The 142457-nt window shown below is 35.3% G+C and overlaps 3 protein-coding genes across 3 annotated transcripts; 2 read left to right on the top strand and 1 right to left on the bottom strand.

Annotated features, from left to right (window-relative positions):
* Positions 1–22340: 22340 nt before the first annotated feature.
* Positions 22341–102419, top strand: LOC106059782 (receptor-type tyrosine-protein phosphatase T-like). The gene is made up of 30 exons (XM_056029044.1): positions 22341–22529; positions 30994–31125; positions 33342–33503; positions 37814–38002; positions 44137–44334; positions 46672–46896; positions 58418–58552; positions 61500–61637; positions 63674–63805; positions 67670–67804; positions 68600–68731; positions 71542–71640; positions 73598–73712; positions 78465–78583; positions 80193–80356; positions 80531–80618; positions 82164–82240; positions 83734–83770; positions 83939–84036; positions 84160–84279; positions 84698–84843; positions 88174–88309; positions 89338–89484; positions 91434–91560; positions 94805–94878; positions 95710–95847; positions 97641–97799; positions 98705–98835; positions 99372–99507; positions 99831–102419. Exons 1-30 carry the CDS (start codon positions 22451–22453, stop codon positions 99975–99977), a joined length of 3915 nt encoding a protein of 1304 aa, XP_055885019.1. The 5' UTR covers positions 22341–22450; the 3' UTR covers positions 99978–102419.
* Positions 102420–107074: 4655 nt separating this feature from the next.
* LOC106065897 (antistasin-like) lies at positions 107075–109542 on the top strand. The gene is made up of 2 exons (XM_013224815.2): positions 107075–107220; positions 108595–109542. The coding sequence occupies exons 1-2, from the start codon at positions 107160–107162 to the stop codon at positions 109461–109463; spliced, it is 930 nt and encodes a 309-aa protein (XP_013080269.2). The 5' UTR covers positions 107075–107159; the 3' UTR covers positions 109464–109542.
* Positions 109543–115796: 6254 nt separating this feature from the next.
* Positions 115797–140518, bottom strand: LOC106072358 (chitinase-3-like protein 1). Its single transcript, XM_056031071.1, has 11 exons — positions 140360–140518; positions 137929–138121; positions 134367–134619; positions 131468–131592; positions 130273–130390; positions 125654–125839; positions 123715–123831; positions 121491–121639; positions 119243–119313; positions 118008–118052; positions 115797–116036 (listed from the first exon to the last, which is right to left on the bottom strand). The coding sequence occupies exons 1-11, from the start codon at positions 140412–140414 to the stop codon at positions 115861–115863; spliced, it is 1488 nt and encodes a 495-aa protein (XP_055887046.1). The 5' UTR covers positions 140415–140518; the 3' UTR covers positions 115797–115860.
* Positions 140519–142457: the final 1939 nt, after the last annotated feature.

The following is a 142457-nucleotide window of genomic DNA, read 5'->3' as shown; positions in this document are numbered from 1 at the left end:
CAGTGAGTGAGGGTTATTTTGTGTTTATATTATAGATTGAGTGTGTGTGTTTGTGTATTCGTGTGTGTGAAAATATCCAAATAAAAATGTATTATATCCTTCAATTCGTCCAAAACAAAACAACAACTGTTTAACACATTGCCTTTTTTTTGTTTAGTTTAATCAGGTCAAAGTCTGAAAACTTAGCAAGGAAGCTACAACCACTTATTCTTTGATAAATTAACTGATATCCAATGACTAAAACTGTCTGTGTACTATCCATAAATAGTAAAGGATGGACATTATAGATCTACATTTCGGTAAAATAAAAATATAGTTAAGTAAGCCAGGAAATAAAAATAAAATAAATAAATAAATAACTTTGCGCCACACCTTCATGGAGGACCTCAGAACAGTAAACAGCTTTCTTAACCACTTAATCTCCAACCTTAGGTTCCCATATTTTCTTTGAATTTCCATTTCAGTTTAACTTATATTATGGGATAGTGGCACGGCAGTGTCAATGATGGTGGCGCTTATTTTCTTCCTTTTTGTGTGTTATAAACAGTAGATCAGGGCGTATAAAATATACCACTTTGTCAGTCAAAATAGGCCTGTCCCAGTACATTAAGTGATCAGTAGGCTCGAGACATACTTTAGTGGCATTTTCGTAATAAGGAGGAGTATCTTTCTTGATTAAATTACGTGTGAAAGCCAGCTATCGGTGTATCAATATTTTGCATAATAATTATCATTATTATATTATTATTGTTAAAATGTGGACATTTATTTGTCGCTCTATCAAACGAATAAACGGCTGTAGGACGCAGTATTAATTAGTTAATGTAGATCGGACTTAAGATTGGACTAAACTTCTTCTTGAACAAAAAGGAATATAACTTTATATCTAGTTCTTAGCTCCCCTGGAAGTAAATGTCGAAACACGATTAAAATTGTAATTAAATGACGGTTACGGTTGTGGAAAGTTGTCGGACTGCCAACAACTTCGGATTAACTAATCTTATCTGTACTTGAAAGAATATAAATGTACATGTCAAGAAAATCCTACTTAAGATAAAGCCTAGAAATTATTCGCTTTCATGGGAGAATAAATACAATTGATCTACAAGCTACTAAACCAATGATTTCAGCTATTACACGTTGTACTAAATTACAGTTAAAGCCTACCTACAATCTGAATAGATTCGTACTTCTAATCTGTTATGTGACTTTTTTTAGAGTGTCTTTGAACATTAAAAGTGTTACACTTTTTTTTTTAAATCAACTTTACACTCTTTGTACCAGCCAGTTAAAGTGTTTTCAATAGTTATAGTTTTTATTGCTACTGTTTGTATTAGGACTCCGCGGCCTCATCAGCTGGATCAATGAATACGTAGAGCTATACAGTTTTGGACCTTCAAGAGTTTACTTGAAAAATTGAAACAAAATAAACTCATGTCTAAAATTGCACGTTTATTTATTCCCCTTTTCTAACTTATCTCCCATTACCTCAACTTTAACTTCAAGATCCCAACTGCGATGAAGGCTATTGTATAAGTATATTCAACCATACACTCTCAAACATATGTAAACCTTTCATTTTTTCTTTATGTATTAGAAGGAAAGCTTGTCTCCTGAACAAATGGAGGACTTCAATACAAGATAATGTTAAATCTTTAGTATCACTGTTAAAGTCATAAAGCAATCAATGTCAAGGACTACACCGAGTACTCAAGTGATCATAACCTCTCTAGACAAACCCACACTTGATCCATGACTTTATGATCTAAAGCAGCGGTTCTCAACCTTTTAAGCTCGGCGACCCCCTTTTTACGATATCCCACTCTGCCGCGACCCCCCCCCCCCCACATACACACACAGACAGCAATAGAACAATAGACAATAACAATCCTTATTTTTGATGGTCTAAGGCGACCCCTGTCAAATCGTCAATCGACCCCCAAGGGGGTCGCGATCCACAGGTTGAGAACCCCTGATCTAAAGCAAACCAATCCTAAACGGCTCTGATGTGGCAGTATCAAAGTTTTTTTTTAAAAAAAAGGTCTAATACAGCAGCGGTTTCCAAAATTTTAAATCAGTAACCCATTTTTCTATTCCCTACTATGCCACTAGCTCCAACCGTAAAATTATTTATTATTAGTCAAAGTAGTTGTGCTATTGATATTGTTATATAATACAAATCTTAATAAACATATCTGATATATATTGATAAAATGTTATGTTGAATCAGGAAAGATTTTGTAACTACAATGTATATTTTATCTAATTTAAATTTCTAACTAGCCGTATATGGCCCTCGGGCCTTGCATTAGGTATTGCTGAGCTAGAGCGTTTGTTTTGTATGTCAAACATGGCGAGTGTTCCATTGAATTATTTTAAATATTGCCTCGAAAAGAGTGTCAACATGAGTTTTCTCATTTAGCCGCCATAATCATACCAAGAAAAATGCTAGCGATTGGTTCTGAATGATGCAAGATAGGTGGAATTGTCGTCAGCGGTCTAAGTAAGGACAGACAACTCCAGAACGTGAGACAGAAAAGAAGTGTTTTGGTATTAAGTTGTATTGTATTTGTTTTAAAACAGTGCATATTATACATAAAACACTGAACCATAATCTTCAAATACAAAAACAAAATTTAATAAAATACTCTGAAAGACACAAAGATAAGGGTACTTTCGACATCATATATGCTAGGATACTCCTTCTTCCCTAGTGCTATTAGAGCATGGAATGGGTTGCCTGAGCTAGCCAGAAAAACCAGTGACTTAGCAGAATGTAAGTCATTGGCTAATATGCTTGACTAAATGCATGACGCGTAGGACGTAATCATCTTCTTTTTTGATGTATTATATTAGATAAGATAAGATATTGTTACTACAGTCTTAAATATTTCTTGCACCTCATCACAAAATGATTTTTTCTATATGATTTTTGTTACATTTAAATTTTATATAAAAAAAAAGAAGTTACTAAAGTTATTTTAAGTTTTACAAGTTAAATTATAATACGCCTACAGCGGTTTAGTTATTTACAATCAGGCCACTGTAACAAGCCAACGACCGTTAACAACAGTGGTGCAGTCGTGTCAAGATCATCACGAAGGCCATCCTCTGCATCTAGTTTACTTCTGTATTTACATTACACAACTAACAGGAAGGAAAAGCATGCTTAGCAAAAATAGTTTTTTGGAAATAGAAATAGGCGCGACACAATGTCAGACACAACGAGATATGACTGCAAAAACTTTATCCAGATTTGTGTAACTGACATTGAAGAGAAATAATTTTTTTTTCGCTGCATCGCTAGGATCACCTACTCGCATGTCTCCGGAACACCTTAATCATGTACTTACGCTTTGCATACGGTATTTTAGGTTGGTTTCAAAATTATGATTAAAAAGTCGTCCGCTTGCATGAGTAAATGTTTTTATAAAGAAATGATCTTTGTGTCCGTCTGTTGGGTTCCAAGCTATTTTCCTGATTTAGAATAGACAAAGTTGGCTTAATGTAAATACAGATTATGTCCATTTTTGTTTAGCCAAAGCTAAAGGCAGGGCCGGCCTTAGGACACTGCAACCTATGCGGCCGCAGTGGGCTCCTCACTTTCTTAGGCCCCGCGCCAATTCTAGGTGTAAATTATAAAATTAAACCATTTTAAATTATTATTACAGAGTTTCTGCGGCCTTTGATTTTGCAGGAGCTCCTGGAAATCTGAAATTGCAAAATATTCCAAAAGTCATGAAAATCTCCTGAAATTATTAAAATCTCTTGAAAACTAGACAAATTTGTCATTAGGGGGCGTCATTGAAAATGGATTACGCCAATTCTACTTGCGATTAAAAAAAAATACATTGTCAGCTTTCTTAATAAAAATAATAGGGCGAAATTTAACCAGAACAGGAAGTTCCAGCACTTTGTTTACTTCAATAGTCACTGGCATATAAATATAGATCTAATTCTATGTCGAAAATGATCAAAACCGATTTTTACTAGTCGATAGTAAATCTAAAAGGCAGATTTGAATGTTTATCGGCTTTTTTTTTTTGGAAAAATACTGTCTACTGTAGATGGCTCGTATTTCGAAAAGTTTATGAGACCGTGATTTTGTACTTAGTAAAGTCTGAAAAAATAAAAATACGAATTTCTTTTCTAACTTAAAAACGTAATTTTCACTTATTATCCTTATCCCTAACCAGATTGGGCCCCGCGCAATCCGTTTCGCATAAGTCCCGTCAATCTGTAGGACCGGCCCTGGCTAAAGGTTCAATGGAAGGGTGTTTTTTTTTTTTTTTTTTTTTTTTTTAGAAAAGTCGATGCTTCTTGTATTTTATCGCTTTTTATAAGTTTATGTAGTTTTTGTAGCAGTGACTTTGTTATAAATATTCGTCGGTGTGAGTTTGGAAAAACGTTTTGATGACTCAGTATGTGCCAAACAAAATCCAGACCAATGTACTATCCGCGCAGCATCACTTAACTTTTTTTCAAGAAACTTTATACTTATGCGAATATGAGCCAACTTTCTCATGAATATAATTCGCTATGTTAGACATTTCCAAGGAATTGTAAAAAAAAACAAGAACTCGTCACTAAGATCTTATATATATCTAGTTGCTGTCAAATTGACAATACAGTTATTATGGTAAAGGCATAGACATTATATTAACTTTTCTTAAAATTGTCTTAAAATTCTTAGATCCATTTCCATAATGAAAACAATAGCTTCAATTATTAGGACTATTAAAGGATATTGTAGCATTAATTATAAGCGCAAGTTGTTGTTTTTTTTATTTTTTTCACGAAGTCTTACCATAGAAAAATACATTTGATTACGCAATGGTGTAAAGCTGCGTTAAGTCCTAATTTACATTAATTTAAACTGTTAAAAATACGCATTTTGTAAAAAATGAAAGTTTTTATATTTTTTCTGATTTCGTTTTCTTCAACATCAATCATTGGAAATGTCTAGTACAATGTGAAGTTTTAAAAATCAGTCGACCCTTAGCAAATCGTCATTCGATCCCCCAGACGTCGTGACTAACTTTAGAGCTTTGAACGGTTTGACTGTTGTTGCTGTTGGTCATTGGATTGTAGTACCAGATTGCTAGTACAACTAAACTGAAGTCGGCATAATATATTTTTTAATATACAACTTGAAATAACTTCTTTAAAAAAACCTACATATAATGTTTATTAACAGTATAGAAACATTCAGCTTGAGATGAGATGTAGAGTAACACCTTTAGTAAAATCACTAAATTTAGAAAGCATACAAGAGAGAAGACTTAAAAGTAAAGTAGCATTTATACATAAAACACAATAATATTTAATTGCAAAAACAACTCAGAAAAAACACAAATATAAAGGACAAATTTGTACAAATACTCCTTCTTCCCCAGTGCTATTAGAGCATGGAATGGGTTGCCTGAGCCAGCCAGGAAAACCAGTGACTTGGCAGAATTTAGGTTACTGTTTAACATGCATGAGTAGATGCATGACGCGTAGGACGTAATTATCTTCTTGTTTGAAGTAACGTCTGTATTTTAGAAGATAAGATTATGCTATAAAATAAACTGAAATTCGTTCAAAATCTAACTCACATAAAAATACGTCTTTATCTGTCGTGTCTCCAAATTGTCTCACGTTCTTAACATATCTCATGACAGAACAGTTTATATTTCATCATTCTACCCTGCATAGTCTCCCAATCGCTTAAGCTCTCCTTTGCACAATGCCAATACTTCCTAATACACATGTAATGTTGTTGAACTGATGTGTCGTGTTTGCTAAGAAAATAGGTTGGATCTATTGATATTTAAAGAACAGACCTACATCCTGTATGTGACTGACGTCTTTATTCATTTCACTGATTGTTTAGATCGAAGTATTTTAACTATCATGCAGTGACTTTTTGTTCAATGTTTCAAAAAACTATCGACATGCACTAATTATTTCCGAACGAAAACATATTTGTGTTAGCATGAATAGATAGAAAAATAGTCTAATCACAATGCTTTTATAAATGGGTCTCAATACATATGTTAAACAAGCAAAATACAAAAAAAATTACAATAAAGCTTATATTAAGTGTAGTACCATCATTGAGTTTTGAATCAGTCATGTGACTAAAGGTGTAATAAATCTATACTAACGATGATAAATCTGTGCGATTGGAAATATTTTTACCAATTGTTTTTGTTTCGCGCGATGTTATGTTTTAGCGTTCTCAATACGCTATGATCCTATCACTTATCTGGAACTGTTGGAAATGGGTAGGGGGGGTATGGAGAAGGCAGCGGGGTGGATGGGGGGTCATCGGGTACATGGCTTTTTAAATGTAGTTATTTAAAAAAAGTAAGCGACCTGAATTCAAAGTCGAGGGCTAAGGCCTTCTCCGCTTCCTCGAGCCAGTATGGTAACCACTGCGCAAGGGATCGTATAATGAAAATAAGAGTTATTTATAGTCATTTACATTATTTCAAACAATAAAAGGGAACTAATTCAACTTATACTACTTTATCAGTCAAGGAAAATGTCTTTCCATTGTTCGAGATACAAATCAAAATAATGAATTACCAATAGCTAATTAAGTAATTGGTTTTCTTTGAATTCATTCTTTTGTAGTAAAAGAAATAATTGTACGAGATTTCAGCTTGATCCAAGATGGGTGTGGGAGGAAATAACATGGTCAAACTTTTTACCAGACAAACAGAGTGAGTTGACAAAAGCAAATAGGTTAAGATGAATATATTCAATTATACCATACCATTACATATGGATAAAACGCAGGGACTATATGGACCAAAGGGAGAGAATAGAAATTGTATATATATATATATATATATATATATATATGGCTCCTTTTGTCTCGAAAGGCAATGGATGCGCTTAAATGAGTCTCCCGTGTTGTTTTAGCCGCTTTGCAGCAGCACCAGAGTTTCCTCTCCGGGGCGCATTCCTGGGCCTTGGATAAAGGGGTCATGGGTGGCCCATGCGTCATGATCCCTCTCTCGGCCTTGCTGATGTGATCCAAAGGAACGCATTGTGTTACATTTGGCACCAACTCAGTTGCAGAAGCTGCCGGAGGTAATTTCATAGCTGATACTCCCAACGCCTAAGGGGCTTCACTCCTGATTTCTCCTCGAGGTTGTCTCCTGAAGCCTCAGTACCGCAAGGCAGCGGGGGTTTGAAGTCAGAGTACCCCTTTCCTAGATGAACTGCCTTACTAGGCTGACGAGCTCCATCTGCCCGAAGCTCCCGGTTTTGTGGCGCCAGGTATCCGCCTTCACCCCTTCACCTGTTAGTAAGAGCAGTTTCGCCGGGCTTAATATCTTAAGCCACACGAGCAGGCCAGGTGCTGGACTTAGTTGTCAGAGGCTATTTGAGACGCATGCCATTAGGAGTATTTTAAAAACAATGGGAGCTTAACCCCATTGACACCCCTAGCCATGACAACCTTTGAAACCGAATAAAAATTAAATAAATAATAATATCATAAGGAAGTTGGTGAGAGCATTTACAATAAGGAACTAATTGGCTATTTACAACAAGGAACTAATTGGACATTTACAAGAAGGAACTAATTGACCATTTACATCACGGAACTATCTGGCTATTTACAGCATTGAACTAACTGACAATTACTATAAGGAACTAACTGGCTATTTACATCAAGGAACTAATTGACTATTTACAACAAGGAACTATTTGGTTAGTACAACAAGGAACTAACTGGCTATTTACAACAAGGACCTAACTGGCTATTTACAACAACGGTATAGCTTTATTAGCTTCAGAGAGTATGCCAATTGGGTTTCAAGTAAAATAAATATCAATCCCAGTAGGATTCTGTTCCAGAAGGCTTCAGAAGATTCAAACAATATTATATAAATATGTTATCAAATGGAAGTTATTTAAGTTTTTCAAGTTTATTAGTTAAGATATGCTACGCCTACGACGGTTTAGTTGTCTACCAGCAGTTTGGTGCTAAGTCAACGACTGGTATTAACATTAGTATTAAAAGACATATTTTGTTTATATTGTACATAAGCGTTGCAGTCTAAGCAAAATTACTTTTATAACCTCCAGCTTATGTAGGCGAATATCATTTTCACACTAAACCGTCTACAAGCAGACCTTCAGACCTTATGGTGTATAAACCAGAAGATGTAAAGGTCACCTGTTTCTCTAACTTACGTTTAACGAGGGTGTCATGTGGCCAGTACAAAGACCAACGGCCTTAACATTTCACCAACTAATTTCAGGTACCCATTAGAGCTGGTGACACCCAAAGTATCCTGAAATTAAAAATTCCAGTATTCTCCAGGATTTGGACCTGGGATCCCCGGTTCAAAAGCCAAGCGCTTTACCAGTCAGCCTCAGCGTCTTCACCTAGATGTGTCAAAATATGCAGATCACAATGAACAACGACATGATCTACTGCACTATAACTTAACCCGTTTGGACACGAAGACAAGTCTTATTATATAATAATAATAATCTTTATTATCCATAAGGAAATGTGTCTTACAATTTGTGCATTTACACCAAACAAAACAGTATAGCTATAGAAAACCAAAATATACATTTACACTTGACTCACTCATAATTTACATGCGATAAGTTTATATCAGTTTCTATTTCATGATTTGATTGCCAAGGGGAACAAAAGAGTGTTTGTGTCTGTTTGTCTTTGCTATCGGTGTCTTGTATCTTTTTTGTGATGGTAAAATCACAAAATCCTGACACAAAGGGGGATTCTTTATTTCGAGGATCTTGTTAGCTTTTTTATAGATGTTTGTCTCAAACAACTGCCCAAATGTTGTTTTTTTTTGCCAATGATTTTATCAGCAGCATTTAGGATTCTATACAGTTTATTTTTATTTTTAATGCTCAGATTGCCATACCAGGTAGTGATATTGAAACTTAAAATATTGCAGATGTGAGCGTGATAAAACATAGCCAAGTCCTTTTCGCTAACATTAAACGAGGACAGTTTTCTAAGTAATCGTAATCTTTGCTGCCCTTTTTGGCTGATATAATCAGTATTTGCAGTAAAAATTAATGTATTGTCTAAGACAATACCAAGGTATTTAAAGGTTTGCACAATTTCAATAGTCTCTCCAGCTACAGAAACAATATCATTTTCCTTCTTGTCCCTACGAAAATCGATTATCATTTCTTTGTTTTTTTTTTACATTTAATAATAAAAAAATATCTTTACAGTATTTTTCAATGTGTTCTATTTCTTTGAAATACTCATTTACGTCTGAGCTCTCTGAGAGCAGGGCAAGAAGAGCCGCATCATCAGCGAATTTTGTGAAGGAGCAAAAAGGACTATCGGATTGAAAATCATTGGTGTACAAAATGAACCACAATGAGCGATATATAAGAGTTTGTGTTAGAAAATAAGTTTGTCTTTGCATTTTATTCATTCTTTACTACGTACCGAATTACTTTACGAGCCTTGCGTGTAGCGAAGTCATACAGTATATCATAAAAATTATATTTCCTACATAGATCACGCTTAATAGCAAGAATTACCAAATGTTTTAATCTATCTACGAGAATTGTTGAACTAAAGTAATTCTTCTTTAGTTTGAGGCGCGAGAAGATTCTTTCACCAGATTCCATAATTACGGGATAATGCCGCTTTTTTATCGCGCGTAGGATTGGCATTTTACATATTGAATGACACCCCAAAATGAAAATTTTTGTTTATAAATTTCAGGAGATTTGTATGAGTTTTCTAAAGTTTTTAATAATTTCCTGATATTTCCAGGACTTTTCCCTATATTTTGCAATTTCGGGAGCTCCTGGTAAATCGACAGGAGGCCGCGGGAAATCTGTTTTAAGTTAACCAATAGTTTAATTTAATAAATTATACACTTAAAATTAGCGCAGGTCCTATGAAAGTGCTGGGCCCACTGCGGTTGCATACGTGTGGAGCCCACTGCGGTCACGTAAGGCCGGCCCTGCAAAATAGCGGCGTGTGCTACGCCGCCGGTCGACTAGTTTATTAAAAGTGAAATCTAGTTTGGAATCAATAGTACACATTGAATAAATACTTTGTCACTAAGGTCATCTTGACATAAAAGAAGCCCAGGCCACTCTTGAACAATTCTGCAGACAGGGCCGGATTTAATTTTATGGAGGCATCTACATTTTTTCGTAAGATTTTGTAAAGATCAACTTATGAGTGAAAATACTTATAATCCTAATGCACGCTATATTTAAAAAAAAAGAAATAGAGTTCATGATAATGCAATCTCTCTTCCCTTTAAAAAAATATTTAATATGCATATTTTAGTTATAAAAAATGTATATTTTTGAGTTTGTGGAGGTTAAGGTCTATGGTAGACGCACTGTCGTAAATCCTGAGCTGTATCTACGCATTTCGAGTATGCCACAAGCGTTCACTTCATAATCACTTTTTTTTTTTCAGCAGTAAAAAAATAGTTATAAAAAGAAAAAAAAGTTAAAAGTTTTGACCTGATAAAATTCGGATTTACAGCTTTATTTTGTAGATGACCTTTTTTTTGTGGAGTCTCCTGGGCTATAGCCGGCCCTGGTTGCAGGTCATTGTGACTTTTAAACATCACCTAACATGTCTTCTAACCAACAGTTAATAAATAAATTAAATAATACTATTTATAGATGAGTTGAAATGACAGCATTCTCCCGGTCAGTAAGTTTAAAAAAAAAAACAACCTTAAGTGGTTTTTCAAATGTCGGGGTAGCATTGGCAACTGAATCATCAGCATTTGACCCTAGCTTGGTGTGGCTAAGTGTGGCTAAGTGACAAAGTATATTGGTTGCAGAAAATAAACAATTATAAATAAATAATTACTATGAAATAATTATTATAATAGCTTTTATGTAGCGCTACTTTCATGCGTATAGCATGCTCAGAGTGCAATCTTTGGACCAGTGGTGTAGGTGGGGGGTAGGGCGTTCAGTAAACACAACTCTGCTCGAGTCGGGTGTCGAGCCTCGAGCCCCCTCCAAAGGAAACCCAGACAAGCCAAGTTCAAGCGTACTTAGCCTCTCGACCACGCTTCTTTGTTACAGGCATCCATTACTGTTGTCATATTGTCACTGTAGTATATATATATATATATTATTTTTTGTTTCTTAAAGTTTTAGATGTTCCTTCAGAAATTTAGATAATTGAGCCATAAGTCCTTCATGGCGACAAGGGGCGGCGAACTGGGGGTTTAAACCAAGAGCCAGACGTGGCGTCAGTCCGGGCGCAAACCAAAAATTATAGCGTTTTTTTAATAAAGTAAAAGAAAACAAAAGTTATCAAAATCTAAAAATTCCATTTTATAAAACAAAATCTAAGACGAAAAATTCCGCATTTACAAGTATCTCGAAGTAATACAGAGTTACTTTCCCTTATAACAAACAAAATAAGTAATTTACCGATAATTAATTGCCTAATTTTTTTTTTAATTGATTCATGTGTTATGTACAATACATAATTGTTGAAAGTTTTAACTTGATTCGAAATTAGAAGATGGGAGAAATAACGTGTAAAATTAATTAATGGGACAAAACCCGACATATTTAGTCCTATTTTTGAATACTGAAGGATTAACTTGCCTTGTTGGTATCAAACGAAATAATTAATAACCAGTAATTAAGAGACAAATTGGTAATATTTTTTGTTATTGATTCATGTATTTTCTATGCTAAGTTTCAAATGACCAGGGGAAACGGTCGTTGAGAAATAACGTGTACAAACTTTTACCAGAAGACAGACCTACAGTGAGTTGATATAGGCTTTGTAAAAAAGGAATGAGTCATTAGTTCAAACTCCCAGTTATCTAATTAGATGACACTAAGAGAACCGGACATACACATGGATTAATTTCCTTATTGCTCTCTTCAATTCAATTTTAAGAGCTGGACTGTACTGTTACATTTATAAACTACCGTTTCTCACTGGCTATTTGTTACCATACTACATAATATTTATGTTGGCTTAAACCTCCCATTCTTTTTAGCATTTCTAATTAAACGTTAAACATTGCAACGCTCCCTTAAAATAGTTTTAGCCAGTGAATTTTAGTATCTATAAAGTTAAATTTGAAAGGTCCCTTCCTCTCTCTCTCTCTCTTTCTCTCTCTATCTCTCTCTTTCTCTCTCTCTCTCTCTCTCTCTCTCTTTGTGTACTTACAATAAAACAATAAAATAATAAACATATTAACGCTTCCTTCAAATATTTTTTACTCACTGAATTTTAGTATCTGTTATGTTAAATTTGAAAGGTCTCTCTCTCTCTCTCTCTCTCTCTCTCTTTCTTCATTCTTCTTTTTCTATTCTCCTTCTCAATCTTTCTCTCAGGACTCTTCCCCCTTTTTTTTGCCCTTTTTTTGGCCTCCACAAACTAATACACTTACCACTGTGCCAGCAAAGTGCTTACTAAAATAATAGATGTCATAGCTATCTAGTGTTAGTTTCAAATTTTGTTAGCAAAAGTACACAAAGAATGAAGGGGACTTATTCAACTTATATTACACATATGCCTAGTTCAATTTCTTTCCCTTGTTTGATATTTACAAATATGATTAATTACCAATAGTTAATGAACTAATTTGTAAATTATTATTTGTGTACAATTTCAACTAGATTCGAGATTGGGTGTGGGAGAAATAAGTTTAAAAAAAACAACAACAGTGTACCACGCTGACAGACAGTCAGATAGAACGAGTGAGTTGATATAAACTTTGTAATAAAAATATAAATACAAATACGAATGTGCTTATTCATTTTTTGTGTTGTCTATTTCAAATCCTTGAAGAAAAATTCTTTGAGAATTTTAACATTTCTGCTTCTGAAAATATACGGGATTCCCCCTTTTAAAAATAGATACAGAGAAATGTGTAAAATGTAAAGAAAAGGAACCAGATTTAAATCTAGACCTGTCCCACTCCAGTGATCTCTCTGAACAAACTAGCAATCTTCCGGCTTGACTTTATTAGAAGTAAAGATCCGATCGCTATAACAGGTAGACATTGAGTCTCATTGACAAAGACACTTTCGTACTTATTCATAGACACACACGCACACAGATAACACGAGGACTAACGATACCCACACTCAAAGGCATTCGCACACACTTAGATCTGTAGGCTTTAAAATACTTAGAGACATGCACACACACACACACACACCATACACGTTCACACACATACACAAACAATCGCCAACCTAAACAGAATTGATCATAGACATGGATAGTGTGTGTGTCCCTAGCCAAGTGGGTTTTCATCGCAAGCGTTCTAGAATATCTAGAAGTTCGCATATCTCTTTATTTCTGACCAAGCTCGGTCTATCTATCTATCGATCGATCTATCTATTGATCGATCTATCGATCTAAACGTGAACCTTCAGCTCCTTTTAAAAAGCTTTTATCAACTCTGTCTATATATCTGGTAAAAAGATTGTACACTTTATCCGACACCCCATCTCGGATCATGCTGAAGTTTTGGCAAAATTATTTCATTTACCTGACAACACAAAAATCAATTTTTAAGAAGTTGGCTAAAGTGAAGGTATAAGCTGAATAAGCTGAAAAAAGTCTTTATAGGTCACCGCTTTAAAGTAAGTTTGAAAGAAACAATACATAACTATTCAATCTTCTATAGTCATAAGCACGTAACTAGCAGAGTGGTTAGTGTATTGGCTTGAGGAGGTAGAGGAGCCTTGATCCCACGAGTTCGAATCCAGGTTGTTCACTTATATATATATATATATATATATATATATATATATATATATATATATATATATATATATATATATATATATATATATATATATATATATATATATGCAATTTAAAAGCGAACACCAGTATATGCCTTTTTATATCCCCCCCCCGCCCAAACCCAGCTGGAGGAGATGTGAGATCGAATTCATGTCGTACCATTTTTTTTTAAGCTCTTAAAAACTGATTACCCAGATGTTCATTACTTTCTTCACCCCTCCTATTTACCAACTGTTTCAGATAAGTGATAGGATCATAATGTAGCGATTGTAGAGGTCACCAGAAGCATGACATAGCGTTAAAAAAAAATTATTTGGTAAAAATATTTCTAATGACAGATATAATTGTTGTTGGTCTAGATCTATTTTATGACTGATTCAAAGTATAAGATACAATAACACTTTGTATAAGCTTTGTATTTTTATTTTAAAGTATTTTTAATGTTTTCCTCTTACACATTAAGTGTGTAATTAAGGAAGGTGTTTTAACCATGTGACCCTGGGTAAATTTCCGACAGTGAAATAAAGTGTAGAATAATCTCAAACATCTCTTTCTGTTTTACTAAAAGTTGGGGTTAGTTAAGCGAGATCCTGACAGGCATCCAGGGCATTGGTCTCTTATGTTTGAATAGTTTTTAAAGTATTTGCTTTGCAGCTACCCGGAAATAAGCCTGGGGATTTTTAGCGGCCTTCGTAAGGGGAAAAGCCGTTATTAGATTTATGTGGAATGTCTGTCTAGTGTGTTATCTGGTACAATACCTTTTAATTTGTATCACAATAGTTTGTAAAGTCTAAGTATGCACATACCGGGAACATCTTTGTTAAATCGACATTTATATACCGTGGTTTGCGCAAAATGGCGCACAGTCCATGTATATTTAGGATTCTATTAGAAGTCTAATCTCTCTCTTTTTTTAGCGGCGCACGTAAAGAGTAAAGCCTCTTGGAGATCTGTATGTTTTGTCTGTCGGTCTGTCACGTTTAGATTTCAAATAAAAGAGAAGCTTCTGAAAAAAATAAAATATCGCCGAATATTAGAAAAGCATGTAATAGTTTTGTGTGGTTTGTCTGTTTAGTATGTCTGTCATGTTAATATTTGAAAAAAAAAATAGAAAAGCTTTTAAAAAGCTGATTTGACTTTATTTTGTGGAGAGGAAAGTTTAGGTACAACAGTTTCTTTTGATCTCGCTCTTCTTTTTTAAATTACATTTTATTTATTTTTGCCAAAATGCCCAGAACTACCTTTAGCTATAAATACCTTGATCATGGGTCGGTTTAAACCAATTGTTTGCGAAGTAAGAGATTATTCTTTTCAGGAGATTCTATTGGAAACATTGGCTCAAGCACTTTTAGAAATAGACGCAAATATTTGTAGACCTAATGATTCATTAGAAGCCTACCTTAAGTTATTGCATTCTTTTTCTCCAGTTGGCTGATGTCTGGATCCACCTCAAACCTCAAGTATGTTGCCGGATCCTCCCCTTCATCAGCCAGAGCTTGCCCAAGACATGCTCAAAGCATGTCTTCGTTCTTTTCAAAGCGTTTCAGACGCCGCCATTTGAGCTCTTCTTTCAGTTCCTTCAATTCCAGCTCGTCTAGCCGTTTCATTGATGTAATTTTATATTAGATTCTACCTAACGCTTCCGTTGTGTCGCCCAATATCCCACTTCTGGCACCAATGTAATAACTTAATGGTGGCAACAAATACATAAAACAACATCTGCCTTGAGCACGGCCTCTTCATACCTGCTTGGTCGGAACTTGTTCTTCTCCTTCTAATGTGAACATCCTTTTTTGTCTAGTCTCTAGCAATGAGCACCTTCTGCACTAGCTTGGATGGCGGTGTGCATGGCAGGGTTATAATGTTATATTTTATTTAATTTTTCAGCCATAAAGTGCAGACAACTAGTTATCTTTTTTACTTTTTTAAATCAAAGCAAATTAAAACAAAATAACTTCTTGAGGGAACTCTTTTTACAAAGCTTATATAAACTCAATCCGTCTGTCTGTTTGGTACATGCTATTTCTCACACAATCTCGGATCAAGAGGAAATTGTGCACAATTATTTTACTTACTGTACACACAAATCAATTTTTAAAAAATGCAATTAGATACTTGGTAATTAATTTGTTTGTGATATATTGAAAAAAAAATGCTCTTGACTGGTATAAGCTGAATTATTCCCCTTGATAGGTCGTCATCTGAGTTTTAGTAAACATGAACATGAAATAAGGAGACTATAGAAACTATTGACTATACAAACATAACCTCTTCACTAGCAGAGTGGTTAACGTGTTGGCTTAAGAAGGCTAAGAAAGATTTAGCACACGAGTTTGAATTTAAAACGTTCTTCTTTTATTTTATTTTTATAAGTTCTTTTTACATTGTTAGTGTAGATCTATTATAAATTTAATTACATTACTGGTCCAAATAATTGATACAACTATGCTAAATATAAACTTTGTTTTTTATTAATTTTTTTATTTTTATTTTCTTGTTACTTATATTACAAAAAGTGTCCTTGCCAGAAGGTTAAGGAATTAATTTATTTTTGCTACTACTTAAAGGTTGTTCGGCTCTTGTTCAAATGTAAAACTATCAAACTTCAAATTATTTTTTGAACTCGCTTTTATACTTTAACTATATTTGATGTATTTTACCTCGAAGGTCGAGAACTCTCCCTTTTTGCAGTAGGTTGTTTATTTATTTTGAAGTGAATAAAAACTTTCACATTTACGTGTCCCTTACTCTGTTGGACCGTTGGGGCACCACGCAAGATCTTTCGACCGTCTTTCTCCATTCCTTACTGTCTTTTGCCTTTGATATAACCTCTTCTAATGGCAGGCACGTCCATTCTTTTATGCTGTCTTCACATCGATTTATTTGTTTGCCTCTTCTTCTATTTCTTGATACTGTTCACTAAAAGAAGGTCTTTGCGAATCGCGATAACCTTGTAATATGGTTATAGCGTTTAAATTAGGCGTTTTTTTCCAAGTTAGGGCTTGGGGTCCAATCTCTTTTGAACCCTGTCTCTAGTGTCTTCATTTGTGATATCTTTGCATGTGGCATCTATGATCATTTAGTAGCATCTCAATTCCATTGCTAGGATACTCTTCTCTTGCTCAGCAGTCAGCGTCGAAGACTCGCAAGCATATAAGAATGTGGCCATGACCAGGGAGTGAATAAAAACTTAAAGCCAATTATTATTGAAATTGTTCTTCTGAATTCATTATCGATTTTTATTTATAAAGGCTTAAAATGCAAATTGTGTGTACATCTCACTTACTTTTTATAGTAAATGTGGTTAATTTTATTAAAGATCTACAGACATATAGGCTGTTTGCTTGATGCATTAATACTTTTTTTTAAAATGTAAACCACAACTTGGTATGAATAACTATTATCAATGGGCAATGTCGCTCGAGACCTTCTCTGAGTTTACTTGATAACAAACACTCTTTTATATTCTTGTTTTAATACATGCGGTCTATAGCACAGATGATGTTGATAATGATGTTTAAAGGTCATCCGTTTCTTAGACCAACGGTTAACGAGCAGTCAGTCATGTGACAATCACAACGACCAACAGGTACCCTACAAAATTAGATGGACTCAGGGGCGACTAAAAATCCCCAAGTTCAAAATCCCAGTATTCACCGAGATTCAAACCAAGGACCCTAGGTTCGGAAGCCAACCGCTTAACCACTCAGCCACCGTGCCCCTTTTTTAAAAATACAAGTGTTTTTTTTTTTCAATAGTAGAAATAGCATTAACATATTGCTGCAACTCCAGTGGCGGACTGACAAGGTTAATGTGTGTGATGAGAAACGTGACTCACACATCACAAAGGTCAACAGCTGCCAATGGACAAGGGACAGTCCTGCTAGACCACGCAACATGTACAAGTATTGTAAAGCTTTCGAATCTTGTCTTGATCTTAAAAACTTTTTAAACATCAAAGATGGTCCACTTGAATTAAAAAAGAAACACCACTTGATAGAAGGATATTCTTTATTATTATCAGGATGTTAAAATCTGATACACTTGCTTGACTAGTTCAGACATCAGCAGGCCGCACTTAAAGAGCCACTGATTTCATATTTCCTTACAAATGTGAAGGCGACCAGGCGTCATGTTGCAAACTTTTAAGTACTGAGAACTGAAATACGAGAAGGGCGCAATGATTACACCTTCAAGTTTTTGAATCTTGACATTAGAGATAGATGATAGAAGTACAGAAAATGTGATTGAGTTGGTTCAAATTTTTACTTAGCATTTATCTGTTTTCAATGAAAGAAATATATAAAATTATCAACATACATTTATGGTCAACTTTAGTCCATGTATAAATAAACCAATTTAATTTTAATACAACTGCAATAATATTGAGAACAGCTATATAATCTCTACAATCTACATCTTTACTTCTTGCTCGAACTATGCAACCTATTTTTAACATGTATAGAATTTGAAAAATTCTTCATTAAAACTTAGTTTTAAACTAACTTCTAAACAATTTTCAACTACGGCCTTGCTATGAAATTTCTCTGTTCTCAAATACACGACCAGTCACAACTAAATAAGTTTGTTTTTTTCAAACTACGATCTTAACACTTTCTCTCCGTAATTATTTACCACATTCTGGTGGAATCAACGCTGGTATCGTCAGTTAGGAGAGAAAGAGTTAAAGCGCTTATGTTACGTGATAAAGGGTATGGCTGCAAGCCAGCAGAATTTAAAACTCGGGTTCAACTCTGAATTAAATACATAGCACCATTAAATGTACATAAAGAGAGGAGCTGTCACAGTCTTCAATGCTAAATAAAAATCGCTTCTTTAAAACGACGCATACGGTTTACCGGTGTCATCTTATCTTATGATATACAACATAAAATTCTTGAAAAAAAAAGATACTGACACTCTAAGCGAATTCATATGTTAATCTAGACATGCATGTGACATCAGTGACTTACAATCTGCCTAATTGTTGGCTTTCTTGGTTGATTCAGGCGACCCATAACAAGCCATAATAGCAAAATGAAAGAAGCAGCACTTGTAAAAATATGTCTTAACATATGGAATAAGAAATATGCCTTTATCCTTCTGTCTTTCTAAGAATTTTACTAGGTTTATATTAGTAAATATTGGTACCTTTGAGTCTTCTGACTGAATGATATTTTAATTAAGGGATTTCGCTAAAGGATTTACTCTAATCAAATTTTAATATACGTTTGTTATAAATCTAGATAAAAATATAAATGTTTGATTATTATAAATTTAGCGGCTCTATTTTGTGTATCTCTAGTTTCTATAAGTTTTCAGAGTATGCTTATATAAAAATTAAATGGCATTATGCACACTTAAAGTTAACAAAATCTATTTTTATTTAGAATTTGTTTATTGTATATAACAAACCATTTCACGTAAACACTTAATGCGTTATTATACTATAATTGGTGTTAATTACCATTAGTCATAACTAAAAAAGATGTGGGGTTTTTTTTAACAGACATGAATAATGCAATATAATTCGTCTTAAAAAAGTGAGTAAAAATTAAAAATAAACAAATGATGTCATAAAGTAACTTAACATCCAGGATGTGCTTTTCATCAGCTGTTGTACAAACACTCAAATGAAAAGGAAAGAAGGAAGTCAGATTACGATAAACGAATCAAACACTTCTCTCATTTTTTACATTTTTTAATTAGCAAACACAAAAAGTGATCTCTAAGAACCTAGAAATGTTTCATATAGTAGCTAGTGAAACAAACTTTTCTTCTCTTGATCGTAACGTAATATTGTAAATCATAGCATTTAATATCTGCTTACTATCTATACTATAAAGTATAAAGTAAGGCTTATGTATGTATGTGAAATCAAAACCGCTTGACCAAGTTGGTTTTTGGGCTACAATACATCCACTATGGTCTAAGTTAGTACCCAAGGAACATTTCTGCCAAGTAATTTTATTAAATAATGAAATCAATAGACTATATATTTTTTTTATTTTTATGTGTCAAAGTGAAAAACTATCTTCGCAAAGTGTACTTCTTAAAATTGGATCCAGATCTAAATCCTTTCGATCTTTTTCTCATGTCAACATTGTAAACATGGCCTAGATTCATAAAATACTCTAGCTTTAATAGAGTTGGTCAACTTTTTTTTTTGAGGGTCTTAAGTTTGTTTTAGGGTTACAATACATACACTACGGTCTAAGTTAGTACCCAAAGAACAATTCTGCCAAGTTTTATCAAGATTGGTCAAGCGGTTTTGATTTCTATTCGTAACATACATACATACATACATACATACATACATACATACATACGTCTTACTTTCTACTTTATAGTATATATATATATATATATATATATATATATATATATATATAATATATGTCTTTTCCTTGCAAATGCACTCAGATTATAGAAAACAAAACTTAATTTCATAATTTGTTCAAAATTTAAAATGTTTGATGCTAATAAAAATAATATATTCATATATATTCTTCTAGACAACACAATATTATTTGTATTTAATTAATTTATAGAAATAAATATTAAGATCCCTTTAATACGACAAGCGGTTAATCAAATCCCTTTTTTCGCATAAAATGCTTATGTTTATTTTAATACAATATTTAGTTGTTTTTTTTTTTTACGAAGTTTGACCACAATCGAACCAAATAAGATGAGAGAAAATTGGCAAAGGAATTCACAAGTCATCCAGTTAGAATCTAGCAACTTGTAAATGGATTCATCTGCCATTGTGTTTTCTGTGCGAAATTTCAACGAAACGTATGCAAGCCTTTCTGCCAACACATGCTATAAATGTTCTTTTTGCTTAGCGCTTTTAAAAATGTACAAGATTTTAACTGATCATTACATCATTCATTTTTATAAGGTAGGAAAATATTTAAAGGAAGTCAGCGTTGATCTATTAGTATGCTTACATTGTACTTTTTAAAAATGTTATTTAGAAATATTTTTTTTTATTTTTTTTGTTAGAAATAAAGTTTGTAAGCAAGAATTACTTTTAATTGTAAGTTAGCGTTGCAAAAATGTTATACATTAAATGTCGTAACCTATTAGATACAATAATGTTATGTGTAACTTCTTGTATATGGTAACACAGGACCTCTTAATAATTTGATACGCCTTCCGATATGTTCAATCAACTGGGGCTATCAGTAACAGAATCAATTATGGTATCAAATGTTGTCATAGCCAGGGGATATCATTAAAAAAGGGAAAGCTACGTCGTCTATAAAATACGCCTAACAGATAAGTCTTGCAAATATCTCGTACATATAGCGAACTAGCGGGGCTTTAAGTCAGTTAAAATTACTTCTGCTGCAAGGGTGAACGCGACTATCTTCCCTTATAGCAACATAGGATTCGTGTAAGCGTATCAGTTAAGAAAAGTAATTCATTCTTGAGAAAGGTAATCTTATTTAAAAAGTTCAACTATGTTGACTGCTAAATCTTTCGGGTTAAATCTTGTGGATTAATCAAAACTGGAGTCTCCTCGGCGTTTTGGACTAACTGCTCTTGCACTTGAGCTGGTAAAAGAAATGTTATTGAAGATTAATTCCGTTAGAATATTGATTGATTCTATATGAAAACTACAAATGTCAATTGTAAGATAAATATGCACACAAAGAATACTTTAAATATAACAATGAAAGTAAATATATATCCTGATTTAACTGTAAGTTTTATACATACAAGGATGATATAATCTTTTTGATGCCACAACGTGCCAACAGACTGAGGGATTTGTGAAGGTGAAGTTAAATGTGAGCCTGGTTTACTGATGCTATTGAATGATTATCTAATTGATATGTAAAATATTTTAACTAAAGAGCCAATCTCTCATTCAAAGGCTCAATAAATATAAATTTTCAGTTAAGAAAAAAAATTCCCTTAGTTAAGTGCTACGACCTCTGATTGTCAAGGCACAGTTCACGTGGACAATATGAAACACTACTTATTAATTGTTATTTAATTGTTATTTTAATTTCTCTTTAAAAACAAAAATTTTTTTGTAAATGTAATAGTTAGTATGACAGAAATTACCTACCTAACTGTGGTTTTGAAAAAAAAAATACAAAAAAATGTAAAACCATTTGCATAAATGTTAAAAATATCTCCCTTACAAAATAGGTACCATGTTATTTTTTTTCTACTACAAATAGTGATAAGCTGTAAAAATGGTATAATTTTATTGAAACACTGCTTGATTAGCTGATGTTAAAAATTTTATTTTTCGCCTTCAGAAAAAAAAAGTAGCATTTGCTCCAGAAATTTTAAATATATAAACTATCATGATGTCGGATTTTCAATCTATTTTCTAGTTTACGAGATCTTAACGGGACGAACGGACAGACAGACCGCATACAAAAATCGCGGCTATTCCCCTTTCGGTGGGCCGCTAAGAAAATTAAAATTCGTACTAAATACACGTGTCATTTTTTTTTTAACTCATAAAAATAAAAATAAAAGTTTAGACGATAAGGATTTATATGTAGTGTTCAGTATTGAAATACATTCTACTTCCTGGTTTTCAATAGTTTGGTGAAGCTGTTCGACAGGTTCGACTCAAAATGTAGGGCCATAGTTCTTAGAAACATCTGTGTGTATGGACTGGGAGATATACCGATTTCTCTCTACTGTGACATGTTTTGGAATTTATTTCAACCACGTACAATGTTCTTATGGATACTTGTTACGTGTTTAGTCGGAGTGTATTGTCAAGGTAAATATCTTGATAGTTTATCTCTCTTCGCATCTACAAATCTCGTACTGTTAGCCGAAACAGCTTGTTATGTGCACCTTGATTACTATTAGAGATAAAATATGAACCGAACAGGCCAGATTTTTTAAACTTGGGAGATTTCATAAAAGTGGTGTATTTTCTCTTTTATCCATTCTTAACGTCATTTGATAAAATTACAGTTAGAAATAAATGATAGCAACAAGGCCTATAAAGACATACATTAGAGAGACTAGAAACAGGATTAATACAAAAATGGGACCCCATAATACCTACTAACCACCTGTCAAAAAAGAAAACTCAAACTCAATGGCCACATCACAAGGTCCTCAGGGCTCGTAAACACCTTCCTTCATGGAACAGTACCAGGAAGAAGATGAAGAGGATGACATAGCGATGGGAAGATAACCTCAAAAACAGACGGACTATATTTTTATAGCACAGATGCAGGGGGGGGAGCTGAATACTCGTGTGTTTGGTAAAACCTAGGTGAGCACGAAATGTTTGGCTCTACAAAAGACATATTATTCTAGTTATAGCGTATGTCAGTTTCCTTGTTTTGTTTGTTTTTAGCTTGCGATTTTATCCTGCCAGCGCTATATTTTTTTTTGTTCTCCGCAAAATTTTGTGCTAGTTCGACAGCGAGGCATCATGATGCATTATCATGTCCTTCCGTCTTCCAAGTGGCAGGTTCGATAATCGAGGTTTTCAGAATCGCTTTTAGGTGTCATGAAACTTTTTTTTTTGTCCTTCTTGTGCTTGCATTCCTTTCCTTAGCTGACCATAAAAAAAGTCAAATAGGGATTTGCGAGTCTTCCATTTGTCAGACGTGCTCTGCCCTTCGCAATTAAGACGTAATCAGAAATGTCTGCATGCTTTGTAGGCTCGCTCTTTCAATGACTTTTTCTCTTGCCATCTAGGTAACTAGCAATATTTTTCTGAGGCAGATTACAAGGAAGTTGTTCAGTTTTGTTTATGTCTTTTGTATACTGTTCTTAATTCTGAAGCATAGGATGGGAGCAGGCAGGGTTTCAACCGGGGACCAATGATAATCCGAACGACAATCCAGCGCGCAAACCTCAAAACCAGGCAGCCATCCAGATGCACTGGCCTTGACGATTCGCAAGTCCTTTTCATTATCCATGTTTCCGTTTCGGGAGAGTGTTTTGCCAAGTTATGTAAACCTGTATACTACATTTATTTCCTGTCTATTTCAATGCTTGTTTCCACAAGAAGGGAAATAGCAGCACTTGTACTTCTCTGGTCTGTTTATTCGTTCGTCCATCCCATTTAGGTCGCTAAAACTAAAAATATTGAAAATTTGATATCATGGATGATTTTATAAATTGCAAAGTTCTGATGTAACATCTATTTTTTGTTAGTATAAATTAAATGTTTATTTTTTAGATTAAATATAAAAGCGGGTTTATGATAAAAATACACACTTTTTTAAACATTTCATTATTGATAGTCAAAAAAACAGGGGATACTTTATTAACAGTGAAAGATGCATTCTGTATAGTGTATTCTATTAGGACAATTAAGAAAACTTTAATAATCTCATAAACCAAGAAAAATATAATAATACCTGAAAAAACAAAAAAACAAAGACTAAGACTGCTTTATGGATTCTTATGGCAATTTGTTATGATTACAACGACTCAGTGATTACAACCACTGAGCCCACAAAGTGCTTATAAAAATAGAAGGTTTCATAGCTATATATTGTTAGTTACAATTTTTAACTCTTTCTCTCCGTAATTATTTACCACATTCTGATGGAATCAACGTTTGTATCGTCGGTTAGGGGAGAAAGAGTTAAGTGACTACCAAATGCTCTACACAAAGTATTAAGGGGACTGATTCAACCTTTACCGCTAAATCTGTCTAGTTTAATTAATTCCCATTATTCGATACCAAACAAAATACATTATTACCAATAGCTAATTAACTGGCTAGTTAATTTTTATTAATTTCTTATTCTGCCGGTTACAAAAAACAAGTGCGCAAAATTTCAACTTGATACGTGATTGGGTGTGGAAGAAATAACTTGTACAGGGGGTATACCAGACAGACAGAGGGAGTTGATATAAGCTTTGTCAAAATATTTTTAATACGAAAATTAAGTGTTTCTGTTACACAAATAACCAACATTATAAAGGAAAAGATCACTTTTGTTTTAAAAAATGCAATGGTAATGTTCTTAATTATGACTTTACACGGTTTCGCTATAGTATTGTAATAACTTAAGGGAGGCAACTCAACGAGACAACTATGTTTATTTACATGACATCAAAGGTACATAAAACAACATCTATCTTTAGCACAGTCTCTTCATATTGGCTCTAGACTTGGGCGGAACCTGTTCTTCTACCTAAGGTTGACATGATATTGACATCCTTCTAAGTCTAGTCTATAACAGTGCGCACCTTCTGCACTAAGTTAGATGGCGGTGCGCATGGCAGGGTTATCTTATCTTATATGATGCAGACGTTACTTCAAAAAAAAAAGAAGATGATTACTTCCTACGCGTCATGCATCTAGTCATGCATATTAACCAATGACTTAAATTTTGCCAAGTCACTGGTTTTCCTGGCTAGCTCAGGCAACCCATTCCATGCACTAATAGCGCTAGGGAAGAACGAGTTTTGTACAAATTTGTCCTAGCATGTGGAACGAGGAATGTATCTCTATCTTTGTGTCTTTCTGAGTGTTTTATTACACTTTGTTTTTGTATTTGAAGATAATGGTTCAGTGTTTTATGTATAATTGTTACTTTACTTTTGAGTCTTTTTTTTCTCGTTGCCATTTTATCTAACTTTGTTGGAAGAATAAATCTTTTTTAGTTTCTCTTTACTACATTGTAACATGTTATTAATTTTGAATGTATGGATAAGGTTAATATTTATTATTTAAAAAAAATATAAGTGTACGCTAAATGAATATATGGAGAATAATGGAGATGCTGTGTCCCCTGAAATTAAATGTATTGTTCTCAGTGTCATGTTTATAAGCCACAATAAGTCTAGATCTATATCTAAAATAAACATTTAAAACAAGTGAAACAAATAAAAAACAAGACTGAACAACAAGCAACATATTATATTGACACCAATTCAGAATTAAAAAGAAAATAGCATTGCTTTGAAAACACTGGAGTTATGTTAATTATTGCTATTTTTTAAAACGCTAACTTTATTTTTCTTTGAAACATAAACAATAACAAAATAGTAACAAAGTTGGCTGACCCTTTCAATTGATTCCGAATTACCCCTATTTAATTAAGTATTAAATCCACAGGTTCTACCAAAATAGTTTCAGAACAATTTTATTTCATTTTTGAAATTTTTCGGTCATGTTGCCGGCGAGACGAGTGTCGGAAAATAAAACTGCCAGCGGGTCGAATTAGGTTGGGCATCACTGGTCTAGATATGAATCCAATGCTTACTTCACTCTTTCTCAGACTAGGACTAGATGTAAATCTAGATATAGATCTAAATTGGCATGATCAGTGTCTATCTATTTCATCTTCATTATCAGCTGTATTTAGTGTATTATTTGGGATATGGGGAAAATGGCCTGCACAGCTAAGAAAAAGAAAAACAACACCGATCTTTGAAGGCCCATTGAAATAGAAGCTCTACTTTAAAAAAAAAGTTAAAAAAAAAAACAGCCAGCTCTAAATAATATCACGCGTCGCGCAGGAAAACGAGAGCTAAGCAAATTACGCTGTGTGTGCTGTGGCGGGTACATTTGGCCGCATTAGATTAGTATCTATTGGGTTAAACAACTAGTTGATGACCTCTGGAATTTTCTTTATTTTCCTATAAAATACATACGCTACACTGTAATTAATTATGTGTATATTTACATTTCATAACCGTAAACCTTGTATTACCATGAGGAGGTAGAGGCAGTTTACCGTCATCAAATCTATAATTATTGATTTTATGTATGCAGAGAGGAAGAAATGTTTATTTTTTGTTAATATTGTACGCCTATTATATATATATTTTTTTTAAGATATAAAAAAAATTATACTTTACTAGTCGACAGGCGGCGTAGCATACGCCGTTATTTTGCAGGGCCGGCCTTAGGCCACTGCAACCTTTATATGAGAAAAGAGTCCTTGTAGTCACAACAAATTTCCGTAAGGATCAATAAATCAGTCTTAGTCTTAGTCTAAGTGACCGCATTATAATATATATATTATTTCGAAAACGGCTCTAACGATTTTCTTTAAAATCAAGGTATGTGCATGTTAGAGAGAAAAAAATTCTCAACTCATTGGCCACATCGGGAAAACTCGAGGTCGACCGTTATATCGGTTTGAAAATGGCTAATTATCGAAAAATTAATTTTGGCTAGAATTTTTTATGAATGAAATTTTCTATATGACGTCAATGGAAAAAAAAACACCTCTTACGTCACTAGGCTCACAGCAGTACACTAAGACATTTCTTCGCAAACAAGAAAAAGTTTTCATGATTCAATTGGCGTAATTAAACATTTACGCACCATCTTATTGTACATTGATCCGTTATGAAACTATGGAAGAAAAATAATGAAATTAAATATCTATATGTATTTGTGTAGGCTTTATAAATTGTTTACACTTTAATTGAGTACACCCGTAGGTAGCTTTTACTTTGTTATTTAGCTGGTGAATTATTGCAATGTGTTTAAGCTTCGAAGTCTACTCTCCCATACCAAAACATAAGAAATGGTACTAACACAGCTTATCTATGCCTTACTTGCACAATCAGGGCCGGCCCTAACATTTGCGGGGCCCTATGTGAAAAAAAATGAGGATTGCGCGCGGACCAGTAAGGGTAGGGATAAGGATAATAAGTGAAAATAAAGATTTTGTATTAGAAAATAAATTCGTACTTGCATTACATTTTTATTAACTGAAAGCTGACGATGCCTTTTTTTATATCAGGCGTAGGATTGGCGTTTACCTTATTGATTGACACCCCAAAGAGACAATTTTGTCTTTTAAAGGACATTTTTTATGAGTTTCAAGAGATTTCCAGGAGCTCTATGAAAACAAGGAGACCACGGGAACCCTATTATAAATTATTATGGTTTAATTTAATAATTTACACCTAGAATTAGCGCCAGGCTTTTGAACCTTCGAGGTCCACTGTGGCAGCATAGGCCTAGGACTGGCCCTGATGATATCCAGCTCGCGGTCAACGAATTTTCATCACGCTTCTGCCTTTTTTTGTTAACCTATAAACCTGGGTAAAATAGAAGTCATGTTCCAAAAGTCACCCAATAAAACCTACTCAGCCTAAAGATCACCGCGCATAGACATCCTTTAAAGTGGTAGATTATTTCACATTATCTGGGAAGCATAGAATCAAATGACGCATTGCTTTAAAGAGAGGTTGATATGTGATCAGGGATAGTCGTGCTTTTGGACGCCTCCAAACGAGAGTGTGGCGAAATAAATCGCTCCGCCTGTCTACAAAAATCAGTGTCAACCAGTGATGCTCTCAACCCCTCTATGTGGATCTGAGACATGAGTACTTTATAGAAAGCAACTAAGACTTCTTGAACGACTTCACCAAAGGCCGCAATACAAACAACGATATTCTTGCAAAATGGTAAGAACTTCGAGTCCGAAGATTAGTGAGAAATGCAGTATTCCCCGTGGCTGCGCAGCCCCAGCTGTGACCTACATAGTTTGCCACATCCAGGGCAAGCATAACAATTGGACGCAGGTGGTCGATTTAGATTTTCTTTTCGCCGTCTGCGTTTGTTCTCGGCAGCAGATTTTCATTTGGTCTCAAATGTGTATCCCGCGGCTTCGTGAGTGACCTCCAGCTGTCTCGTTCGGAGGCCGCATACAACTAGGTGCTCTCTTCTATGTCAGTCAAGAAAGTTGACGCCTAAGCTGGTCTTTCAAGCGTTTCCATGGGGCGCTCTTTTACTTCGACCACCTTTCAGCTCACAAAAAAAAGCCTGCCTTTAGCATACGTTCGTTTCCCATACGGGATACGTGCCCTACCCAGTGCAACTGTCGGACCATAAGAAGTCCCTCTATACTGTCCATACCGGCGTTGGCAAGGACATCGCTGTTTGTAATGCGGTCCTGCCACCGTATGTCCATGATGGAGCGCAAGCATCTTTGGTGAAAGCACTCAAGAAGTCTTAGTTGTTTTCTGTAAAGTGTCCATGTCTCAGAGCCATAATCAATATATTAATTGCAATATTAAATGTCAGAAAGTAACCATTTTAGAAGTTATACTGCAAAGACTTTCTTCCAAGCCTATAATAGCCCAAAAGTTTTACGCAAAAGAAGCAATGTAAAACGTTAAGACTTGAGCTGTGGTTTTCTATAGGCCTACTGTTGGGGGGACTTTCTATTCTAATCGCCATGTACACTTACAATGAGAACTGTCAGAACGAAAAAGCAACTCTTCGGATTGATAGTCTTTACCCGATCGTTCATTTTCGTAATTACAACAATATTCCCAAAATGACTTCGGGCATATATCCTTCCTTATAGATTATTCATACGAGCGAGGCTCGGTCACCTGATATTAACTTAAAAAAGATTTCCCGCGCCCTCCTGTCGATTTACCAGGAGTTCCTGGAAATCTCCCGAAATTACAAAATATACGAAAAAATCCTTAAAATATACGGAAATATATAGACAAAAATTGTCATTTTGGGGTGTCATTCAATATGGAAAACGCCCATCCTAAGCGCTGTAATTGTGTAATCTGGTGAAAGAAGTTTCTCGCGCCTTAAACTAATGAAGAATTACTTGAGGTCAACAATTCTCAAAGATAGTTTGAAACATTTGATAATTCTTGCTATTGAGCGTGATCTATGTTTGAAATAGAATTATCATGATATACTGTATGACTTTTATACACGCAAAGCTCGTAAATTAATTCTGTACGTAGTAAAGAATGAATAAAATGCATAGACGAATTTACTTTATAATACAAACTCTTAAATTTCACTTATATTCCCTACCCAAACTTGGCCCCGCGAAATCCATGTCGCATAGGGCCCCACAATGCTTAAGTCCGGCCCTGCTATTTAGTGACGGGTGAATATACATAGTAGATTACTTCTTCTCTTTCCATGACTTCTTGGTCACAATGGTTAAGGCCGGCGCTGCTATTTAGTGTTTGTAAAATGTTTCTTTGTAAAATGTTTTACAAGTTTCGGATGTTCCTTCAGAGTTGAAGATAGTTTACTTCTTAGTCCAAACCTCCCGAAGGACGAAGGGGGATGGCAGCGGATAGGGTTTGACAGTCCAGCGCGCAGCCTTCCGTAGCGACGTGTGAATGCCCACTTGTTCTCCCCCCCCCCTCTTGTTTTTTTCGTGGGATTACTATCCGCAGAAATAATAGAGTCATCTTTCCTTTACTTCTTGCTCATCCAAACTCTTGAGCGAAGAACAGAATTATACATATAGATCTATATTGTTTCGCTGTCGAAAAAGAAAAGTACTAATAATAATTTAGTTTATAGAGAGCTGTTAACAAACAAAATGTAGGCTCAATTCGCTATTATAACATTACTTACATTACACACATAAACACGAAAGTATAAGTGACAAACTTAGCTAAAGATGTTTTAAACAGATAGATCTTAATGTTCTTCTTGAATGTAGTGTAGCATGTTGTCTGTGAAATCTTTTGGGAGTGAGTTCCAAACCTTTGGTTCGTGTACTAAGAAACGTGATGCTGTTCTGGGTTGTAATCTTAATTATTTCTGTCTTGTCTTCGTTCATCTTGAGTTTATTCTCAACCATCCAATCGCTCACCCTTGTAACGGTACCACTGATTTTCTGTGCCACATGCGACACCTCGTATAACTGTGAGTCATCGGCAAAAAAGTGGTATAAGATGCCGGTCGGCCGTATGACACCGCTGTGTGGGAATGCATACATCATGAACAATACTGGGTCTAGAACTGACCCTTGGGGTACTCCGTACTTCAAGAGTAAGCTTGTTAATTCTGTCCCGTTAACAACGACACTTTGGGTGCGTTCAGTCAGGTAGGATCCAAGACATTTTAGTACGATTCCTGCTAAACCAAAAGTGGTAGAGAATCTGGCCACCATAATTTCATAGTCTAGCGTATCAAAGGTTGCGGACAAGTCCAGCATTTAAAGAATTGATATGTGGCCTTTGTCGGAATTGTGAAGTAAGTAGTTTAGTACTCTGACCACTGCTGTCTCTGTGCTACGGCACTTCCTATATGCAGATTTAAATTATTCCAAGAGACGGTAACGGCTTGACTCTCTACTACTGGTCTCTAAAATGCCGACTGATCTTTTCGGATTACTCCGATGCTAAACTTACTCAGAAGGGTTGAGTGATACTGTCACTCTTTTGTTTGTATAATATAATTATAAATATTTAAAAAAAAAAAATTTAAACAAGTTTTAAATAAATTCTTAATTTTTTTTTCACAGAATTTTGTAATGTTGAACAGTATGCCAATACTTGTCAATATGCTTGTCGTTGTAGTGGTACATGTCAAGCAGATGGAAATTGTAATGGAGCCGCTTGTAAAGAAGGATGGTTTGGTCTAGCTTGTCAGTACAGTAAGTTTTTTTTTTTTTTCAGTTTTTAATTTTTGTTTGTTTCAAGCTTTAAGTAAAGAACCATATAACATATATACCAATAATTTGTTAAGAAAAAATATTTACAAAGGTAATTTCGGAAAGACCAATGACAAAGGATAATAAGCGATGGAGTAAAGACTATGAAGACAATATGAAGAGTTGCTTTTATGTTTTGTTAGTTCTAAATATCACTGTACTGGACGATTAGAAGAAAAAACTATGTAATTGTAAAAAAAAGTCTTTACAGTGTAACTTCTAAAATCATTAGGTTTAAGCATTTAATATTGCACTAAGTACATTCATTGTGGCTTTAATACTAAACACCAAGTGATACACAATGTCTAGATTATAATGTAAAACATTGACTACGTAACAATAGCGCGCTTTACTTTATTAGAATTAAAAACATTGTCTTAGTATTCTAGAGAGGGTTTCATTAACTCCATATTTCGACAAAAAAGTCAGAGCAGTAAGGTCTAAATTTAAATTAAGATATATATATATTTTGTAATAATAAAACTAAATATTACACTGCATAATAGGACAATGTTAATTATTCCAAGCTTATATAGTTACGTTTTTTTAAAATATTACCCACTTGAAAAAAATTTAACTTTTATGTAGCATTGATTGTATTATACTTACAATAAGATATTCTTTGTGTAACGTGTACCTGAGTGAGAATCGCTTGGCTACTTATACAGTGGGCTCCAGTTAAAATAGTGACTTGTTAGTCATTTGCTTTGAAAAGAATACTTGAAAGATTAACGGAAACGTCAATATGCACATTTTAAAACCATAAAGCATACCCTTAATATAATATTACATAAAAAAAAAACTAAACTCAATAAGCGACTTGAAAATTAGACATTGAATACATCAGACTCTTAATAGCACATTCTCAGACAGATTTCAAACTATAATACAATGAGAACTCTCTTGGCAAGGGGAAAATTCTACATCCAAATATCAAAACATACACATAATCACAATGTTAACACAGAAAGCCATCAGTTAGAATTCCTCTAGAACAGTGTTTTCCAAACTTGTGACCTATGTATAACCCCTTAAACATTTTTGTAATGCTGAGTATCCCTCACCCCCCCCCCACTTCTCTATGTACTTGCATTTATGTGCTGAGATGACAGAGCTTATACTTTAGTTCTCTGGTTTTTAATTTAAAGCTGAGATGCATTTCCACGTCCTATAGTCCGTTCCTTTTTTTTTTTTTACAATTACAAATGCTGAAAAAGCAACTTAACATGAAGTTTGAGAAGACAAGATGTATTTCACTACTTATTTCTGTTAAAACTGGATACACATGTCGCAGATACAAGAGAGTTAAAAGGCATGGCGATCCTAACCTTTTTTAGACCACAAAAAATGAAACGTTAATTTTGAGGCATAGAGAACTAATTATCTTATACAATTTGTATTTGTACTTTGAAAACTGAAAATCTTTTACAATTAATTGCTCAATTGGTGGAATTTAATTGTTTGTGAAACAAAATGAAATCTTTTTTTTCTAACCTCGAAAAACATACCTACTTATTACCCGATCTATGTAATATTTATTTTCTAGATGTATATTAACTCCGATTATTGGTTAGTTTGTACAAATATAAAATCAAATAATATTGAAAAATTGAAATAAAACTTACTACTAATTTAATTTAATTTAATAACAGGATATAATATATTAACATAGCTAATTAGGTACAAAACGTACCCCATTCAAAGTCTTCCAGTAACCCTTTTTGGGAAACACTACTCTAGAAGCTATTTATTTTTTGTTTTTACTGCCATTAAACTAATGTTTTATGAATCACAGAGCCTAAAAACAGTCTTTAAATATGTACATTATAATAATAAAATAATGTAAAATATTTAAAATTAAAAAACAAGAAAAAAAAAAGAAAAAAATGTAATATTGAATAATATAATTAAATAAAAAATATGGCACATAACACGGTCGCTTAGATAATCATAAGGAAATAAGATGAATTTGCTATGAGATGCCCAACCTGTGACCACAGCTTTGTATCAAGGATTGGTCTCTTTAGTAACACAAGAATTAACAAAAGAAGTCACAAAGCAATTGATATATTTCCAGAAACGTAAAATATAATAAAATATTTATATATATATATATATATATATATATATATATATATATATATATATAATTATTTCAGAGGATATTGGAATCGATGGATTTATAACATCAAGTGCCGCTTTTTTACTATCTAATTCAAGAAATAAATATTGCCGGAGCTCTAATGGTCTAAATTATGTGGCATTGACATGGAGAGAAGATATTGCTTTTACCTGGTTAAGAATCAAAACATTTAATAGAGGTAAGTGAGGATACTGCATTAGCTTTAATGTTTTTATTTTGTCAAGATTATGTTCAAAGTAAAGTCTTTATATATTTTTTTATTAAACCCATTTTCTCTCTCTCTTTTTTTCGCTCTCTTTCTCTCAACTTAATGGTGTATGTATGCATAGGTGCCCGCACGGGGTTGCCTATGTGACTTTTATTATGATATGAAACTAATTACGCTGAAGGATCATTTGAGATAATGCCGCCCTGATAAAAAGATACAAGTTTGAAAAACTTTCAAACTCTCAAAGATAAAGTTCAGAATAGACCTAAAAAATCTCTCTTCAACATCATTTTGAGACGATGATGGTTTGTGAGCGTCTTACAATATCTCTTCACTTATAGCCAAATATGGAAAACACTAAAGACAGGCCATGCACTTGCACCCCCCTGGATTCGGAGCAGCCAAAATCTAGCCATATTTCGCACCATCAGATCAATTAAAATCTAATTAGCAACTGTACAAGTAAAGCTACCACTGGTGGCTATAGTAAAGTTGTAGTAGACTAGTAGACTGAGCTTATCAGGAATTGATAGCTGACCCCTCTGAAATTTGAGTAACCAAATTTTAGCTATTTTTTTACACCTTCAAATCAATTAACTTCTGCTAGAAAGCAACTTTCCATGTAGTGCGTCCATTTAAATAAAGTAAATAAAAATAAGCTATAATTGTAATAAACTAGAATAGGCTTATCAGTAGTATTGTCAGACCACGAGCGCTTTATTATTTTAAAGCCTCCATGCACTAAGGCTCCGTACTGGATTAATCCCTTACAGCACGATTCAGGTATCTGGCAGTGTTCAGTAGGGTCTGTCTCCGTACAAGACAATCACATGCAGATGCACCAGTTCTATGTTTCAATTCTAGTCGTATCTTCGATTGTGTTTCTGAGCACCCTTCATTCGTAGAAGATATATTCTACTGTCTCATCTTCTGCGTGGCAGTGTTGACATCTGGGATAGGGGTTCTCTCGGATCCTAGCAAAGTAGGCTCCTATCGGACAGTGTCCAGCGCGGAATCGTGCCAAGATTGCTTGATCCTTTCTGTCTAGCTGCCACCATTCATCTTTTCTGTTTGGGTGTTTGAGAACTTTCCAGACTTCCCGTCCCGTGCTACAATGGTCCCAACAGTTGTACCATTTAGATCAGTGGTTCAAACCTCTGCTGCCTGGCAGCTATACCCAAACATGGAGACCCTTAGATGGTTTAAAGCACGCAGCTCTACACTCTGAGAGAATTTGTGACTCCGGTGATCCCAAACTGTAAATGTCGTTTGCAAAAAATTACATAAGCGTAAGAAGCTTTTAATGTTAAAACTCCTACCACTGATGCGCTCCTGAACTGGCATTGCTGCTTTTATAAACTCGTTTAATAATATCAGATGTAGGTTTATGTAAATTAATTTGCTTTTAAAACTACTTCAAAGACTGGTAAAATCAATGTTTTATCTATAGTGCTTTCTGTAGTGTTTTCCATATTTGGATATAAGTAAAGAGATATTGTAAGACGCTCACAAACTAGAGCTTGCAGGCAGGAAAGTGAGTCTGTAAAGAGGATTACATTGGCTGATGCACTGAATAGATGTGTTTAAGCGTCTGATTTGTTAATGGCGATTGTATTCGAGAAGAATTCATTGGATTTGTCCTTGTTGTAAAGAGAAACTCAGTGCCTTTGTCTAACGTCATTGTCAGTGAATACATTAAGTACAGTCTAGAAATGAACAAACTACTTAGCCAAGGTATCGATGGCTGTCCCGTGATGGGTAACGTTCAGAACTGTTGTAAGACAAGTATTCGTGAAAACTTTCCAAAAGCAGACCTTGTCCGTTACGCGTCCCACAGACTTAAATTGTTGTCAATTATTCATCCGTTCTTGAATCAGTTTCCGTGATGTTGCAGTATGTCCAACTAAGCATAATTTGTCGCTCAACCGCATAAAAGCAGTCACATTAATGACATAATCAAAAACCAACTTGACCACGCAGAGGAACACTTTATAAAGATGCAGTAGGCAGGAAAATATGCCAAACAGAGTAGGTTTAAGCACATTTCCCTGCTTGATAATTTTACAGACCTCAAAAGGGGCTGATTAGGCTCCATCGAATGTAACTGTACATTTTTTTTAAAAGCACTTAATAAATTTAAGTAGTTTATGGGGACATCCTTTTTTAATTAGATGTTTGAAAATGCCTTTTCTACTGACCATGTCAGTTAGATCAACTAAAAACGATATAAAGTTTTTTTTTCTCTCTCACTCGGAATCTTTTTTTCAGTAACTGTAGAGAGGATATCATTTCTATGGTGGATCTACCACTTCTAAATCCACATTGAGACTCTGGGTAGACTCTAGAAGCTATCTTTTTTCTGCCTGGATAGTGCCGAAGATTACTCCGATTTCCTTTGTTCCTATATATTGTGACAATATTAGCGCTACACGTGTCCTGTGGGACATGATTAGCTTCCCAGCAAGTCATGAAATGATAATAGAGTTTAGGGAGAAGGAGTGTTTAGTTCACCTTAACTACTTTCGTTGGAATTCCATCACTCCTTGTATTTTCTCTATTTTTCATGCAATCTATAACTTTTTTTTTTAGATCACCAGGATTCGGTAGCTCTGGTAGACATTCCAATACTGAGAGATCTGGTAGAGAATCCAAGGCAGCATCGTCTTCCGTATTGTTTCTGTATTATGTCGCATAAACATCGAGGTAGTGTTGTGTCCAATCGTTCTAGCCGCTTGGTTTGATCCGTAATGTTTTTTCCGGATTTTGATAGAGGAGGGGGGAGGGGCTGCCTTAGACACTGTTGCACCTAGGGCCACTTTTTTGCAATCAAACAGAGCTTTACTAGTTCCCAAGCAAAGACTTTCTTGACTTCTGTTGCAGGTATCCCTCCAAAAGTTGTTAGCACACTGTTTCGCCATTTGTTTTGCCTCTTTATTAGCAGTTTTCAACATTCTAAATATTTTGCGCTAGAGTTTGCCATGTGAGTGAGGTTAGCAGATCCCTTTTTTTCGATGCAAGGCTTCATGTGTCTTAGATTCGCCTCAAATTAGTCGAAATTTTTGTCCTTTTGAGGACCAAAGGCGATAAGTGATGAGCTGTAGATTTCATCTCTTAATTTCTCCCATCTGATAGAGATGCTTTCTTCGTCACTTATCTAAAAATTGAACTGTTCAAGAGCTCTTCCAGTGGTATCATATTGTCACCACATCCTCAAATAGTTTTAGTCTGCTATCTTAAGAGATTTTTCAGGGTTTGGCTCTCGGAAAGAGAGATTTAGGGGTTTGAAAAGGACCAATAAGGTTGACTACCAAATGTTTTAAATCATTCCAGTGCCCCCAATGCTGATGTTCTTTCACAACAGTCAGTACATTTAAATTCGTAAAATGCAACAATTTACTATATCAAGCCAACTGATTGGCAAATAGAAGTTAGTTAAGACTATTTAGGATGCATCAGATATTGACAAAAAAAATATTAATTTATCATGGTATCTTATCATTAGATTTCTTGTTGAGTGTGAGAAGATCTACGAGAAATGACAATTCACACCCCTCAGACTAGTTTATATATCGCTATTTGAATTTTCAGTTTCAAATAAATCCGTATGTTTTTCTTATTGTCCTCGTAGAAAAATGACAGAAAATTGCATATTCTCAATGTCGACATCTTACAAATTCTATGACCTTGAACAAATAAACATGGCGTTATGAAAATTATTTAAAGTATCGGTTTTCGTTCTAAGGTTTACATGTGCTTGTAACTCGTCCGGGAGAAACTGTTAGAGATGTATGTTGTGTAGTATTTAGTGTATTGAAGTCATTCAATATGGATATGGTTTTCGACTCTATAATGTTGTTATGTTTATATGGTAATCGTATGCATGCGATCCTAAGAAACAGAAACATTTTCATTTAAGTCTCTTATGCACTTGTGCAGTATAATTCCTATTTGAACTTTGGTGAATATAACTGTTTTGGATTTAAAAGTGTAATGGTTACCTCCTTTTATTTCATTAGTCTCATTTTTCTGTTTATATGCAACTGCTTGTTTTTTCATTAAAATACACACTTTTTTGACTAGCTAAAGCTAAAGAAGAAAAGTAATATAGAACATTCACGTGAATACTTATATTTTCGATATTATAGTTTAAAGATATTGTTTGATAATGCCATGCATTTTCTATATTCGTACATATTTATCATTCTTAAGATTTTTTTAATGCACTATTTTATTCTTTGATTTTATTATTCACCGAATCTAATGTAATATTCATTTTTCAGTTACTTTTACAAATGTCAGCCTCAGTTTTGCTTACGATACAGACATATATTCGCTATGTAAGAATACTACAGTATTTATTCTTGATGAAACCACCTTAGACATTAAATGTGAGGTTCAGAATCCTATAAGAGCATTAAAGCTAGAAGGTGACATTGTTGACAAAATGTGCTCTATTTATATCAGTGGAGGTAGGTATAAAAAAAATTCTGACTTTTACTTTTCTCGTTTACATTTGATTTCATAAAGTAAGCCTAAAATATTAATTATTTATAAATCATTTTCCTCTATATTGTTTATAAAAATATACTTATGTGATGTAGTCTAACATTTTTTTACGGGCACCTTTTCTACGCTTCATTTCCTGCATGACGTATGTCAAACTAGAAAATGTGCTAATTAAGAAATTGCGATAAAATTACACTAACCCGTTTGAGTTAGACGAGATATTACCATAAACAAAAAGCTAAGATCTATCGAGCTGTCGTCCTCCCCACATTGCTCTATACCCAAGAAACGTGGACAATATATAAAAGACATGCAAAAAAAAAAAAAAAAAAAAGAACCACTTCCACATGATCTGTCTCAGAAAATACTTAATGTTGTTAGGTGTTTTCCACGCTGTGTAATGCAGATAAGTCAAAAGGAGGTAACACTCAGATAACGAAACCCAATAATGTCGAAAGGCCAACAGTAGAAGTTTGTCGACGCTGATGGCGAATGTCGATTAAGTTTAATAATAAAAAAGGGAACCGTCGATTGTCGTCTAGGTAAATCTCTACGTTTAATCACTAAATCCGCCAAAAGTAGTTTGTTTAAAAAGGTTTCCATTTCACTATTCTTTCTCAAAACCTATTCTAGTTTTTCCTAGTCGCTTCATTGTAGCTAAGTACACTATATACAAAGTTTATAATAAATCTTTAATATTGCCTCAGCAACCCACTAAAGAAAAAATAAAGTCAATTTTTTACATATCGTGTAAGTGAAAGGCCAAACTATATGGGGAAACATAAATAGACAAAACAACTTTAGTCTTTAGGCTTCAACTTCTCCTCCCGATCTTTATTGTGTGTCCAAAGTCAAATTCGTCCAAGCACACTCATCATTTAAGTTTCTTAGCTCAAGTTTCATCGGACTGTAATGTTCAATGTAATGTCCCAAAGGTGACCATAGACATAGTATTTTAGAGTCCACACATTGTTTGTGTCTAATTATACCTTGTCTATTTCTGTCCCAGTGGTTACACCGTTTTTCCATCACTTGTCAGAACAAACATCTGGCCAAGCACAACAAATTAACATTTATTACTACTCTTTCTCCCACTATCACCTAACATTTTTCGGGCATCAATATGTGTATTGCATTTACTCTCTCCACATACTTGTTCCTAAGTGACTTAACTCTTTTCTGATGTATGATCATAAACACATAAAAGTATGCGAAATTATATTACTTACTCGAAATATCTTTCCTTGGTTCAAATACACTAAGACAACGTTACGCATTATTCATACCCTATCTAGTCGAACAAGAATCTCAACAACCTGAGCCAAAACAACTATAGCCTCAAACAACAAAATTACAAAATTAACTGTATTCGCAAAGTTATTTGTAATGTACTTTACACCATATTCCCTGTCTAGATATGATAGTAGACGAAACTAATGATAACGAATAAAATAATTGAAACAGCATCTATTTACAATGTACATATTTATGTACATTCTACAGTCGTATAGCGTTATTTCATACTGGCTATCTGCACGACCCATGCATCTGCTCTCTCCAACTAGAGTTTACAATTACATCTCTTCTTACTCGACCATCTTCCCCTGTATGATTTGTGGCTATCATTCCTAACGAATATTGGCTAGCGCCTTCTATCAGAAATAGCAATCCTCTGTTCAAACCATTCTGCCCTACTCCAACACTCTCTAGCGATATGCATATGTTTATTGCAGTTAAAATAAATTATGTCTTTAATAGGTTCGTTTCGCCTCTTGTTGTTAAACCTCATTTGCCAACTTTTCACCTGTTTGTCAGTAGGGGTTCTGACGCCTACTTCATTCACTAGTAGAATATAACCTCGGCATGGCTTCACCCTCACATTACCCCGTATACAAAGGTGATCTAATAAATGCTTTGCAACCCTGAAATCGCATCACTCTGCCGTCTGCAAATCTAAATATTTTTAAAAAGCAATTATAATCTCTAGCTGTAACTAACCATCGTCTAACCATGAGAGTACTGCTAGCTGTGACACGAATCACATTCACTTGTCTATTATTTACTATTCCTGGATAAAGTTGTGCGCGAAATTAATTTCTTCTTCTGGTTTACTTTCATCGCTAGTGCGTTCCCTGATATAAAGGCTATTTGCAAAATTCATCCTCTCTGGACTGTTCACCCTCTCTTGTCTACGATTTCTTTGGTAGTTTCCCCTGTCACAATTGAAATTATTATCCTGTGTGTCCCTATTCTCTGTTCTTTTGCCTTTAGATCCCCTACACCGATTAGCAAAAGGTCCCGTTTTCCAGACAATACAACAGGTTAATTCGCTAGAGTTTTTATTCCCCGCTTTAGTTCTATCATTTCTCCTAACAGAGCTTTCTCTACCATTGTTTTCGTTTTCCCAAGATTATCCTTTTTTCTATCATCACTTTCCCTATCCCTAACGTTATTTCCTTTAACATAACCTACCAGATCAATGATTTTCTCCTGGTCTTTATCCGAAAGTGGATTATTCGGATGGGCGTTTCTGAAATTCTACAGTCTCTTTGGTTACCTTAGGGTTTCTATCCTTTATAAAGGAATGTAGATGAGGGTTGCATTTATTGATGTTATATATTAGGATAACTTTTTTTTAGAGTTTCATAAATGTTCTCTACGTTCTCGAACCATCAACCATTTACAGAATAAGTCATTTTCTAGATTGATGGTCGATAGCGGATCTACCTGGCGTATTTTTTAAATATTTCTTACGAAATGTTGAAGTGTTGTGTCCGTAGGCATTTAACAGTTCTTTCTTTAGTATTTGATAGCTAGTCTGCATGGAGTGGTCGTGGTTTTAGCAGATCGTAACAGCTTGTCCATGCACGAAATCCAACAAGATTTCGGACCACTTATTTTCTCGGACGTTAAACTTTGCCACAGCTTAAACTCGAGCCGTTTAAGCTCGTACATTTTTTTTCATAGTTATAATGTTTTCTTTGGTGTAATGCACAAATTGTAAGACAAATTTCCTCACGGACAATAAAGATTCTACTTCGGTTTTTCGTGTTGGCGCAATTGTTGCAGTAACCTTCAGTGGACACACTTGCACCAGCCTCTGTCATCATCTGCTCTATTTGTATTTTTACTTTCCTCTCATTCTCTCTGACCTTTTCCCTCTCTAAACAGTCTGCCTCTTCTTTAGGCTTTCTCTAAATATTCTCCCGTTCTAGACGCTCTGCCTCTTTTCTTTCCTTTTCTTTGGCTCTTTCCACTTCTCTAACTTTCTCTCTCTCTCTCTCCAGGCACTCTGCTTCTCTAATTTGCTCTTTCTCTAAGCGTCCTGCTTCTTCTTTGATCCTTCCTTGTTCCATAGTCATCATCTGCTGAACATAAGCGGTCATTTCCTAGCCACGTAATTCTAGTTCGTCTTGGCCTCTATTATTATCTTTTTCCTACACTTTTATAGGTAGTGACCTGAAGCAGTTGACATATTGGTTTACTTTTATGCTAAGTTGTCCTTACTGTTGACTAAATTATGGTACCTCTTGTATCAACATATAAAATAACTTCTTAAATATTTTCCATAACTAGAAGCATTTTTAAGCTCAACCCTGCTCTACAACTTCCAATTATTTCTACATCAATATTTATTCTATTATTTATTGTCGATCTGCACCTAGATCTATGTCATTGGCGTCTAGATCAACGGCCTATCTCTTAATAAATCTAGAATAGTTTTGAAAATAAACACAATATTATTGGTACAAACATGTACCATCTGACATGACTGAATTACGCTGTGCGACACACGCACACTTGATTGACCAAGTGTTGCTCAATATAGATCAACGTGTCTATTTACAACCCTAACCCAAACTACTAAACGTAAACTCAATCTTTATGGCCACATGACAAGGTTCTCTAGGCTCGCAAGGACATTTTTTCAGGGAACAGTAACAGGAAAGGAGAAAGACGGTTGACAGATCTTGTGTTGTGCTTTACCAATGTGGTCAACGTTCTTTTTCAGAAAATGCTTCTTGTATTGCATTTTTTGTTATTCTTGAAAGAATGTTTTCTTTCTTTGCCGCTTCTCCTCATCGATGTGATATTTTAGTTAAACATACCGGAATGTCATTAAAAAGGCTATCAACAACTCGCTAAAGCGCTCATCATGCTGCTGTTAGAGCCGTGAAAGAAAGATTTGATGAATGTATTACAGCTATTGAAGCTCCTTGCCCTCGTTCTGGAAATATAAACACCCGAGGCGCAGGTCAAGGACTATTGCCAGCAGTCTGTGATTTGACATTTCTTTGTTTCCTTTTCTTTTGGGCTGATGTACTAGAAGAGGTCAATGATACACAAGAGTACCTTCAAACTAAAGGATTAACTATTGATAAGGTAGTGGCCAAGCTACAGGCGCTTACACTTTTTTTTCTATGAAAAGCGTGGCACGTTAGCTCAAAATGCGATTGAGATGGCTCTTCTTAAATCAAATCAGCATGATATTTTAATAGTAAGACAAATTAGAAATTTAAACAAATGCCAGGAGAGCAAGTGCAAGATGTCGGACTCACTATACAGGAAGAAAACTAGAGATCATTGCTTGAGTGCATTGATCTTATTTATGCTGAGCTTCAACTCAGACTGGAAGCGATCAATGAGATAACACATATATTTGAAACTATTTAGCCGAAATGTCTAATTTCAGCAAATGACAAAGAGTTGTTGAAGTCCGTTTCAAATTGGTAGCAACATTTGATAATTTATCACAAGACGATATTTTAACAGAAATACCAAGACTGAGAAGACATTTATAGGCAAAAAGTAAATGTTGAAGAAGCTAAAAACTGGGCAGTTCTTGATTTTTTTAAATTTTATATACTTTGGGAGTTCAAAGAATCTCTTCCAACCCTTGTACATAGCCTTCAACTGTTTCTTACCATATGCATGTCAGTGGCTTCACGTGAAAGAAGCTTTTTAAAACTGAATTTGATTAAAAACTATTTAAGATCGAAAATCGGGCAGACACGAATCGAAAGGAAAGAGACAAATGGAGGAACTGAAGTCTGTTATGTGCGTAAAGAGTTTGTTCCTAACATTCCTGCAACGAGTACCTCAATGAGTCGGGCAGACCCAGACAACGTTGGGTCTGCGTCTAAGCCTGTTGTTGTGGACATTCAAGACCTATCTGCCGGTGCTCACGAGAGAAATTCGAAGCTTGACAACTTCATCCAGATGTTTACTTACGGCAATTCAAACAGAGAATGTAGATGCCAAGAAAACCACCACAAGGACATGTGTATTTCTGCCATCGTCATCGATATTGGCATAGACGGAATGTTTATTCAGGCAAATCTGAGCTGACAAGAGGAAGACCTCTGCAACTCGAACTTGAAAAGGTCTATCGCCTGGACGTAAGACTGTTAGATGATGGACTTTGTTTGCAACGTGGCTTCATGTGGACCAGCAGCTCCCTTGAGAGGCGTCTGTTGGGAAGGTCTTTCAAAACAGCGTGTCCGATCAACGGCTATGTTGACGAAATTAGTGCTCTACTCACTCTTTCTTTGTGTCAAACGATCACGTCATCGTCTCAAGAACAGACTGCAGAGAACAGTGCAGATGACTTCGTGTGAAACACGCTCCCTGCCACCTGTGGTTCCCACCGATCGACCTTCACCTAAACTGTCGAACCTCCACCGCAATGTTTCTTTTCGGGACGAAAAGCGCTAAGAAGTGGGCAATAGTATAACTCCGCCATGCGCACCGTCATTCAAGATAGTGCAGAAGGCGCGCAATGCCAGAAACTAGACAGAAAAAAGATGTTGACATTAGAAGAGAACGATTTCCGCCCAAATCTAGAGCCGAGATGAAGATGCTGTGCTCAAGGCAGATGTCCTATGTTTTTGTCATGTGTCAGTGTAAATAAACATTTATATCTCGTTGAATTGCCTCCTATAAGTTATTACACTATATATTATCATTGTAAGGTTGAATGCGGATCATGTTTACATTACAAAGTATGTTATTATTTATTTATTATTCCGTTTACCAAAATAATTTATTATTACATTTTTCTGCATTCAAAATGTTTTATTTTGTGTTTTACTCTTAGGCAGGAACATTGCTCTTTATGGAAATACTATGGAATCTTCCAGCTTAGGTCCCTATAAAGCATATTTTGCTGTTGATGGTCTAGTAATGAATAGTTGTTTATATGGTGGTTGTAGTCATACAAATGATGACAAGCCCTTTTGGTCTGTCCAATTTGATCAAGATTATAACATTAATAAATTTGTTATATATAACAGAAGTAAGTCAATATTTTTTTTATGTTATATGACTAAATAATAGTCCTTACCAATAGAAATTAAAAAAAATGTAATTGAAAATTGTTTATTTATAATTAACTTAGTTGTCTTGTTTACGTTTGATAAACTTTTGAGGCCACTCATGTCTAAAACTGAAAGTTATTTTTATGACTATAAGAGTGTTAGCCTCTAATCAAAAGAAATAGTTTACTATATGTAGATCTAGATCTGTCAATGAAATAAAAGTAAGTTATAGATCTAGATCTATTTTTAAAATAAGTATTCTTATTTAATAGTAAAGTCAAAACTATTAGAGAGTGAAATATGAATCCTTGAACTCTCAGTGATTTTAACATAACGTTAAATAGAGTTTATTTAATTAATACTATTAGTCAAATTCGACGTTTATTTTTATCTAGCGCTACAAGTTCATGACCTCATGACGCGTTGCCTTGCTAAATATCGTAGGTGACAACAACTAGATAAAAATAACATTTCAATTTTCTCTAATTTTCAATATAGAATATACAATTCAATAACTAAATTGGATTTCTTATTGACCTACATAGAACACACAAAGAAGTGATTTTTTTTCTCTGATGTTACGATTTTCTAACACTATACTTCTTATTTCACGAACAGTGCCCCACCAAAATCAAAAAGACCTTACTACTTAAGATTACGCCGGGTTGATTAGAAAAAGTAATGAAGTAGCGAAAATTGTAAACTTTTACAAAAATTGTGCCGAATAATTTAGAAAGAAAAGCGGCTTAATTAACAGTGGATTCCAAATGGATTGCTTTGCATTGAAAGATGTTCCATCCTGGAAACAAAAGCCTGCAGTTTTTTTGGCTAATACTTCTTTCTTTGATAATCAACGATAAAGAGATACTTGATGAAATTAATTAGGCCCTTTAGGTCAAAAGTGTCTTCTTCAGAAAATATTGGAATTAAAAAAATAATTATTGATCTTAAATGGGTTAAATTTTGCCTTTCTATCCAACTAATTCTACCAAAAACAAAACAAAAAATGCTTGGTTTTTTAAGACTATTCATTCCAGCGAACTCCAATTGGACCTGTAAAAAAATAGTATAAAGATGGAAACACTAATAGAACATTTAATCGTGAAGTATGATTTGAAATCGAAAAATTCTAGAGAACTGAAGATAAATATATGACACCATCTTGCAAAACAACTAAACCTTACAAATAATTGGTGCGTTATTGAGGAAAAGGATGTAATAAGAAGATTGGAGGAATACTATTCTGAGTTGTACAACGTGATATCTCAGAAGACACGATGTCCTGCTTACTATTTTAAATAAAAGCAAACTAAAACTCTATGGCCGTATTACAAGGTCTGCGGGAATTGCAAAATACATTCCTTCGGTGAACAGTACTAACTCACAAACAAACTCTGCACGCTATCCAGAAGAAATGAAGAAATAAATTGTAAATAAAATAAATGAGAAATGGACGAGCTCCCATCCAAATCACAAGAAAGATGACGCTTACTATAAGCTATCCCGACAAGACCAACGTCTAATATTTCGACTTAGGACCGGACACAACAGAATGCGACAACACATTTACCGAAAGCTCAAAATTGGAACCAATGAAATCTGCCCATGTGGAGTATCACCAGAAAATGCGAACAAGTCCTCCAAAACTGACCAAGAGGCCCGTATAAAACATTGGCCCCAAAACACCCGAATAGAAAGAAAACTATATGGAGAGCTCCCTGATTTGGAAACCACTGCGCAGTTCATCTCATGTATTGGTCTAGTCATATGAACACTCCAACATAACAATGAGAACGAAGAAAAAGAAGAAAGAAGAAGTGAAAAGTACCATGAACAAGAAAAACTAAGCGATGGGAAGACTACATAATAAATGAATGGGCCAGTCATAAAAAAGTGGTTCTATCTAACTCAAAAGACACAAAGAAATGGAGAAACACGGTTGACAAATCCTGTGTATGCCCCAGCGGTCCAAAAGGCCAAGGAATAAGTGAAGATGAAGGTGATTGTAACATAAAATGTTTAGAAAGCAATCATTGCTTTATGATTTATGTTCAAGTCCCATGTGTCCCTCTTTCACTCCTTAAATATAAGTTACCTAGCCTTACAAATAAATTTAGCCTTTGCTATAGATAGATGTTCTGCTTAGTGCATGCGTGACACATGTAAACATTTCTTTCCACCTAGATCCACGAATTTCTATTTATTTCATAGAGTTGTGCAATTTCTTTCTACGGTGTTCGTTGTAACGCTTTATTCGAGCATAGTTCAGAGATACATACATACCTGTGCCTTACTTTGTGCTTTTTTGTTTTCAGAGGATGGCGTGCAAAATCGGCTAAAAGGTTTCAATCTGTCTGTACATATAAACAACACCTTTGTACACTACTACACAGAGAAGTCAGGAACAGCCTTTAAATATGTCTACTCTGTATTGTATGTAATAAAGAATTATATTTCTGGAGCAAAAATTACGCAGACAAATATATATAACAGTGAAACAATACCATATGTATCGTTAAATGAGTTTGAAGCATATGGAGGTAATTATTATTAGTTTGGTATTGGACATTGAATTACTTAATTAATAAAACGCTAATTTTCTTATGCTACTAGACAGACATTACCGCTTGCCCACGGGTCTTAACTTGTGTATTGCTGATGTAGTCAATGATTTAGTGCATTAGAAACAATTAAAGAAAATAATAATGTTATAAGTAAAGAGAATGCATAAATTCATGAATAAAAAAATATTATGAATGGAGCTAAAAATAGCTAATTGACCTGAGTACACTGGATATTAAGAATAGAGTTGCACTCAAATGCTTTAGAAAAACAAATTTGAATGTTAATTTGATTAAAATATGAAATGAATTGACTATAATTAGTTTGTTCATGTGTTAAAATATTAAACTATCTTTGCGAAGAAAAGTTCTATCATCTAAGAGTTGAATTAAAGTTTTAGACCTAGAAATAGAGAGATGTTTAACCTATTGTGTACTGCCTAATAAAAGAATGTACTTGAGGAATTCTAAATTCGTAGATATACTGAACGAATTTATGTAAAAATGCCTTTAAAACACAAATTTAAAGGTTAATTTCATTAAATAGCAGAAGAAATTACCTTACCTAACTCAAAAAATATAGAATCAACATTTTGTAAAATTAATACCACCTCAACATCCCTAATAATAGGCAGCATTTACAGACCACCAAATTCTAGTTTAGAATACATGCAGGAACTATGTAATCAGATTACTACACTTAAAGAGACAAATAAAAATGCAGTTTTTTGGATTATGGGTGATTTCAACCTACCTGATATAAATTGGAAAACACTAACCATAGATAAACACCAAAACCTTAAGGACATAAATGAGCTATTCATAGAAACTTTACACAACCTAAGTTTAGATCAAATCATTAAAAAGCCAACTAGATTAAACAACACATTAGATCTCTTCTTAACCAACAGACCTGGATTAGTAGTTGATTATGATATTATCCCTGGTCTATCAGACCATGAGATCATAAAAATACACAGTCAGATAAAAGCAGTAGCCAATACAAAACCCAAAAGAAAAATCTTACTCTGGAATAAATGTAACCTAACACAACTACACCAAGCTGCATTAAACTTTCAACAAACATTCTTATTAGAAAAAGACATTAACCAACCAGTCGATGACCTCTGGAATTTTATTAAAAACCATCTTAAAAGCAATATAGAAAATCATATACCAACTAAATACACATCAAACAAAATAAATAAATGCTGGTTTAATAATAAACTAAAGAAGCTTTGTAAACAGAAGGAAAACCTATATAGAAAATTTAAAGAAACTAATGCAGAAAGAGTTTACAAAAAGTATATAAAAATTAAACACTTAACCCAAAAAGTAAGCAGACAGCTGCAGAGTGAATACATAAACAATGTAACATCTAAAGATAACAACAAAAACCTATGGTCATACATTAAGTCTAAGAAAATGGAAACAACAGACGTAGTGCCATTAAAAGATGAACATAACATAATACATAATGATAATGAAACTAAAGCAAACATCCTAAACAAATACTTTGCATCAGCATTCTCAGCCCCAGGAGACAAAGACATATTACTGAATTTGAACCAAGTAGACAACATAGAAGATATAGTAGTACAAGAAAATGGAATTCAAAAACTATTAGCCAACACCAAACCAAATAAAGCTTCTGGACCTGATGGTATTCCAGCTAGAGTACTCAAAGAACTAAGTAATGAGCTAGCCCCAATGTTCAAAATACTCTTTCAGGCTTCACTTAACCAGGGCAGAGTACCAAAGGACTGGAAAGAAGCTAATGTCATCCCCCTATTTAAAAAAGGAGAAAAATCTGACACAGGAAACTACAGACCAGTATCACTTACCAGCATCACATGTAAAATCCTAGAACACATAATATGTAGCAACATCATAAACCACTTAGACAAACATAATGTCCTCACACCATACCAACATGGCTTTAGGAAATATAGATCATGTGAAACACAACTAATAGGACTAATTGATGATTTTTCAAAAGGTTTAGATAATAGTGAACAAATAGATGCTATCTTACTAGATTTTTCTAAGGCTTTTGACAAAGTTCACCACCATAGTTTGCTTAAAAAATTAAAATATTTCGGCATTAATGGTCCACTGAATCAGTGGATTAAGGACTTTCTGATAGGAAGAGAACAAACTGTAATAATAAATGGCTCTAAATCAACACCGATAACAGTAAACTCAGGTGTACCTCAAGGAACAGTCTTGGGTCCACTACTATTTTTAATATACATAAATGATTTACCAAATTGCATTACTTCAGGAACAAAAGTCAGATTATTTGCAGACGATTGCATAATATATAGAACAATAAAAACAACACAAGACACAGAAATTTTACAAAGAGAATTAGATGAATTACAGAAATGGGAATCAAATTGGAGCATGTCTTTCCACCCTGAAAAATGTCAGTTGTTAAGAGTAACAAAAAAAACTAAAACAAATTAATTCCACTTATCTTATTCATGGCAAACCAGTAACACAAACTAAAAACGCAAAATACCTAGGTGTTATAATAAATGAAAAACTGTCATGGAATCCACATATTGATGAAACTACAAAAAAATCAAACAAAGCATTATGATTTATTAAAAGAAATTTCTATAAATCAAATAAGAACATAAAACTAAAATGTTATTTAACCTTGGTTAGGCCAATAATAGAATATGCATCCTCTGTTTGGGACCCCTCAACTCAAGAAAACATTAAGAAACTAGAACAGACACAAAATAGAGCAGTGCGATTCATAACAAACGAATATTCACATTTGACTAGAGTAACACCTTTAGTAAAATCACTAAATTTAGAAAGCCTTTAGGACAGAAGGCTCAAAAGTAAAGTAGCAATCATTCATAAAACACTGAATCTTCAAATACAAAAACAAAATTTAATAAAATACTCTGAAAGACACAAAGATAAAGGCACATTCCTCTTCCCATATGCTAGGACAAATTTGTACAAATACTCCTTCTTCCCTAGTGCTATTAGAGCATGGATTGGGTTGCCTGAACTAGCCAGGAAAACCAGTGACTTGGCAGAATTTAAGTCATTGGTTAATATGCATGACTAAATGCATGACGCGTAGGACGTAATCATCTTCTTTTTTGAAGTAACGTCTGTATTATATAAGAAGAAGAAGATAAATAATGAAATCAATAGACTATATTTTGTATTGTCATGTGTCAAAGTAAAAACTATCTGCGCAAAGTGTACTTCTTCAAATTAGATCTAGGTCTAAATCATTTCGATCTTTTCTCATGTGAACATTGTAATCAAAGCCTAGATCTATAAAATACTATAGCTTGAATAGAGTTGGTCAACTTTTTTGCTTTTGAGGGTCTTAATTTTGTTTTAGGGTTACAATACATACACTACGGTCTAAGTTAGTACCCAAATGAACATTTCTGCCAAAAATGAAATCATGCATTTGCTTTACTTATAACATTATTATTTTCTTGAATAGTTTCATATGCACTATATCAGTGACCACATCAGCAATACGCACGTTAAGACCCGCGGGCAGCGGGTAATATCTGTCTCGTATATATATATATATATATATATATATATATATATATATATATATATATATATATACATGGGCGTAGCCAGGGAGGGGTTCTTGGGGTTCAAACCCCCCCGAAATGAAATCCCCCCCCCTTGGGGGGGGGGGAGTCGGAATTTATTGACTGATTTTTTGCTTTGATTTTGTTTATTTTAGGTGTGATTTTAATACTAAACCATCACTTGCCCTGGCACAACCAAAGGGGTTTTGAGTTTAAAACCCCCTACCAGGGGGGTTCGAGTTTAAAAACCCCTACCAGGGGTTTTGAGTTTTAAACCCCCTACCTGGGGTTTTTGCAGTTAACTCCCCCTCTTCTATAAAACAAAAAAAAAAAAATGCAAACGAAAATCCCCTAATTCCAAGAGCACAGTTAAGGAAGATTTTGATTTTAAAACCCCGTCTAAAATTTACGATAAACCCCCTCTTTAATATAAAAAAAAGCTAATTACGCACTCAAAATGTTATGAGCTTAGCTAAATGGGTTTTGACTCAGTTTTAAGTTTAAACCCCACTTCAGTGGGGTTTGAAGATAAAAAATACCTCTGTTTTTAATAATAAAAAAAAGCAAATTATACACTAAAAATGTTATGAGTGTAGTCTTTGGGGTTTTGAGTTTAAACTCCCCTCAAGTGGAGTTTGAAGCTAATAAGTACCTCTTCAATATAAATAAAAGAAAATTGCTCACTCTAAAATCTATGAGCGTAGTCAAAGGGGTTTTGAGTTTAAACCCCCCGCCATCTTCAGTGTAAAAAAAAAAAGCAAATTACGCACTCAAAATGCTATGAGCGTTGCCGAAAGGGGTTTTGAGTTTAAACCCCCATTCAGAGGGGTTTGGTGCTAAAAATACATCTTCAATATAAAAAAAAGCAAATTACAGACTAAAATTATTTGAGCGTAGCCAAGCCAATCGGGGGTTTTGAGTTTCTTCTTTTTTTTAAAGTTTAAAACCCCTCCAGATGGTTTTGAGTCTAAGATCCCCCTACAGAGCATTTTGAGGTGAAAAACCCCCAACAGAAGATTTTGACGATAAAACTTCTCTTTTCGATATAAAATCTAAAGCAAACTACAGTCACTTAATTCCAAGAGCGTATTCAAGAGAGGTTACACATTTTTACCAGTGGCAGGGCTCCATTAATAAACTGCAGTGAATAGTCATCTACCGAAATCGAAAAACACTAAATATAGCTCAACAAAGATGGCTAAGACAGATTTCAGGAGTCAGTTATAGAGATCGGATCTAAATTAAGGAAATTCTATGCCGAAAGGGAGTCGACCCCTTAGTAAGATTGTGAAAGAACGACGCATGAGGTTTGCGGGACATGTTCTCCAACAAAATGAATTACGCATAAGAAGAGTTGCAATGATATCCTAGTACAACTTGACGCCACTCATTCATGGAGGTCCTCATGGTAGGTGGGAAGAGGCTTCAGACATTACCAGTGACAGATTTTTATGGAAACTGCTTGACGTCAAATGCTCCGAACGGCGTGGGAGGGTCTAAGTCAGTAAGAATAGCACATTAGGTTTTTGAAATAAAACTTTTTAATAGCATTAAAATGGACGGTAGATACCTCAGAATATGCATTTTGTTGGCTTTCAATACCAGAAATAGTGCTTGGCGGCGGGGCTTCGCCCCGCGCTGGGGAGCTACTGGCGCTCCCCCAGAACCCCTTGCTAGTAATGGCGGGGAGTCCACAATTTTATGGAAACAGCTTGACTTCAAATGCGCCGAACGACGAGGGAGGGTCTAAGTCAGTAAGAATAGCACATTAGGTTTTTTAAATAGAACTTTTTAATAGCAGGAAAATGCACTGTAGATACCTCAGAATATGCATTTTGTTGGTTTTCAATATAAGAAATAGTGCTTGGCGGCGGGGCTTCATAGCGCTCCCCCAGACCCCTTTGCTAGTAACGTCGGGAAATCTACAATTTTTTCACTAACTCATGGAAGAACCTACTCTAGGGCACAATAAACGTCGGGGGGGGGGGGGGAGTCGGGGGGGGGGAGAAAAAAATTCACCCCCCCCTGAAAAAAAATCCTGGCTACGCCCATGTATATATATATATATATATATATATTGTTGTAACCCTGCCTTGTACCAGTGCTTGAGAGGCGCACTAGCGCACTGTTGAAAGTAAACAGGAAGACACTAGAAGAGAACAGTACATCAGGGATTGTGAAGAGTCTGAATGTTTGGGAAACTAAGAAGCCAGCTTTTGGTGCTGCCTGAAGGTTCTAGAAGGGACCTGGAGCCAGACGGGGAAGGCTGTCGTTGGTCCACATTCGGGTTGCTGTGTAAAGGACTGGTAAATTAGTAGCAAGACTCTGAAGAAGCTGGAGGATGTTATGTGTTTGTCCTAGTGAATAAACACAACTATTTATTTCCTGTTCAACTGTGTTGAGTTGTGTGCCTTTACGTTGAGTGCCTACCCAAGAGTTGCAACAATATATATATGTTGTGACACCGTTGCTGTGTGTGGTCAACCGTGACACACGGTCAAATGTTGAGTATTGGAGAGTTAGGGGACTTGCGGGAAGTGACGAGTGTGTAAACAAGAAGAGAGGAAGTCAGCTAGTGGAGTTGGTTATTTGTAGATAATGTTAGCCTTGTAATTATGATATGTTTGAATGCTGCACAATAGAAGGCAGTTTATACTTAAAAGGACTTGTTTCTTCACATATCTATCTATCTATCTATCTATCTATCTATCTATATATATATATATATATAGGCCTATATATATATATATATATATATATATATATATATATATATATTATCTATCTATCTACTTTCTATCTATCTATCTATCTATCTATCTATCTATCTATCTATCTATCTATCTATCTATCTATCCATTTATCTGTCCATCTATCTATCTATCTATCTATCTATCTATCTATCTATCTATCTATCTATCTATCCATTTATCTATCCATCTATCTATCTATCTATCTATCTATCTATCTATCTATCTATCTATCTATCTATCTATCCATTTATCTATCCATCTATCTATCTATCTATCTATCTATCTATCTATCTATCTATCTATCTATCTATCTATCTATCTATCTATCTATCTATCTATCTATCTATCCATTTATCTATCCATCTATCTATCTATCTATCTATCTATCTATCTATCTATCTATCTATCTATCTATGTCTATCTATCTATCTATCTATCCATTTATCTATCCATCTATCTATCTATCTATTTCTCTCTCTCTGAAGTGTGCAATACTGAGATCCTTGCGCGAAAAGGTATTCCCAGCATATTTACAGCCTCAAACAACGCCGCTTGCGCTGGCTTGGATATATTCGCCGGATGGAAGATAATCGCATCCCGAAAGTCATCCTCTATGGACAACTCGCGTTTGGCTCAAGAAAAACTGGTCGCCCCCACCTCCGTTACATAGATAAAAAAACGGGACCTCAAATCAGTGAACATCAATACTGATCATTTGGAAGACATAACTCTAGACCTCACCAGATGGAGTGAGACAGTGACCAAGAAAGCTATGGTCAGTGAAAGTACTTAGCTCAGTAAGAAAAACGTACAATACGAAAAATGGCCCGCTCCTCTACCCTAACAAAAGCCACCTTAACCTGCGCTATTTGGGAGTGTCTCTCGAAAATAGAGCTCCACAGCCACATGAGGAAGTGTGCGAGATAAACCATAGTCGTTCTACGACTGAATGAGGCCAACATATATATCTCTTTATCTCTCTCTAAATATATATATATATATATATATATATATATATATTATAAAATAGAATGTGAGGTGTATGTATGTATGTATGTATGTATGTGACTTAAAGACATCAAAAACCGCTTGACCAATCTTTATAAAACTAGGCAGAAATGTTCCTTGGGTACTAACTTAAACCGTAGTGTATGTATTGTAGCCCTAAATCAAACTTAAGACCCTAAAAAAAAAATAAAGTTGTCCGACTCTATTACAGCTATAGTATTTTATGGATCTAGGCCATGTCTACAATGTTGACATAAAAAAAGATCGAGAGAATTTAGACCTAAATCTAATTTTAAGAAATACACTTTGCGCAGATAATTTTTTACTTTGACACATGACAATACAAAATAAGCTCCATTGATTTCATTATATAACAAGGTTACAAAAGACAGTTTGTGTAGAAACACAAACTCAAAATCGGCCCACGAAGAGGTCCACCCAGGCAGGCTTCAATATTTTCAAAAGAACATCCAAATAAAATGAGAGATAAGAATGGAGAAAGAAGGTTAACAGATCTTGTGTAGTGCCCCAACGGTCCCGCAGATCAAAGCATAGGTGTAAGTCAGAGGTGGGCAACCTTTTTCTACCGAGGGCCGCATTAAAAAAACGTGGGGACTGGCGGGCCGCATACATTTTTTTACTCCCAATTGAGGAATTATAACAACAGTTAGCAATTTCTTAAACTAATTTTACGATTAACTTTTTAAATTTTGTTATTGTCTTTTTACATCACAACATTTCACCACAAATGTACAATTGTACTTAATGTGAAGCATTTAACTGTTTACATCCGTGCATAATGTTCTGTAACTGTAGAACTAGCTTACTAGTTGTTTTGTTCTCGCGACTGCTGTCAAATTACAGTCAATGAGCATTGACCTGTTCTAACACTTCATAATTTTCAAACAAACGAAATGAAGCGTGTTCACAGATGAATTAGGTTCCGAATACTGTGAAAGCTTCGCAGCAAAGCTTTCTTAAATATGGGAAACTTCTGTGGAAGAACTCACTGGAATTTCTCTTTAAGGTCATATTTTGCTTGGAGGTATGTCATCTGGAGCTAAATAATTAAATGGTGAGCTAATGGTATTAAATACTAGCTCCAAGTTCTTGACGTCTCAAAATTTGCTTTCAAATTCCACAATCCACAAGGAATCCAAATTGGTCTTCTAATTTCATCCATTTCACTAGAAATAGTTTCACCTTTCAGCTAAGGAAAATGATAAGACCTGATTTCACTCGCTGGCTCGAGAAGTAGAATAACTTTGTTTGAAAAGATTTAAGATGCACATTTGGAAACAAAACATTGCAATGTCTCCAATGATAAACATGAAGTCTGTCTTCAACTCTTCGTTAGAAATATTAGTAACAAGGTCACAATCAATGTCCTTCAATGAACCTAACTATTTCGTCCTTGAGATTCCATATTCTTCTAGGCCAGTGGATTCTACTGTGTAACCGAACATCGGAATGTTTTGTTCCAAATCTCCAAGTACTTCTCGGAAGTGCCAGCCATGGCCGGCAGATAATTGGAGGTCCTTGGCAAAGTGAATTTGGTGGCCTCAAAAAAAAAAAAAAAAGCGACAACAGTAAAACTATTCAATTTATTAAAAACCTATTGTACTTCAACAATAACATTGAGGACAAGTTTCGATATTTCTTCTCTAAAATAATACAACATGAGTTAGTGCAAGGCCCTCACCAATTGGGTACCCTAAGCAGTTTGTCTATGCCTAAGGCTGGCCCTGTGCCAATAATAAGATCATTGAGAAATCAATTCCAACTATATATTTGATATTCAATGCTTTATTTTGTTAAAAGCCTGTTTTTCTTAGTCAAAGCACGAGCTCCATTAGTTGTTACATTTTGTTTTCTTGTAGAAGCTGACCCAACACTTTCAACACAGTTTTTGATAGAATTGAATAAAGACTGGCTTGTGTTTGTCTTTGACTGAATGTTTCGAAATATTGCCATTTTAAATAATCTTCGTTTACTTTTAAACTTTTTAGAATGACGTTTAAAGACAATGTTTATTTAGCTTTTTCATGATAAGTGATAAGAATCAAAAGTTTCAATAATTTCTAGATCTATAGATATTTACAATTATTTATTTAAATATATTTGCATTTTTATATGTGTTATGTGTGGGAACACCTGATTTCTTTAGGCGTCGGCGGGCCGCATAAAACACTTCAGCGGGCCGCATTTGGCCCGCGTGCCGTAATTAGCCCACCCCTGGTGTAAGTGAATGTAAAATTAGATGTGAACCTGGCCTAACTAGTTCCCCTTTAAGGCCTTGTGGCCTATAGGGCAGATGATGTAAAGTTCATCTGTTTTTGTGGCCTACGGTTAGCGAGGGTGTCATGTAGCCAGCACAACGACCAACCGCCTATACTTTTCCCCAACTAATGTCAGGTACCCATTAGAGCTAAGTGGACTCAGAGGCGCCCAAAGATTTCAAAGTTGAAAATCCCAGTCTTCACCAGGACTCGAAACCGGGACCCCCGATTTGGAAGCCAAGCGCTTAACCGCTCAGCCACCGCGCCTTCCCTGGCCTAACTGATGTCTTATAATTGATCTAATTGTTGAAAAGGCTCAATCTCTTTTACGAATCCTCAAAAAAAAAATATTAAAAAAAGATGTCCGCAATAATAAAAATGTTCAGAAAAATGGAGTTTATAAGATTGCTATTCAACTTAAATTGGGTCCAACTTATAATGCATACTAATTAGCTTTTTCTCTTTAAAAAACAGCTTGCATAACTGATTTTAAAAATTAGATTTTTCGCTATAAGAAAAAAAAAGTAGCCGTTGCATCAGAACTTTGAATGGTCTAAAATATTGTGATGTCGGATTTTCAATATCTTTTCTAGTTTACGAGATCTAAACGGGACAGACGGACAGACGGACAGACATTTCACACAAAAATAATAGCGTCTTTTCCCCTTTCGGAGGTCAGCTAATAAAATTAAACTTTTAATTTTGTGTTTCAAAAGCAATTTTTACATAAATAACTTCCTGATATCTGTGACTACAGATTTCCTGGCGAACATTCTTTCATTAGACATTACCAATTGGTTACACATTAACACATCTCTCTACTGAGTCTATTCCTAGGTCTAGGTCTAAAACTCTTATTGATCTCTAAGATGATAAAACTTCTTTTCGCAAAGATAGTTTTGTGCTTTAACACATAAACATACTAATTATTGTCCATTCATTTGATATTTTAATCAATTTAACATTCAAATTTGTTTTTCTTAAGCATTTAAATACATTCGTTCGCTGTTCGCTAAAGTTGCGTAGTCGTGTTGAGATAGGCCTATATTCATTCATGAAAAAAGGTCACGCATGCGCAACACAGAATGAACTCTATAAAAGCCAATTTTTAACTCAAGATTAGTGTTGATTTAGATCTATGTCTACCTCAAGATCTACTTTATACTGTAACACACGAACATACAAAATGAAGACTATTCATCTCAAATTTTAATCAAATATATGTAGGCCTACAAGCAAATGTTTTAATTTGAACAAATGGATTTAAGCCTATTAGCTATTTTGATTTGATAGCTTCATTCACCCTATTTTTATATTGACACATTCGCTTTACTTATTACATTATTATTTCGTTTAATTGTTTACAAAACATTCTCAGCGACTATATCGACAGTAATGCGCAAATAAAGACCCGCGGGTCGCGGATAACATATGTCTAGTATATATATATATTACTTTACTTATTACATTATTATTTCGTTTAATTGTTTACAAAACATTCTCAGCGACTATATCGACAGTAATGCTCAAATAAAGACCCGCGGGTCGCGGATAACATATGTCTAGTATATATATATACTAAACGACAAATACAGTGGTCCCCAAGGAGTTCAAGCCACTCTGCCGCCAAATGCTGAAAAATTTATAGTTACGCCCTTGACTTTTTCTACTACTTTTTTTTTGTTTTATTTATCAATAATTAGTTATTAAAAGTAAAAAAGAAAACAAAATCGTTCTCGCAAAATGTTATCAGTAATATCAGCTTTATACAAGAAGTACTCTCATTAAAAAATATGTTACTAGATTTAAATATAAATAGTGAACACACTATTTTAGATATTATGTAATTATATTTAAAAAATGTGTTTTATAGAGTGCATTCCAGGGTCCTGGGGATTAGCCTGTAAAAATGCTTGCCCATCGCCTTGCAGTACATCTTGTCATGTTGATAATGGAAACTGTAGTACTATGTGTATAGGTTACAAGAATCCTCCTTTGTGCTCTGTCGGTAAGTCAAATGTGTATTTATGGTAAAGTAAATATGCATTAAATTTATATTTAACTAAGTAGTACCAAGGTGCCCAACCCTCACTCGTTTTATTATTATGTATTTAGTGCTCGCTAGAATGTGATAGTAATTAACCCAATTAAATGCATTTTATTTATTTATTTTTTTTCTAATTATTACTGTTTTGTAAAATGTATTATTAAGTGCGTTATGAAGAAACATCTTCAAGTTCTTCTTAAAAACATTTAATTAATAAACATAAATAACATAAATCAATGTCTCCCAAACTGTGTTCTGCGGAACTCTAGTGTTCCGTGCGGCTTGAATAGGTTTAACCATCAACATTGGGAAGACTGTCAAAACTTGAAGCTTCATTGACGTGATATAAGACCATCATCCTAAAGTGATATAGTTCTTAATGAGCAGCAAAATTAACGCTGTCCAATAACATTGATTTTGCAGAAGCCTGTCAACCCATTCACTGTTCCGATCCATTTAAAATGCTAAGACATTAGACAGTAAATGTGATCCATAATTTATTCATCCTTTACCAAAAGACGTTTATCTTCATTTTGCTTTTGTTGCATGCGTGGAGATTATAATCATGAAAAAGGATTAATAAGAGAGTTAAATCATCATCTGACTGTTAGATACATTTGTACGAGTGCCGTAGATTAACAGAGGTATTTTGAAGAACTAATTACAGGAAAACTTCAACTTCGCTGCTGTGGGCACTAAATATGGACTATCTTGAGCTTGCTACTGAATAACACACTTTTTCATCGATTACAATACGAACAGTTTATTTGACGTTAAGCCTATCTGGATTGCATTTCATTGTTATAAAGCAGCGTCAAATTAAAGCCATCGCACCTTCGAACAGTTCAGTGTAGTATCTACTTAAGCCTGGATAAACTAACAAAAATGATTTCGTGAAAAATAGTGTTGTGTACAACGCTTGCATAGAGAGCACTCTTCTTTATGATAGTGAGAGCTAGTCAATAAACAAGAGCATAGATTAATTGTTTTACTTGAGCTACCTGACACGCAAATGTTCTTCTCCTAGAGGGATCTTTTCGTTAATCAGGAAGTTTTGAAATTGGCCAATACACACAGTATATATCATTCGACGCTGTTTTTTTTTAATTTAAATTCAATCATATAGGATCCTCAATTAGTTATGGTATTATTAGATCTTTTGGGATCAACGCAACCAAAGATCTAAGCTTGGAAATATATATAATTAAATTTACAATTATTACACGAAAAATTACTTTAGTTCAAAATATGGAGACATTTAATGAACCAAATGAAAATCAAGTAAGGGACAACAATGGTGAAGGAGATACAATCTATCTAAATCAGTTATCTAAATATTGATTAATGAGAGAGTTAAATCATCATCTGACTGTTAGATACATTTGTAAGAGTGCCGTAGACTATCAGAGGTATTTAACGTCCAAAGCAACAGGCTTGAACACAGACCAAACGTTGTCTGCCTGGCTGATTGGGGTAATCACATCAAGCTTCGGTCTCTTGTTATTTTATCTGTCTCTTTCTGTTTCTTAAGTCTGTACTCATTGTTGAGAAGGTCACTCTTACTGCTTAATGACAGATTTGCAAGCGGTACCATCTTCACTGGAATCGCCTTTGTAACTGCCTGTTTTGTCACAGCTTTGAAAAAATAGTTGTACAATATTCAACAATCGTTCAGCTCCTACACCTTTCGGCTCCCTTTGGTGGCACAACGTATCTACCTTCTTGTCCACACCTCTCAGCACGGACCTCGTCACATCCTTTATTGAGATTTACATTTGTTCAAACCTGGTACAGGTTTGCGCGTTGTACTTGTTCAATTCACAAATCTCGTCCGCAAGGCACTCTTCTTTTCTCACTTGCTCATTGTGATCGCTTCTCGCACATCTCCAATATGTTCTTGAATTCTGTTCTGGTCTGTTCTCGTTGTGATTACAGTGCGTTTAAGGCTTTTCCATATCTGGTTTGAGTTTACACAGATAGCTTACGTGTACGGATTTTCCTTTTTCTCACTTTGGTCGCATAACGTATCTACCATCTTGTCCACGGAGTCGTAGTTCAAAACTTCATATTTTTAGACATGAGATCTAATTGAAAAATGCTTTTTTACGCAGAAAAATGCAAATTATTAAGAGTAAGAAAAATACTTAAAAAAACAAAAATAAATATTGCTTATTTGTTTTACGGTAATACGATCGGTACTTTACAAAAAGAAGTTCACTTTTATAGTTAATGAAAGATTATCATGGAACCCCTACATTGATGAGATAAATAAAAATTAACAAAGCATAATGGTTTATTAAAAGACATTTTTAGAAATCAAACAAAAAAAAATCAAAATAAAATGCTACATGAGTAAGGTCAATATTAAAACTTGCGTCCTCTGTTTGGGACTTCTCAACTCAAGAAAACATGAAGCAATTACAACAGACGCAAAAACAAAAGCGTGCTGAGAATAGTAACACACTATTACTCTCATGATTTTCCTACATCTGCCTGAAAAACCAAGGACGTAGTTATCTTTTCTTTGAAGGAACACTGTAATTTACAAGATAAGAAGATAGGAAAATATGATAAAAACAGTTCTTAGATCTAGAAGCATACATATTTGTTGAATGATGAAAATTTTTACTAAATAAGTAAAAAATAGTATAATATTACTTACTTATTATTTCTTTTTTGATAAATAGTCATATATTTTAGTTTGAGAAAATCAGTCGTGTGGAATTTAAAAGCTTAATTACAAATGAAGTGTGAATAGTTTATCACATCTTATATTTAGCTTATAGTTTATGAAGCTAGCTTTACCATTTAATACTATGAAACGTATTTTAATTGTCCAAAAATATAGAAAACTGTTGTTTTTCCTTTTTTTAAACGAAGATTAAATTTTTTAATTTTTTTTTTTCAGAATGTGCCTCTAAGACTTGGGGTGTAAACTGTTTAAATAACTGCAACGAGTCTTGTCTGAACTCAGTTTGTGATAAAATAAATGGATTATGTCTTGATGGATGTTTGGGATATCAAGACTTTCCGTATTGCACTGAAAGTAAGAAATATGCATTTAGTAAATAATGTAATTAGATTAATTTATTTTTTGACGATGCTACTTTGTAAACGATTAGTCCGACGTCCATTTAGACTTGCGCTGAAATTAGGATTTTTAATTGAAGAGGAAGAGCACGATGCGCCCATTTTACTCCTTCGCCCTATAGCGCATCGTTTACGGAAACAAGATCGGGGGATCGGAATTTAGTGACTAATTTTTTGCTTTGATTTTGGTTAGGAGAGATATTAATACTAAACCATCACTTCCCCCAGCGCAGTAAAAGGGGTTTTGAGCTTAAAAACCCCTACCGAGGGGTTTTGCAGTTATATCCCCCTCTTCTATAAAACAAAACAAACACGAAATAATGTAAACGACTATTCCCAAATTTTAAGACCATAGCTGAAAAGAGGGGGGGGGGTATTTTCAAACCCCATCCGAAATTTACGATAAAACGATAAAATCTCAATATAAGACTATCCATACATCAGTCACCAGATTTTTTTAGCGTCGCCAAGAGGAATTTTGTGTTTCAAACCCCCCTCAAGCGGGGTTTGCAGCTATAAAACACCTATTCAATACAAAAAAAGCAAATTACACACTCAAAATTCTATGAGCGTAGCCAAAAGGGTTTTGAGTTTAAACCTCCTTTCAGCGGGGTTTGATGCTAAAAAATACCTCTTCAATATAAAAAAAAACAAATTACACACTCACAGTTCTATGAGCGTAGCCAAGCCAAGGGAGGTTTTGAGTTTAAACCCCCCTCCTCCAGAGGGCTTTTTTTAAAGTTTAAAACCCCTCCAGATGATTTTGAGTTTAAAATCCCCCTACAGGGAATTTTGAGGTTGAAAACTTCTCTCTTCAATATTATTCTAAAGCAAACTTCAGAGATTTTTTTAGTTTAACCCCCCCCCCCCCAACAGATGACTTCGACAATAAAACTTCTCTTTTCGATATAAAATCTAAAGCAAACTACAATCACCAAATTCCAAGATGTTACACATTTCTACCAGTGACTGGGCTCCATTAATAAATTGCAGTGAGTTTGCTGAAATCGAAGGAACACTAAATGTGGCTCATCAAAGATGGCTGAGACGGATTTTAGGAGTCAGTTATAAAGAACGGGTCTCAATCAAGGAAATCCTATGCCGAACTAATAGTCGACCCCTTAATAATGTTATGACAGAGCGTCGCATGAGGTTTGAGGGACATATTCTCCGACAAAATGAATTGCGCATAATAAGAGTTGCGATGACATCAAGGCCATTATGAGGAAAGCGCAGACAGGGAAATCCTAGTATAAATTGGCGCCACACTTTCATGGAGGACCTGAGAGCAGGTGGGAAAAGGCTTCAGACAATGCCAGTAACAGAATTGAAGCTGGCGCTCAATGAGCCGAACGGCGCCTGAGGATCTAATCAAGTAAGAATAGCAGAGAAGAATATGAATTTTGTTGGCTTTCAATACCGGAAATAGTGTTTGACTGCGGGGGAGCTCTCAGCGCTCCTCTAGACTCCCTAGCTGGCAAGATGTGGAGTCTACAATTGTCCCACTAATTCCAGTAATAACCTATTCCAGGGTACAATAAACGTCTTCCGAAAGAGAGATAGGTCACAATGTAATAAAGATTAATTACGTACTTACACATATATACATTGCTTTTTTGTAAAAAAAAAAATAGGTGCCGTTACTCAGTTATTGGACTGCCTAACTTTTAACTGCTAATAAATTAATAATAAACGTCGATAAAACGCAATAAAATTAAAATTTTTCCCCACATTGAAAAAGGTGACGCTACGCCGTACAGGTGTGTACCGTCACAAAAAAGCACTGCTTTATATATATATGGCGGTGGGGGGGGGGGGAGAAAAAAATTTTTAAAGTGAGGAGATCAAAGTTACATTTAAAAACAGTTATATGGCTATTATAATTACGATATTTTTCTAAATTTTTCAAGCACATTTTTTTTTTTTCAAAGTTAATCATGAAATCATTTTTTTTTTGTTTCAATCAGTGTTTTTTTTTTTATGTCTATTTAGCCTGTAAGAAAACGTATGGTGTAAACTGTTCCAGCGCATGTCCCAGTGAATGTGAAAAAAATACTTGCGATTCTAAAACAGGGGAATGTTTAAATTGCAAGCCTGGCTTCAAAGGATATTATTGTAACGAAAGTGAGTAAATCTACAAAATTAATATTACAAACACTATAGTGTGGTTATTTAACTCTCCTTTTTTAAAATATATTTTACGAAAAAAAAAAGTAAAGAACCTCTTTCAGACTTACAATCTATAAGCAAGATGATGTAAAGGTCATCTGTTTCTGTGATCAGCGATTAATAATAATGATAATCTTTATTATCCATATTGAAATGTGTTTTACTATTTGTGCATAACAAGGGTGTTATGTCATAAGCACAGCTACAAAGCGTCTTTACTTACTTCAAGTAATGTCAACTAATGTCAGCCACCGTTTAGAGACACGAACCTCTGACCTTTAAATTTAAAGTTGGAAGCTCTATCGACTGAGATGAATAATTTTTTTCTTCAACGGCAAGTGGGTGAATTATAAATATAATATATCTTACCCACCCCTCTTTTTTTTGGTTCGACAACTATTAAGTCTATCTAGATTAGAAAAGGTTACCTTCCATTTTTAGTGACCACTATAGCTCACAACGATACTGGACTTTAATGCCCCGACTCCCCCCCCTGCCCTGCTTCCTCATGGCGCAGGTGGGGATCTTAGAGAAAGGATACAGCCCATGATAAAAAAGATACCATTGATCGTGTAAGATTCCGCAGGGCTAGTGTTGCTGGTCAAACTTCGTGATATCAAGAGCCAGCTAAATAGAGGGAACTTTCCTCGAGTCTCAATTGTAAGGTAAACTGTATCACTTCGATTTCTTCAACTGCAACTGGGAGAATTATAATATAGATTATAAATTAATCTCTAATCATTCCCCCAACCTACCACTTCTCTCCCTTTCTCACCGCCATTTTTAAGCTTACTGGCTTCTGAATTTCCACAGTCTAAGAGATGGAGAACCTATCTCCTCTTATTGATTCCTACTTTCCTTCCTTATATTGATTATATTGATACTGATTCAGATAAGTAAACTGCTAATCATTATTCATTATATTTTATTTGAACTATTTAATGTTCATGTGTACATATTCGTTAATCATATATAGAAAATGTAAGCATTTTGTTTCGCATCTTATATCAAATTTTTAATCGATTCAGTGGCCAATGTGTTTGCATAGAACAAAATCTAGACTAGATTTGTGCTATTATTCACACACACAATTTAGCTCTGAATAGACGAATCTCTTAAAACATTTAACACACACCCTTACTTCAATTTAATTTCTTGGCAAGGGATTATTCTAACATTTATTTAACCTAGTTTTGATGTTACCCAGAAGTGCTAGAAGAACTCAAGAAACTTTTACTTATGGGAATACTATCATTTTTAGATGTAGATCCTCCTAGATCTAGTAAATAATATTTTGTCCTAAATTTTTAGTGGGATATATTTTTCTTGTAGAATGTAATGTGAATAGTTAATGAACACCTTGTCCATGTGTTTATTATTGTTGTGCTTCTGTTAATCAGATTGACGCTTATTTACTTTTTTTTATCTTACTACTGTCCGAACAGATTTCCTCTCCCTAGTAAATGTACCACACAGCTTTTCTTTATTTTAGTTTGGAGACTTTGAGCCATGAAAATTAATATATACAAGTTTTAATGATGTTGAGCGTCATTTAATGTTTATTCACCCTCCCCTACTTTTTATGTCATTTTTAAATATTAACAGTGTTGTTATTCACTGTGATTAGATACAATTCACTTCTGTGCGCTACCCTGTCAATATGTCATCATATCAGCTAATTTGAATAACTCACTTATATTTGTTATACAATTTGAAACTGTTCTTTTTGTTTATATAATCATCTTCCTCATTCGGAGATGTTAATTCGCTAGCTTCATTGACATTCATTTATCTTGTACAAATATTGTTAAAATTGCTTTTGTAATTGCATACAATTTGCATACAAAGCAGCTAGAGGAACTGATGATGCCATTCTATTGCTTTTGGACCAGCTTTATAAGCATCTCGATATACCCAAAACATATGCACGAGTCCTCTTCGTAGATTTCTCCTCGGCCTTCAATACCATACAGCCACATCTAATGATAAACAAACTGAGTAACTTAAATGTAAGCCCTTACTTACAAGCATGGGTTCTAAACTTTTTAACCCAACGGCCCCAGTATGTTAAAGTCAACAACACCAAATCGTCAACTCGAGTACTATGTAAGGGTGCTCCACAAGGTTGTGTACTTTCTCCTGTACTATACACTCTTTACACTAATGACATAAGAAGCATCTATGACTCAGTTAAACTCATTAAATTCGCTGATGATACTGCCATAGTCGGTCTTATTTCAGGAGACGAAACTCAGTATCGAAGATCGATAGAAGAGTTTACAAACTGGTGCACCGAAAACTTTCTAGAAATGAATGTAACAAAAACTAAAGAACTTATAATAGATTTTAGAAAGAAAAAACAAACTATACTTGAACTGCAAATAGACACTACATCTATAGAACAAGTAAAGGCATATATATATCTAGGCGTTATCATCAACAACAAGCTTTCATGGGAAGACCACCTTGGAACTCTGACAAAGAAAACAGCCCAGCGACTCTTTTTTCTATACAAACTCAACAGTTTTAAATTAAACAAGAAGATCCTTGAGACATTTTACGGCGCGACTGTACAAAATCTGCTAACATACGGAATAAGTTGTTGGCAAGGCAACGCCTAATCTAAACTGTTGCAACGTCTAGAAAACATTATTAAAAAAGCATAAAAAATTACACTCACAACATTACCACATTTAAAGGAACTTTTTGAACAAACGTGCCTAAGGAAAATCGAAAAAATCTTGGAAGACAACGGCCACCCGCTCCATCAGAACTACGCCAGGTCGTCGCGAAGTGGGCGACTGCTGTCAATCAAAACAAGAACGGAGCGGTACAAAAACTCGTTCGTACCTCACTCGGTCAGACTCTATCACCGCCACTCATTGATCAGGGAACATGAAATGCACCAAGATAGCTGTGTGTAGTCGCTGAATGAACTCTTTATGTTGTCTGTTGTATTTATGTGTATTTTTCTGTTGTGTTGTCTTTATATGAGAAACGAGTCCTTGTAAGCACAACAAATTTCCGTAAGGATCAATAAAGCAGTCTAAGTCTTAGTCTTAGTATTTCCCCTGATAGAATGCCTGCCCGCCCCCCACCCCCAACATTTATCACTATTTTCAGCCCTACTTACTAATATCCCTTTAGGTTTCAGTGCAACAGCATACTGCGTACGCTAAAATCCTGTTGACCACTGCGGTGCACCCGCAGTCCTCTACTAGCTAGAGATGCGGTTTGCAGATGATTCAAAAAAACACCTGTTACAATTTCCTGACTCCAAGATTAACAAACCAGTCAATTAGGTCATTGCTGATCAGAGCACTTCCAATCATGATGATAACCAAAGTCAGTTCTTTTCGTTATATATACAATCACCCCTTGTAAATGTTCACACACCCTTTTTTTATGAAAAATATTTATACCTAATAAATATTTCGTAAATTTAACTTTTTAGTTTGTGGTGTTATTTGCTTGTGTTGTACTCTGTATCTGTATGTGTTTATTGTTTTTTGTCCAAATGTTAGCTTAATTAAAATCCACATTGAACCTCATGCAACTGCAAACACACTTAGAATACAACACTTGTAACAGATCATATGACAAATATATATTTTCTGTAAGATTATACTATAATCTTTATTCAAAATCGGAAGAAAAAAGCATCAAATTCGTTCAAAGTGTCTCTAAACTAGTCAGAAATTATTTCTCAAGAGTTTTATATATTGTGCTTTAATTTCTAATCATCTTTAAATTTCTCCAATACTTTCTCCAATAAGTAATATGAATCTTACATTAATCGTGTTATCTCATTTTCAACAGCATGTGACGATTTCACGTTTGGTAATAAATGCTTAGAAAGATGTTCGTCTACGTGTACAGACAAGAAGTGTAACTCTATAACGGGGACATGTTTTTCTTGCATGGATGGGTATATAGGTGCATTCTGCAAGCAAAGTAAGTGTAAATATTTCAAATTCATATAGGCCTAACACTTCATTGGTGATTTTTAAATAATGTATACCTTAAACTCATTAAAATAAAATTTAATGTATCTTATATTAAACTGTTGGTCCCTGATTCTTTCTATGTCGTTGTGCTTATCTATATCTATCTGTCTATCCATCTATCCATCCATCCATCCATCCATCCATCCATCCATCCATCTATCTATCTATCTATCTATCTATCTATCTATCTATCTATCTATCTATCTATCTATCTATCTATCTATCTTTATAGATCTTAGCATTCTTTATAGATAGATAGATAGATAGATAGATAGATAGATAGATAGATAGATAGATAGATAGATAGATAGATAGATAGATAGATAGATAGATAGATAGATAGATAGATAGATAGATAGATATAGATATATATACGAACAGTGCTTTTTTGTGACTGTACGATATATATTTATTTATTGATATATATTTCCTTGTATATATATATATATATATATATATATATATATATATATATATATATATAACTTATAGAATCAACTTTGAGTTTTATAAAGGCGCTCTATAGTTCTGGATTTCGTCTCTAAACAAATTTAGAAATCAATGTTATTTAATAAGTATTATTCTTTTGTTAGCTAAACATGTCATTCCTCTGAGTCACACCCAGCTATATATTTATTGAAATAACAATTAGGTCTGGAAAATTAACGTTGTTTTCTATAATTTCTAAAAACTTGCTATTAATCATAATTTTTTAGATTATTATAATAAAAACTTTGAACAGGTTGTGGAACTTCACTTTTTGGACAGAATTGTCAACATCGTTGTAGTAACTTATGTGTAGATAGTAAATGTAACTTTACTGATGGAGCATGCTATAACTGTACAAAAGGAATGTTTGGAAAATTTTGCAGTGGTAAATATCTTATTTTTACTATATATTTTACAATTTTTAAGTATTTACTATTATTTCTAATCGTATTTTTAATTGTATCAGAATAGTGTTAACCCTTTTTGCAGAAATAGGAATTGATACATCGAAAGAGATAACTAACCAAAACGTTTAAAAAAATATTTTATCAAATAAAAAAGATATTTTAAAGTTTAAGACTGACTTTTCAAAAAAAAAATCACATAAATGGAACAGACACAACATAAAGCTTTAAAAGTTCATTTAGTGACTGCGCACAGACATCTTGATATCTTTTTCACGTTTTCTGGTCAACGAGTAGCTCTGATACAGTCTGACCGAGTAAGGAACAAGCTAGTTTTTGTACCATTCAGTTCTGGGCTTGATTGACAGAAGTCGCCGACTTCGCAACGACTTGACCTAGTTATGATGGAGAGGGCGGCCCCTTACCTTTACCTTCCTCTACCCCTTAGTCTTTCTCAATTCCTCTCTGTCTTTTGCCTTGGATAGACCCTCTTCCAATTGCAGGCCTGTCCTTTCTTTTGTGTTGTCTTCCCATCGCTCTCTGTCTGACTCTTCCTCTTTTTCCTGGTACTGTTCCCTGAAAGAAGGTCTTTGCGAGCTCCAAAGACCTTGTAATAGGGCACTGAATTTTAGCTTGCGTTTTTTTTTTGGCGATAAATAGCAAGTCATCTTATCTTCTTAACTTATATAATACAGACGCTACTTCAAAAAAGAAGATGATTACGTCCTACGCGTCATGCATTCAGTCATGCATATAAACCAATGACTTAAATTCTGCCAAGTCACTGGTTTTCCTGGTTAGCTCAGGCAACCCATTCCATGCTCTAATAGCACTAAGGAAGAAGGCTTTCTAAATTTAGTAATTTTACTAAAGGTGTTACTCTAGTCAAATGTGAATTTTCGTTTGTTATGAATCTCACTGCTCTATTTTCTGTCTGTTCCAGTTTCTTAATGTTTTCTTCAGTTGAGGGGTCCCAAACGGAGTATACATATACTATTATTGGCCTAACCAAGGTTAAATAACATTTTAGTTTTCTGTTCTTATTTGATTTTTAGAAATATCTTTTAATAAACTCTAATGCTTTGTTTGATTTTTTTTTATAGTTTCATCAATATGGGGATTCCATGACAGTTTTTCATTTATTATAACACCTAGGTATAACTGACATTTTTCTGGGTGGAAAGACATGCTCCAATTTGATTCCCATTTCAGTAATTCATCTAATTGGTATTGTTAAAATTTCTGTATGTTTTGTTGTTTTTATTGTTCTATATATTATGCAATCGTCTGCGAATAATCTGACTTTTTTTCTGAACTGATGCAATTTGGTAAATCATATATGTAAATTAAAAATGGCAGTGGACAAAAGACTGTTCATTGAGTTACACCTGAGTTTACTGTTATTGGTGTTGATTTAAAGCCATTTATTATTACAGTTTGTTCTCTCCCTATCAGAAAATCTTTAAATCCACTGATGCAATGGACCATTAATGCCAAAATACTTAAATTTTTTAAGCTAACTATGGTGGAGAACTTTGTCAAAAGCTTTAAAAAAAATCAAGTAAGATTGTGGGGTCCAATCGCTCTAGTAACCCTGTTATGACAAAATAATGCAAATCACTTATATAGCTTTCAGTGCCGGTCCTAACTATTGCGTGTAGCGAAGTCATACAGTATATCAAGACAAATTTCTCGTTCCATATGATAGGACAAATTAGTAAAAATCTTCCTTCTTCCCTAATGCCATTAGAGAATGCCTGAATCAGCCAGGAAAACCAACGACTTAGTCATTGATTAACATGCATGACTAGATTGACACATGAAATCTGTAGGACATGATTATTTTCCTTTTTGAAGTAAACGTCTGTAATAAATGGGATAAAAATATTTTAAGATAAAAAAATCTCCTTAATTGTTTTTATTAAAATCTGTATACTTATGAGTTTTTTAGCGGCCCCCGAAAGGGAAAAAGACGCTATTAGTTTTGTGCGAAATGTCTGTCTGTCTGTCCGTCTGTGCGTCCGTCCCGTTTAGATCTCGTAAACTAGAAAAGATATTGAAAATCCGACATCACAATATTTTAGACCATTCAAAGTTCTGATGCAACGGCTACTTTTTTTTTCCTGAAAGCGAAAAATCTAATTTTTAAAATCAGTTATGCAAGCAATTTTTTAAAGAGAAAAAGCTAATTAGTAAGCATTTTAAGTTAGACCAAATTTAGAACGAATAGTAATCTTATAAACTCCATTTTCTAAAACACTATCTTTTAACTACAATGTTATTGAGAATTCGAATGAAATATTAAGCATTTTCAAAACAATTACATTATGTAAAGACCAGGAGAGGCTCGGTTAAGCGCTTAGCTTCCGAACCGAGGGTCCCGGGTTAGAATCCTGGTGAAGACTGGGATTTTCAACTTCGGAATCCTTGGGCTCCTCTGAGTCTACCCAGCTCTAATGTGTACCTGACATTAATTGGGGAAAAGTAAAGGCGGTTGGTCGTTGTGCTGGCTACATGACACCCTCGTTAACCGTAGGCCACAAAAACAGATGAACTTTACATCATCTGCCCTATAGACCACAAGGTCTGAAGGGGGAACTAATTGGAGAAATATTGAAGCCTGCCTAGGTGGACCACTTCGGGGGCCGATTTAAAGTTTGTGTTTCCATACAAACTGTCTTTGTAACCTTGTTTTTCTTGATCTTTTACATAATTTTTTTTTAAAATAATGTTGTTTCTTTGTTGATCTGTGATCCTCTGATAAAATACAATTATTTATTTAATATATTAGCAAACTGTTCCAATCATTGCACGAATGGAACATGCGATCCGAGAAGCGGAAAATGCTTTGCTTGCATAACAGGTTATGAAGGGGATACTTGCGATACAGGTAAGTGCAAAAACAACACATTATTAATCAGTTTCATTAAGAAATAATAAAGTATAATTTAATTATTTCTTACATAAGTAAATATGTATGTTTATGTTTAAAATTAAACACATTTCAGACTTATAATATATTTTATTTTATTTTTTTACATTTATAATAAAAATACTTGTCATATAAACGTATGTCTATATGTCTTTATATATATATATATATATATATATATATATATATATATATATATATATATATATATATATATATATATATATATATATATATATATATATATATATATATATATACATCATATATGTGTACATCACATTTCCCATATATTTTTTTTCCGACTTAAGTCGTTTTGTAGCCTAAACGTCGTAAGCGCATACTTTGAGTGCTGCAACTAGTAGGCGCCCGGCGGAAGAATAAACCGTGACTCAGCTGTAGACCGAGTCTCTTCAGCATTTTCTGCGCGTTCTTCCTCTCCAGAGTCACCTGGCCCAGTATTTCTAGCACCTTATGCAGCTTTCTTCTCCATATAAGCCTGCCTTCCCTCAAACGAAACTCCTCTCCCAGTGTGAAACTCCACATAGGAGCAAAGATATGGGATTGTTCTATCTTTATTTATTATTGTATTTATTGTTTCATTTCATTTCTAGACGTATTTGTTTTTCATTACTGTGTTGTTGTTGTTTTTATTATTAATTATACAGGTTACTATGTTACGAAAGGCATAAGAAGAGTGCCTGGTCATGTGGTTTATGCTCTTGTCCCGGGCTCTATAGCACTACTTCTTTCCTGAAGTCTTAAGTTAGGATGTAATAATTCTCCATTCAGTGGGAACGTTTGAAACATGAAAAAAAAAATGATTGTTACTATAACTATTTCTTATCAAATCAACTTGTTTTCTGATTATGTGTGTGTGGTTGTGTGCGTGTGTGTGTGCCTACCTTTTATATCGAAATAATTCTCTCTTCCAAACTACAAATACAATTATATATATATATATATATATATATATATATATATATATATATATATATATATATATATATATATATATATATGTTGTTGTTAAAGATGTATCTTGCAGGTTTGACTCCTCGAAAGTCAAAATGCATTTAATTATTTACATTATTTGTTTCCTTTATCGTGAACCTTCTATTTATACAGGCAATTTACAGGGTGGGGTATAAAAATCTACCACAGTTTGAATGAATCTGCCAAAAAAGAATCCAACTAACTAGCAATAAAACCCTTGTGTTTATTAAAACAGTTTTGTTTTAATGGGTTTTCAACATTGTTTTTCGGGTCTGGTACACCTACATTTAGACTGAGCGCAAACGTCGCTATTACAGATAGGTTGTTGGCATTCATTATAAGCTTTAAAAAAATAGTCACGATGTTTACCTGTCCAATTCATGATGGCTTGTGAAAAATATTAAAATGATTGAAACTGGTGGAGCCTAACCTAACAAATGAAACCTGTCCCACCTCTCTACTGCCACTAAAACCCATACGGTGTCCCCTCCAAATATAGGTGATCTTTACGCCCCAACCTGTATTAGCCCCCCCCCACCTCCTCAATTCATATTAAACTTAAACGCTTTGAGAAGCAGACTGCCCCTTAGTTAATACAATCTTAATGTTAACTCCCCTGTTTAACGTTTGCCAAAAGTTAGAACAGAGCTTTGTTTCTTTTAAACTATCAACCTATACTTTAAACTTCTCCTAGCAATATTTATATCTAAGAATGATATTTAAACATAACAACTTATAAAGGTAACAATTGAATAATAAAAACTTTAATCAGCAGTAATGTAATTCGTATTGACAAGTGTGAGGTTTACTTTACGAAGAGTCCACTGGATAGAGAGTGTGCAAGAATTATTTTATATATCTTATAAAAATATTTATGTTATTGTATAATATATATTTATACATAATTTGTGTTCATCAGAGGTAAAGGCGGATACCCAGGGTGCTAATGAAACTCCCCTAGGTGCTATCATAGGGCCTATAATAGGAGGAGTAGCTTTGATTCTGATTATAGTCTTGGCTATAATATCAATAAGGTATTAATATTTTTAACAATATATTAAATAAAGGTGCAACATTATATGTCAAAACGTCACTGAAAGAATAACAAATAAGTATTAAATTATGTCTCCTTACATTGTAGCCATTTGTGTACACTAGAGTGGGCCGGCCTTAGGCCACTGCAAGCTATGCAGCTGCAGTGGGCCCCGCACTTTCAAAGTTTCAAAGTTATTTAATTAAACCATTATAACTTTTAACGGGGAAATCTCGTGATACTATAAAAAATTTCATGAAAACTCATACAAGTCTCCTGAAAAATAGAGAAAATCGTCATTTCTAAGGCATATTCTACCAAATACCGCCAAACCCCGGTAGAAATTTTAGCTTATTTGTCCACTAATGAAAGATACACTGCTTTCCCAAACTACTTTGTTGAAAAGTATTTTTAACTATACACGAAACTGTTGCATCAGTTGTAAGAAGCTTTCTTGTACTTCAAACTAATCATGAATTACTTGAGGTCAACAATTCATGAAGATAGATTGAACAATTTGGCGATTCTTTCTATTGAAGGTGATCCATGTAAGGAACAGAACTTTGATGATATACTATATGACTTCGATACCTGCAAGGCTCGTAAAGTTTGATCCTGATTTTGTACTTAGTAATGTTAGGCTCTTCCGATGTGTCTAATGCAAATAAACCAAATGGAGGCTACACTCAACGTATGGCAGAATCCTATAACGCCGTCAAAAGGCCGAACAATCAATATAAGTTTAATAGCAACGAAGAGAACAGTCGAATGTCTGCTAACTCTATACGTTCATAAAAATGCTAATAATTTCTACCGTACCAACATTTTCCTTGAAAGTGTCTGTTTACGTTGATTTCTATTTCGTTCCATCTCTAAAACCCTATCCTTGTTTACTTGTCATGTCATTGCCACTATTTCCGAAACGAATAATTAATTTCTAATCGTGCCATAACAGTAAAGAATGAATAAAATATAAAGACGAATGTATTTTCTAATACAATATTTATTATCCTTATCCCTAACCAGACCACGCGAAATCCATTTGTATAGGGCCCCGCATTTGTATACTAGAGAATAAAACTACAGTGTGTTTCTGTTACAAAGGTTATATATAGGCTAACTACCAACTTGATGGATTGTTTAGTCTTAAATTACAAAGGTTACACATATTAGTATATTGATTTTATTTTTAAGAAATCAACTGTATATAGTGTAAAAAGAAGAAAGTAGAAATAATACTATTTGGAGGCTTCTGAATTATTTTTAATTAACAATAGACACGCAAAGAATAGTGCAGATCAGTGATTCCCAACTTAATTTTACCTGCGATTCATTTTAATTTCCGACACTCTTGTCGCGGGCCACATGACCAAAACCCGTGGACCTAGTACTAAAATTTGAAATTTGAAGCATATTTTTTTAAACGTTTGAAAAAGGTTTCATTTCTCTACATAGAGCAGTGATTCCCAAAGTGATCTATATAGACCCCCAGGGGTCTACGAAGACTTCCAAGGGGTCTACGAAAATGAAAAAGTAAATTGGGGGTCTATAAGATGTTCATGGGGGTCTATGACTTTAATTTTCACACCCCATTAATGTAACTATTTCAAACACTTATAAATGATTTGTACCTTAGTTATAAATATATGTTCCATTATTCAAAAGTAAAATAGTTGTATTTAATTACAATACTAATATACATAGTTAATTTTGTCTACATGTAACTAATATTTAACAAAAAGAAATCTTGATTTATTTCCTTATTTCCTGTTAAATAAACGATTATCTATAATAAGAGCCTTTTTATAACCATATGAAATCAATTAAACTGGAGCATTATTTCAGACGATGCCACCCTGATAAAAATAGAAAAAGTGAGAAAAAAATGTCAGAATAGGCTTACAAAATCTTTCTTCAACATTATATAGAAAAGATGGTGGTTTGTGAGCGTCTTACGAGATCTATATACCTATAGCCGAATACGAAAAACACTATAGATAAAATATTGAAGTAGTTTTAAAAACTGTTTTACACAAACCTTCATCTAATATTATGAAACGAATTTCTTTTAGTAACACTACAGTTCAAGGGCACATCGGTGGGATGAGCATTAAAGCTGCAAACTACCTAATGGTCTTCAGCTTTATAGTTTTCCCCAGGGCTGATCCACGAAACCTTTCCCATGTTTGGGTGTATAGCTGCAAAGCAGCAGAGGTTTGGATTCTATTTTCCTTCGTCTAGGTGGGCTGCAAGCCAAGGCTAATGAGTTCCTCCTGCCCGAAGCTTACTGGTTTAGGCACCAGTAACTCACCTTTGCCTCTTCTCCTGTTAGTGAAAACAGCTCCGCAGGGCCAATATTTGAGCCAAATGTGAAAGCTCAAGAAATACATAAGAAACTGCTCTTTGCGAAAACTTGTACAATAATACATAAGGCAAATTAATTAATTTATACACTGCTGTTAGAAATTTGTTTTAAAAAATTAGTTTATGAATGTGTAAAAATGCAATATAAGTTAAGCAGGGGGTCTACCGAAAATCAGAAAACATGGCAAGGGGTCTACGAGACAAAAAAGTTTGGGAACCACTGACTTAGAGCAATGTTGGAGCTTTACCACCGACCTATTTTCGTCTCTGTTTGGTAAATACTCTCAAATTTCCTCCAATTTCTAGGCGTAACAATCTTTTATTCTCGGCTCTAATCAAGAATGTCGTCATATGTTTTATAGTGACGCAAAAAAAAAATACACACTTTCGTTATAAAACTAATATGGCTTATTATCATGTTCCACACAAAAAGTAAAGATCCTTTCACTTGTCCTGGTAGATTCTATATTCAGAGTCACATTTTATAAAGTATAAATGTTTAAGGTGATGGTATCAATCAATGAAGGAAAAAAGTGAGATTCTAACAGAGAAATATAATTTTTTTTTTATACACTTTATGCCAACGTTTCGGCGGGACGTCGCGGCCCAGATGTGGCCCACGGGCCGTATTTTGGGCATCACTGGTAAAGATAACAGAAGAGAAAAATATATCTAATTCATGTACTAGTTTTATATCAAGTTATTTTTTTATTCAAGTTGCAAAACGAAAGATCGTCTCTCCAGACACAAAATACTACCGAGAGATTTTTATACATTTGTCAATTTTTAACATACAAAAATGTATTGTTATTTGTAAGGAGCTCGTTGAAAGTGTCTATATATTTTATTTCACATTTTAAAAATAAAACAAATAGTTGCAATAACACTTATTTTTATATTTGCTAAGATAAACCTTATAGGGCTTGATATAGACTACGTCTCTAAAACCTTTAAGAATAGTACTATAACATGAAGCTGAGTCTGAAGATATTAATTCAAAGTGTGGCTAGTTTACTATGAGCAAATTATTTATTATATTTTGAAGATATTTAAACAATTCATTAAAGCTTCTATTTCAAATGTCAAGTACGTACATTTTAAATATACTGTTTCTCGGTCAATTCTAGTATAAGTGGTAAAATTTCAATTTCAGTATCAAATAAGTGTGATTAGGTAGGTTCAAATAACTACAAGGCGTGTTGTCCTAGAGCTAAATTTCAGAATTTTTTCAAGCCAAACTCTCAAGTTTTTGCCACGGTAAATTTGAGGTTTATTCTTTTTTTCTTTAAATCCTTTACTGTTTGGAAGAAAAGTAATTATGATTGCTTGTTATAGTAACCACATGACCACCTTGATAAGAAAACATTTTTCAATTCCTGACATTAGTCTTACTTACATTCAGGGCCGCTCCTGTGTCACTGCAACCTATTCGGCAGCAGTGGGCCCCGAACTTTCATAGGCCCCGCTCGAATTCTAGGTGTAAATTATTAAATTAAACCATTTTAACGTATTATAAGAAAAAATCATGAAAATCTGAAATGATTAAAATCTTCTGAAAACTGATGCAAATCTTCTTAAAAACAGACAAAATTGTCATTTCGGGGTGTCATTCAATATGGACAACGCCAATCCTACTCGCGATTTAAAAAAAAACGGCACTGTCAGCTTTCATTTAATACAAATGTAATAATAAGCCGAATTTTAACCAAAAACAAGAAGTTCAAATTCTTAATTCTCTTTAATAGGCACTGGCAAATAAATATAGATTTAAATCTATCTAGACCTCTTAAAAAAAAACAAAAGATATATTTTGCTAGTCGATGGTAAATCTGAAAGGCAGATCTGATTTTTTTTTCGGCTTTTTGTTGGAGAATTATTATTTACTGTAGATGGCTCATATAGTTAATTTGACCGTGATTTTTATGAATAAAATGCAAAGACGATTTTATTTCTAATACAAAATCATACTTTTCACTTATCCTCATTATCCCAACCCAGATTGTCACCCGCGAAATGGGTTTCGCATAGGGCCCCGCAATCAGTAGGATCGGCCCTGCTTATATGTCAAATTACAAAACCGGAAAATTTAAAAAATTTTTTAGAGCTTTCCATTGTCCAATATCGTACAAAAGATTGCGCTGCGTGACAGCACATTTGATTAAGATTTGAGAAAATGCACGAGATTAATTTTTAACTTATGTGGGATACTGCACAGCTCCTTAAATGTTAATGAAGACTAGCTTTATTAGTTTATCTGCTTACATGTGGTAACAAGTAGTGATAATGTGTTCACACCATGCTAGAGTTGTGTGTATGTTAAGGTCATTAAAAAATCCGTTTTTATTGTTTTAAAATGTTTATAGCAAAAAGTATTTCCTTTGTTCTCCAGGAGAAGAAAACGCCATGAAAAACCAGTTGAACAACAAGCCCAGATTTCTCCAGGACACGATGTTGCCAGACACTCCACGCCGCTTGCTAAGGGAACAAGTTTTCATTTCGTTGATAATAGTAAGTTAACATTTGTTAAGGTGAAAATATTATAAATTGTAACATTTCTCTATTCAGGCTCTCTGCAAACTGCACCACACGACACCACCAACTTGAAGAACTTGACAACTCAGGGCTCCAAAATAACGAAACTCTTATATGTTCAATAAATCACAGTCAATACTGTACTACTGGCAACAACATATCATCGACTGTACAAAAGCTTCACAATCCGACGTATCAACTCTGTAACGCTGTATCAACTCTCCACCTCTTCCTTGACTTGCACTCGATTCTCTGTACCGGACCGACTTCATCTAGACTGGTTCTTGACTCTGACTTCGACTCATACTTATGAAGTTGCGAGGTAACGTGAAATGACATGACTCTGACACCTTCTCTCTTTATATAGGGTCGCTAGTGTCTTCTAGAACCGGACGGAACATCGCTCAACCATTCTGGTTGATCAAATGACTATATCCCTCATGACGCTCCTGAGCTTTAATCACAGATTATTCCCAATTCGTCGTGGCTGACCATTGCAACCCGTCACGGTTGACCGCTCGTCTAGTGCTGGCCTGGAGCGATTTGCATCATTTTACACCCACCACTACCCTCATTTTGTGTCATCACCAGGTTTATTATAATATCGTAATAATTATAGGTCAAGTACTATATCGATATATGATTACATTACCAATTGAAATTATTTTTTTTTTGTTTTTAAAGACGAGCAGGCATTACCTCGCTTCTTCATTCCCAACACATTTATTGCAATCATAAATGGAACGACCCGTAACTCCATAATATAAGCAAGAAGAAGCTCTTCTAGGGCCCATCAGTTGTAATTTTCTCGTCTGTCTTGACTTTGACACCCTCCCCATTCACACACAAACACCATACACACACTTTTTTAATGAAACACATCCCCACCACAAAAAAAAAAATATTTTTGGTCTCTTTATCTTGTGCCAAGCGTGCAAGTATATACCATACACTTCTTAGGACCTTGATATCCAAAAGCGCATAACCATAATGCATTTCTGGTTAGTTTGACCTGAGTAGTTTTTTTTTATATTGTTCAGTGGAGCAGCCAGAAGTACAACGACATCGCATACTATTTTTTCATCCCTCATTTCAAAGGCCAGTAATACAGTTTTAAACAAAAATAACCATCTTTGAATCACCCGTTGCATATTCTTTTTTATTTTTTTTTTTTTTTTGCTTTTGGTCTATAGGGCAGATAATGTTAAAGGTCATCTGTTTCTGCTGCCTAAGTTTCCCGTTTCATCTAAGCACCTGGTAATGCCCCCGCACTAAAGACATTTTTGTTAACCCGTAAACTATAGAATTTAACATTTTTTCCGCACATTAACGAAAAGTCTGTATCACAATAAACGGAACATAATACATGGCTGACGAATATTTGATTTCTGCACTTAATGCTAACATTATTTTTAGCAGTGCTGATCCGTGTCCTGTTTAATTACGTTGGTTTGCTATTTAATTTTGATTACATTTTCAAAGTCCCATTAGACTGCTTTTAATGTTTTGATAAAGCTATACATTTTCATGCCTTCTTGGTTACCTTGTAAAATCTATTCCATTTTCAATACTTTATTTTTTTTAGACAAACAGAATACCATAAACAAATCCAGTCCACCATTGCCAAAAGTGGCAGAAGCCTATCAAAACCTGCATCCTAAAGCAGATGGCAATACGTCAATACCAGTTGATAAGCTCTACTCGTTTATGACAACGGTTTCCAGTGATTTCTTAATCAGTCAATTTAAGGTAATAACAAATTATGACATTATTATTTAGTAAATTTCCGCATTGAGTCGTCAAATGACATTGGTTTGTCTTATTCATCTTAGATGACTATCTCAGGTTGATTTAGCCCACTCGAAACATTATATTTATAATATAACCCATTTAGTATTTATGTATTTTGCATTTATGTTCTAGACATTACCAGAGAATAGCAACGTCACAACAGAGGTCGGACTGCAAGCAGTCAACAAAAATAAGAATCGCTTTAAAAACATTTGCCCCTGTAAGTATTATCTTAAAAGTGAAAATAATTCTTATAATATAATACATTTAATAATTATAAATATATAAATAATTACAATGTACAAATAAAAACACAAATTCTAATTATGTATCCTTGAAATTTGGTTTACTGTGTTGCAATACAGATGAAAAAACACTATAACTTTAGCAAATAACTACACATTTAGGTTCCTTCTATAGACTCTCTCTCTCTTTTTCTCTCTCTCTCTATCATCTATCTATCTATCTATCTATCTATCTATCTATCTATCTATCTATCTATCTATCTATCTATCTATCTATCTATCTATCTATCTATCTATCTATCTATTTATCTATCTATCTATCTATCTATCTATCTATCTATCTATCTATCTATCTATTTATCTATCTATCTATCTATCTATCTATCTATCTATCTATCTATTTATCTATCTATCTATCTATCTATCTATCTATCTATTTATCTATCTATCTATCTATCTATCTATCTATCTATCTATCTATTTATCTATCTATCTATCTATCTATCTATCTATCTATCTATCTATCTATTTATCTATCTATCTATCTATCTATCTATCTATCTATCTATCTATCTATCTATCTATCTATCTATCTATTTATCTATCTATCTATCTATCTATCTATCTATCTATCTATTTATCTATCTATCTATCTATCTATCTATCTATCTATCTATCTATCTATTTATCTATCTATCTATCTATCTATCTATCTATCTATCTATCTATCTATCTATTTATCTATCTATCTATCTATCTATCTATCTATCTATCTATTTATCTATCTATCTATCTATCTATCTATCTATCTATCTATCTATTTATCTATCTATCTATCTATCTATCTATCTATCTATCTATCTATTTATCTATCTATCTATCTATCTATCTATCTATCTATCTATCTATCTATCTATCTATCTATCCTTTTGTTCTGCCTATTGTTTTTTTCTCTCGACCTAAAGTAATGTTAGGCAAACAATTTGCCATCGTATTTGCAGAGATAATTTTATCGTTTTCATTTTGAGTTGTTTTAATGGTTACCTTCAGCAATATTTGACAAGATGGGAGGGTTAAAATTTGTATTAACTAGACTAACATGAGTAGTGTGTATCCTAAATATTTGGGTACTGCAAACGTCAAGTATTTCTAATTTTTCTGTTGGTAAATAGGATTAAGACCAGACCATAGCCTCTGTAACCTGCCAGGTACATGGCGTGTTAGTCAGAAGCTTTGTTAGCAGAGAACTTATTCTTTCTCTCTAACATTTGTGTTTAATGGTGGGAAGAGTGGTTGAGAGGCCAAGTGCGCTTGAACTACCTAGAAGGTGGCTCGAGGTTCGACACCCGACTCGGGCAGAGTTGCGTTTACTGAAAGGCAGAACGGAAAACCAACTCCTAGATTCCCCCTCCCCCCCCCCCCCCACTGAGCATGCTATAAGCATAAAAGTAGCGCTATATAAAAGCTATAATAATAATAATAATAATAATAAATCAAGTGTTTTGTTTTCTACTTGCCAGATGATCATTCAAGAGTCCATCTTAAGATCAACTCTGAAAATAATGAACAGGATTATATTAACGCGTCATACATCAAGGTGAAATATACATTAAAAACCAAAACTTTTAATGTTTCTATATTAATATACATGACAGTTCGGAATTATTATTAATACTGGGTTCGAATTTCGGTGAAGACTAAATTTTTTTCTTTTCGGGATTTTTAATGTTCCCTGAGTTCCCCCAAATCTACTGGCTACTTGACATTAGTTGTGGAAAGTTTATGGGTTAGTCGCTATGTTGGCCACATGACACCCACGTTAACTTAACATTTTTCTTTCTAAAGGCTTTTTTTTTACTTTACTTCATTATATTGTGTATAATTAAAGAATATAATTTGAGCATCTTTTAAATTGTTTTATCTTTTAGTTAGACTGGTTTTTTTTAAAGTTATGACGATTATTTGCATAAATTAAAAGCTACCATTTCGCTGGAAACTGTTAATTCAAAGTTGATGCCTCTGATTCATTTTAGTATTATATTTTAAATATTACATTTCATTTCTATGTTCTGTTTAAATACTTGGATATGTTGCTATAACATTACCAATATTTCTAACCCAATTAAAACTACTTTAGACCTAGCGATCTATAAGGCATATAGTTGGACGCTGGGACTGCTCGTAATTGAAGAAGACTTGTATGCTGCTAGGGTGGAAAAAAGATTGGATATGAAAGCAAGAGATTGATCAAGTGATTCGTCATGACAGGCAATGTGGTATCAGGTCAAGATTAGCTCCTCCCATTTATATACAAAACAGGTTTTGAGAACACCTGTCCAGAGGTCAAGCGTGATGTGCGCTCAAAAGAGGACGGCTGTCTCGCAATATAAAAGGAGCTGAGATGGTCTGGCGCGAGTGATTAAGTCAACAAAGTTGATAGACATGATACTTATATAGAATACAAGAAATGATGGTCAGATGGTCAATCTGGCGAATAGCAAATTTGGAGTGGCTTAGGAACGTGAATGTGATGAGAGAAACGGGGTGGGGGAAAATAGTCTAGGGATAGGTACACAGCTTTTCACGGGGCTTAACTCTTTCTCTCCGTAATTATTTACCACATTCTGGTGGAATCAACGCTGGTATCGTCAGTTAGGAGAGAAAGAGTTAATATGTCGAAAATAAAATAATAATTTTCTGTGTATTTTGTTGAGGTCGATCTTTTTTAGCTCAGCGGACAGATCGTCACAGAACAGATGGTGTTGAGGTCATCTGTTTCTTTGGCTAACGGCTGACTAGCAGGTTGTCATGTTCCCTACTGCCTTTACTTTTCCCAACTAAAGCTAGGTAAACATTAGACTCGGGTGGACTCAGAAGAGCCCTGAAATCCCGAAAATCAAAATCCGAGTTTTCACCAAAATTCGAACCCAGGACCCCAGGTTCGGAAGCCATGCACTTAACCACTCAGCCACCGCACCTATTATTTCTACCAAAAGGTATATATTTTTAAGCTTATTATCTGTAGCAAGAAAAACGCCCTAGCTATCGATATACAATGTGAATTATATTATCAATGTATTTTCTCTATAGGGTTTCAACAATGACGTCAAGTTCATTGCTTCACAAGGTTGATTCCTTTTGACATTCTATATATAGAAAAGCATTTCATATAAAAATAATTTTTTTTTGGACTTATTTGTAAGAAATCTATTCATAAAATTGTTTATACAAGTATTAGGATGAACTGATTCATATTTAGTATGTGTTGTCTTATTCTTTACACATATTGCTTCAGGGCCAAGTGAACACACAATTAAAGATTTTATACGAATGCTATGGGAACAGAATACAGAGAAAGTGGTGATGCTTACTAACTTAATTGAAGATGGCAAGGTGACTGAGATGCAAATTTGTAAAGAATATTAATTATTTACAATAAGTTATAAGATGTTGGAACCATGTTCATATATTTTAGATACCAATTATTCATTAACAAATGAAATTCCGTGTTTTTAGGTGAAATGTGAAAAGTATTGGCCGGACGACGATACGAAGGCTTATGGAGACATTAAAGTCAAGTTAATTTCAACACAAACGTATGCTGAATACACTATTCGAAAACTAGAACTGTGCAAAGTAGGTAATCACGTGACTGTATTTAGTACATAGTTTGATTGAACAGCAATAAGAGAATACGTGATCTTATCTTATATAATACAGACGTTACTTCAAAAAAAGAAGATGATTACGTCCTACGCGTCATGCATTTAGTCATACATGTTAACCAATGGCCTAAATTCTGCCACGCAACAGGCAACCCACTCCATGCTCTAATAGTACTAGGGAAGAAGGAGCATTTGTACAAATTTGTCCTAGCATATGGGACGAGGAATGTGCCTTTATCTTTGTGTGTTTTTGAATATTTTATTAAATTTTGTTTTTGTATTTGAAGATAATGGTTCAGATTATGTTACAAGAAAACATAATAATTTGATAGGAAATCTCACAACTATAGCAACACAATATGTTAACAATAGCTTTATATTTTACGTAGAAAAGTCAGACAACTCATCAAGTCACTCAGTTCCATTTCACTTCCTGGCCTGACAAAAGTGTTCCTACAGCGTCATGGAGTCTTGTCGACTTTGAGCAAAGAGTCTTTACAGTTCCTACTTCTGAACCTGTTGTGGTCCATTGCAGGTAGGGCACTTTTGGCAGGTATTCATATTTACATGATTGATAAACAAAACAAAAAATATATGTATTTTACAAAGCTTATATCAACTCACTCTGTCTGGTAAAAAGTTTGAGCACGTTATTTCTCCCACACCCATTCTCGGATCCAGTTGAACTTTTCATTATTATTTATTAGCGAAATTAACACATGAATCTTTTTTTTAATTAACCAAATAGTCAATTAGTTATTCATAATTAATTATTTTGTTTAATATTAAAAAAAGGGAAATGGAAATAACATCTACATTATAGAAAAATGTAACCAAAAAAACTTTCCTTTAACTTTTATATTTTGCTTGTTAATGCTATTTCTTCATCAACCCTTTTTATTATACTATCTTTACCGGCAAGTTTGTGGTTAGTAGTTTTGGAGAAATATAATCGTAGCCCAAAGTTTTCGTTTTAACGTTTTAAACATTGGCCTACAATGAATAAAAAAGCAGATTCTATTAAGATTTTAATTTGTAATGTTTTGTCTAGAGCAGTGATGCCCAAAATATGGCCCGCGGGCCAGATCCGGCCCGAGAAGTGGTTCCATCCGGCCCGCCGATACGTCGGCACAAAGTATAGAAAATCCCCCCCCCCCTTTTTTTTTTTCCACAGAAAAAAAAAAGGTTGAAAAATGTATCTTTACCTACATTAGGCCCCTCATTTGTTCTCGAATGGATTGGTCCCATGACCTTTCTTTAACATTTCTGAATGGAGATCTGCTAGGAAAAGTGAACGGATCATTATTTGTAGAACATGATTAACCAACATGTTTGTTTATAAAGAAAGTGGAGTTGTTTAAAAAAAACAACAACATATAAACGGCATTATGAAACAAATATGGCGGCATTCTTGATTTGAGACGTGAAGAAAAGATTGTTAACCTACGGGTACTAGATCCACTGGCTTCTAATCAAATAGTTTCAGGTTAATTTCAATTCGTGTTTGTATCTTTTCGTTGATGTGGCCCGCGACGCGAGTGTTGTAAATTAAAATGGCCCGCAGGACGAGTAAGGTTGGGCGTCACTGGTCTAGAGCTTTTTGACTCCAAACTTATAATAGTCCTTGATGTTTTATTACTTTAATGGGAAAATAATTTAGTTACATATCAGTTATATTAACGGTTCCGTTAGTTTGTTTTAGCTGAAGGCGATATTGGTAGTCCATAAACGTAGAAATGTTTTCAATGACAAGCATCTAAAATAGCATCTAAAAAAACCGAACGAAATCTTGGCCTTCACACGGTAGCTCAGATTATCACTGACAGGAGAAAGGACAAAGTCAAACAACAGGCGCCCAAACCACTACTCTGCTGGCAAGAGAAGCTTACTTGCCTTGGCTGGCTACCCACATTCCGGAGAAATTGCAGATACCCGTCGCCTTAGTGTGGCGCCTCCGGTGGAAACGTCTAGTAGTGAAAACTAGATAGGCTAAGTACGAGTAGCGAACCAGGCCCGGCCGGGCTTCCCTGGGTGAGCTTTTGTTTGTTTTCTCTCACTCGGGGGTTGGGATGGAAAGAACGCCCGGAACCCAGTCCAAAAAGTCCGCCACGCCGTTCCACAAAGGGGACCGTCATCAGTGTCCCGTTAGCTGGAGCGGCGGTCCTTGCACGGAACAGTGGCGTTACAGTATAGGAATATGTGACAAGGTCCTCGCAGTTAGCGCTGTTCTCTGCCACTTGTAGCGAGTGGGACCCAGGAACGGGGACGGTGTGCTGTGTACGCGGCACGGCCCGGTCTGGCCCAGTCAACAGATATGGCCGCCTACCGTTGGGAGCCCTCAGACAGGACATGGGTGAAGAGCCCCATGTCCAGGCCTGGTAGTTGGATAAAAGCCTTTCTAGCCACCAACGGGATAATGGCCCCTACGGCGCCGACGCCCTACTGGACTTCACTGAAGGCTACCACATTGGAGATTTCAGAAATTCTGATACCATGTGGCTATAAATAAACATGGGAAATTCTTTGAGATTCGTTACTCATAAACAACTCAGCAGATGGAGATCTTTAGGCAGGTGCAGACCTCAGTGCTACATCTTGGCATTACCTGCCATGCTGCTGATTCCAACCTGCATTAGCACTTCCCTTGGCACTTTGGACACATCACTGCATGGAGAGGGAGGAGTTCCTATGTAGACGTCATCGTTCTGTCCTTAGCAAAAGAGCTGGCTTTCATCTCATTTCTCATTAGAGATGATCCATAGTCGCATTGGCACAGAAAGGGAACATAAAGTATCTAATAGTATCTTAACCAGACAAACAAAACAACATTAAAGTGTTCACTACATGGACTAAAGACTCATATTTTTGTTCCAACGTAAGCAAAGTATTACTTATAAGAAGTTTGATTCTATGTTTAATCTCTCTCTCTCACTCTCTATCTATCTGTCCATCTTTCTCTCGCTCTTTGTCTGTCTGTCTCTTTTTTAATGTTTCTCTCTCTGTGTCTCTATCTCTCTCTCTCTCTGCCTGACTCTCTCTCTGTCACTCTCTCTGTCACTCTCTCTGCCTCTGTTTCTCTCTCTATGCCACTCTCTCTCTGTCTCTCTCTCAGTCTTTCTCTCTCTTTCTGTGTCTTTATCTGTCTCTCTTTCTCTGTCTTTCTCTGTCTGTCTCTGTCTTTCTCTGTCTCTCTCTAGCTTTCTCTTTTTTTTGTCTCTCTCTCTGTCTTTCTCTGTCTCTCTCTAGCTTTCTCTTTTTTTTTTGTCTCTCTCTCTCTGTCTTTCTCTCTTTGTCTTTCTCTGTCTTTCTCTGTCTGTCTTTTTGTGTCTTTATCTGTCTCTCCTTCTCTGTTTTTCTCTGTTATTCTCTGTCTCTCTCTCTGTCTTTCTTTGTCTCTCTCTGTCTTTTTCAGTCTTTCTCTGTCTCTCTCTAGCTTTCTCTTTTTTTTTTGTCTCTCTCTGTCTTTATCTGTCTCTCTCTAGCTTTCTCTTTTCTTGTCTCTCTCTCTCTGTCTTTCTCTGTCTCTCTCTGTCTTTCTGTCTCTCTCCGTGTCCTTCTCTGTCTCTGTCTGTCTTTCTGTCTCTCTCTGTGTCCTTCTCTGTCTCTCTCTGTCTTTCTCTGTCTCTCTCTGTTATTCTCGTCTCTCTCTGTGTCCTTCTCTGTCTCTCTGTCTGTCTTTCTCTGTCTCTCTCTGTTATTCTCGTCTCTCTGTGTGTCTTTCTCTGTCTCTCTCTGTCTCTCTCTGTCTCTTTCTCTGTCTCTCACTCCATTTTATACAAACACTCCCCCCCCAAACCACAAACCTGTATAATTGCCACCATATCTCATTATATCATTCTAATTTATACAATACTTATATTTCTAGCGCTGGAGTTGGCAGAACTGGGACATTTATAGCACTTCACAATATAATGCAGCAAGCCGAGGCCACAGGCAAAGTGGATTTTTTCAATACAGTGAATAACTTGAGAAAAGACAGAATGTTTATGGTCCAGACAGCAGTGAGTATTTAGCTTTCGAATTGTTAAGTAAACTATAAGTTTCAATGATAGAGCAATGTATGTAATGGAAATCAACTGCATCTGCTGGGAATTAACTGCATCGTATATGCAAGTAGACAAGTAGATATTAACCCATTCAATTTCAGCCCAGTCAAAGGGAGATAACTTTGCAAGTGGGTTCACACACAAAAATAAAAAAATATATATATTTAAAAACATAATATAATAAATCCAACTGCAATATAATCAGAATTATTAACTTTATGTAGCAGTGTTTTATATATAAACAAAGTGCAAGATTTTCCATTTTTAAAATCAGTTTGGTCTTGGACAAGCGTGAATTCAATTTTATTATTATTATTACATCTTTTATATAATGCTTTTAGCATGCTCAGAGCGCAATTATTATAATAGGGAGGGAGGAGGTATCATATGAAAGAAATTGAGATAAGAGAATAGAAAACGAAGATATATATATAGGGAGAGAGAGAGTGGAGAAGATGGTGAAGGAAGAATATAAGAGAGAACGAGGAAGAAGAGATAGAGATAAGAGAATAAAGAATTCAAATGAGACAGCTGTTGGTGAAACACACATTTTTGTTCACAGTGAATCTTATTCTATCTAATGTAGAACCGATTCTAAGAACATAGAAAAGCTCCATGCTCTATATGTGTATTGATGAAACATATTCTATCTGGCCATCCACTCTTAACGTACACTGATGTATACAAACGCGACATAAAGATCTTCAAAATTGACACTTAATGTTAAGAAAAAAAGGCACTGGACAGATCCACATAGAGAGCGAGCATAAAGAAATGGTCCCGTTTTGCAGATGGCATACACAACAGCAGTAGAAAGAAGGGTGAAAATACAACGGCGCCTGGTGATAACAGATGCCCAACCTTTGACCCCATCTGTATATCAAGAATTAGCCTCTTTTGTCAGAATAGAAGTCTCTCGAGAAGTGCAGCAAAATATTAGAATTCTATAGCATATTTTTTTACGCGTATTTCTTGTTTTGCAGGAACAATATGAGTTTCTGCACAGAGCTGGACTAGCCGCCATTGTGTGCATGGGAACAACGGTCACGGCTGCGGCTTTTATGCAGCGACTTAAACTTCTAGACGGGAAACCGTTGTCTAAACAGACGCCGTTGAATGAAGAGTTTAAGGTAATGTCTTTTACACTATTATTTATTTTTATAACAAAGTGTTGTGCATGGGACATCTGTTTCTATCACATCCAATTTCATGGCAATTTATGCATGTCCAATCCATGGGATTCCCATAATGATATTGATTTGCAAAACAGTTCAGATAAAATTATTAAATTTATGAACGTTTAGGTCTTGTGTCTACTACATAGGACTTAAAGAGATATGCGAAATGAAAATATTTATTCACTTTATTAACGTGAACACTCAAAAGTATTATCTAAGTATGACTATTAGTATCATTGACTACCATGGGAAGTAGAAATGTGTGGTGTACCATCTAATCCTATACCATGGGACGTTTTCTATGGGGTTCCCATGGTAACGACATTTCTATTGACAACACTGATATTACAGTGATAAGTATATTTTGTTATTACATGTTTGCTTATTTGTTTTTTTCATCTTCTCCTTAATCTTTTCTTCTGCTTTCTTCCTCTCTTACCCTACCTCGTTTCTCTCTCTCTTTCTTCGTTGCATCTCCTAACTTTCTCTTCCTCTCTCTATATCTCACTCTCTCTCTCACTCTCTCTCTCACTCTCTCTCTCTCACTCTCCCACTCTCTCTCTATCACTCTCTCACTCTCTCTGTCTCACTCTCCCACTCTCTCTCTATCACTCTCTCACTCTCTCTCACTCTCTCTCTCACTCTCTCTCTTACTCTCTCTCTCACTCTCTCTCTCACTCTCTCTCTCTCTTTCTCCCTCTCACTCTCTCTCTTTATCTCTCTCATTCTCTCTCTTACTCTCTCTCTCTCACTTTATCTCACTATGTCTCTCTGTCTCCCTCTCTCTCTTTCTCTCTCTCTCATTCTCTTTCACTCTTTCTCTCTCTCTCTTACTCTCTCTCTCACTCTCTCTCTCTCTCATTCTCTCACTCCTCTCTATCACACTCTCTCTCTCTCATGCTCTCTCTCACTCTCTCTCTCTCTCTCACTCTCTCTCTCTCACTCTCTCTCACTCTCTCTCTCACTCTCTCTCTCTCACTCCATTTTTCCCTTACTCTCTTCCCCTCTGTTGCTAAAATTTTGTCTCTCAACGTTAAGCAACATCTTCAAGCTTGGAGGTGCCAGGTGTCACACTTAAGCAGCCCAGCGTTGGATTTCATTTGCTAAATATTTTAAACTCAATCAAATGAACTGAAAAATCCAATGATGAACACAAATTTACATAAAGCATAAAAAAAAGCTCGTGATTCATACCGCGTCCCCAAGTCCACTCAAATCTAATGGGTACCTGATTTTAGTTGGGGAAAGTAAATGCGTTTGGTCGTTGTGCTGGCCACATAACACCCTGCTCGTTAACCGTCGGCCCAAGAAACATAAGACCTTAACATCATCTGTCCTATTGATCGCAAGATCTGAAAGGAGAACTTTACTTTATAAAAATCTTGTATCGATACAATAAAAACTAAGGAACCTTAAAAAGAAAAAAATATAAACATTGTAATAACTTTATGGTTGAGTTCAAGGTCTTTTGGACGTTCTGGGAAGCGTGGTCGAGAGATTAAGTGCGCTTGAACTTAGCTTAGCTTAGATTTCATTTGCTGTATATTTTAAACTTAATCAAATGAAATGAAAAATCAAATGATGAATACAAATATACATAAAGCATGAAGGGTGCTCGCGGTTCGACACCCGACTCGGGCAGAGTTGTATTTACTGAGCGCCTAAAGGCCCTAGATACCCCCTCCCCCCGACTGGTCCACAACTGAGATTGGACCAAAGCGCTCTAAGCATGAAAGTAGCGATATATAAAAGCCACAATTTAATTTTTCTGTTGATCCGACACCTGTGATATTCAGTCGAGAGTTACAATAAATATATGTAAATTAAAATTAAGTATTAAAATATTTGTTTATCTTATATTTTAAAATGGATTTTGATTTTTATTTCCAAATTATTTCCAGGCTATTTGTCATGCATGTGAAGTGAACCAAAGAAAATTTGAAGCATCGGAACATCAAGATAATATTTATCAGAACCAAGAGAACGCAATTATAAGATCAAAACAACGATTCGCAGATATTACCGCTGGTGAGTTTATGTGATGGCACCATTAGGAATTTGGCGCCAAAAGTCAAAGTTTTGAGTTAGAGACTGTGATGTATTAAAAACAAGAATGGGCTTTGAGGAAGAATAGCGAAACGTAAGCAGACTACTCTTAACAGAGAGGCAGGTTTTTATGGTGTTGAAATTTAGCTCGACGGTATTCGAAGTTCCCTTGACTTAGATTTAATTTAGAAATCCTTCAGGATAGAAGACTTAAAAGTAAAGTAGCAATTATACATAAAACACTGAACCATAATCTTCAAATAAAAACACAAAATTTAATAAAATACTCAGAAAGACATAAAGATGAAGGTGCATTCCTTGTTCCATGTGCTAGGACAAATTTGTATAAATGCTCCTTCTTCCCCTAGTGCTATATTAGAGCATGGAATGGGTTGCCTGAGCTAGCCAGGAAAACCAGTGACTTGGAAGAATTTAGGTCATTGGTTAATATGCATGACTGAAAGCATGACGCGTAGGACGTAATCAACTTCTTTTTTGAAGTAACGTCTGTATTATATAAGATAAGATAACTGTTATTAAACTGGTTTAATGACATCGTTCATTAGCATTGAGTAACTTTATATTGCTGTTCCTTTCACCTTGTTATTTCCCTATTTAAGTGCTACTTCCATTTGGACTTATCGATACAAGACACAGCGCGGAGGACAATTTAAATTTCAGATAATAATTATAATTATAATAATAATAATAAGGCCCTTAACATTCCTAGGAACATCCTCGTTGCCTGTCAGAGGGCGGTACTGCTGCAGACCTGCCACATCACAAGAAAATTCCTCTGTGGAAACTGTTAATAATAATAGTAATAATAATAATTGAACGCATAATGGCAGGATGTTCAGCCCTATCGGAATCTGACTACCCTAGGTCGCCATAACCAGGTTGCAAAGCTAATACACCAACACTTGGCTTCGACACACAATTTGATCGGTAAGGATATTCCTCCATATTACAAATACTCACCACAAGAGGTTCTCGAGTCTACGGATCTTCTACTGTACTGGGATAGGCCTATTTTGATTGACGAAACGGTAGATTTTAATCGCCCTGATTTGCTGCTAATAGATAAAAAAGAAAAAAGCCGCTACCATTATTGATATCCCCGTTTCACTGTCTTATAATTTAAGAAAAACTGAGTTGGAAAAACAAAAGAAAATATGGGAACCTAGGCTTGGAGATTAAGGGTATATGGAAGTTATCTAAAACAACAATGTACTCCATTGTTATATCAACCGAGGGTATAATAACAACTGACCTCATGGATACCTTCAAGGCATTCCTAGGAACATTCTCGTTGCCTGTCAGAGGGCGGTACTTCTACAGACCTGCCACATCACCAGAAAATTCCTCGGTGGAAACTGATAAAAGGACTACGATGAATTTTGTTTTCCTTTAACGAAACTCGACCCTGGCAGCGCCAGAGAATGACTACTCGTTCATTTCTAACATAATAATAATAAGGCCCTTAACATTCCTAGGAACATCTTCGTTGCTAGTCAGAGGGCAGTACTTCTGCAGACCTGCTACATCACCAGAAAATTCCTCAGTGGAAACTGTTAATAATAATAGTAATAATAATAATAATAATTGAACTCATAATGGCAGGGTGTTCAGCTCTATCGGAATCTGCCTACCTAGGTCACCATAACCAAGTTGCAAAGCTAATACACCAACACTTGGCTTCGACACACAATTTGATCGGTAAGGACACTCCTCCATATTACAAATACTCACAACAAGAGGTTCTCGAGTCTACGGATCATCTACTATACTGGGATAGGCCTATTTTCATTGACAAAACGGTAGATTTTAATCGCCCTGATTTGCTGCTAATAGATAAAAAAGAAAAAAGCCGCTACCATTATTGATATCCCCGTTTCACTGTCTTATAATTTAAGAAAAACTGAGTTGGAAAAACAAAAGAAAATATGGGAACCTAGGCTTGGAGATTAAGGGTATATGGAAGTTATCTAAAACAACAATGTACTCCATTGTTATATCAACCGAGGGTATAATAACAACTGACCTCATGGATACCTTCAAGGCATTCCTAGCAACATTCTCGTTGCCTGTCAGAGGGCGGTACTTCTACAGACCTGCCACATCACCAGAAAATTCCTCGGTGGAAACTGATAAAAGGACTACGATGAATTTTGTTTTCCTTTAACGAAACTCGACCCTGGCAGCGCCAGAGAATGACTACTCGTTCATTTCTAACATAATAATAATAAGGCCCTTAACATTCCTAGGAACATCTTCGTTGCTAGTCAGAGGGCAGTACTTCTGCAGACCTGCTACATCACCAGAAAATTCCTCAGTGGAAACTGTTAATAATAATAGTAATAATAATAATAATAATTGAACTCATAATGGCAGGGTGTTCAGCTCTATCGGAATCTGCCTACCTAGGTCACCATAACCAAGTTGCAAAGCTAATACACCAACACTTGGCTTCGACACACAATTTGATCGGTAAGGACACTCCTCCATATTACAAATACTCACAACAAGAGGTTCTCGAGTCTACGGATCATCTACTATACTGGGATAGGCCTATTTTCATTGACAAAACGGTAGATTTTAATCGCCCTGATTTGCTGCTAATAGATAAAAAAGAAAAAAGCCGCTACCATTATTGATATCCCCGTTTCACTGTCTTATAATTTAAGAAAAACTGAGTTGGAAAAACAAAAGAAAATATGGGAACCTAGGCTTGGAGATTAAGGGTATATGGAAGTTATCTAAAACAACAATGTACTCCATTGTTATATCAACCGAGGGTATAATAACAACTGACCTCATGGATACCTTCAAGGCATTCCTAGGAACATTCTCGTTGCCTGTCAGAGGGCGGTACTTCTACAGACCTGCCACATCACCAGAAAATTCCTCGGTGGAAACTGATAAAAGGACTACGATGAATTTTGTTTTCCTTTAACGAAACTCGACCCTGGCAGCGCCAGAGAATGAATACTCGCTCTTTTATAATAATAATAATAATAATACTAAAGCGGTAGGTTTTACTCGCCCTGATCTGCTGTTAATTGATAAAAAAATGAAATAAAAAACGCTACCATAGTCGACATCTTTCTCATAATAAAAAGAAAACTGAAATTGAAAAAAACAAAGAAAATATGGGAACCTAGGCTTGTATTGTGTGATTGCTGTTTATTAAATCTTATACTGTGTATCATTCTTGTATCTCTAGATGATGTCTACAGACCCAGGTTGACTTGTTATAGTACTGAGCTTAGTGATTACATCAACGCTGTTATATTACCGGTATGTGTATCTTGATCCCATAACAGCTACAACAAAGGATAGTTATTATTTAAATTATCGAGGTAACTGAATTGACTTTATCAATAGAGCACTTTTATGAACTGTTTTGTTTTACACTCTAGCCCTCTGATAAAAACAAAATTATATTTGACATACTGTACATCCTAATAAAGACCCGAGGTTTAGTAATTGTGATAAGTGTAACGGGGTTGTTATTTCGTAATCCATGTAAAGTGGTACTCATGTGGTCCTTTAGTTACTATTTTAGAAACTATTTTTTTAAACGATATGTATTTTTTGTATACATCTAAAATGCATTGACTTGCAGACACTTAGCCAGATTTTGTTAGCGTGGGCACTCATTCCCCCAAAAAACTCTTTACAATCTCACGTCTAAGTTACGAAACAGACAATTTTCGACATGCCGACTTATTCCCATAACTTTAAGCTAATGAGCTAATTTTTGTTTTGTATTAAATGCTCATTTTTTAAATTACTCCCAAGTTCCCAACAGTTTGGACTACGGTGACTAAGAATTAAGTTTCTGTTCAACGACTTTCGTTTTATTTTTATTTTTGGTTAAAGAATTTTAAAAACTCTTTGTAAAATTAAATTTTCTGTTCATCTTTGAATAATATGGTTAAAAGTCATAGATGTCCCAGATAGTTGCATACAGCGTCTCTATGATCTTCATCTCTTTAGTAATATCTTTTTAAAGTCGAGGTATACAAAATAATAATGGTGTATCGCTGCTTGCATAATTTGCATAATTTTCAGTCTTGGGATCTTTTTTTCTATACTTGCATTGAGGTTTATGATTTTTCTATATAGAGTTTTAGTCATAAAGATCAACAGATTGTCAGTCAACTTCCAATGCCAACTACAGTTTTAGACTTCTGGAGATTAGTGACACAGTACAATATCACATTAGTAGTTGCATTTGAAGTGGATGCCATGGCTTCTGATAAGGTAATTTTAATTTTTTACTGAATTCATTATAAATATGTAGGTATTTCCATTTGTTCAATTATAAAATTGGCTGATTTGATCCAGAGTAAAATATAAAATAGTAATAATTGTTTTACAAGCGTCACTAAACGGTTTGTTGTTTATGCGTCTTGGACATTTTGAAGTATCAATATTTCACCATTTTAGTTTTGTATTTATTGCTTTTGTCGCTAATATTTTTCTGTTGTCTCTTTTGGTGTTAGTTTTGCTATACGGTAACTCAAAATTTAATAAGCAAAATATCAAAAACCCTTTTAAAAAATTATCTAAGAGAAATAACTCTGCACGTACCGCTTAAATAATGTAGACGTTATTTCCCTTTTCCATGTCAAACAAAGTTATTAATAAATAACAATTAATTGACCAATTGATTAATGTTTTAACTGATTCATGTTTTGTTAGGTGCAGTAAAGAATTGTTTAAAATTTCAACTTGATCCGAGAATGTGGGTGGGTGAAATAAAAGTGCACAATTATCTAAGGATCAAAGCTTTAAATATTTAGCCATATCTGTGAATACTGAAAGATTAATTTCCTTTTTTAGTATCTAACAAAATAATTGATTACTAGAACTAATAACGTGTACAATAATTTTACCAGTCAGACAGATTAACTTGATATAAGTACTTTAAAAAACAAAAGCATTAAACCCTTTACTTTTACTATTTACTTATAGTAAAACTCTACATCTAATACGTATTTTTCAATAGCTAATTTAACGTAGATAATCTCATTGTTTTATTATTAATATTAAAACAGCACACTTTTTTCCTTGGCACAGTCTGCAAAAGAGCTCACAACTCAGCAACAATAAAGCTGGCTAGAAGAAGAAGAAGAATTATTAATATTAATATTATTATTATAATTCATGTGTATTGTTCATCTTATATAGATGTTCAGTTCAGTGCTTTTCTGGTCTCTTTTTTTTTTTTTTTTGAGTGAGAAGAAATCTAACAGAATGTGTCCGAGCTGCCTGAAGACGATAAGCCAATACAAATCGAGTAATGTCTTGACAGTTCAATTCAACTGTATATCAAGATTTAAACTCGTACACCTCAGTTTCCCTAATCCTCAGTTTGCTAGTCAAGTGATATGTTTCCCTAATCCTCAGGTTGCTAGTCAAGTGAAATGTTTCCCTAATCCTCAGTCTGCTAGTCAAGTGATATGTTTCCCTAATCCTCAGTTTGCTAGTCAAGTGATATGTTTCCATAATTCTCAGTTTGCTAGTCGAGTGATATGTTTCCCTAATCCTCAGTTTGCTAGTCAAGTGATATGTTTCCCTAATCCTCAGTTTGCTAGTCGAGTGATATGTTTCCCTAATCCTCAGGTTGCTAGTCAAGTGAAATGTATCCATAATCCTCAGTTTGCTAGTCAAGTGATATGTTTCCCTAATCCTCAGTTTGCTAGTCAAGTGATATGTTTCCATAATAATAATAATAATAATAATAATAATGTCTTTTCTATAGCGCTACTTTCATGCTTATAGCAAGCTCAGAGCACTATGGTCCAATCTCATTTGTAGACCAGTGGGGAGAGGGGGTATCTGGGAGAAGGTTTTCCGTGCTGCCTTAAAGTGCTCTAGAGAAGTAGGGTGTCGAACCTCGAGCTTCCTTCATAGGGAAAAAAAAAAGCCAAGCCAAATTCAAGCGTACTTAGCCTCCGACCAGGCTTTTATACAGAAACATATCTCAAACTACAAATATAAATGATGTATCGTTAAATTTGATGATCGAACCAAAGCTTTCAATGTTTCAGACGTTTGAAAAGTATCTACCTTCAAAGAAAGATGAAGTCTGTGTCTGCTCTCCGTTTGAAATTAAGTCTCTCTATTTACAAGAGCAACAACTCTGGCAAGAACAGAAATTAGTGGTCTCACTGGATAAAAGCAGATCTTATCCAACTCTAAAACCAATGGTAAGGTGACTTTAAAGATTTTTTAGCAGTGGCATCACTAGGAGGGTGCGGAAAGTGCGGTATGCACCGAGTGACACCCACTCTAGTGACGCTACTGACTTTCATAACTTTTTTAGGAGATTTAGGAAGGAAGAAAGAGATAAAAAAAATATAATAAGACTAAGGAAAATCTATTGACAGAAAAAATGAGTGAAAGAGAAAGAGAAAAGAAAGACAACAAGGGAAGGAGAGGGATAACAAGCAAATGTGTCTTAGAAAAAAAAAGAGATTGATATATATATATATAGAGAGAGAGAGAGACGATGAATGAAATAGAGAAATTAAAGGTGATAATCTTGCATGGATAGAAGTCCCGAGTTAAGCAGTACGAGTCCAGGATGAAATATATAGAAAGACAGTAGAGTTTAGTACGGTAGTACACTGCTGTACAGAACAGCATTTGTTGTCCTTATAGCGTGTTACCGATTGTGTTGTATTGACTGTTAGTTATAGTTTATTAAAAAGTAAAGTTCCCCTTTCAGACCTTGTGGTTAAGGAACTGATGATGTAAAGGTCATCTGTTTCTGTGCCCTACTGTTAACAAGGTTGTCATGTGGCCAGCACAAATACCAACCGTCTCTACTTTTCCCCAATAAAAGTCAGGTACTCATTAGAGCTGGGTGGACTCAGAGGCGCCCGAGGATCCCGAAAGTAAAAATCCCAGACAAGCGCTTTACCGCTCAGCCACCGCGCTTCATTTATCTTATTAAAATTACCACACTATTTTGGAACTCATGTTGTCAAATTCTTGATTTAGATGTGTTGTGTTAAGCAGTGATAGAGAGCTTGATAGAGAGTGTCGTAACAATAGTTATTATCAAATAGTTAAAATCCAATATCTAATGAAAACAAAATAATTTTTTCAGGATAAAGATAGTCATAGCCTAGTTCATATGAAATGCAAGTTTAAAGATTTGAAATCAAGTAAATTGCTAAGTTTTATAACAGAGACAAGGCAACGCACTTCTCCTAATGGAAGAATACTGTATATATGCAGGTAGGAATTACTTAGTAAATAATATTAGTTTTTTATTAAAATAAAATGTAATTTTAGACTAGGTCGGAAGATTACTTATTGTAATGTAACTACAAAGTTTTTATTGTGACGCAGTGGCATACCTGGGAATTTGCCATCATTTTGGCGCCCGGAGGGCTTAACCTCTTTGGGGGCCCCTGTCTTTTGCGTAATATTTAAATTTAAACGTAAAAAAAAAACTATTTCGAACACTCATTTCAAGCCCCCCCCCCACCCTAAAGTGGAGGCCCACTTGGGGATTTTCAAATTCTATGCCTCACTCCCCACCCTAGCTATGCCACTGCTATGACGACCGTAACCTACTTATTTTGCCATACACATTGCAGATTTAACAGCTGCCTACCGATGGCTGTTTTAAATTCTCACTGCGACGTTTACACTTGTTTTTTATTTTATTTTATTGTATTTTTGAATGCAGTGTATTAGTGTATTTTACCTTCTGAAACTGTAAACTGTATATAAATGTATGTGTAAAGCACATCTTATCATCCCCACAGGAATGGAGCAACGTACAGTGGTCTCGCATGTGTGCTGTCTCTACTTCTAGACAGAATAGACCATGACGCATGTATCACAGTACCACTAGTTGTTGGCTCTATCAAATCTGTTAGACCGGAAGTGATTCCAACTCTGGTAAGTTCTTTTTCCAGATTGTCCCTATCTATCTATCTATCTATCTATATATATATATATATATATATATATATATATATATATATATATATATATATATATATATATATATATATATATAATTATCTACGTCACCCAACCATGCGAAACACCACGCACGCACGCCGACTCTCTAACCCTTGAAGAAAAAAAATGGAAAGATAACTCTTTTATTTCTGCAAATCAACTAGAGTTACCCCATGTAGTATTTGTGTAATGCTGATTTAATAAGTTAAGAAAGTTTTTTACTTTTGCTTAAGTTTGTTTGTGTATTTTTTCACCAGGAGCAATACAAATTACTACATGATATCATTGAAAAGTACAGCCAGATATCTAATGAGTACACAAACCTCAAGGCAAAACAGAATCCAAACAACGGTTCAGCTACGAAACCTGACGAGGAAGGGAATAAAATCTATGCCAACTACTAAATCTGAAACATCAATGTTTAATCTACGACCCGTGGTCCTTATATGGCCCGTGGCATGCTTTTATCTGGACCCTCAAAAAAAGTCTTTCTACAGTACATAATGAAGAGATATAATATCGATTCTATTCGACTTAATTTTTCTTCGATGCGTGAATAATGTCTAAAATTTGAATGCCCCCCTCCACGGCCGAAATACATTTTGCATAACTGATCTATATACATGTACACTATTACATTACAGACTTGATATTGTAAGCACTTATTTTCTCATCTAATGTTTTTTTTTAACTTCGTTCCTTTAATAATTATTTTATAATTATTGTTTTCGATTAATGGCTATGTTTTCATATATTCTGCACACATATTTTAACTTTGATATTAAAATGTTAATTGTGTATTATATTCCTAAAGATTCATTAGTACCCATTTCAAACCTTGTGATCTATAGGATCTTAAGCTCTGACTGGCACATATTAAATTTGGGTAAAATCAGGGGCATACTAAAAATTTTTAAATTATATATCCCAGCCTTTATTGAATTTTAACTGAAAATTCCGAGCTTACCAGCCAGACAACTTGCCTCTCTCTGTGGCAATGAAAAATCCAGACCTGATAGTTTCTATATAGAATTTATTATACTATTACTTCATAATAGTTAATACTTTTTACTATAACCATGTCCGTCTACTTGAAAACACTTTTAGAAGACTAGATAAATAAGTTATGATAGACTCAAGAAAAGAACTTAATCATTCTACTCGATTTCTTGACGCAGTGTTTAATGTATAAACATATGTGTTTAAATTGAATCAGACATATTACGTTTAAGAATTTAAAATTCGGTTATGATTAAAATGACACACATTAAACTTTAACTTAGCTTTGTCCAAAAAAACAACAAAAAAAAACAAGAAACAGTTGTTGATACATGAATGTATTCTATATTGTCTGCCCTTGTGTAGAGAATACGTTTATATGTTATATAATTATGGTTTTAGAATAATGGTATGTTTATATATATTCTCTAGAATTTAATTGTTGTAATTTCGCATTTAATATTTAAAGTAAAGAAAGATAAAGGTTGTCATTGCCGGAAGTGGTATTGGATGTAAGCACTCCACTACCTATAAAATGCTTCTTAAGACATGCGTCTCAAATAGCCTCTGACAACCAGTCCAACTCCTGGCCTTCACGTGTGGCTCAGATATTATTCCGGCGGAACTATTTTTACAAAAACAGATGACGGGGCGAAGGCAAGTAACTGGTACCTAAACCAGTAAAGCTTCGGGCAGGAGGCGATCGTTAGCAATGGCTGGCTACCATCCTAGGAGAAGCAGAATTCAAACCTCTGTTGCCTTGCATCTATACCCAATTATGGGAAAGGCTTCGGGAGTCAACCCTGAGAAAAAATCAGGAGCCGGCGACCCTTAGGTAGTTTGCAGCACTCAGAGCCACACCCTGGTAGAACCTGCAACGCCGCTGACGTTTAACTATATCGGCACTGCCGTTCCTTTGGATACATCAGCTGCGTGGAGGGGGGGATGATGTGTGTGCGTGACATCGTTCCGACCACAGCTAATGTCTAGGCATTCATCTCATTCCCATGAGATGATCCTTAGACTGAAGGAGGCCATATATATATGTACGTTTTAAAAAGTTGAGTATGAATGTATATTTTATTTGCTGTTGTATACATTGTTTGCTCTAATTATGTATTGTTATTTGTAATGCACAATTGTAAAACTCACGGATAATAAAGATAATTATTATTGTTATGATATTTCAAACGAACTAATATTCATTCTCTGGCACTGCAAGGGTCGAGCTTCCTTAGAGAGAAACACAATTTAGTGTAGTCCCTTTAACAGGGATCACTGAGAAATTTCCTGGTACCATGGAAGTTCTGCTGTAGTACCGCCATCTGACAGGCAACGAGAATATCCTTTGGGATGTTAATGGCCTTGAAGTTATCTGTGAGGTCAGTTGTCACTTTCCACTCAGTTAATATAGCAACAGGGTGTATTGTTTTTTTTAGACAACTTCCATATAAACGCTTAATCTCCAAGCGTAAGTTTCCATTTTTTTTTGTTCCATTTCAGTTTTTTTCATTTTATGTTATATATAGTACGCGAAGACAATGATAGTAGCGTTTTTTTCTTTCCTTTTTGTTAATAAATAGTACATCAGGTCAAAATAGGCCTATCCCAGTTTAATAACCTCTTCTGGCGAGTATTTGTAATAAGTGTGTGTATCTTTCTTGCTCAAGTCATATATGGAAGCCCCTTGGCAAGTATTCAGGATCGTCTTAGAAATGTGTACAGTTTAATATTATTTTCACTATTATTTCATAGTGCATTGAGAATTTTGTCAAATATTATATTCAAACTGTTTAAAGTTTTACTTAATTTATTATTAAACGGCACAATATTTTTTTTCATTTTAATCCACTTTGTTATATTTTTTCTGTTACAACTTCATTGTAAATATATATGTTCGCATCACTTAAATGGCAGTGTCACCAGAGAATGCTGACCATGGCCTTTAATAACACATTCTTTATCAAGAAGCCCATTAAAGAACATGGCCCCAAACACCCCGATAGAAAGAAAACTATATGGAGAGCTGGCTGATTTAGAAACCACTGCGCAATTCATCTCATATATTGGTCTAGTCGTCTGAACACTCCAACATAACAATAAGAACAAGAAAGAGGAAAAAGAACTTAAATGGCAAAGAATTTTAGTATGATCTTTAAATACTAATTTACTTTATTTTTCTTTTTATAAAACCTTAAAATGACGATATAAATTACCTTTTTACATTATATGCACATTTTGGATTATGAATACAATTTTTAAAAAGAATTTAGAAACATTTAAACCATCAAAAGTAATGTAAATGTATATATAAATATTTTATTAAATCTAAAATACTAGTAAAAGTTTTATAGTACTTTGTATTGCTATTGTTCTTATCTTATTAAAAAACCAGTAAAAAATAGTTTCTTAATAAAATATTTGTAAACAAGTAATGTTTAGATAATTGTGAAAGGTATAAGGCCTTTCGTTTTTTTTTAAAGCCGGCCCTGAGTGGTCTATATTTGTAACACGTCGTGTCTGTTTCGTGTCAAGATGTTGGCCAATATGGCGGATTGACAACATCTACGATAGAACAATACTGATTGGATAAAAATAAAATCATTCAGTCGAGGTAAATAGACCGAGAAAGATGTGTTACGCATGACTGAACACTGCTTTAGATATGCTATTGATTAAACGAAACAAAAAAGATGTTTATATTCATATTAATAAAAGTAATCTTTATTAGGAAATGTATGAGGCAATGTGTCTCATGATTTGTTCATTACAAAATGAAAACCAAAAATAAAATAAATAAATAAAATAAATACATTATATTATAGAAACCATATAAATAGGAAATATTACGTTATTGTTATTGATTGTGTCTATGAGTATTCCTGATGTAACCATGAGAAAGGGAGGGCGGATGGTTTTGGTTGTGTAAGCTGAATAGTTTCTGACGAAACTACTAGTGGATTAGTCGTATTTCAAGCCAAGAAAATCTATTAGGAGACACTCAAGAGAATCGAGACAGAAGTGTCGAATAATTTGAATCAATTCTATCTTAAATCTTAAATGGCGGAATAGTAAAACGCTTGGCTTCTGAACCGGGGGTCCCGGGTTCGAATTTCGGGATTTTTTTGGGTGCCTTTGAGTCCATCCAGCTTTAATGGGTATCTGACATTAGTTGGGGATTAGTAAAGGCGGTTGGTCGTTGTGCTTGTCACATGACACCCTCGTTAACGTCGGCCACAGAAACAGATAACCTTTACATCATCGACCCTATAGACTAAAAGGGGAACTTTACTTTTTTTTTTTTTTGTATCTTATTTAAATAATCATTTTACCTCTATTTCTAATTACAACTATTCTCAAGTCAAATCTATGTTTCTTTATAAATACAATTTATATTGCGATTTGTTTGAAAAGAAGCCTGCACAAGTTAATTTTAAAGATAATTAATTAAGAATGTATAAGCCTACATCGTTTAGTAATTTTAGCTGTTTGGGATTAAAACGAAAGACCGAGTATCAACGCTTATCTTATCTTATACATTACCAGTGGCGTAGGTAGAAATTCACCATCATTTGGAGGACCTCTTTGGGGCCCCTTGCATTTTGCGTAATATTTTGTATTTAATGTAAAAAATAATTTCGAACACTCATTTGGGGGTTCTCCTCAAGTTGCGGGCCAGATTTTCAAATTCTCCCCCCCCTCCCCCCCACACTAGCTACGTCACTGTACATTATATTTAGTAGCCTACTACGCTTATGAATGGGTCAATCTGGTACTGCTTATTATAACATCACATCCAGTTCTGGATTTTTAGGAAAGGCAGATGGAGCTACTGTCTGGAGGCTCTAAAAGAGAGAAGGCCACATCAATAGATATTGTTTTTAATTAGAATTTCGACAGATCAGATATTTGACGCTTTTATTTACAAAGTATTTTTATTTCTATTTTTTATGTCAATACCTTAAACTTACAGTCGGCAACTCTGTCGAGGTTAAGAAATTGCCTCGTGCAGCAGCTGGGATTTACTGCCATATATTAATCCTGGGCTTTACCCTCCAAACTTAAATAAAAAATGTAACTTAAATATGCATATTTAATATCCCTTTTTAAAAACGAAGAAAAGAGAAATTAAATTTACTTGTACGCAAATTCTTTAATGAGATAGCCTTGCATACTTTTAATCTAAACATGACTCCATCGGGGAAAAAATTATCGTCAGACCAGACAATTTGTAAAGAATAACCATTTAAACTCATTATGAGCTCATTGTAGTGCTTCTTGGCCTCAGTCTTGGGTTGAGACAAGTTAACATCAGTAAATCGTACCGGTCTGGCCTATTGTGGGGCTCCGCAACGTGTTGTCTGGGAACATTGTTGATTATCCCAGCTTTAAGTGTGGACATAAAAACATCAGATCAATGGGCCTTCAGGCTGATCTGTCAGCTGGTGAACGATCCGAGGAAATCATGGACTATTGATAGTTTTGGATCTTCGATCTTTTAATGAACATGAAAGACTGATATATTTTTTTGGCCACTCGTTGGTGCTCCTATATATATCTGCGACCACTTCTGTGTATGTATGTGTCCTAGAACTGTTGGACTTTGCTAGTAAATAAAGACACTGACCTTCAAAACTCCGAAGATCATGCATTTCGTTTGATATGACAGCCCATGTGGCTTGTATGTCTAGGGCTGGAAAAGGGACAAGCAAAGAAAACCGAGATCTATGAACAATTCTGAACAAAGTTCTTACATTTTTTGTTGTGATACCATAAAATTAGTTGTTTTTTTTAATACAATTAAAAAAAAAAAAAAAAACTGATCTTGTATTAAACACTCGCTAATGTTCCTATATCAGCGGGTATATTACAATGATCAGTGTATTTGATCATGAACTATAACATTAGCTGCTCAACAGTATTATATGCTCATACATCTGCGACTAGGTGATTTTAAAATTTATGAACTGCCTCGGGTATAATACTGTTATAAACTTGGTGGTGGCACAGATGGGGGTAGTGGTGTGAGTGTAGTCAGCCGACGCAAATCGCCCCAGGCCAGCGCTAGACGAGCGGTCAACCGTGACGAGTTACGCCGGTCAGCCGAGACGAGTGTCAACACGGCGGTTCGGGAAGGATCGACGGCGGTCCGAGAAGGATCGACGTCGTGAACAGAGCTCAGGAGCGTCACGAGAGTTGTAGTCATCTGACCACCTAGAAACGTCGAGCGGCGTTCTGTCCGGTTCGAGAAGGCCAGTAGGGACCCTATATAAGAGAGGAGGTGTCGCAGTCAAGACGGTCGAGAAAAGGGGCTCAATACAGCAAGGTTCAGAAAGCGGGTTCACGACAGGAGTTCAGAACACGGTCGACTACAGCACAGTTCAACGGTGTGGTTCTGTACGGAGCATTACGACGGTTCAGTGCGGAGTACTGTCAAGTACAGTTGAGACGAACGGCGTCTTGATCTTGGTCTGTGATCGAGTCCGACACAACGAGCCCAAGTGTGTGAAGTCAGTCCCGAACTGTTGAACCCAGTGCAAGCCCGGAACGAGACGGAGAGGCCAGTGCAAGACTTGATACGGCGGAACGGTGGTATCGGAGAGATATTTGTTATCGCAGAGCTATTTGTACTGTTCTACGTGCTGCCAATTGTACAGTATTGGCTGTTATTTATGGACATTAAACCTTTACGTTCTTTTGGAGCCCTGACTTGTCAAGTTCTTTAAGTTGGTGGTGTATGGTGCAGTTTGCAGAGAGCCTGGATAGTGAGATTCGTAACAATACGTTGAACAATGTAAATGATCATGAACTGTATACAGATTCTCAGTAACTTGACTGCCCAACGTGGATGCGTTAACCCAGCGGTTCTCAACCTTTTAAGCTCGGCGACCCCTTTGTACAATTCCCTACTCTGCCGCGACCCCCCCCCCCCAAACACACACATACAGAAATAGAAGTGTAGACAATATCAATCCACATTTTCGATGGTCTTAGGCGACCCCTAGCAAATCGTCAATCGACCCCCAAGGGGGTTGCGACCCACAGGTTGAGAACCCCTGCGTTAACCTGTTTGTCTTGTGTGTTATTTAAGTGAAAATATAATCTGAATAAAACAAAATTATTAGAAAATAAGTAGATTTTAATTAATTATTTCGAAAAAATAAAATGGTCTCCACAAAAAATCCTTCCCCGGGGCCTCGACTTACTTAAATCCGGCACTGGGTGTAGACCCAAGACGGAAAACGTATACATCTCTAATTAACATTGTTGACTGTCTTCCATTTATGTCGTACGCTTGCTTCAGTGGTTACACCTTTCTAACACTGTAGTTTGATTGGTTGAAAAACCTAGCTTATTGCGGAACAGGAAACCGGATGTTTACAGAGCATACACAAAAATGTTCCCAGCGTTCAGTCCAGGTGTACTGTCATTATTTGATCGTATCGAGATTGAATGGGACAAAAATTGAGGTCAGGAGAAGTAGGTCATGCGTAGAATTGGTTATGTCCTGGTTGTGACGAGTATAAAGGAAGTTGTAGTTGGTAGTTTCAATCAAAGGGAAATAAGGCTTGTGTAATACTTCCAAGATGACAAGATTTGTAGTTGGTGCTGTGGTCTTTTGCTTAGCTTTTAAACACAGCTGGACTCGTAAGTTAATTAATTTGTTCTTAATAAGTTAATAAGTTCTTTTTTTTTTTTATTTGGTATAAAAGTAAAATAAACCTTTCAATGTTATGAAATTGATTTTACTTTTAAATACATTTAACATTGTTTCATTTGTTGTCAATAAGCTTTTTACAAAGCTTATATCAACTCAGTCTGTTTGTCTGGTTGATTAAAAGGGTGTACAGGCTATTTCTCTGGCATGCACTGTTAGAAGTATCAGAATTTTTGCACAAGTATTCCTTTTACATTTTAGACCAAGCGTCCATCAGATAGGCCGGGGGTGGGTTTGGTGGAGTTAGGCGGAGCTTGAACCAGGGAACATCTTGGCGACAGTCTAGAGCAGTGACCACACTGCAGGTCAGTCAACAACAGAATAGAAATTAGGGAGGGGGGAATCGAAAGAGTTGATGTTTCAAAACATTTGTTTGTGTCGTTGAAACAAGGTAGGACTGGAGATTTTTAGTGAGACACAACTCGTTCGCTCTGTGCTTTGTTGATGCAGTTCAGTCTGGTACATTGTGTGGAAACAAGTTGTATTCTCTTGATTCTTTTCTCGCTCACTTTCTATCTTTACTTCTTTATCATCCATTCCTTACATCTCTCCTTCGCTCTCTTTCATTCTCCATCACGCTTTCATTACATCTTTTCTCTTTCTCATTCACGCTTCCTCTCTTTTTCTCTTAATATGATTCTCTTTCTTTCCCTTTCATTCTCTTCATCTCTCTTTCTATCTCTCTTATTTACACACTAATTCTCGTTCTCTCGTTCTCTTTCATTCTCTCAGTCTCATTCTCTAGTTTTCTCTCTTTCTAGATCTCTCTTTCTCATTCTCTCTCTCTTTTTCTCTTTCATTCTCTCTCTCTCATTATTTCCTTATTATCTCTCTCTCTCTCTCTCTCTCTCTTTCTCTCTAATTCTCATTCTTAAATTTCTTTCTTCTTATCATTCCGTCTTTCTCTTTCTCTCTTTAATTCTCTGTCTCTCTCTCTCTCTCTCTCTGTCTCTATCTCTCTATCACATCCATTTCATCTCCACCTTTCTTTACTCCCTTTTGAAGTCGACATCCAACATCTCTTTTTTATCATTTTCATTATCTCCCTTTCTCTCTCTCTCTCTCTCTTTTCTCTCTTCATCTCCTCATCTTTTTTTTTTTACTGTTCTCTTCTCTTTTCTTTTCATCTCTCTCTCTCTCTTTCTCTCTCTCTCTCTCTCTCTCTCTCTCTCTCTCTCTCTCTCAGAACATTTTTTTATATAATATAAAGTATTCATTTTACGTTTCTTTATATAAAATAGTAAATGTAAAAAAAATAATGTTAACATTTTTAACAAGCTGTTTTTTTTTTTTAATCCTTACAGTTTCCTTACCTATATTGGATTGTCCATTCAGAAAATGTCCAGCCACAGAATGCGTGAACGGTTTTCTCCTAGATGAAAACGGGTGTCCAACATGTGAATGCAATCAATGTCCACCTTCAATATGTCCACTCATCAAATGTCCCATTGTGCATGTCACAGACGCAAACGGGTGCGTTGACTGCCGGTGTGGACCACAGCCTTGTCCCGCTCTCGACTGTTGGAACATTGCCAAGTGCCCTTACGGCTTTGCCACTGACTCTAACGGCTGCAAGACGTGCAGGTGTGCCCCAAAGCCTTGCCCCATCCTGGACTGTTTGTTCAACATCAAATGCCCTTACGGCTTCGCCACTGACTCTAACGGCTGCAAAACGTGTAAATGCGCCCCTAAGCCTTGCCCCATTTTAGACTGTCGGCAGGACATCTTCTGCCCTAACGGTTTCGCAACAGACGCCAACGGCTGTCAGACCTGCAGCTGTAAACCCAAATGCGAGCTCCCCGTGTGCCCGAATATCAAGTGCCCTAACGGCTTCGCAACAGACGCCAACGGCTGTCAGACCTGCAGCTGTAAACCCAAATGCGAACTCCCCGTGTGCCCGAATATCAAGTGCCCTAACGGTTTCGCAACAGACGCCAACGGCTGTCAGACCTGCAACTGTAGACCCAAATGCGAGCTCCCCGTGTGCCCGAATATCAAGTGCCCTAACGGGCTTGCCACCGACGCCAACGGCTGTTTAACATGCCAGTGCAAAGAATGCCCAATTGTTGCTTGCAAATGTCCAAATGAAACAATATGGTTTGAAAAAAATGGCTGCAAGGTCTGTTCTTGCCAGTCTCGGTTCATTGAATTGCCTATTGATACTCTTGCTTAAAAATCGACAGTCAATCTTTCTTTTATTCTTTTTGTATTTTGTTGTAGGATTTTATTAAAACACATATTTTCTACCGAAATGATTTTCTCTTTGTGATAAACAATGTGTCATTATATTTTTCTTTTTTGTTTTATGTTATAGCAATGTGGGCGCGGTGGCTAAGTGGTTAAGCGATTGGCTTCCGTGGTAATGGGTTCGAATCAATTATTTATATTTCAACCTATTTATAGATTATTTCACCCCCCTCCCCTGTAGTATGTTGGCCAATTTGGTTGGATTGGGAGGGGGCGATGGCATCAATCCCTCCCGCCCCCCCCCCCCCCCCACACCACATAAACTTTTGAGTTAGGGGGGGGGGTCCAACTTATCTATAGAAATCACAGGTTGTTAACAGAATCAATCAATTAAGTATCTATATGATTAAAACTTGTTATTGATATTTTAACCGATCTTTATATACTGTCGTTCCCCTGTTGGCCGATATGGGAGGGGGCGAATACATCTACTACCCTTCCCACCTAAGCCCTTTGAGTGGTGGGGGGTGGCAGTCCTACTTTTATGGAGAAATCATAGTTTGTGAAGAAAATTATTTTAACTAATATATACATTTTATATTATGTCACTCCCCTCCTGATATCTTGGCCGATTCTGTGGGGTAAAGGGGGTGGGGCGATTGCATGTACTGCCCTTCCCACTCTAACCCTCTGAGTGTGGGGGGGGGCGGTCTTATTTTTATGGATAAATCATAAGTTGTGAACAAAATTAGTTGAATATCTATATAATATAAACTACGTATTGATATGTGAGCCTATATATATTATTTCGCACCACACTCTAATCTCAAATTATTAGAGTTTTCGCCGTTACATAGATATTTGTATTGTTTAAAGCTTTTGATAAATACGCAGTAGTTTTAAACTCACTCTGCTTATATCTGAAATGCACGCCTGTAATTTGTTCTGTTAATTATCACGTGAATAAAGAGTCAACTAAAAACCAAAAGGATTAGAGTTTTTTTAAAAATAGAAGTCATTAGCATAAGGCTTAGTTTGAATTAGTTCCAAATATGGCGAGGAGAGACTTTATCGCCTATTTAAAAAAAATTGTATCAATTAATAAGAATTCTAAATACGAATATTGTCTCTGCCTGAGGGAGGAATGTCGTGCGTTTAGGCCATCTGGCTTGCTATTAGCTTCTTCCAGGCGTGTCGGTTCTGGGCGAGTCTCTACAACTTTCCCGACGTCCTGAGTTCTTGCCTGCTTTCAAATCTCCGCGCCATGTATATCTGGGTCGTAACCACTTCCTCTTTCTATGGAAAGGGGGGATTTCAAGATAGTTTCTGATATATATATATACAATGGTATGTTGCTGTTTTGTTATCTGCCATAGTTCCTCTATCAAGATATTGTCTTGTCTTGTCAGCTAATATTTGTATTTATAAGCATCATATAAACCTGTTTAAAGAACATCAACATTGTTAACTCTAGACCATGACTCTCATACAATCACACCTGGCTCTCGTGCACTAATAATATTTTTTTTCAGTTTAAAAAGAGCTTTGTCTGAGTGGCATAAAGCGCTTTGTCTCCCACTGGCTGGTAGGAGGTTGAGTTATGTTGACGTAGAATGATTTAGTCGACATTGAACTTAATCTGGTCTGTGTTTACAGAGTGCTCACTTGCAGTATGGATTACCTTAAATAAGCCCTCATTTGCCACATTAGAACAAAGACCAGACTGCACTACGAATGCTATAGTAAGAAAAAAAGTAAGGTTCCTCTTTCAGACCTTGTGGTCTGTAAAATAAATAAATAAATTATGCCTTTTAAATAGCGCTACTTTCATGCTTATAGCATGCTCAGAGCGCTTTGGTCCAATCTCAGTTGTGGACCAGATGGTGTGTGTGTGTGGGGGGGGTCGGGTGTCGAACCTCGAGCCCCCTTAATAGGTAGCCAAGCCAAGTACAAGCGCACTTAGCCTCTCGACCACGCTTCCTGTAGAGGGGAGGGTGGATAAAAGGCCTGTGGAAAAAGGCGATATATAAAATGCTGTTTAGTTACAACTTCGAGTTTAAAATATTATTTTGTTAAGTAAGGAGAACTAGACCGATTAAACAAAAAAGTAAAACAATTAAGACTTAACCCTTAAAACGCGTGTGGCAGTTTAGCCCCTTAACATCAGAATTGTAATTCCATTTTGTATGCACTCATTGTAAAACAGCTCAGCACTTTAAGGGTTAAACGGCTAAGACAAATGTATATGTCTACTAAGAGTTTATGAAATTCTGATGACAGTTCAAATAGATCAAAGCTTAGGAGACGGTGCGCAGAACTGTTCATGGTTATCTATTTAGTTATTTAAGTCTTTTAAAAATAAGGTCTACAAGCGGAAAATCCGCTGACCTATACCTGTTTTAAGATAGTCTAGACATTAGCTAAATTTATTTTTAAAAATTGTTTAAAATCAGGCTACATCTGCGATGATATAAGAGAATAATAGGTGAAATACCGACCACCTAAAAGAAATAATACAATAAACGTACATAATGTATTTCGCGCCAAAACGTCCCTAGCGCCAAAACGGCGGAGCAAAAAACGTCCTGCTTCGCCACCTACAAACTTCCAGTGTCGCTCCAGATCCTTTATCCAGTTCACTGGTAGTACGAAGGGCGTCTCTTAGTCCCTGGCAGCTCAGACTCACTTCAGACGCATCTAGGAAGTAATTATCTTTCCTATCAACATGTAGTCTATCAGTCGAGTTTAACAGTTCATTGGTACGCACCTTCAAAGTCGTCGAGGGAGAAGTTATAATAATAGTATACAAAATTGATAATGGTCAAATTACAGTTTTCTTATTGTGGCATCTAAATAGTAGGCATAATTCTTTTTTCTTAGATATACTGCAACTGTCAAATACCGCTAGAGACTTGTCTATTTATTTTTCCATGAATTCGCAATCTGAATACATGACTTGTAAAAAGAATTGAGGCGCGGTGGCTGAGTGACAAAGCGATTGGCTTTGGAACCGGGTATCGGGGTTCGAATCCTGGTGAAGACTGGGTCCACCCAGCTCTAATGGCTACCTGACGTTAGTTTGGGAAAAGTAAAGGCGGTTGGTCATTGTGCTGTCAACATGACATCTTCGTTAACCGTAGGCGACAAAAAAAATGTGACCTTTACATCATATGCCCCATAAACTACAAGGTCTGAAATGGGAACTTTACTTTACTTTTTTAAAAAAAGAATTACAAAGAGAAAACTCTAAAAAAATACTAAGTGTGCTCTTTTCCAATTATTTGTGTTAATATGGGTTGAGAAATAAAATCTGGAAGAGGGTTTCCGTGCTGCCTTTAGGCCCTTAGCATACACAACTCAGCTTAAGTCCAGAGCGAAACTGGAGCGATCGTGATAGGTGGTTTCAGGCAATCGTCGTAAATATTACACCATTTTTTTTAAAACTAAAACGTGACAGACAGACTGACATCTCTCTTCTGTTCTTGACATCTCATCACAGCTCGAGGTGCTAAGCATGGATTAACTTGAAGTCCAGCCTCCCTCAAAGGTTCCCAAGTGGATTATAAAGTGTCACTCACACAACAATCTGATAGAAACGGTTTATGTTCAGGGCCCTAACTATGTGACAGACGAGATAGACTTGACAATACAGCTAAGAATGATGGAGACTTTTTTAGCGACAATAAATCCAGATATTACAAAGTTGTGATCAGCAAATAATAAATATATAGAAAGATAGATAGATAGATAAATTGATAGATAGATTAAATGATAGATAATAATAATAATAATAATAATAATAAGGCTAGTCTTCGAGTCCGAACATCAGTGAGGAATGCAATATTTCCCGTGGCTGCGCAGTCCCAGCTGTGAACTACATATTTTGCCATAACCAAGGCAAGCATAACCATTGTCCGTAGGCGGTTGATTTAGATTTTCTTTTCGCAGTCTACGTTTGTCTTCGTTGAGTGACCTCCAGCTGTCTCGTGAGGCCGCATGCAACCAGGTGCTCTCTTCTATGTCAGCCAAGGAAAGTTTACGCCTAAGCTGGTCTTTAAAGCGTTTCCGTGGGGGCGCCTCTGTTACGTCGACCACCTTTTAGCTCACAAAAAAAAGACTGCCTTTGGCATACCTTGATAGACAGACAGACAGATAGATAGATAGATAGATAGATAAGGTTATATAGATAAATAGATAGATAGATAGATAGATAGATAAGGTGATATAGATAGATAGATAGATAGATAAAGTGATATAGATAGATATACAGATAGATAGATAGATAGATAGATAGATAGATAGATAGATAGATAGATAGATAGATAGATAGATAGGTAGATATCCAAAGTTTTCACCTTCACATATGCCTTAGTCTGTTGCACCGTTGGGGTACCACGCAAGATTTTCGACCGTCTTTCTCCATTCCTCTCATGTTTTAGACATACTTAACTCAAAATTTAAGCTACAAATAAATCTGAGCAATATTGGACTTTACACTTCTTAGCATTTCTATTAGATTGTTATATTAATGTTTAGTCATAGCTACTAGCTCTTTGCGAATTTTGTTTTACCTTGCGACCCACATATTTTGCCACACGCAGCGCAAACAAAACCGTTGTCTGCCGGTGGTCAATTTACATTTTTTTTCGCTGTTTTTTTTTTTTTGTCTCTATCATTTTTTTTTCTCCTTAAAGACATAGGCGCCCACTTCATTACACGTAATTGCAGCCACTAATATTGGCAACTAATTAAGTCTATCTAATTGTAATTATTTTATACAAATTGTCGCTGAGGATCGTCTTTGACTGAAACTCTATTCAAACAAAAAAAGGCGCCATATTAGTAGTAACACCATTCACTTATTTCATAAGTAACATAAAAGAGTGTTCCTATTATTTTTTATTTAATACACGTAGAAATACTTGATAAGTTTAGTTTTGCAGGAATCTTTCCATAGAGCAAAAGGCTTACTATTTGCAGATAATATATAGAACAATAAAAAACAACTCAAGAGACAGACATTTTACAAAGAGAATTAGATGAATTACAGAAATAGGAATGTCTTTCCACCTAGAAAAACTTTCAGTTATAAAGAGAAACAAAAAAAAAAAACTAAAAAAAATAAATAAATTCCATTTATATCATTCAATAATAAGGCTTGTCTTCGAGTCCGAAGATTAAGTAGGAATACAGTATTTCCCATGGCTGCGCAGCCCCAGCTGTGACCTACATATTTTGCTACTCCCAGGGCAAACATAACCATTGTCCGCAAGTGGTCGATTTAGATTTTCTTTTCGTCGTCTGCGTTTGTCCTCGGCAAAGGTTTTCGTTTGGTAAACCAATAACACAAACGCAAGATACCTAGGTGTTATACTAAATAAAAAGCTGTCATGGAATGACTATTTGATGAAACAATTTAAAAATCAATCCAAAAGAAATTTCTATAAATCAAATAAGAACATAAAACTAAAATGTTATTTAACCTAGGTTAGGCCAAGGTTTGGGAACCCTCAACTAAAAAAAACAAAACAAAAAAACATTAAGAAATAGGAACAGACACAAAATAGAGCAGTGAGATTCATAAGTAACGAATATTCACACTTGACTAAAGTAACACCTTTAGTAAAATCACTAAATTTAGAGAGCCTTTAGGACAGAAGACTTACAAATAAAGTAGCTATGATACATAAAACACTGAACCAAATAATCTTTTAATACAAAAACAAAATCAAATAAAATGCTCAGAAAGACACAAAGATAAAAGCACATTCCTCGTTCCATATGCTAGGACAAATTTGTACAAAAGCTCCTTCTTCTCTAGTGCTATTACAGCATGGGTAGCCTTAGCCAGCATGGAAAACCAAGCTATTACAGCATGGAATAGATTGCCTGAGCCAGCATGGAAAACCAATCACTTGACAGAATTATGTCATGATTAGATACATAAGGCGTATGACGTAATCTTCTTTGTTAAAGTAATGTCTGTATTTTATAAGATAAAAAAGTAAAGTTCCCCTTTCAAACCTTGTGGTCTGTAAGGCAGATGATTATTTTTTTTCCTTCTTCTAGATTCCAAACTAAATAATTAATTACCAATAGTTCATTAACTTTTTTTTTTTTTTAATTGTGTGTTGTTTGTTTTTTGTGTTGTCATGTAAAAGAAATATTTGTGCAAAATTTCAGTTTGATCCGAGATTGGGTGTCGCAGAAATAATGCGTAAAAACTTTTTACCAGACATACAGACAGACAGCCAGACAGATAGAGTGAGCTTTGAAAATATGTTATCTGTATCATAAACCAACTCTAACACCATGCATTATTTACTGTTAAACCTTTATGGGCTGAATGGCTAAACAGTAACAAAGTAAAGGCTATAGAGAACTTAACATCCCTGTACATTGAAGGGCCAGTCGCAGTATTTGCTCACTTTGTTGAAGACCAGTCCACCGGGGCACGGAAGTACGTAGCTGAAGGTGTTGACACACATGACGTACTTGGTACAATCGTCAGGGAAATCACGCACGCCGTCCACGTTAGAACAAAGAGAATTATGATCGTCTGGAGAACGATGGCATATGTTAAAAATAATGAGGCATAACAGTTATATTTTCAGGGGCGTAGCTAGGATTTTCCATCGTTTGGGGGGCCCCCGGGTGGGGCTTGATCTCTTAGCGGGCCCCTGCATTTTGCGTAATATTTTAATTTTAAATTTAAAAAAAAACCCACTCATTTGGGACCACTCTCAAGTGGGGGTCCCGGGGGGATTTTCAAATTCTCACTCCTCTTCCCTCCACACTAGCCACGCCACTGTAAATGTTGTTTTAAAAGTCAGAAAAATATATAAGAAAAACGAAAGATAGGATTGATACTAATATAATACAAGCTTAAGATGATAATACTATGAGGAAATAAATCTGATTATTTACTTCAAATATTTGCCTGAAGCAGGGGCGTGTTAGGATTTTCCCATCGTTTGAGGGCCCTAGGGAGGGGTTGGGCTTGACCTCTTTCGGGGGCCTGCATTTTGCGTAATATTTAATTATTAATGTATAAAAACACTCATTTGCCCCCCCCCCCCTCAACTGGGGGAACGAGGGGATTTTCAAATTCTCCCCCCTTCCTAGCTACGCCACTGTAAATGTCGTTGGAATAGAAAAAAAAACTATAAGGAAAATCGAAAGATAAGCTTGATAATAAAATAATATAAGCTTCAGATGATAATGCTATATATAATGATAATATTACGAACAAAGAAATCTAATTATTTACTTCAAATAATTACCTGAAGAAGTGATTGTCTAATAACTAGAACACATTTTAGGTAATGCGATCCATGTGGGTAGATCAGTGTTTTACAAACTGGGGTACGCTTACCCCACGGGTACGCGAAGATTTTGGAGAGGGTACCCGTTACACCTCATTAACCCTTTCTCTCCGTAATTATTTTTCCACGTTTTTGAAGGAATTCTTCATTCTGCTTTTTACTATTTCACTACCCCTGTTATGATTGGGCTTCAATAGCTTTCTTGTTTGTTATCAGAAAATGATGTATTTGGTATAGAATTTAAGGGAAATGTATGCTGTTTTTAATATAATTCTAAGTCAAGTTAAAAAATTTAAACGTAAATTAAATTTAATGAGGTCAAAATCAACGATGGTATCGTCGATTAGGAGAGAAAGAGTTAACGATGCTGTTTTTTTTTTTTTAGATACCCATTTTTTTTAAGTTCTGTTAATGAATTAAAACAAGGTAGTAGGGTGTGGGGGGGGGGGGGGAAGAGACGTAGTCTTAACATTAGAAAAAAAAAATATACAAGGGGTATGCATGGGTCAAAAGTTTGGGAATCACTGATGTTTTAACTCTTTCTCTCCTAACCGACGATACAAACGTTGATTCCATCAGAATGTGGTAAATAATTACGGAGAGAAAGAGTTAATAGTGACTGTTAACAAGAGTAGCTAGATTTTATATGATTATCTGCTTGTATTTCCCCAAGAATGCTTCTATACTATGGCAAACTTCTTCACCTATCACTTAGTCTGTTGGACCTCTCAAGATGTGTTCAGCGTTTTTTTTTTTCATTTCCTTTCTGTCTATTGCCTTGGATAGAGTCTCTTTCAAAGACAGGCCCGCTCATTCTCTTATGTTATATTATCTTACTATCGCTTTCTCTGTCTGTCTTCTTCTTTTTCATATATATATATATATATATATATATATATATATATATATATATATATATATATATATATATATATATATATCTCAGTGGCCCTACAGCCCATGGAGGGCTATGGCCTGCTTCAACACATCCCTCCTATCTGCCTTCACATCATCAATTCATGCATATATATATATATATGTGTGTGTGTGTATATATATATATATATGTATGAATATATGTATGTGTGTATGTGTGTGTTTGCTGTGCGCTTTTATGCATAGGATTAGGGTTAGGGTTTGGGAAAAAAATTAGCCCCACACAAAAGTTATAGATTCGCTTGTGCTAGACAGAAGTGGATACTCACTATCGTTACTGGAACCAGCCTTCGTTTCTATCGTCTTTGCAGGAACTTGAATAGATTTTTAAAATTTGCATGAAAATGTATTTAAAAGAAACAAAACAACTTATAACATCGTATTAGTGATTTATATACATAAAGATATATCTAAGAAATAGAAATCGTTTTGGTGTATACTTTATGATACTTTAAGATGGCGTCTCGAACTTTCTCAATCTATCACTTTTCGTTTTTCTAACGTTGTTCTTAAAGCTTCACTTCATCATCAGCACATTTCTTTCTATCGCTTTGTATTTATTTTTTATTTTTTTTATATTTTTAATTTAGTCGAATACGTAAAAATGAATCTTAACACATAGACTGCGGTGTATTTGAAAAAAATTTTACTTTTATATAAAAAAAATCACACCAAACATGCCTGAAACAAAAAATTATTATTTAAGTACCAATGAAGCTATATTAATATATTTGGTATTAAACTAAAGGTAAAATATAAGAAAAATGTGAAATGTAATCATCTTTCCATTTAAATATAAAATACAAATTATAATTTAATTAATATGACCCTAAAAATTGAATGGTAGCTTTAGAACTTCTTAGACCTAATTATTGATTTTTGATCTCTGCATGACAGTTTAAACAGCATATTAGAATATTTACAGCTGTATCAAAAAAGAAGAGTGACAAAACAGTCAATAAAAGATGATGAATCACTAATTATGTTTTTTATTTTTTTACCCGGCTTTCTAGTCAGAAAAAAAAAAGTAAATTATTGCACTTTTCAATACTACCAATAACAGTAGATACTAGTACTAAATCTATCAATCACATGAACTCAAATATTATGTACATGTGAATCAATGGACATTAGATCATAACGATGAAAGACATAATAATTGTGTGTTGTACCTATGTTGGTGGCTGAGCGGTAATTTTGGGTTATCGGACGCCTATAAGTCCATCCAGCTCTAATGGGTACCTGATATTAGTTGGGGAAAAGTAAAAGCGGTTGGTCGTTGTGCTGGCCATATGACACTCTCATAAACCGTAGGCCACTAAAAAACAGATGATCTGTACATCATCTGCCCTATATACCACAAGGTCTAAAAGGGCAACTTTTAGCTATATAACTTAAAGAAATATAAAGTTGTATATGCAGGGCCGGCCGTAGGCATAGGCAAACTAGGCAGCTGAATAGGGCCCCCAATGACCTAAGGCCGGCCCTGGTATATTTCCATTACCTTTTGGGGGTGGTGGGATCCCATCATGTTGCATCCCTGTTGGCGATTTTAAAGGTACATCTGCGCCTGGTCTTAAGAAATATAGAATTAAAAACTTTCTTTAAAGTTTCAGCCCTTCTCCAGTTAGTGTCTAGTATTCCTTATCTCTATATATAATTCTCTTCATGGCTCAACAGTTTGGACACCAAGAAGTAAAGGAAAGATCACTCTTTTATTTCTGCAAGTCGGACTAGAGTTATCCCACGATATTTTAGAGGCGAAAAAAAAAAGAGGGGGGAGGGAGAACAAGTAGTATTCACCCGTCACTAAAAAGCAGGGCCGGACTTAACCATTGTGGGGCCCTATGTGAAACGGATTTTACGGGGCCCAGTTTGGGTAGGGAATCGGATTATAAGTGAAAATTAATAGTTTGTGTTAGAAATTAATTTCGTCTTTGCATTTATTCATTCTTTACTACGTACATAATTACTCTACGAGCCTTGCGTGTAGCGAAGTCATACAGTATATCATAATAATTCTGTTTCCTACATAGATCACGCTCAATAGCGATATTTACCAAATGTTTGAGCCTGTTTACGATAATTGTTGACCTCAAGTAATTCTTCTTCTTCTTAGTTTGAGGAGCTAGACGTTTCTTTCACTATATATTACATAACTACGGGTATTGCATAATGCCGTTTTTTTTATCGCGCGAAGAATTGGCGTTTTTCATATTGAATGACACCCCAAAATGACAATTTTCGTTCATATATTTCAGAAAATGTCTGTGAGTTTTCAAAAGATTTTAAATAATGTCCGGATATTTCCAGGACTTTTCGTATATTTTGCAATTTTTTAGACTTCCAGAAGCTTCTGGTAAATCATGAGGCCGCGGGAAATCTGTTATAAGCTATAAAATGGTTTAATTTAATATTTTTTACAACTAGAATTAGCGAGGGTCCTATGAAACTGAAAGTGCGGGGCCCACTGTGGTCGCATAGGTTGCAGTGGCCATACTGCCGGCCCTGCCAAATAGCGGCGTAGCACTAGTTACCATTATTACGGCTGAGAAGCACTTGCTCTCAATCGCTCCTCATGACTTGACGCTGTGAGTCTCAGTCTCGGTCTCGGAGTCACGAGATTCGAAGCAAGAAGAGTGGTCAGCGTGAAAGAGCGCCGAACCAACAGAAGCTGAGAGGAGAAGCAGGTGTATCTGCTACTGACCTAACCCACCCATGCCACGTATGCGTCCGGCATTTTAAAGCGAAGATTGGACTTAACAGTCATCTTCGAATTCATAGGATATGAGAAATGTGCTCAACTTCAATCACGAAGGAGGAGCTATATTATCTTTTCACATGTCATCAGAAGTTTTAAAATTCTAGCTTTCTATTGCTTAGGTGTCATGGTCCAATTATTAACGGGTTTGATAAAACCATGAAACAGTGGTATTATGCCAGGAAGACATGCAACTGAAAAGCTATGTAATACAGTCAATTTTGTAACTTCTTTAACAAAGACCATAAGCATAATTATTTTATTTTTTTTTTACTATCAAAATTGCTTTATCTAAATGGCTGAAGGAAAATTTAAATTGAACCCAGGATGTCAAGAAATTGTAATTATAAAAAAAAAATCTGTAGCAAAAGCTGTGAAGCTTGTTATATGGCTCAACAGCTAACGATGGGATTAATGGGTAAATACAGTGGTCATTACATTCGACCAAAAAAGCTTGGATACATTATAAAGGTGGGTATATTAGGAGCGTACTTTTATTTGGAAGTTAATATCTCCAGTTTTCAACAATATTCGAAACTGACGGGCCTTGTTCAGAAAACTGATTAATTTTCTACAAATGTATTTACACAAAAAACTGAATTACTCCGATAGCGCTTCTATTTTATTGCTTGTAGATTGAAATCTTTGACCTACCCTTGACCAACCCTTTGACCAACCCTTTGACCTATCCTTTGACTAGCTCTTTGACCACCTCATTGAGCTAACCATCGATATTCTCCATAACCAACTCTATGACCTATCCTTTGACCAACTCTATGATCTACCCTTTGACCTATCCTTTGACTAGCTCTTTGACCACCTAACCTTCGATATTCTCCATAACCAACTCTATGACCTATCCTTTGACCAACCTTTGAGCATCTCGTTGACCTACTTTTTGACCATTTCTTTGACAACCTCATTGACCTAACCTTTGACCTTCCCCTTAACCAACTCTATTTCCTACCCTTTGACCTGCCCCTTGACCTACCCTTGGTGTTTATCTGGCAATTCACACTGTTTTTTAGCGGCGTTGATCAGAGGGTAAGCGCCTTCACCACAAAATTTACCACTAAAATCATCGAAGTCCAGAGTCCAGAACATGATGCCGCCCAAATTTTTAAGCTTTGCGTATTTAACCTGTAAAGAGAAAAAATATTACAACCTCAGATCTGTTGCTATTTTTAACCACGTAAAGGGATTTCTGTAAATAAATCCTTAATTAGATTTCATCTTTTAATGTCCAAAATGTAGGCTTTCATTTAAGAAAGGAGGACAGAAGGATAGCAAAGTTTTAGAAAGGAGGACAGAAAGGAGATCAAGCCTTTAGAAAGGAGGACAGAAAGGAGAATAAGCCTTTAGAAAGGAGGACAGAAAGGAGAATAAACCTTTAAAAAGGAGGACAGAAAGGAGAATAAGCCTTTAGAAAGGAGGACAGAAAGGAGAATAAACCTTTAGAAAGGAGGACAGAAAGGAGAATAAGCCTTTAGAAAGGAGGACAGAAAGGAGAATAAGCCTTTAGAAAGGAGGACAGAAAGGAGAATAAGCCTTTAGAAAGGAGGACAGAAAGGAGAATAAGCCTTTAGAAAGGAGGACAGAAAGGAGAATAAGCCTTTAGAAAGGAGGACAGAAAGGAGAATAAGCCTTTAGAAAGGAGGACAGAAAGGAGAATAAACCTTTAGAAAGGAGGACAGAAAGGAGAATAAGCCTTTAGAAAGGAGGACAGAAAGGAGAATAAACCTTTAGAAAGGAGGACAGAAAGGAGAATAAACCTTTAGAAAGGAGGAAAGAAAGGAGAATAAACCTTTAGAAAGGAGATCAAGCCTTTAGAAAGGAGGACAGAAAGGAGGAAAGACAGGAGGGCCAAGCTTTAGAAAGGAGGACAGAAAGGAGAATAAACCTTTAGAAAGGAGGGCAGAAAGGAGAATAAACCTTTAGAAAGGAGGACAGAAAGGAGAATAAACCTTTAGAAAGGAGGACAGAAAGGAGATCAAGCCTTTAGAAAGGAGGACAGAAAGGAGGAAAGACAGGAGGGCCAAGCTTTAGAAAGGAGGACAGAAAGGAGGACAGAAATGATGTCAAAGTTTGAGAAAGGAGGACAGAGCTTAAGAAAGAAAGAAAAGAAGGGCCAGGACATTAGCGCAGCTTTTCATCAATGGCTACGACAAATCCTTCTAAGTAGTTGACTGAGAAGCACTCTGCTCTGTTGCCCAAGTGCAGGGCCGGCCCTAGCACTTGCGGGCCCTATGCGAAACGGATTGCGCGGGGCCCAGTCTGGGTAGGGATAAGCATAATGTAAAAATTAAGATTTTGTAATAGAAAATGCATTCGTCTTTACAATAATTTTTTTTGTAATGGAAGTTGACAATGAAGTTTTTTTTTTTAATCGCGCGTAAAATAGATGACCCAAAAATGACCCTTTGTCTATTTTTCAGGAGATTTTTATGAGTTTTCAGGAGATTTTTAATTTCTTCAGATTTTTAATTTCAGGAGATTTCCAAGACTTTTTAGTATATTTTGTAATTACAGGATATGCCCAGGAGCCCTAGAACAATTATGAAGCCTTAGAAAGCCTGCTTTTATTTATAAGTTCTGATGTTTTAATTAAATTAGTTATTCCTAGAAATAGCGCGAGGCCAATAGAAGTGCGGGGCCTACTGCGACCGCATAGGTTGCAACAGTCTAAGTCCGGCTCTGCCCAAGTGGACTTTTTCTAGGTAACCAGGCTAAAATGGACGTTTTCTTTGGGTTTATTTTTAATAAACGTGTTACCAGAATTCACATACACACACAATTCACATCTAATTCACATCTAATTCACATCTAATTCACATCTAATTCACATCTAATTCACATCTAAATTTTATGTTAATTAAACCCAGACTCAACCAAGAAATCAAGTAAACGGTTTCTGAAACACTCAATTGTAATTGTAATATAGTAACTTCGACTGATTCTCTAGACATTTCTTTATTTAAAAAAAAAAGTAATTTCAAAATTACTTTACTTTACGTCTGTATTTTATAAGATAAGATGTCTTTTTGACCACATATCTTATTTAAAAGAGACGTACGTTGAATGGCTGCTTGGTCGTATGGAATGCGTTTCAGGCTTCTGTTCTACTGGCCACAGTTCAAACTACATTATCCTCGGGAAAGTTTGTGCTAGGGACTAACACTTGTCAAACAAAACGTGTTGTCTCCCTTTATAATTACCTTCTCTTTGATGCTCTCGACGTCATCGTATCCCAGGAAATCGCTGTTGTAAACTGCATACGGCACCATGCCAGCTCGTCCTACGAGCGTCATCGGGTCCTTCACTAGCTTGCAATACTGAAATAGTCAATTCAATTTTTAGTGTTATTTTTCTGTCAAAACGGCTAGGCATGTTTAGATAACATATCGAATCACACAGTCTGTTTTGTCTGGTAAAAAAGTTTGAACATGTTATTTCTCCCACACCCATTCTCGGATCAAATTGCAGCTTTGCATAAATATTTATTAGCAAATGACAATGCATGAATCTCTTAAGTAACATTAATTATTAGTTAATAAATTACTTATTATAAATTATTTTGTTTGATACAGACAAGGGAAATGAATCCTTTCTTGGTTAATATGTATGTTATATATAGGTTACGCTTTTCAGTATCTGGGAGTAATGTCCCTTGTTGACTAATAAACAACTGATATGTCAGTTAGAAACTAGGATAAAGAGTTGTGTTAAATCGATTAATGTTATCAACATCAGTATTCACAAATATGGCTAGTATATATGCTTTTAAATTCTTAGCTATTGTACACAGTATTTCTCACTGACCCATATTCGGAACAAGCTGACACATTAGACAATTATTTATTGTACATAATATCATTCGACGCTGGGAAAAGTCCCCCCCCCCCCATTACACTTCGATTCCAGACGGGGGGGGGGTGGATGTAAATACAATTAATTAATTATTAAAATAATTTAGTATCGATATGGTTAGGTTTTGCATCAAAGGTTGCAAAACATAGCACTCCGGTAGCGTACAACAGAAAAAAAAAATCCCTTTAATTAACAAATTTAAAAAGTTTAATGTAATAAAATATATTTTTGGGGGAGACCACAATGGTGGGGAGTATAATTATAAATCCTAAAGTAATATATCTATGAGTAAAAATTTAGGTCAATTGGTAAGATGCATGACTAAATGCATGACGCGTATGGCGTAATCACCTTTTTTGAAGTAACGTCTGTATGATATAAGATAAGATAAGATAAATTAAATAATCAAATCATTATACTGTCTGCTGATGGTATAAATATGAGAGCCCTATTTTTTATAAGCTTATCACTATTAATCCTGCATTCAGTCCTTTCAGAAGATTATCCCTCTGCCCTGGTGCACTCACTGACTAATTTTTGAATTTATCCAAAAATCTAACCAAACTGGCTCACAAACCAATCCCGTACAAAGGTTCAATTTACACTGAAAGTACTTAATAAGACGCGGTTTGGGCAGTTTTCAAACGTGAACATCGCAATTTTATTAAACCATTGCAATTTTTTGCAGCCCCAGAAAATGGAATAGAATACTAGTTTTGTGTGGTTTGTCTGTCCGTCCGTCCCGTTTAGATCTCGTAAACTAAAAAAATATGGAAAATCCGACACCTTGATATTTTAGGCCATTCAAAGTTCTGATGGATACGGCTACTTTTTTTTTCTTTTCTTAAAGTGAAAATTTTAATTTTTAAAATCAACTATGCAAGCAGTTTTTTTTTGCATAAAATTACCCCGTTTTTACAACTATTCACTATTAATAGTAACAAACACTAGACGCTGTTTAGTAAGAGAGATGACTGTTTACAATACTTTTAACATATTTATGCCAGCGGTTTTAGATTTTTGGTCAAACATTTATTTTGTTTACAATTGTATTGCAAAGTTATATACGTTCTGTCAGAAAAACTACTAAATTTACCAAAAAAAAAATGTTTCAATTAATTTTGAAGAGAAAAATCTATTTTTTATGCATATAAGTAGAACATAATTTAAAACAAAAATAAATAAGTATTTTTTCATATTATCGTGTAATATGCAATGTAGCACATAGTAAATATTGTTATATTTATGACTTTACAGTAAACTGTGAGCCAATAAATGAGAAACAACCTCGTAGTATGCTAGGATGCCTTGTACTAAAGTGAACGGTCCAGCACGACCTTCTCCATTAATCGGAGATCCAGGAGTGTTCTTGTTTTTGTTGACTAGCAGGCCGTTTCGCCCATACGTAGGTAAGCCCAGCACGAGTTTACTTTCAGGTACTCCAAGTTTAAGATAATAATTAATAGCGAAATCCTATGGATTATAAGATAAGATCATTTTATGGCTCCAAACAAATGAAAATTTAGTTAGACTACCATTGCCTCTATCGTTAAATAATATTTCTGAAAAAAAAGTTAAGATGATTAAATGAATTTTTTTTTATTTAGCTTTATTGAAAAAGTAAAATGCGAAGGACCCTATGTTTTTAGGTACTTACTATATATGAATATATCAGAGATACGTTGTACGAGAGTATTTTAAAGTTTAATTAGATTTCAAGGCTTCTATATATTCCATACATTGTGATACGAAGATATGTTTGGTCTTTTATAAAAACTGAAGGGGTTCCAATACAGCATCTTTTTTTTTTTTCAGCCTAATTTAGCTGGTGAGCCCGAAATGTGTATGCTGAACTCTGAGCAAGCTATTCTTAATTCTGTGGATAGTTTTAATTTCTGCCATGTCTGTTTTCTTGATAGTCTTGACTTCTGCCATGTCTGTTTTCTTGATAGTCTTGACTTCTGCCAAGTCTGTTTTCTTGATAGTCTTGACTTCTGCAAAGTCTGTTTTCTTGATAGTCTTGACTTCTGCCAAGTCTATTTTCTTGATAGTCTCGAATTCTGCCAAGTCTGTTTTCTTGATAGTCTTGACTTCTGCTAAGTCTGTTTTGTTGATAGTCTTGACTTCCGCCAAGTCTGTTTTGTTGATAGTCTTGACTTCTGCCAAGTCTGTTTTATTGATAGTCTTGACTTCTGCCAAGTCTGTTTTGTTGATAGTCTTGACTTCTGCCAAGTCTGTTTTCTTGATAGTCTTGACCTCTGCCAAGTCTGTTTTCTTGATAGTCTTGACCTCTGCCAAGTCTGTTTTCTTGATAGTCTTGACTTCTGCCAAGTCTGTTTTCTTGATAGTCTTGACTTCTGCCAAGTCTGTTTTCTTGATAGTCTTGACTTCTGCCAAGTCTGTTTTGTTGATAGTCTTGACTTCTGCCAAGTCTGTTTTGTTGATAGTCTTGACTTCTGCCAAGTCTTTTTTGTTGATAGTCTTGACTTCTGCCAAGTCTGTTTTCTTGATAGTCTTGACTTCTGCCAAGTCTGTTTTCTTGATAGTCTCGAATTCTGCCAAGTCTGTTTTCTTGATAGTCTCGAATTCTGCCAAGTCTATTTTCTTGATAGTCTAGAATTCTGCCAAGTCTGTTTTCTTGATAGTCTTGGCTTCTGCTAAGTCTGTTTTGTTGATAGTCTTGACTTCCGCCAAGTCTGTTTTGTTGATAGTCTTGACTTCTGCCAAGTCTGTTTTATTGATAGTCTTGTCTTCTGCCAAGTCTGTTTTCTTGATAGTCTTGACTTCTGCCAAGTCTGTTTTGTTGATAGTCTTGACTTCTGCCAAGTCTGTTTAATTGATAGTCTTGACTTCTGCCAAGTCTGTTTTCTTGATAGTCTTGACTTCTGCCAAGTCTGTTTTCTTGATAGTCTTGACTTCTGCCAAGTCTGTTTTATTGATAGTCTTGACTTCTGCCAAGTCTGTTTTCCTGATAGTCTTGACTTCTGCCAAGTCTGTTTTCTTGATAGTCTTGACTTCTGCCAAGTCTGTTTTCTTGATAGTCTTGACTTCTGCCAAGTCTGTTTTGTTGATAGTCTTGACTTCTGCCAAGTCTGTTTTGTTGATAGTCTTGACTTCCGCCAAGTCTGTTTTATTGATAGTCTTGACTTCTGCCAAGTCTGTTTTGTTGATAGTCTTGACTTCTGCCAAGTCTGTTTTGTTAATAGTCTTGACATCTGCTTAGTCTTTTTTGTTGATAGTCTTGACTTCTGCCAAGTCTGTTTTGTTGATAGTCTTGACTTCTGCCTAGTCTGTTTTCTTGATAGTCTTGAATTCTGCCAAGTCTGTTTTCTTGATAGTCTCGAATTCTGCCAAGTCTATTTTCTTGATAGTCTCGAATTCTGCCAAATCTGTTTTCTTGATAGTCTTGACTTCTGCTAAGTCTGTTTTGTTGATAGTCTTGACTTCCGCCAAGTCTGTTTTGTTGATAGTCTTGACTTCTGCCAAGTCTGTTTTATTGATAGTCTTGACTTCTGCCAAGTCTGTTTTGTTGATAGTCTCGACTTCTGCCAAGTCTGTTTTGTTGATAGTCTTGACTTCTGCCAAGTCTGTTTTCTTGATAGTCTTGACTTCTGCCAAGTCTGTTTTCCTGATAGTCTTGACTTCTGCCAAGTCTGTTTTCTTGATAGTCTTGACTTCTGCCAAGTCTGTTTTCTTGATAGTCTTGACTTCTGCCAAGTCTGTTTTGTTGATAGTCTTGACTTCTGCCAAGTCTGTTTTGTTGATAGTCTTGACTTCTGCCAAGTCTTTTTTCTTGATAGTCTTGACTTCTGCCAAGTCTGTTTTGTTGATAGTCTTGACTTCTGCCAAGTCTGTTTTGTTGATAGTCTTGACTTCTGCCAAGTCTGTTTTGTTGCTTGTCTTGACTTCTGCCAAGTCTGTTTTGTTGCTAGTCTTGACTTCTGCCAAGTCTGTTTTGTTGCTAGTCTTGACTTCCGCCAAGTCTGTTTTGTTGATAGTCCTGAATTCTGCCAATTTTTTTTTGTCTTTGACATATGGTACTTACGACTTTCAGGTGGCATAGTCCACGATGAAGGCTTTTATAAGGGCGAAATGAGAATGTACTTGACTTGATTTTTAAACCCTTAGAATCGGCACATATTACTTTTTTTTTGGTACACTACTATAACATATTTCATCAACTTCTATAAAGAAAGTTAACATTCCTTTACCTGGCTGTAAATGAGCCATTTGATGCTTGCCCATGGACTACAGGATGCTTCTGGATTGTTTGGATACTATTCGTATACAATATACTTACATAAAATATTTACATAGACTGAGTAGATTAAATACTTACATAGAACGCAGTGAGTGTGTATTGGTTGTGTTGATAGGGTATTGTTTTAAAAAGCCTACAGTTTAACAATATTTACGTACAGGGACAGAGTTTACAATAGGCAAGCAACAAAGAATGAAATCTAAATCTAAATTAAATATATTTTATTTACAAAAACTGTATTTAAAGAAAGGGAGACAAGGATTCTTGTAGGTATATTATTCGCGTGCAGTCTTTGCAGCTTCAATACTAACCCATTGACACATACAGGAACTCTTTGCGAATATAATACAATTTTAAATCTTCACTTCATACAATGATGTTTTTTTACTAAAATAAATCCGACTTCCATGAAGATAATAAATTAATATAATTTACACATATTACTTTTTTTTTGGTACACTACTATAACATATTTCATCAAGTTCTATAAACAAACTTAACTTTATCATAAAATTTCATTAATGGATAAAGAGTAACTTATTTCACCACGAGAATTAAGACCACTAAACTGTTACATGACTTCAAAACTGACCATAAACTCGCTTACTTCAAGGACAGACATTATCAATGAAAAGAAGCAACTTGCTTGAGCAACTGATATAAAAACTAGTGGCGGACTGACTATATGGGCATTCGGGCAAAAGCCCACTGGGCCGGTACCCAAATGGGCCTCCTAAAGGACTTCATGCATACCACTACAGAACGCATTAAATTAGTAAAGGTTTTATAATATTCTCTTGTAAAAGGGGCCCTCTGATCGTCGTGTTAAAAAAAAAAACTTTTTACAATCTCTACATTTTAGGTCCTAATACTAATTTAATTTAACACATTTTCCGAAATAATGTAATAGTCTATATCAGTAGACAGTGCTACTAGTAGGCTTCATCTTTGTAGCGAAAAACAACATGAGGTCTACTATATTTCTTAAAAAAGATTCAGAGTTAATTGTATGCATGCGTTCAGTTAACGATACATTAGGCCTATGAAACTTAACAATGACTTTAAGGATAAGTAGACTTAAGAAATGGATGTCCATCATATGATGTACAATTTGTGTGTCGGATTGTAATGCCCGGGCAGATTTTGACACCCAGTCCGCCCCTGATAGAAACTAAGGTTGATATTCAGCAAATAATTGAACCCGATTATTTTAAAGAACAGACAAACATTGATAAATTAGTTATGGCTATTAGTAAATATGCTTTACATTTGAATTACACAAAAAACTAAGTATGGTTCCGGTTCCCATTCAGATTCTGGTGTCAAACAATGAATGCTCATCATTACAACTTTCGATATTTACAATGAGCGTTGTATGTGAAAAACAACAACCAATTTTTTGTCATGAAAAACCCAAACTCATGTCCTTTGCCTGCTTGTGGGCTCAGGAACACATTAACATCCCAACCCTCCATGTTCAAATCTTTGTCATTAGCGAGAATCCACTTAGCAGACCTTTAACAAAAAAAATCATAAACGCTTCGAAAACAATTGTATGTATAAATTCAAATAATATGACGCTATGTTAAAAAAACAAAGACTTTGTGAAATTACAGCTTAAAAAATATAGGGAAAAAAAACTTACAACAGTGAAAGTATCGCTTGCGTTCTTGGTCATAGAGTACAGAGGTGCATTGTGATCAGCTGTGGTGTCAAATCCGCCATGGAAATCATAAGTCATTAGATTGATCCAATCTAATACTCTAGAGAGACGCAATGACACTTGATGTAGATACATTTGAGATCATTATTTAATAGTGGCAAAACATGTGACACATTATACGAACAAATAAACTATGTTTTAGCCTTAAATTACAAACAGTAAAGTTCCCCTTTCAGAACTTGTGGTCTATAAGGCAGATGGTGTAAAGGTCATCTGATTCTGTGGCCTACGGTTAACGAGTGTGTCATGTGGTCAGCACAACGACCAACCGCCTTTACTAACCTAACCCTTACTAAAGTCAGGTACCCATAAGAGCTGGGTGAACTCAGAGGCGCCCGAAGATCCCAAAATTAAAAATCCCAGTCCTCACCAGGATTCGAACCCCGGTCTCCGGTTTGGAAGCCAAGCGCCTTACCGCTCAACCACGACGCCTCCTAAATTACAAACAGAACTATGCTAAAATATATGAACAGATAAACTAAGTTTAAGCCATAGATTACTAACAGAACTATATATGAACAGATAAACTAAGTTTAAGCCATAGATTACTAACAGAACTATAATAACATTTGGAAACTATGTTTTAGTCTTACATTACAGACAGACACATTGACCAAAAAAAATGTTGCAACAAAAAAAAAATAAAAAAAAATCATGTTTTGCCATCAAAACCAAAAAAACAAAGACAAATAAAACTACATAAAGAAATTAGATTCTGTTAACTGCGAAGGTCGTAGACACCAATATCTAGTATATGTAGGATTTTCTAACTGCAGAAAAAAGGCAAAGTAAAACTGTATGGCACAAGGTCCTTAAGGCATTGAACAAAATTAAAGAAAAAAACTTACTTTAGGGAACAGTTCCAGAACAAAGAAAAAGAAAAGGAAGACACCATAAAAGAACGGACGGGCCAGTCATTGAAAGAGATTCTATCCAAGACTAAATACAGAAAGGAATGGAAAAAGATGATCAACAGACTAAATACAGAAAGGAATGGAGAAAGATGATAAACAGATCTTATGTGATGCCCCAATGGTCCAGCAGACCAAGAGATAGGTAAAAGTGAAGGAGAAGTTTACGCAATTTCCTTGGAATAAAAAAAAACAGCACTACTAACTGTGCTATGGTAGATACTTCATACGCCGCATCTATGGTAGGTTTCCCTGCTCCCAGAGCAGCAGTTAGGAGAAGCCGTGGTTTGCCACTTACAATAGCTTCAGCAGTGATTGCCTCTTTAAGCTCCTAAACAAAGACAACATTTGAGTGTGAGTCAACTATAAGTATATGTGACATAATGGGGAAATAACTTATTTTTAGTAATTTTGATTATAGGAGTGATTCCCCTTGTGTAGTTTATATAAGGGCATGTAGACCATGTTTAGTTGCCACTTGCTCCTGAGTTACCAGCTTGACCACTGGACCTGTGTTGTAAATTCTATTTTTTCTGTTAGTTATTGGTCGTGTGTCTTGGGGTACTCGGGAAAAGTGTGCCCTGCTCTGGAGATCTTTGGGCTAAGTATATCTTTAGTCATTGTAGTATTTTTTTTAAAATACTTTACAAAACAACGCCTTGATCCAACTTTCTAAAAAATTTTCACGACATTTTTTGTAGTGTTAAAAAGTCTCCATGTCCAGTCTAGATAAAGTATATCTAAGTCTATGGCCTAAATCTTTATTCAAGTTTTAAATATACCCAGATTGCCAGATTTTATACATTATTATTGTTTCATATATTTGCGTGAATATCCGAGAAATTATTTTGCATTATTTCTAAACTTCGAAAACTAAAGATCATTACTTTTCTAAGACACTGAAAAAAAAAGTTTACCTACATAAAAATCTTTATATGTATAGGTCTGTGAATCGATCAATCTCGGATAAGAATTTATTTCCGGTTTCCGGTCTAGATATAATATATAAGTCTATGGTTGTCACATTTTTTTATAGTGGGCCTAATTATCACAAAACATGAAAAATATAAAAAAATACATTTTTAAAAAGACAATCCATTATTTATATAACTTATAGGGTGATATTTTGTCTCTTAATAACTAAAGAATGTTAGATATAAAAAAGGAACGTGTATTTTTAATCCGTATCCTCTACTCACCTCTCCGCTCCTATAAGAAAGAATTCTGGTTTAGCGAATGTAAGAATCTACTACTTTTTAGCAATATTCTAGTGATAGACCCCGTTCAGATCTCGTAAACTAGAAAATCCGACATCATGATGTTTTAGACCATTAAAGTTCTGATGCAACGGCTACTTTTTTTCTTTTCTAACATCGAAAAATCTAATTTGTTAAATCACTTATGCAAGCAGTGTTTTCATACAAATAACCACGATTATAGATATTCACTATTAATAGTAGTAAACACAGAGTCTCGTTAGTAGGGAAGAGTATATTTTAACATTTTTGTAACACATTTATGCATAAGGTTTTAGATTTTGATTTTTTTTTTTTTTTAACAAATGTAATGCTAAGTTAACTAAGTTCTGTGCTACTAAATACTACATTTACACACACACACACAAATTACTTTTTTTAAAGAGAAAAAAATCCATTTAGTATGCATATAAGTAGTTTTTCATATGATAGCGTGAACTGCAGCACTACCTACATCCCTAGAACACTTCAACATAGCCAGCGGAATAACATAGAATTTGCTATAATTTGCTAGTCTTTTTTATCCTAAAAAAATTCTTCATTTCCTGTTTTATTTGTTGTCTAGATATTTTATTTTACACAAAAATAATTTAAGCCTGGTTTAGCTTGAAAAAAAAAGCGCAACTTAAATTGGAGAGTGTGATGCATGGCTCAGGAGATAGAGCCCTCTGCTCCCTATCTGATTAGTTTTAATGTCAGGTGCCGATGTAGACTAGCTGAACTAAAAGCTAGCTCTTCAAATTTTCAAGATATAGATTATATCAGAGCTCAATATTCATGCTAATAGGAATATGAATAAAGACTACAGTGATTTGTCCGAAATAGCGTAAGACGTGATATATATTTATATACAGTTCTTTTTGTAAAACAAAATAGGTGCCGGTACTCCGTATTTAATTGCCTTAGAACTTTTAATTACCTAAAACGTATAATATACGTTAATATACAATAAAAGTAATATTTTGTTTAAAAAGGTGCCGCTACGAAGTATTGGTGCGCAGCGTCACAAAAAAAAAAGACTTGTATATATACATATATATTGTTATAGACCTGGTGGTGGCACAGATGGGGGTAGTGGTGTGAGTGTAGTCAGCCGACGCAAATCGCCCCAGGCCAGCGCTAGACGAGCGGTCAACCGTGACGAGCTACGACGGTCAGCCGAGTCGAGTGTCAACAGGACAGTTCGGGAAGGATCGCCGTCGTGAACAGAGCTCAGAAGCGTCACGAGAGTTGTAGTCATCTGACCACCTAGAAACGTCGAGCGGCGTTCTGTCCGGTTCGAGAAGGCAAGTAGGGACCCTATATAAGAGAGGAGGTGTCGCAGTCAAGACGGTTTAGAAAATGGGCTCTATACAGCAAGATTCACGAGAGAAGGTTCAGAAAGGAGGTTTACGACAGGAGTTCAGAACACGGTCGACTACAGCACAGTTCAGCGGTGTGGTTCTGTACGTAGCATTACGACGGTTCAGTGCGGAGTACTATCAAGTAAAGTTGAGACGAACGGCGTCTTGATCTTGGTCTGTGATCGAGTCCGACACGAGCCTAGTGTGTGAAGTCAGTCCTGAACTGTTGAACCCAGTTCAAGCCCGGAACGAGACGGAGAGGCCAGTGCAAGACTTGATACGGCGGAACGGTGTTATCGTAGAGATATTTGTTATCGCAGAGCTATTTGTACTGTTCTACGTGCTGCCAATTGTACAGTATTGGCTGTTATTTATGGACATTAAACCTTTACGTTATTTTGGAGCCCTGACTTGTCAAGTTCTTTAAGTTGGTGGTGTATGGTGCAGTTTGCAGAGGGCCTGGATAGTGAGATTCGTAACAATATATATATATATATATATCTTACCATTACAAGTAGTGTGAATCTTTCTTTGTCGCCAGGCATGCCTCCTCTGAGAGCTGGATATTCCCAGTCTAGGTCCAGACCATCAAACCTGTGTGCCCGTAAAAACCCAATTCCGTGATCAATAAATTTTTGGCGACTATCCGCCGTCTCTACCATTTGACTGAATGGCTTGCTACCAAAGTTCCAACCGCCGACAGCCAATAGCATTATGAGGTTGGGATTTTTTTCTTTAAGCTTATCAAATCTTGCATACCTGGGATATAAAATTAGTGACGCAAGATACAATCTGTTTTTTTTTAATTAGGTCATTTCGTAAAATATGGTCAATTCCAAATACCTTACTTTTACACAAATCTTTATTTAAAGACATTGCACACAAAAAAAAAAGTTAATTAATTTAATAATTTAGTGGATTATTATTATTATTATTATTAATATTATTATTTTGGCTTTTTGTTTTACTTTGGTGGTAGATTTTTCTTCTAAAATGTTAGTGCTAATGATTCTCCCTCTTTCATACAATGTAATTGTATATACAAACCAAAGAATGTTGACCAGTGGCGTAGTTAGGGTGGGGGAGGAGATCCTAATTCGAAAGACCTTCCGGGTCCCCACTTCAGGGGGACACCCAAATGAATGTCCTAGTTATTAAATATTTAGCCACTGCCATATCATCTAGCTATTCACGTTGAGTAAAAAAGACAAGATGGTATTGATTATAGATGATGCTATAGATGACGTTGTAGATGATGTTGTAGATGATGTTGTAGATGGTGTTGTAGATGATGCTATAGATGATGTTGTAGATGATGTTGTAGATGATGTTATAGATAATGTTGTAGATGATATAAATGATGTTGTAGATGATATAGATGATGTTATAGATGATGTTGTAGATGATGTTATAGATGATGTTATGGATGATGTTGTAGATGATGTTGTAGATGATGTTATAGATGATGTTGTAGATGATGTTGTAGATGATGTTATAGATGATGTTGTAGATGATGTTATGGATGATGTTATAGATGATGTTGAAGATGATGTTATAGATGATGTTGTAGATGATATAGATGATGTTGTAGATGATGTTATGGATGATGTTATAGATGATGTTGTAGATGATGTTATAGATGATGTTGTAGATGATATAGATGATGTTATAGATGATGTTATAGATGATGTTATAGATGATTTTATAGATGATGTTGTAGATGATGTTATAGATGATGTTGTAGATGATGTTGTAGATAATGTTGTAGATGATGTTATAGATGATGTTATAGATAATGTTGTAGAAGATATAGATAATGTTGTAGATGATATAGCTGATGTTATAGATGATGTTGTAGATGATATAGATGATGTTATAGATGATGTTATGGATGATGTTGTAGATGATGTTGTAGATGATGTTATATATGATGTTGTAGATGATGTTGTAGATGATGTTATAAATGATGTTGTAGATGATCTTGTAGATGATGTTATGGATGATGTTATAGATGATGTTGTAGATGATGTTGTAGATGATTTTATAGATGATGTTATAGATGATGTTATGGATGATGTTATAGATGATGTTATAGATGATGTTGTAGATGATGTTATAGATGATGTTGTAGATGATGTTATAGATGATGTTATAGATGATGTTGTAGATGATGTTATAGATGATGTTATAGATGATGTTATAGATGATGTTATAGATGATGTTGTAGATGATGTTGTAGATGCACAGAAAACACTACGAGAGAAGATATGTATTGATATTCGTTACTTGGGCATTATTTTGCCAATTAACAATGTATTATTTTAAGAAAATAGTTTTAATTAGTATTTTCGAGAACTTGAGCTTCCCAGCCCTAAATATTCAAACCACAAAGCTTAAGGAAGCTCTTTGTGACGTTGGTGTGGTCCTCCACTTCCCCCCTGAAAGCATTTTCCTACACACACACATAAGAGTATGGGGTGTAGCAAATAGAAAGTATAAGAGTACGGGGTGTAGCAAATAGGAAAGTATAAGAGTACGGGGTGTAGCAAATAGAAAGTATAAGAGTAAGGGGTGTAGCAAATAGGAAGTATAAGAGTAAGGGGTGTAGCAAATAGAAAGTATAAGAGTATGAGGTGTAGCAAATAGGAAGTATAAGAGTATGAGGTGTAGCAAATAGAAAGTATAAGAGTATGAGGTGTAGCAAATAGAAAGTATAAGAGTACGGGGTGTAGCAAATAGGAAAGTATAAGAGTAAGGGGTGTAGCAAATAGGAAAGTATAAGAGTAAGGGGTGTAGCAAATAGGAAGTATAAGAGTAAGGAGTGTAGCAAATAGAAAGTATAAGAGTAAGGAGTGTAGCAAATAGAAAGTATAAGAGTAAGGGGTGTAGCAAATAGAAAGTATAAGAGTAAGGGGTGTAGCAAATAGGAAGTATAAGAGTAAGGAGTGTAGCAAATAGAAAGTATAAGAGTAAGGAGTGTAGCAAATAGAAAGTATAAGAGTACGGGGCGTAGCAAATAGAAAGTATAAGAGTACGGAGTGTAGCAAATAGAAAGTATAAGAGTACGGAGTGTAGCAAATAGAAAGTATAAGAGTACGGAGTGTAGCAAATAGAAAGTATAAGAGTACGGAGTGTAGCAAATAGAAAGTATAAGAGTAAGGGGTGTAGCAAATAGAAAGTATAAGAGTACGGAGTGTAGCAAATAGAAAGTATAAGAGTACGGAGTGTAGCAAATAGAAAGTATAAGAGTAAGGGGCGTAGCTAATAGAAAGTATAAGAGTAAGGGGCGTAGCTAATGGAAACATATAAACTTAGGGGGGTGGAGGTAGAAGTAAATAGTCTTTTTGGACTTAATTGATGATGACTAGTAATTAATAATATAATTAAAATAGATCAATGCTGAGACCTGAGGGATACCTTTAGGTAAATTTAAAACAGTTCGTCAAAAATGTGTACATAAAATATGTGAATGTGAGCATAAATTGTCTGCTTTAAATGTGTACACAAAATACCAGCGTTGCATGTGTACATAAAATACCTGCTTTGAATGTGAACATAAAATACCTGCATCGAATGTGTACATAAAATACCTGGATCGAATGTGTACATAAAATACCTGCATCGAATGTGTACATAAAATACCTGCATCGAATGTGTACATAAAATACCTGCATCGAATGTGTACATAAAATACCTGCATCGAATGTGTACATAAAAATACCTGGATCGAATGTGAACATAAAATACTTGCATCGAATGTGTACATAAAATACCTGCATCGAATGTGTACATAAAAATACCTGGATCGAATGTGTACATAAAAAACCTGCATCGAATGTGTACATAAAATACCTGCATCGAATGTGTACATAAAAATACCTGCATCGAATGTGTACATAAAATACCTGCATTGAATGTGTACATAAAAATACCTGCATCGAATGTGTACATAAAAATACCTGGATCGAATGTGAACATAAAATACTTGCATCGAATGTGAACATAAAAATACCTGCATCGAATGTGTACATAAAATACCTGCATCGAATGTGTACATGAAATACTTACATGCCTTGCGCCCAGGGCGTATCCATATCGTTTTCTTCGAAATTCACCAACTTATTGTCCTTCAAAATTGCAAAGGCGTAAATGAGGTGGGTACACAGCGAAGGGTCAACATGCTCAGGGAAGAATTTAGCATCACCATTCCGATATTGTGCCCAATTGGTATAGTAGCACACTATCATGCCACAACCTGAACCTGGAGTTATCAGTGAGTTTATTAATTAAACAACCTTTTTTTTTTTTTAGTTTTAACTCCTTCTTCTTCTGCGATATGTTTATTATATAAACACCTGGATGCCAGCCGTAGCTTGTTTTGTTAATAAAAGGTTAATATTTACTGGAATTTATTTTGGTTTACATTTTTGTAATGATCTATTTAAATTATGGGGAAACCCCTTTCTTATATGTTCTGTTAGTTCTAATTGTCATAGCCCAGTGGGATTCAAACAAAAAAATTGGTACTGTCCATACAGTCTAGAAAAAACTGTTGCTCGGGTCAAGTCGTTTTACATTGCAGCTTTTGCTTAAAACAAATGGCCTATGTTTTCTTCCTATCGCTTTCTCGGTCTGCCTGATCTATTTTTTCCTGTTACTGTTTCCCGAAGGAAGGTCTTTGCGAGCACTTTGGACCTTGTGATTTCGCCATAAAGTTTAAGTTTGCGATTTTGTCCCTAGCTAGCAGGTCATCGTGGGGTCCAGTCGCTCTACTAATACTGACTGTAATCTCTGGGTTTGTGATGTGTACCAATGCCACAGTCTCCACATTTCGATGGGCGGAATAAGTAGACACCTTCTCAAACGACGAGGAGCTACGTCGAGAGGGGTCCAATACAAGCGCTATAAAAACAGCTTTAACCCTTAAAGTGCTGAGCTGTTTTACAATGAGTGCTTACAAAATGGAATTACAATTCCGATGTTTGCAGGCTAAACTACCACACGCGCTTTAAGGGTTAAGAGCTCCTGTACGGAGTGTGATATTGACAGCGGCTTTGCCTTATCAAGGATAACAAATATGTAGGTCGCAACTGGTTTACATTTTCATCGGTAATTGAGTACAAGGACGTATTATTGTATATTAAATATTCTAGAAATAGTATATATTTAATTATGTATAATGGATTAAATAATTGTGGGGGAAATATATTTCAAAATGAGATAATAAATGTTGGTCAAAGATCTGTCGATGCTTTTTGACGACACTGCTATGCGATCTAAATGGTGGAGATAATTCAAACAAAGATTGTGGCGAAATTTCAAACAATGATAGTGAGGATATTTGAAATAAAGATACAAGGGATATTGCAAAGATAGAGGGGACATTACAAAGGTAGTGGGGATATAACAAAGATAGTGGAAATATTTCAAACAAAGATAATTTTGATATTTCAAACGAAGATAGTGGGGATATAATAAAGATAGTGGGGATATAATAAAGATAGTGGGGATATTTCAAACAAACAAAATTTGGATATTTCAAACAAAGATAGTGGGGATATAACAAAGATAGTGGGGATAGTTCAAACAATGATAGTTTTGATATTTCAAACATAACCAACACCCTGTACGGCAGTGCTGAAAAACTGAAGAAAACAGCACACTTTTTGTCCTTGGCACAGTCTGCAAAAGATCTCACAGCTCAGCAGCAATAAAGCTGGCTAGAAGAAGAAGAAGAAGAAGAATATTTCAAACAAAGATAGTGTGGTTAGTTCAAACAGAGATAGTTTTGATATTTCAAACAAATATAGTGGGGATAGTTCAAGCAAAGATTGTTACGAGTAAAAAAGTTCCTGTTTTGTAATAGAAACACTAAAAACAACCAGAGCCTCAATTAATACATTGCTTTCTTAGTTTTTCTATTCGCACCGTTTACTTCAGCATCTTCTTGTGATTCTGACCCATTTTTATACAGTCCCGGCTTACACACTTTCTTTGATGTTCACTCATCCATGTACAATGAAGGTCAACTGGTCATTACGTACACAGGCACACATAATGCACTACTAACCACTCAACACAAACGTTGTTACCATTACACCTTTCAGGGAGGTGCGGTGGCTGAGCGGTAAAGCGCTTGGCTACCGAACAGGGGTCCGGGGTTCGAATCCTAGTGAAGACTGGGATTTTTAACTTCAGGATCTTCGGGCGCCTCTGAGTCCACCCAGCTCTAATGGGTACCTGACGTTAGTTGGGGAAAAGTAAAGGCGGTTGGTCGTTATGCTGGCCACATGACACCCTCGTTAATCGTCGGCCACAGAATCAGATGACTTTTACATCATCTGGCCTATAGACCACAAGGTCTGAAAGGGGAACTTTCTTACTTATCACATCTCATCTGTTTTTTTGTGGCCCACGGTTAACAATGAAGTAATGTGGCCAGCACAACGACCTACCAGTGTCAGGACTAAGAGTTAACTTATTTCAAACCAATACTTACCTATTGTACTGTGAAGTACAATGAACAACAAGAATATGATTGGCAGAAGCTTCATCTCATAAGACTTTGAGCGACTAGTGTTTTTTCAATCTCAGCATTAACTAGCAAGAGCAGATCATTCTGTCTATGTTGTGTCATTTTATGGGTCTCAAAATATTTACTGTAAAACATGTATTTATCAGTATTCAACATTATTTAAAAAAAAAAAAAAAAAGTTTCCTGATTTAAACCGCTTTTAGAGAGAATTGTTTGCTATTAATAATTAATGAATGACTAATAAGAAAAAAAAAATTAGTTTATTGACGTCACGACCTGTAACGTGGCAACGATCTATTGGTTTAAACTGCTGACATATTGTGACGTCTCACATTGGCACATGGGTCTGTATAACGATTGGTCTCGGTCAAATCAACAATTCCCCTAGTCAACATCGGGATTTGAACCCAGCCCTTTTACGTGGCCAAGCGATTTCACCTCTCAGCCACACACTCCTTATCATAATTGATTGAATAAAAAAAGAACTAAGAACATTGTCATGGATAAATGAATGAATAAATGAATGATTGAGTGGTGGCTGAGTGGTTAAGCGCTTGGCTTCCGAACCTGGGGTCCTGGGTTCGAATCTCGGTGTAGACTCGGATTTTGAATTTCGGGATTTTAGAGCGCCCCTGAGTCCACCCAACTCTAATGGTTACCTGACGTTAAGTGGGGGAAAGTAAAGGCGGTTGGTCGTTGTGCTGGCCACATGACACCCTGCTCGTTGGCCAAAGAAACAGATGACCTTAACATCATCTGCCCTATAGATCGCAAGGTCTGAAAGTGGAAATTTACTTTGAATACATAAATAAATTAACAGTGTGGATGTATGTGAATGTTTACGGACATATGCTCGTCTGAACTAATGGTATCAACGTCGATCATTGCATTAGTGATGCCCAAAATACGGCCCGCGGGCCTGACGTGCTTTCATCCGGCACCCGAAACGTCTGCACAAAATATAGAAAATCCCCCCCCCCCCCCTAAAAAAAAAATCAAAATGTATCTTTAACTTCGTTAGGGCCCTCCCCTGTTTTATAATGGATTACTACCAAGGCATTTAACATTTTGTGCGTTCATGAAATAGAACTATAGAATCTACTAAGAAAAGTGAACGGATCTTTACTTTTTGTAGAACATGATACCATTGCTAGCCAACATGTTTTGTTTTTATAAAGAAAGTGTGAACAGCAAATTATCAACAGAACTTACGCCTTTTTTTTTTTTTTTGAAGTGTAAGGAGAAACTTCAAATCTCCCAATACTTCAATGTAAATCAGCGGCTCTCAACCTTTAAATCTCGGCGACCCCTCTTTACAATCCCACACTCTGCCGCGACCCCCCTCCCTCCCCGCTCAGACACACAGCAGTAGAAGAATAGACAAAACTATTCATTTTTTTCGATGGTCTCTGGCGACCCCTGGCAAATCGTCAACCGACCCCCAAGGGGGTCGCGACCCACAGGTTGAGAACCCATGATGTAAGTACTAGATCCTCGGGTTTGAAATAAAATAGTTTCATGTTAATTTTTTTAAGTTTTTGTATCTTTTCCATCATGTGGCCCGCGACACTTGTGTTTGAAATTAAAAAGGCCCGCAGATTGAATTAGGTTGGGCATCACTGGCATAAGAGATCTAGACATCAGTACTCTTCAGCACTGCTCTATTCAACAATACTTGAAAATTAACGAAAATAATCTGACAGGTCTAAACCATCTACAAAATCTTTATTTATTCTTTCAAAATCACTGTACACGAGATTATATCTTCACGTGACAGATATTTGACATATTACTTTAATATGTGCCTTATGCTGGCATTTTGAAATTCGATGAAATCATCAACGACTAAGTCAAATAAACTATTTACAATGCCATCGTTAGGAGTTTAGTCCACAGCTGCTAGATTTGATTGACTGCTCCAGCTGTTCGGTTTATATTAATATTATTAAGATTCTCAATATTATAGAGATAGAAGAAATTACATCTGATTTTGGAATACTTGTAATTTCGCTGTTGCTGATGGCGTGTGAGTGAGAATACTTAAGAAGCTTGTTCTCTAACG

The sequence above is a fragment of the Biomphalaria glabrata genome, chromosome 5 (genome assembly GCF_947242115.1).
Source record: "Biomphalaria glabrata chromosome 5, xgBioGlab47.1, whole genome shotgun sequence".
NCBI classification, from domain to species: Eukaryota; Metazoa; Mollusca; class Gastropoda; family Planorbidae; genus Biomphalaria; species Biomphalaria glabrata.
Note: the sequence above shows the minus strand (reverse complement) of the source record. Positions and strands in the feature narration are given on the sequence as shown.

Excerpts from the sequence above, each read along its gene's own strand:
- LOC106059782 (XM_056029044.1), top strand. The coding sequence starts at position 22,451 with ATGTTTTGGAATTTATTTCAACCACGTACAATGTTCTTATGGATACTT. Across the intron at positions 46,897-58,417 it reads TGAGTTTGAAGCATATGGAG|AGTGCATTCCAGGGTCCTGG; the intron begins GTAATTATTATT and ends TGTGTTTTATAG. Across the intron at positions 95,848-97,640 it reads ATGCCATGGCTTCTGATAAG|ACGTTTGAAAAGTATCTACC; the intron begins GTAATTTTAATT and ends TCAATGTTTCAG.
- LOC106065897 (XM_013224815.2), top strand. The coding sequence starts at position 107,160 with ATGACAAGATTTGTAGTTGGTGCTGTGGTCTTTTGCTTAGCTTTTAAA. Across the intron at positions 107,221-108,594 it reads TTTTAAACACAGCTGGACTC|TTTCCTTACCTATATTGGAT; the intron begins GTAAGTTAATTA and ends TAATCCTTACAG.
- LOC106072358 (XM_056031071.1), bottom strand. The coding sequence starts at position 140,414 with ATGAAGCTTCTGCCAATCATATTCTTGTTGTTCATTGTACTTCACAGT. Across the intron at positions 131,593-134,366 it reads GATTCACACTACTTGTAATG|GAGCTTAAAGAGGCAATCAC; the intron begins GTAAGATATATA and ends GTCTTTGTTTAG. Across the intron at positions 116,037-118,007 it reads GGCTGGTTCCAGTAACGATA|ACGATCATAATTCTCTTTGT; the intron begins GTGAGTATCCAC and ends ATCGTTCTCCAG.